Source organism: Bombus huntii, chromosome 1 (assembly GCF_024542735.1).
Source record: "Bombus huntii isolate Logan2020A chromosome 1, iyBomHunt1.1, whole genome shotgun sequence".
Classification (NCBI taxonomy): domain Eukaryota; kingdom Metazoa; phylum Arthropoda; class Insecta; order Hymenoptera; family Apidae; genus Bombus; species Bombus huntii.
Window position 1 is genome coordinate 17,598,198 of NC_066238.1, and position 144,179 is coordinate 17,742,376.

Here is a 144,179-nt window from a genome sequence, read left to right on the forward strand (position 1 = left end):
ACGTATTACGTTATATGGTATTACGTCATAACGTATTACGTTGTATGGTATTACGTTATAACGTATTACGTTATATGGTATAACGTAATATGGCATAACGTTATAACGTATTACGTTATATGGTACAACGCTATAACGTATTACGATATATGGTATAACGTCATATGGTATAACGTTATAACGTATTACGTTATATGGTATTACGTTATAACGTATTATGTTATATGGTATAACGTTATAACGTATTACCTTATATGGTATAATGTCATATGGTATAAAGTTATAACGTATTACGTTATATGGTATTACGTCATAACGTAACACGTTATATGGTATAATGTTACAACGTATTACGTTATATGGTATAACGTTATAACGTATTACGATATATGGTATAACGTTATAACGTATTACGTTATATGGTATAACGTTATAACGTATTACGTTATATGGTATAACGTTATGTGGTATAACGTTATAACGTATTACGTTATATGGTATTACGTTATAACGTATTACGTTATATGGTATAACGTTATAACGTATTACGTTATATGGTATAACGTTATAACGTATTACGTTATATGGTATTACGTCATAACGTAACACGTTATATGGTATAACGTTATAACGTATTACGTTATATTGCATTACGTCATAACGTATTACGTTATATGGTATAACGTTATAACGTTTTACCTTATATGGTATAACGTTATAACGTATTACGTTATATGGTATAACGTTATAACGTATTATGTTATATGGTATTACATCAAAACGTATTACGTTATATGGTATAACGTTATAACGTATTACGATATATGGTATAACGTTATGTGGTATAACGTTATAACGTATTACCTTATATGGTATTACGTCATATGGTATAACGTTATAACGTATTACGTTATATGGTATCACGTTATAACGTATTACGTTATATGGTATTACGTCACAACGTATTACGTTATATGGAATAACGTTATAACGTATTACGTTATATGGTATAACGTTATAACGTATTACCTTATATGGTATAACGTCATATGGTATAACGTTATAACGTATTACGTTATAAGGTATTACGTTATAACGTATTACGTTATATGGTATAACGTTATAACGTATTACGTTATATGGTATTACGTTATAACGTATTACGATATATGGTATAACGTTATAACGTATTACGTTATATGGTATAACGTTATAACGTATTACGTTATATGGTATAACGTCATATAGTATAACGTTATAACGTATTACGTTATATGGTATAACGTTATAACGTATTATGTTATATGGTATTACATCAAAACGTATTACGTTATATGGTATAACGTTATAACGTATTACGTTATATGGTATAACGTTATAACGAATTAGGTTATATGGTATAACGTTATAACGTATTACCTTATATGGTATAACGTCATATGGTATAACGTTATAACGTATTACGTTATATGGTATTACGTTATAACGTATTACGTTATATGGTATAACGTTATAACGTATTACGTTATATGGTATTACGTCATAACGTATTACGTTATATGGTATAACGTTATAACGTTTTACCTTATATGGTATAACGTTATAACGTATTACGTTATATGGTATAACGTTATAACGTATTACGATATATGGTATAACGTTATAACGTATTACGTTATATGGTATAGCGTTATAACGTATTACGTTATATGGTATAACGTTATAACGTTTTACGTTATATGCTATAACGTCATATGGTATAACGTTATAACGTATTACGTTATATGGTATTACGTTATAACGTATTACGTTATATGGTATAACGTTATAACGTATTACCTTATATGGTATAACGTCATATAGTATAACGTTATAACGTATTACGTTATATGGTATAACGTTATAACGTATTATGTTATATGGTATTACATCAAAACGTATTACGTTATATGGTATAACGTTATAACGTATTACGTTATATGGTATAACGTTATGTGGTATAACGTTATAACGTATTACTTTATATGGTATTACGTCATATGGTATAACGTTATAACGTATTACGTTATATGGTATCACGTTATAACGTATTACGTTATATGGTATTACGTCACAACGTATTACGTTATATGGAATAACGTTATAACGTATTACGTTATATGGTATAACGTTATAACGTATTACCTTATATGGTATAACGTCATATGGTATAACGTTATAACATATTACGTTATATGGTATTACGTTATAACGTATTACGTTATATGGTATAACGTTATAACGTATTACGTTATATGGTATTACGTTATAACGTATTACGATATATGGTATAACGTTATAACGTATTACGTTATATGGTATAACGTTATAACGTATTACGTTATATGGTATAACGTCATATAGTATTACGTTATAACGTATTACGTTATATGGTATAACGTTATAACGTATTATGTTATATGGTATTACATCAAAACGTATTACGTTATATGGTATAACGTTATAACGCATTACGTTATATGGTATAACGTTATAACGTATTACGTTATATGGTATAACGTTATAACGTATTACGTTATATGGTATAACGTCATATAGTATAACGTTATAACGTATTACGTTATATGGTATAACGTTATAACGTATTATGTTATATGGTATTACATCAAAACGTATTACGTTATATGGTATTACGTTATAACGTATTACGTTATATGGTATAACGTTATAACGTATTACGTTATATGGTATTACGTCATAACGTAACACGATATGTGGTATAACGTTATAACGTATTACGTTATATTGTATAACGTCATATAGTATTACGTTATAACGTATTACGTTATATGGTATAACGTTATAACGTATTATGTTATATGGTATTACATCAAAACGTATTACGTTATATGGTATAACGTTATAACGTATTACGTTATATGGTATTACGTTATAACGTATTACGTTATATGGTATAACGTTATAACGTATTACCTTATATGGTATAACGTCATATAGTATAACGTTATAACGTATTACGTTATATGGTATAACGTTATAACGTATTATGTTATATGGTATTACATCAAAACGTATTACGTTATATGGTATAACGTTATAACGTATTACGTTATATGGTATAACGTTATGTGGTATAACGTTATAACGTATTACCTTATATGGTATTACGTCATATGGTATAACGTTGTAACGTATTACGTTATATGGTATCACGTTATAACGTATTACGTTATATGGTATTACGTCACAACGTATTACGTTATATGGAATAACGTTATAACGTATTACGTTATATGGTATAACGTTATAACGTATCACCTTATATGGTATAACGTCATATGGTATAACGTTATAACGTATTACGTTATATGGTATTACGTTATAACGTATTACGTTATATGGTATAACGTTATAACGTATTACGTTATATGGTATTACGTTATAACGTATTACGATATATGGTATAACGTTATAACGTATTACGTTATATGGTATAACGTTATAACGTATTACGTTATATGGTATAACGTTTTTAACGTATTACGTTATATGGTATTACGTCATATGGTATAACGTTATAACGTATTACGTTATATGGTATAACGTTTTTAACGTATTACGTTATATCGTATTACGTCATAACGTAATACGTTATATGGTATAACGTTATAACGTATTACGTTATATGCTATAACGTCATATGGTATAACGTTATAACGTATTACGTTATATGGTATAACGTTATAACGTTTTACCTTATATGGTATAACGTTATAACGTATTACGTTATATGGTATAACGTTATAACGTATTACGATATATGGTATAACGTTATAACGTATTACGTTATATGGTATAACGTTATAACGTATTACGTTATATGGTATAACGTTATAACGTATTACGTTATATGCTATAACGTCATATGGTATAATGTTATAACCTATTACGTTATATGGTATAACGTTATAACGTATTACGTTATATGGTATTACGTTATAACGTATTACGTTATATGGTATAACGTTATAACGTATTACGTTATATGGTATAACGTTATGTGGTATAACGTTATAACGTATTACCTTATATGGTATTACGTCATATGGTATAACGTTATAACGTATTACGTTATATGGTATCACGTTATAACGTATTACGTTATATGGTATTACGTCACAACGTATTTCGTTATATGGTATAACGTTATAACGTATTACGTTATATGGTATAACGTTATAACGTATTACGTTATATGGTATAACGTTATAACGTATTACCTTATATGGTATAACGTCATATGGTATAACGTTATAACGTATTACGTTATATGGTATTACGTTATAACGTATTACGTTATATGGTATAACGTTATAACGTATTACGTTATATGGTATAACGTTATGTGGTATAACGTTATAACGTATTACCTTATATGGTATTACGTCATATGGTATAACGTTATAACGTATTACGTTATATGGTATAACGTTATAACGTATTACGATATATGGTATAACGTTATAACGTATTACGTTATATGGTATAACGTTATAACGTAACACGTTATATGGTATAACGTTATAACGTATTACGTTATATGGTATAATGTTATAACCTATTACGTTATATGGTATAACGTTATAACGTATTACGTTATATGATATGACGTTATAACGTATTACGTTATATGGTATAACGTTTTTAACGTATTACGTTATATGGTATTACGTCATATGGTATAACGTTATAACGTATTACGTTATATGGTATAACGTTTTTAACGTATTACGTTATATCGTATTACGTCATAACGTAATACGTTATATGGTATAACGTTATAACGTATTACGTTATATGCTATAACGTCATATGGTATAACGTTATAACGTATTACGTTATATGGTATAACGTTATAACGTTTTACCTTATATGGTATAACGTTATAACGTATTACGTTATATGGTATAACGTTATAACGTATTACGATATATGGTATAACGTTATAACGTATTACGTTATATGGTATAACGTTATAACGTATTACGTTATATGGTATAACGTTATAACGTATTATGTTATATGGTATTACATCAAAACGTATTACGTTATATGGTATAACGTTATAACGTATTACGTTATATGGTATAACGTTATGTGGTATAACGTTATAACGTATTACCTTATATGGTATTACGTCATATGGTATAACGTTGTAACGTATTACGTTATATGGTATCACGTTATAACGTATTACGTTATATGGTATTACGTCACAACGTATTACGTTATATGGAATAACGTTATAACGTATTACGTTATATGGTATAACGTTATAACGTATCACCTTATATGGTATAACGTCATATGGTATAACGTTATAACGTATTACGTTATATGGTATTACGTTATAACGTATTACGTTATATGGTATAACGTTATAACGTATTACGTTATATGGTATAACGTTATGTGGTATAACGTTATAACGTATTACCTTATATGGTATTACGTCATATGGTATAACGTTATAACGTATTACGTTATATGGTATCACGTTATAACGTATTACGTTATATGGTATTACGTCACAACGTATTTCGTTATATGGTATAACGTTATAACGTATTACGCTATATGGTATAACGTTATAACGTATTACCTTATATGGTATAACGTTATAACGTATTACCTTATATGGTATAACGTCATATGGTATAACGTTATAACGTATTACGTTATATGGTATTACGTTATAACGTATTACGTTATATGGTATAACGTTATAACGTATTACGTTATATGGTATAACGTTATGTGGTATAACGTTATAACGTATTACCTTATATGGTATTACGTCATATGGTATAACGTTATAACGTATTACGTTATATGGTATAACGTTATAACGTATTACGATATATGGTATAACGTTATAACGTATTACGTTATATGGTATAACGTTATAACGTATCACGTTATATGGTATAACTTTATGTGGTATAACGTTATAACGTATTACGTTATATGGTATTACGTTATAACGTATTACATTATATGGTATAACGTTATAACGTATTACGTTATATGGTATTACGTTATAACGTATTACGTTATATGGTATAACGTTATAACGTATTACGTTATATGGTATTACGTCAAAACGTATTACGTTATATGGTATAACGTTTTTAACGTATTACGTTATATGGTATTACGTTATAACGTATTACGTTATATGGTATAACGTTATAACGTATTACGTTATATGGTATAACATTATAACGTATTACGTTATATGCTATAACGTCATATGGTATAACGTTATAACGTATTACGTTATATGGTATTACGTTATAACGTATTACGTTATATGGTATAACGTTATAACGTATTACCTTATATGGTATAACGTCATATAGTATAACGTTATAACGTATTACGTTATATGGTATAACGTTATAACGTATTATGTTATATGGTATTACATCAAAACGTATTACGTTATATGGTATAACGTTATAACGTATTACGTTATATGGTATAACGTTATGTGGTATAACGTTATAACGTATTACCATATATGGTATTACGTTATAACGTATTACGTTATATGGTATCACGTTATAACGTATTACGTTATATGGTATTACGTCACAACGTATTACGTTATATGGAATAACGTTATAACGTATTACGTTATATGGTATAACGTTATAACGTATTACCTTATATGGTATAACGTCATATGGTATAACGTTATAACGTATTACGTTATATGGTATTACGTTATAACGTATCACGTTATATGGTATAACGTTATAACGTATTACGTTATATGGTATTACGTTATAACGTATTACGATATATGGTATAACGTTATAACGTATTACGTTATATGGTATAACGTCATATAGTATAACGTTATAACATATTACGTTATATGGTATAACGTTATAACGTATTACGTTATATGGTATTACGTTATAACGTATTACGATATATGGTATAACGTTATAACGTATTACGTTATATGGTATAACGTTATAACGTATTACGTTATATGGTATAACGTCATATAGTATAACGTTATAACGTATTACGTTATATGGTATAACGTTATAACGTATTATGTTATATGGTATTACATCAAAACGTATTACGTTATATGGTATAACGTTATAACGTATTACGTTATATGGTATAACGTTATAACGTATTACGTTATATGGTAAAACGTTATAACGTATTACCTTATATGGTATAACGTCATATGGTATAACGTTATAACGTATTACGTTATATGGTATTACGTTATAACGTATTACGTTATATGGTATAACGTTATAACGTATTACGTTATATGGTATTACGTCATAACGTATTACGTTATATGGTATAACGTTGTAACGTTTTACCTTATATGGTATAACGTTATAACGTATTACGTTATATGGTATAACGTTATAACGTATTACGATATATGGTATAACGTTATAACGTATTATGTTATATGGTATAGCGTTATAACGTATTACGTTATATGGTATAACGTTATAACGTATTACGTTATATGCTATAACGTCATATGGTATAACGTTATAACGTATTACGTTATATGGTATTACGTTATAACGTATTACGTTATATGGTATAACGTTATAACGTATTACCTTATATGGTATAACGTCATATAGTATAACGTTATAACGTATTACGTTATATGGTATAACGTTATAACGTATTATGTTATATGGTATTACATCAAAACGTATTACGTTATATGGTATAACGTTATAACGTATTACGTTATATGGTATAACGTTATGTGGTATAACGTTATAACGTATTACCTTATATGGTATTACGTCATATGGTACAACGTTATAACGTATTACGTTATATGGTATCACGTTATAACGTATTACGTTATATGGTATTACGTCACAACGTATTACGTTATATGGAATAACGTTATAACATATTACGTTATATGGTATAACGTTATAACGTATTACCTTATATGGTATAACGTCATATGGTATAACGTTATAACATATTACGTTATATGGTATTACGTTATAACGTATTACGTTATATGGTATAACGTTATAACGTATTACGTTATATGGTATTACGTTATAACGTATTACGTTATATGGTATAACGTTATAACGTATTACCTTATATGGTATAACGTCATATGGTATAACGTTATAACATATTACGTTATATGGTATTACGTTATAACGTATTACGTTATATGGTATAACGTTATAACGTATTACGTTATATGGTATTACGTCATAACGTATTACGTTATATGGTATAACGTTGTAACGTTTTACCTTATATGGTATAACGTTATAACGTATTATGTTATATGGTATTACATCAAAACGTATTACGTTATATGGTATTACGTTATAACGTATTACGATATATGGTATAACGTTATTACGTATTACGTTATATGGTATAACGTTATAACGTATTACGTTATATGGTATAACGTCATATGGTATAACGTTGTAACGTATTACGTTATATGGTATCACGTTATAACGTATTACGTTATATGGTATTACGTCACAACGTATTACGTTATATGGAATAACGTTATAACGTATTACGTTATATGGTATAACGTTATAACGTATTACGTTATATGGTATAACGTTTTTAACGTATTACGTTATATGGTATTACGTCATATGGTATAACGTTATAACGTATTATGTTATATGGTATTACATCAAAACGTATTACGTTATATGGTATAACGTTATAACGTATTACGTTATATGGTATAACGTTATAACGTATTACGTTATATGGTATAACGTTTTTAACGTATTACGTTATATGGTATTACGTCATATGGTATAACGTTATAACGTATTACGTTATATGGTATAACGTTTTTAACGTATTACGTTATATGGTATTACGTCATAACGTAATACGTTATATGGTATAACGTTATAACGTATTACGTTATATGCTATAACGTCATATGGTATAACGTTATAACGTATTACGTTATATGGTATTACGTTATAACGTATTACGTTATATGGTATAACGTTATAACGTATTACCTTATATGGTATAACGTCATATAGTATAACGTTATAACGTATTACGTTATATGGTATAACGTTATAACGTATTATGTTATATGGTATTACATCAAAACGTATTACGTTATATGGTATAACGTTATAACGTATTACGTTATATGGTATTACATCAAAACGTATTACGTTATATGGTATATACGTCATAACGTAATACGGTATATGGTATAACGTTATAACGTATTACGTTATATGCTATAACGTCATATGGTATAACGTTATAACGTATTACGTTATATGGTATTACGTCATAACGTATTACGTTATATGGTATAACGTTATAACGTTTTACCTTATATGGTATAACGTTATAACGTATTACGTTATATGGTATAACGTTATAACGTATTACGATATATGGTATAACGTTATAACGTATTACGTTATATGGTATAGCGTTATAACGTATTACGTATTATGGTATAACGTTATAACGTATTACGTTATATGCTATAACGTCATATGGTATAACGTTATAACGTATTACGTTATATGGTATTACGTTATAACGTATTACGTTATATGGTATAACGTTATAACGTATTACCTTATATGGTATAACGTTATATGGCATAACGTTATAACGTATTACGTTATATGGTACAACGCTATAACGTATTATGTTATATGGTATAACGTTATAACGTATTACCTTATATGCTATAATGTCATATGGTATAAAGTTATAACGTATTACGTTATATGGTATTACGTCATAACGTAACACGTTATATGGTATAACGTTATAACGTATTACGTTATATGGTATAATGTTATAACCTATTACGTTATATGGTATAACGTTATAACGTATTACGTTATATGGTATTACGTTATAACGTATTACGTTATATGGTATAACGTTATAACGTATTACGTTATATGGTATAACGTTATGTGGTATAAAGTTATAACGTATTACCTTATATGGTATTACGTCATATGGTATAACGTTATAACGTATTACGTTATATGGTATCACGTTATAACGTATTACGTTATATGGTATTACGTCACAACGTATTACGTTATATGGAATAACGTTATAACGTATTACGTTATATGGTATAACGTTATAACGTATTACCTTATATGGTATAACGTCATATGGTATAACGTTATAACGTATTACGTTATATGGTATTACGTTATAACGTATTACGTTATATGGTATAACGTTATAACGTATTACGTTATATGGTATAACGTCATATAGTATAACGTTATAACGTATTACGTTATATGGTATAACGTTATAACGTATTATGTTATATGGTATTACATCAAAACGTATTACGTTATATGGTATAACGTTATAACGTATTACGTTATATGGTATAACGTTATAACGTATTACGTTATATGGTAAAACGTTATAACGTATTACCTTATATGGTATAACGTCATATGGTATAACGTTATAACGTATTACGTTATATGGTATTACGTTATAACGTATTACGTTATATGGTATAACGTTATAACGTATTACGTTATATGGTATTACGTCATAACGTATTACGTTATATGGTATAACGTTATAACGTTTTACCTTATATGGTATAACGTTATAACGTATTACGTTATATGGTATAACGTTATAACGTATTACGATATATGGTATAACGTTATAACGTATTACGTTATATGGTATAGCGTTATAACGTATTACGTTATATGGTATAACGTTATAACGTATTACGTTATATGCTATAACGTCATATGGTATAACGTTATAACGTATTACGTTATATGGTATAACGTTATAACGTATTACGTTATATGGTATTACATCAAAACGTATTACGTTATATGGTACAACGTTAGAACGTATTACCTTATATGGTATAACGTCATATGGTATAACGTTATAACGTATTACGTTATATGGTATGACGTTATAACGTATTGCGTTATATGGTATAACGTTATAACGTATTACGTTATATGGAATTACGTTATAACGTATTACGTTATATGGTATAACGTTATAACGTATTACGTTATATGCTATAACGTCATATGGTATAACGTTATAATGTATTACGTCATATTGTATAACGTTATAACGTAATACGTTATATGGTATAACGTCATATGGTATAACGTTATAACGTATTACGTTATATGGTATTACGTTATAACGTATTACGTTATATGGTATAACGTTATAACGTATTACGTTATATGGTATTACGTTATAACGTATTACGTTATATGGTATAACGTTATAACGTATTACCTTATATGGTATAACGTCATATGGTATAACGTTATAACGTATTACGTTATATGGTATAACGTTATAACGTATTACGTTATATGGTATAACGTTATAACGTATTACGTTATATGGTATTACATCAAAACGTATTACGTTATATGGTACAACGTTAGAACGTATTACGTTATATGTTATAACGTCAAATGGTATAACGTTATAACGTATTACGTTATATGGTATTACGTCATAACGTATTACGTTGTATGGTATTACGTTATAACGTATTACGTTATATGGTATTACGTTATAACGTATTACGTTATATGGTATTACGTCAAAACGTACTACGTTATATGGTATAACGCTATAACGTATTACGTTATATGGTATAACGTTATAACGTATTAGGTTATATGGTATAACGTTATAACGTATTACGTTATATGGTATAACGTTATAACGTATTACGATATATGGTATAACGTTATAACGTATTACGTTATATGGTATAGCGTTATAACGTATTACGTATTATGGTATAACGTTATAACGTATTACGTTATATGCTATAACGTCATATGGTATAACGTTATAACGTATTACGTTATATGGTATTACGTTATAACGTATTACGTTATATGGTATAACGTTATAACGTATTACCTTATATGGTATAACGTTATATGGCATAACGTTATAACGTATTACGTTATATGGTACAACGCTATAACGTATTATGTTATATGGTATAACGTTATAACGTATTACCTTATATGGTATAATGTCATATGGTATAAAGTTATAACGTATTACGTTATATGGTATTACGTCATAACGTAACACGTTATATGGTATAACGTTATAACGTATTACGTTATATGGTATAATGTTATAACCTATTACGTTATATGGTATAACGTTATAACGTATTACGTTATATGGTATTACGTTATAACGTATTACGTTATATGGTATAACGTTATAACGTATTACGTTATATGGTATAACGTTATGTGGTATAAAGTTATAACGTATTACCTTATATGGTATTACGTCATATGGTATAACGTTATAACGTATTACGTTATATGGTATCACGTTATAACGTATTACGTTATATGGTATTACGTCACAACGTATTACGTTATATGGAATAACGTTATAACGTATTACGTTATATGGTATAACGTTATAACGTATTACCTTATATGGTATAACGTCATATGGTATAACGTTATAACGTATTACGTTATATGGTATTACGTTATAACGTATTACGTTATATGGTATAACGTTATAACGTATTACGTTATATGGTATAACGTCATATAGTATAACGTTATAACGTATTACGTTATATGGTATAACGTTATAACGTATTATGTTATATGGTATTACATCAAAACGTATTACGTTATATGGTATAACGTTATAACGTATTACGTTATATGGTATAACGTTATAACGTATTACGTTATATGGTAAAACGTTATAACGTATTACCTTATATGGTATAACGTCATATGGTATAACGTTATAACGTATTACGTTATATGGTATTACGTTATAACGTATTACGTTATATGGTATAACGTTATAACGTATTACGTTATATGGTATTACGTCATAACGTATTACGTTATATGGTATAACGTTATAACGTTTTACCTTATATGGTATAACGTTATAACGTATTACGTTATATGGTATAACGTTATAACGTATTACGATATATGGTATAACGTTATAACGTATTACGTTATATGGTATAGCGTTATAACGTATTACGTTATATGGTATAACGTTATAACGTATTACGTTATATGCTATAACGTCATATGGTATAACGTTATAACGTATTACGTTATATGGTATAACGTTATAACGTATTACGTTATATGGTATTACATCAAAACGTATTACGTTATATGGTACAACGTTAGAACGTATTACCTTATATGGTATAACGTCATATGGTATAACGTTATAACGTATTACGTTATATGGTATGACGTTATAACGTATTGCGTTATATGGTATAACGTTATAACGTATTACGTTATATGGAATTACGTTATAACGTATTACGTTATATGGTATAACGTTATAACGTATTACGTTATATGCTATAACGTCATATGGTATAACGTTATAATGTATTACGTCATATTGTATAACGTTATAACGTAATACGTTATATGGTATAACGTCATATGGTATAACGTTATAACGTATTACGTTATATGGTATTACGTTATAACGTATTACGTTATATGGTATAACGTTATAACGTATTACGTTATATGGTATTACGTTATAACGTATTACGTTATATGGTATAACGTTATAACGTATTACCTTATATGGTATAACGTCATATGGTATAACGTTATAACGTATTACGTTATATGGTATAACGTTATAACGTATTACGTTATATGGTATAACGTTATAACGTATTACGTTATATGGTATTACATCAAAACGTATTACGTTATATGGTACAACGTTAGAACGTATTACGTTATATGTTATAACGTCAAATGGTATAACGTTATAACGTATTACGTTATATGGTATTACGTCATAACGTATTACGTTGTATGGTATTACGTTATAACGTATTACGTTATATGGTATTACGTTATAACGTATTACGTTATATGGTATAACGTTATAACGTATTACGTTATATGGTATTACGTCATAACGTAACACGTTATATGGTATAACGTTATAACGTTTTACCTTATATGGTATAACGTTATAACGTATTACGTTATATGGTATAACGTTATAACGTATTACGATATATGGTATAACGTCATAACGTATTACGTTATATGGTATAACGTTATAACGTATTACGTTATATGGTATTACGTTATAACGTATTACGTTATATGGTATAACGTTATAACGTATTACCTTATATGGTATAACGTCATATGGTATAACGTTATAACGTATTACGTTATATGGTATAACGTTATAACGTATTACGTTATATGCTATAACGACATATGGTATAACGTTATAACGTATTACGTTATATGGTATAACGTTATAACGTATTACCTTATGTGGTATAACGTCATATGGTATAACGTTATAACGTATTACGTTATATGGTATTACGTTATAACGTATTACGTTATATGGTATAACGTTATAACGTATTACGTTATATGGTATTACGTTATAACGTATTACGTTATATGGTATAACGTTATAACGTATTACGTTATATGGTATTACGTTATAACGTATTACGTTATATGGTATAACGATATAACGTATTACGTTATCTGGTATTACGTCATAACGTATTACGTTATATGGTATAACGTCATATGGTATAACGTTATGACGTATTACGTTATATGGCATAACGTTATAACGTATTACGTTATATGCTATAGCGTCATATGGTATAACGCTATAACGTATTACGTTATATGGTATTACGTCATAACGTATTACGTTATATGTTATATCGTTATAACGTATTGCGTTGTATGCAATAACGTCATATAGTATAACGTTATAACGTATTACGTTATATGGTATTACGTTATAACGTATTACGTTATATGGTATAACGTTATAACGTATTGCGTTATATGATATAACGTTATATGGTATAACGTTATAACGTATTACCTTATATGGTATAACGTCATATGGTATAACGATATAACGTATTACGTTATATGGTATCACGTTATAACGTATTACGTTATATGGTATCACGTTATAACGTATTACGTTATATGGTATTACGTCACAACGTATTACGTTATATGGAATAACGTTATAACGTATTACGTTATATGGTATAACGTTATAACGTATTACCTTATATGGTATAACGTCATATGGTATAACGTTATAACGTATTACGTTATATGGTATTACGTTATAACGTATTACGTTATATGGTATAACGTTATAACGTATTACGTTATATGGTATTACGTTATAACGTATTACGATATATGGTATAACGTTATAACGTATTACGTTATATGGTATAACGTTATAACGTATTACGTTATATGGTATAACGTCATATAGTATAACGTTATAACGTATTACGTTATATGGTATAACGTTATAACGTATTATGTTATATGGTATTACATCAAAACGTATTACGTTATATGGTATAACGTTATAACGTATTACGTTATATGGTATATCGTTATAACGTATTACGTTATATGGTAAAACGTTATAACGTATTACCTTATATGGTATAACGTCATATGGTATAACGTTATAACGTATTACGTTATATGGTATTACGTTATAACGTATTACGTTATATGGTATAACGTTATAACGTATTACGTTATATGGTATTACGTCATAACGTATTACGTTATATGGTATAACGTTATAACGTTTTACCTTATATGGTATAACGTTATAACGTATTACGTTATATGGTATAACGTTATAACGTATTACGTTATATGGTATTACATCAAAACGTATTACGTTATATGGTACAACGTTAGAACGTATTACCTTATATGGTATAACGTCATATGGTATAACGTTATAACGTATTACGTTATATGGTATGACGTTATAACGTATTGCGTTATATGGTATAACGTTATAACGTATTACGTTATATGGAATTACGTTATAACGTATTACGTTATATGGTATAACGTTATAACGTATTACGTTATATGCTATAACGTCATATGGTATAACGTTATAATGTATTACGTCATATTGTATAACGTTATAACGTAATACGTTATATGGTATAACGTCATATGGTATAACGTTATAACGTATTACGTTATATGGTATTACGTTATAACGTATTACGTTATATGGTATAACGTTATAACGTATTACGTTATATGGTATTACGTTATAACGTATTACGTTATATGGTATAACGTTATAACGTATTACGTTATATGGTATTACATCAAAACGTATTACGTTATATGGTACAACGTTAGAACGTATTACGTTATATGTTATAACGTCAAATGGTATAACGTTATAACGTATTACGTTATATGGTATTACGTCATAACGTATTACGTTGTATAGTATTACGTTATAACGTATTACGTTATATGGTATTACGTTATAACGTATTACGTTATATGGTATAACGTTATAACGTATTACGTTATATGGTATTACGTCATAACGTAACACGTTATATGGTATAACGTTATAACGTTTTACCTTATATGGTATAACGTTATAACGTATTACGTTATATGGTATAACGTTATAACGTATTACGATATATGGTATAACGTCATAACGTATTACGTTATATGGTATAACGTTATAACGTATTACGTTATATGGTATTACGTTATAACGTATTACGTTATATGGTATAACGTTATAACGTATTACCTTATATGGTATAACGTCATATGGTATAACGTTATAACGTATTACGTTATATGGTATAACGTTATAACGTATTACGTTATATGCTATAACGACATATGGTATAACGTTATAACGTATTACGTTATATGGTATAACGTTATAACGTATTACCTTATATGGTATAACGTCATATGGTATAACGTTATAACGTATTACGTTATATGGTATTACGTTATAACGTATTACGTTATATGGTATAACGTTATAACGTATTACGTTATATGGTATTACGTTATAACGTATTACGTTATATGGTATAACGTTATAACGTATTACGTTATATGGTATTACGTTATAACGTATTACGTTATATGGTATAACGATATTTCGTATTACGTTATCTGGTATTACGTCATAACGTATTACGTTATATGGTATAACGTCATATGGTATAACGTTATGACGTATTACGTTATATGGCATAACGTTATAACGTATTACGTTATATGCTATAGCGTCATATGGTATAACGTTATAACGTATTACGTTATATGGTATTACGTCATAACGTATTACGTTATATGTTATATCGTTATAACGTATTACGTTGTATGCAATAACGTCATATAGTATAACGTTATAACGTATTACGTTATATGGTATTACGTTATAACGTATTACGTTATATGGTATAACGTTATAACGTATTGCGTTATATGATATAACGTTATATGGTATAACGTTATAACGTATTACCTTATATGGTATAACGTCATATGGTATAACGATATAACGTATTACGTTATATGGTATCACGTTATAACGTATTACGTTATATGGTATAACGTTATAACGTATTACGTTATATGGTATTACATCAAAACGTATTACGTTATATGGTACAACGTTAGAACGTATTACGTTATATGTTATAACGTCAAATGGTATAACGTTATAACGTATTACGTTATATGGTATTACGTCATAACGTATTACGTTGTATGGTATTACGTTATAACGTATTACGTTATATGGTATTACGTTATAACGTATTACGTTATATTGTATTACGTCATAACGTATTACGTTATATGGTATAACGTTATAACGTTTTACCTTATATGGTATAACGTTATAATGTATTACGTTATATGGTATAACGTTATAACGTATTACGATATATGGTATAACGTTATAACGTATTACGTTATATGGTACAACGTTAGAACGTATTACGTTATATGTTATAACGTCAAATGTTATATCGTTATAACGTATTACGTTATATGGTATTACGTCATAACGTATTACGTTGTATGGTATTACGTTATAACGTATTACGTTATATGGTATTACGTTATAACGTATTACGTTATATGGTATTACGTTATAACGTATTACGTTATATGGTATAACGTTATAACGTATTACGTTATATGGTATTACGTTATAACGTATTACGTTATATGGTATAACGTTATAACGTATTACGTTATATGATATTACGTTATAACGTATTACGTTATATGGTATAACGTTATAACGTATTACGTTATATGGTATTACGTCATAACGTAACACGTTATATGGTATAACGTTATAACGTATTACGTTATATGGTATTACGTCATAACGTAACACGTTATATGGTATAACGTTATAACGTATTACGTTATATTGTATTACGTCATAACGTATTACGTTATATGGTATAACGTTATTAACGTATTACGTTATATGGTATTACGTTATAACGTATTACGTTATATGGTATAACGTTATAACGTATTACGTTATATGGTATAACGTTATAACGTATTACCTTATATGGTATAACGTCATATGGTATAACGTTATAACGTATTACGTTATATGGTATTACGTTATAACGTATTACGTTATATGGTATTACGTCATAACGTAACACGTTATATGGTATAACGTTATAACGTATTACGTTATATTGTATTACGTCATAACGTACTACGTTATATGGTATTACGTTATAATGTATTACGTTATATGGTATAACGTTATAACGTATTACGTTATATGGTATTACGTCATAACGTAACACGTTATATGGTATAACGTTATAACGTATTACGTTATATGGTATAACGTTATAACGTATTACGTTATATGGTATTACGTTATAACGTATTACGTTATATGGTATAACGATATAACGTATTACGTTATCTGGTATTACGTCATAACGTATTACGTTATATGGTATAACGTCATATGGTATAACGTTATTACGTATTACGTTATATTGTATTACGTCATAACGTATTACGTTATATGGTATAACGTTATAACGTATTACGTTATATGCTATAACGTCATATGGTATAACGTTATGATGTATTACATTATATGGTATAACGTTATAACGTATTACGTTATATGGTATAACGTTATAACGTATTACGTTATATGGTATTACGTCAAAACGTATTACGTTATGTGGTATAACGTCAAAAAGTATTACGTTATATGGTTTAACGTTTTTAACGTATTACGTTATATGGTATTACGTCATAACGTAATACGTTATATGTTATAACGTTATAACGTATTACGTTATATGCTATAACGTCATATGGTGTCACGTTATAACGTATTACGTTGTATGGTATTACGTTATAACGTATTACGTTATATGGTATAACGTTATAACGTAATACGTTATATGGTATTACGTTATAACGTATTACGTTATATGGTATAACGTTATAACGTATTAGGTTATATGGTATTACGTTATAACGTATTACGTTATATGGTATAACGTTATAACGTATTACCATATATGGTATAACGTCATATGGTATAACGTTATAACGTATTACGTTATATGGTATAACGTTATAACGTATTACGTTATATGGTATTACGTCAAAACGTACTACGTTATATGGTATAACGCTATAACGTATTACGTTATATGGTATAACGTTATAACGTATTACGTTATATGGTATAACGTCATATGGTATAACGTTATAATGTATTACGTTACATGGTATTACGTTATAACGTATTACGTTATATGGTATAAAGTTATAACGTATTACCTTATATGGTTTAACGTCATATGGTACAACGTTATAACGTAATACGTTATATGGTATTACGTTATAACGTATTACGTTATATGGTATAACGTTATAACGTATTACGTTATATGGTATTACGTTATAACGTATTACGTTATATGGTATAACGTTATAACTTATTAGGTTATATGGTATTACGTTATAACGTATTACGTTATATGGTATAACGTTATAACGTATTACCTTATATGGTATAACGTCATATGGTATAACGTTATAACGTATTACGTTATATGGTATAACGTTATAACGTATTACGTTATATGGTATTACGTCAAAACGTATTACGTTATGTGGTATAACGTCAAAAAGTATTACGTTATATGGTTTAACGTTTTTAACGTATTACGTTATATGGTATTACGTCATAACGTAATACGTTATATGTTATAACGTTATAACGTATTACGTTATATGCTATAACGTCATATGGTGTCACGTTATAACGTATTACGTTATATGGTATTACGTCATAACGTAATATGTTATATGGTATAACGTTATAACGTATTACGTTATATGCTATAACGTCATATGGTATAACGTTATAACGTATTACGTCATATTGTATAACGTTATAACGTATTACCTTATATGGTATAACGTCATATGGTATAACGTTATAACGTATTACGTTATATGATATAACGTTATAACGTATTACGTTATATGCTATAACGTCATATGGAATAACGTTATAACGTATTACGTTATATGGTATAACGTTATAACGTATTACGTTAGATGGTCTGACATTATAACGTATTACGTTATATGGTATTACGTCAAAACGTATTACGTTATATGGTATAAAGTTATAACGTATTACCTGATATGGTTTAACGTCATATGGTACAACGTTATAACGTATTACGTTATATGGTATTACGTTATAACGTTATAACGTATTACGTTATATGGTATTACGTTATAACGTATTACGTTATATGGTATAACGTTATAACGTATTACGTTATATGGTATCACGTTATAACGTATTACGTTATATGGTATTACGTCACAACGTATTACGTTATATGGTATAACGTTATAACGTATTACGTTATATGGTATAACGTTATAACGTATTACGTTATCTGGTATTACGTCATAACGTATTACGTTATATGGTATTACGTTATAACGTATTACGTTATATGGTATAACGTTATAACGTATTACGTTATATGGTATCACGTTATAACGTATTACGTTATATGGTATTACGTCACAACGTATTACGTTATATGGTATAACGTTATAACGTATTACGTTATATGGTATAACGTTATAACGTATTACGTTATCTGGTATTACGTCATAACGTATTACCTTATATGGTATAACGTCATATGGTATAACGTTATAACGTATTACGTTATATGGTATTACGTTATAACGTATTACGTTATATGGTATAACGTTATAACGTATTACGTTATATGGTATTACGTTATAACGTATTACGTTATATGGTATTACGTTATAACGTATTACGTTATATGGTATAACGTTATAACGTATTACGTTATATGGTATTACGTTATAACGTATTACGTTATATGGTATAACGATATAACGTATTACGTTATCTGGTATTACGTCATAACGTATTACGTTATATGGTATAACGTCATATGGTATAACGTTATAACGTATTACGTTATATGCTATAACGTCATATGGTATAACGTTATGATGTATTACATTATATGGTATAACGTTATAACGTATTACGTTATATGGTATAACGTTATAACGTATTACCTTATATGGTATAACGTCATATGGTATAACGTTATAACGTATTACGTTATATGGTATAACGTTATAACGTATTACGTTATATGGTATTACGTCAAAACGTATTACGTTATGTGGTATAACGTCAAAAAGTATTACGTTATATGGTTTAACGTTTTTAACGTATTACGTTATATGGTATTACGTCATAACGTAATACGTTATATGTTATAACGTTATAACGTATTACGTTATATGCTATAACGTCATATGGTGTCACGTTATAACGTATTACGTTATATGGTATTACGTCATAACGTAATATGTTATATGGTATAACGTTATAACGTATTACGTTATATGCTATAACGTCATATGGTATAACGTTATAACGTATTACGTCATATTGTATAACGTTATAACGTATTACCTTATATGGTATAACGTCATATGGTATAACGTTATAACGTATTACGTTATATGATATAACGTTATAACGTATTACGTTATATGCTATAACGTCATATGGAATAACGTTATAACGTATTACGTTATATGGTATAACGTTATAACGTATTACGTTAGATGGTCTGACATTATAACGTATTACGTTATATGGTATTACGTCAAAACGTATTACGTTATATGGTATAAAGTTATAACGTATTACCTGATATGGTTTAACGTCATATGGTACAACGTTATAACGTATTACGTTATATGGTATTACGTTATAACGTTATAACGTATTACGTTATATGGTATTACGTTATAACGTATTACGTTATATGGTATAACGTTATAACGTATTACGTTATATGGTATCACGTTATAACGTATTACGTTATATGGTATTACGTCACAACGTATTACGTTATATGGTATAACGTTATAACGTATTACGTTATATGGTATAACGTTATAACGTATTACGTTATCTGGTATTACGTCATAACGTATTACGTTATATGGTATTACGTTATAACGTATTACGTTATATGGTATAACGTTATAACGTATTACGTTATATGGTATAACGTTATAAAGTATTACGTTATCTGGTATTACGTCATAACGTATTACCTTATATGGTATAACGTCATATGGTATAACGTTATAACGTATTACGTTATATGGTATTACGTTATAACGTATTACGTTATATGGTATAACGTTATAACGTATTACGTTATATGGTATTACGTTATAACGTATTACGTTATATGGTATTACGTTATAACGTATTACGTTATATGGTATAACGTTATAACGTATTACGTTATATGGTATTACGTTATAACGTATTACGTTATATGGTATAACGTTATAACGTATTACGTTATATGCTATAACGTCATATGGTATAACGTTATGATGTATTACAATATATGGTATAACGTTATAACGTATTACGTTATATGGTATAACGTTATAACGTATTACGTTATATGGTATTACGTCAAAACGTACTACGTTATATGGTATAACGCTATAACGTATTACGTTATATGGTATAACGTTATAACGTATTAGGTTATATGGTATTACGTTATAACGTATTACGTTATATGGTATAACGTTATAACGTATTACCTTATATGGTATAACGTCATATGGTATAACGTTATAACGTATTACGTTATATGGTATAACGATATAACGTATTACGTTATCTGGTATTACGTCATAACGTATTACGTTATATGGTATAACGTCATATGGTATAACGTTATTACGTATTACGTTATATTGTATTACGTCATAACGTATTACGTTATATGGTATAACGTTATAACGTATTACGTTATATGCTATAACGTCATATGGTATAACGTTATGATGTATTACAATATATGGTATAACGTTATAACGTATTACGTTATATGGTATAACGTTATAACGTATTACGTTATATGGTATTACGTCAAAACGTACTACGTTATATGGTATTACGTCACAACGTATTACGTTATATGGTATAACGTTATAACGTATTACGTTATATGGTATAACGTTATAAAGTATTACGTTATCTGGTATTACGTCATAACGTATTACCTTATATGGTATAACGTCATATGGTATAACGTTATAACGTATTACGTTATATGGTATTACGTTATAACGTATTACGTTATATGGTATAACGTTATAACGTATTACGTTATATGGTATTACGTTATAACGTATTACGTTATATGGTATTACGTTATAACGTATTACGTTATATGGTATAACGTTATAACGTATTACGTTATATGGTATTACGTTATAACGTATTACGTTATATGGTATAACGATATAACGTATTACGTTATCTGGTATTACGTCATAACGTATTACGTTATATGGTATAACGTCATATGGTATAACGTTATTACGTATTACGTTATATTGTATTACGTCATAACGTATTACGTTATATGGTATAACGTTATAACGTATTACGTTATATGCTATAACGTCATATGGTATAACGTTATGATGTATTACAATATATGGTATAACGTTATAACGTATTACGTTATATGGTATAACGTTATAACGTATTACGTTATATGGTATTACGTCAAAACGTACTACGTTATATGGTATAACGCTATAACGTATTACGTTATATGGTATAACGTTATAACGTATTAGGTTATATGGTATTACGTTATAACGTATTACGTTATATGGTATAACGTTATAACGTATTACCTTATATGGTATAACGTCATATGGTATAACGTTATAACGTATTACGTTATATGGTATAACGTTATAGCGTATTACGTTATATGGTATTACGTCAAAACGTATTACGTTATGTGGTATAACGTCAAAAAGTATTACGTTATATGGTTTAACGTTTTTAACGTATTACGTTATATGATATTACGTCATAACGTAATACGTTATATGTTATAACGTTATAACGTATTACGTTATATGCTATAACGTCATATGGTGTCACGTTATAACGTATTACGTTATATGGTATTACGTCATAACGTAATATGTTATATGGTATAACGTTATAACGTATTACGTTATATGCTATAACGTCATATGGTATAACGTTATAACGTATTACGTCATATTGTATAACGTTATAACGTATTACCTTATATGGTATAACGTCATATGGTATAACGTTATAACGTATTACGTTATATGATATAACGTTATAACGTATTACGTTATATGGTATAACGTTATAACGTATTACGTTATATGGTATCACGTTATAACGTATTACGTTATATGGTATTACGTTATAACGTATTACGTTATATGGTATAACGTTATAACGTATTACGTTATATGGTATCACGTTATAACGTATTACGTTATATGGTATTACGTCACAACGTATTACGTTATATGGTATAACGTTATAACGTATTACGTTATATGGTATAACGTTATAACGTATTACGTTATCTGGTATTACGTCATAACGTATTACCTTATATGGTATAACGTCATATGGTATAATGTTATAAAGTATTACGTTATATGGTATTACGTTATAACGTATTACGTTATATGGTATAACGTTATAACGTATTACGTTATATGGTATTACGTTATAACGTATTACGTTATATGGTATTACGTTATAACGTATTACGTTATATGGTATAACGTTATAACGTATTACGTTATATGGTATTACGTTATAACGTATTACGTTATATGGTATAACGATATAACGTATTACGTTATCTGGTATTACGTCATAACGTATTACGTTATATGGTATAACGTCATAGGGTATAACGTTATGACGTATTACGTTATATTGTATTACGTCATAACGTATTACGTTATATGGTATAACGTTATAACGTATTACGTTATATGGTATAACGTTATAGCGTATTACGTTATATGGTATTACGTCAAAAAGTATTACGTTATATGGTTTAACGTTTTTAACGTATTACGTTATATGGTATTACGTCATAACGTAATACGTTATATGGTATAACGTTATAACGGATTACGTTATATGCTATAACGTCATATGGTGTAACGTTATAACGTATTACGTTGTATGGTATTACGTTATAACGTATTACGTTATATGGTATAACGTTATAACGTAATACGATATATGGTATAACATTATAACGTATTACGTTATATGCTATAACGTCATATGGTATAACGTTATAACGTATTACGTTATATGGTATTACGTCAACACGTATTACGTTATATGGTATAACGTTATAACGTATTACGTTATATGGTATTACGTCAAAACGTACTACGTTATATGGTATAACGCTATAACGTATTACGTTATATGGTATAACGTTATAACGTATTAGGTTATATGGTATTACGTTATAACGTATTACGTTATATGGTATAACGTTATAACGTATTAGGTTATATGGTATTACGTTATAATGTATTACGTTATATGGTATAACGTTATAACGTATTACCTTATATGGTATAACGTCATATGGTATAAAGTTATAACGTATTACGTTATATGGTATAACGTTATAACGTATTACGTTATATGGTATTACGTCAAAAAGTATTACGTTATATGGTTTAACGTTTTTAACGTATTACGTTATATGGTATTACGTCATAACGTAATACGTTATATGGTATAACGTCATATGGTATAACGTTATAACGTATTACGTTATATGGTATTACGTCAAAACGTACTACGTTATATGGTATAACGCTATAACGTATTACGTTATATGGTATAACGTTATAACGTATTAGGTTATATGGTTTTACGTTATAACGTATTACGTTATATGGTATAACGTCATATGGTATAACGTTATAACGTATTACGTTACATGGTATTACGTTATAACGTATTACGTTATATGGTATAAAGTTATAACGTATTACCTTATATGGTTTAACGTCATATGGTATAACGTTATAACGTATTAGGTTATATGGTATTACGTTATAACGTATTACGTTATATGGTATAACGTTATAACGTATTACCTTATATGGTATAACGTCATATGGTATAACGTTATAACGTATTACGTTATATGGTATAACGTTATAACGTATTACGTTATATGGTATTACGTTATAACGTATTACGTTATATGGTATAACGTTATAACTTATTAGGTTATATGGTATTACGTTATAACGTATTACGTTATATGGTATAACGTTATAACGTATTACCTTATATGGTATAACGTCATATGGTATAACGTTATAACGTATTACGTTATATGGTATAACGTTATAACGTATTACGTTATATGGTATTACGTCAAAACGTATTACGTTATGTGGTATAACGTCAAAAAGTATTACGTTATATGGTTTAACGTTTTTAACGTATTACGTTATATGGTATTACGTCATAACGTAATACGTTATATGTTATAACGTTATAACGTAATACGTTATATGTTATAACGTTATAACGTATTACGTTATATGCTATAACGTCATATGGTGTCACGTTATAACGTATTACGTTATATGGTATTACGTCATAACGTAATATGTTATATGGTATAACGTTATAACGTATTACGTTATATGCTATAACGTCATATGGTATAACGTTATAACGTATTACGTTATATGGTATTACGTTATAACGTATTACGTTATATGGTATAACGTTATAACGTATTACGTTATATGGTATCACGTTATAACGTATTACGTTATATGGTATAACGTTATAACGTATTACGTTATCTGGTATTACGTCATAACGTATTACGTTATATGGTATTACGTTATAACGTATTACGTTATATGGTATAACGTTATAACGTATTACGTTATATGGTATCACGTTATAACGTATTACGTTATATGGTATTACGTCACAACGTATTACGTTATATGGTATAACGTTATAACGTATTACGTTATATGGTATAACGTTATAACGTATTACGTTATCTGGTATTACGTCATAACGTATTACCTTATATGGTATAACGTCATATGGTATAACGTTATAACGTATTACGTTATATGGTATTACGTTATAACGTATTACGTTATATGGTATAACGTTATAACGTATTACGTTATATGGTATTACGTTATAACGTATTACGTTATATGGTATTACGTTATAACGTATTACGTTATATGGTATAACGTTATAACGTATTACGTTATATGGTATTACGTTATAACGTATTACGTTATATGGTATAACGATATAACGTATTACGTTATCTGGTATTACGTTATAACGTATTACGTTATATGGTATAACGATATAACGTATTACGTTATCTGGTATTACGTCATAGCGTATTACGTTATATGGTATAACGTCATATGGTATAACGTTATTACGTATTACGTTATATTGTATTACGTCATAACGTATTACGTTATATGGTATAACGTTATAACGTATTACGTTATATGGTATTACGTCATAACGTATTACGTTATATGATATAACGTTATAACGTATTACGTTATATGCTATAACGTCATATGGAATAACGTTATAACGTATTACGTTATATGGTATAACGTTATAACGTATTACGTTAGATGGTCTGACATTATAACGTATTACGTTATATGGTATTACGTCAAAACGTATTACGTTATATGGTATAAAGTTATAACGTATTACCTGATATGGTTTAACGTCATATGGTACAAGGTTATAACGTATTACGTTATATGGCATTACGTTATAACGTTATAACGTATTACGTTATATGGTATTACGCTATAACGTATTACGTTATATGGTATAACGTTATAACGTATTACGTTATATGGTATCACGTTATAACGTATTACGTTATATGGTATAACGTCACAACGTATTACGTTATATGGTATAACGTTATAACGTATTACGTTATATGGTATAACGTTATAACGTACTACGTTATCTGGTATTACGTCATAACGTATTACGTTATATGGTATTACGTTATAACGTATTACGTTATATGGTATAACGTTCTAACGTATTACGTTATATGGTATCACGTTATAACGTATTACGTTATATGGTATTACGTCACAACGTATTACGTTATATGGTATAACGTTATAACGTATTACGTTATATGTTATAACGTTATAACGTATTACGTTATATGCTATAACGTCATATGGTGTCACGTTATAACGTATTACGTTATATGGTATTACGTCATAACGTAATATGTTATATGGTATAACGTTATAACGTATTACGTTATATGCTATAACGTCATATGGTATAACGTTATAACGTATTACGTTATATGGTATTACGTTATAACGTATTACGTTATATGGTATAACGTTATAACGTATTACGTTATATGGTATCACGTTATAAAGTATTACGTTATATGGTATTACGTCACAACGTATTACGTTATATGGTATAACGTTATAACGTATTACGTTATCTGGTATTACGTCATAACGTATTACGTTATATGGTATTACGTTATAACGTATTACGTTATATGGTATAACGTTATAACGTATTACCTTATATGGTATAACGTCATATGGTATAACGTTATAACGTATTACGTTATATGGTATCACGTTATAACTTATTACGTTATATGGTATAACGTTATAACGTATTAGGTTATATGGTATTACGTTATAACGTATTACGTTATATGGTATAACGTTATAACGTATTAGGTTATATGGTATTACGTTATAACGTATTACGTTATATGGTATAACGTTATAACGTATTACCTTATATGGTATAACGTCATATGGTATAAAGTTATAACGTATTACGTTATATGGTATAACGTTATAACGTATTACGTTATATGGTATTACGTCAAAAAGTATTACGTTATATGGTTTAACGTTTTTAACGTATTACGTTATATGGTATTACGTCATAACGTAATACGTTATATGGTATAACGTTATAACGTATTACGTTATATGCTATAGCGTCATATGGTGTAACGTTATAACGTATTACGTTGTATGGTATTACGTTATAACGTATTACGTTATATGGTATAACGTTATAACGTAATACGATATATGGTGTAACATTATAACGTATTACGTTATATGCTATAACGTCATATGGTATAACGTTATAACGTATTACGTTATATGGTATTACGTCAAAACGTACTACGTTATATGGTATAACGCTATAACGTATTACGTTATATGGTATAACGTTATAACGTATTAGGTTATATGGTATTACGTTATAACGTATTACGTTATATGGTATAACGTCATATGGTATAACGTTATAACGTAATACGTTACATGGTATTACGTTATAATGTATTACGTTATAACGTATTACGTTATATGGCATAACGTTTAAACGTATTACGTTATATGCTATAACGTCATATGGTATAACGTTATAACGTATTACGTTATATGCTATAACGTCATATGGTATAACGTTATGACGTATTACATTATATGGTATAACGTTATAACGTTATAACGTATTACGTTATATGGTATAACGTTATAACGTATTACGTTATATGGTATAACGTCATATGGTATAACGTTATAACGTATTACGTTACATGGTATTACGTTATAACGTATTACGTTATATGGTATAAAGTTATAACGTATTACCTTATATGGTTTAACGTCATATGGTATAACGTTATAACGTATTAGGTTATATGGTATTACGTTATAACGTATTACGTTATATGGTATAACGTTATAACGTATTACCTTATATGGTATAACGCCATATGGTATAACGTTATAACGTATTACGTTATATGGTATAACGTTATAACGTATTACGTTATATGGTATTACGTCATAACGTATTACGTTATATGGAATATCGGTATAACGTATTACGTTGTATGCTATAACGTCATATAGTATAACGTTATAACGTATTACGTTATATGGTATTACGTTATAACGTATTACGTTATATGGTATAACGTTATAACGTATTACGTTATATGATATAACGTTATATGGTATAACGCTATAACTTATTACCTTATATGGTATAACGTCATATGGTATAACGTTATAACGTATTACGTTATATGGTATCACGTTATAACGTATTACGTTATATGGCATAACGTTATAACGTATTATGTTATATGGTATTACGTTATAACGTATTACGTTATATGGTATAACGTTATAACGTATTACCTTATATGGTATAACGTCATATGGTATAACGTTATAACGTATTACGTTATATGGTATAACGTTATAGCGTATTACGTTATATGGTATTATGTCAAAAAGTATTACGTTATATGGTTTAACGTTTTTAACGTATTACGTTATATGGTATTACGTCATAACGTAATACGTTATATGGTATAACGTTATAACGGATTACGTTATATGCTATAACGTCATATGGTATAACGTTATAACGTATTACCTTATATGGTATAACGTCATATGGTATAACGTTATAACGTATTACGTTATATGGTATAACGTTATAGCGTATTACGTTATATGGTATTACGTCAAAAAGTATTACGTTATATGGTTTAACGTTTTTAACGTATTACGTTATATGGTATTACGTCATAACGTAATACGTTATATGGTATAACGTTATAACGTATTACGTTATATGGTATTACGTTATAACGTTATAACGTATTACGTTATATGGTATTACGTTATAACGTATTACGTTATATGGTATAACGTTATAACGTATTACCTTATATGGTATAACGTCATGTGGTATAACGTTATAACGTATTACGTTATATGGTATCACGTTATAACTTATTACGTTATATGGTATAACGTTATAACGTATTAGGTTATATGGTATTACGTTATAACGTATTACGTTATATGGTATAACGTTATAACGTATTAGGTTATATGGTATTACGTTATAACGTATTACGTTATATGGTATAACGTTATAACGTATTACCTTATATGGTATAACGTCATATGGTATAAAGTTATAACGTATTACGTTATATGGTATAACGTTATAACGTATTACGTTATATGGTATTACGTCAAAAAGTATTACGTTATATGGTTTAACGTTTTTAACGTATTACGTTATATGGTATTACGTCATAACGTAATACGTTATATGGTATAACGTTATAACGTATTACGTTATATGCTATAGCGTCATATGGTGTAACGTTATAACGTATTACGTTGTATGGTATTACGTTATAACGTATTACGTTATATGGTATAACGTTATAACGTAATACGATATATGGTGTAACATTATAACGTATTACGTTATATGCTATAACGTCATATGGTATAACGTTATAACGTATTACGTTATATGGTATTACGTCAAAACGTACTACGTTATATTGTATAACGCTATAACGTATTACGTTATATGGTATAACGTTATAACGTATTAGGTTATATGGTATTACGTTATAACGTATTACGTTATATGGTATAACGTCATATGGTATAACGTTATAACGTAATACGTTACATGGTATTACGTTATAACGTTATAACGTATTACGTTATATGGTATAACGTTATAACGTATTACGTTATATGGTATAACGTCATATGGTATAACGTTATAACGTATTACGTTACATGGTATTACGTTATAACGTATTACGTTATATGGTATAAAGTTATAACGTATTACCTTATATGGTTTAACGTCATATGGTATAACGTTATAACGTATTAGGTTATATGGTATTACGTTATAACGTATTACGTTATATGGTATAACGTTATAACGTATTACCTTATATGGTATAACGTTATAACGTATTACGTTATATGGTATTACGTCATAACGTATTACGTTATATGGAATATCGGTATAACGTATTACGTTGTATGCTATAACGTCATATAGTATAACGTTATAACGTATTACGTTATATGGTATTACGTTATAACGTATTACGTTATATGGTATAACGTTATAACGTATTACGTTATATGATATAACGTTATATGGTATAACGCTATAACTTATTACCTTATATGGTATAACGTCATATGGTATAACGTTATAACGTATTACGTTATATGGTATCACGTTATAACGTATTACGTTATATGGCATAACGTTATAACGTATTATGTTATATGGTATTACGTTATAACGTATTACGTTATATGGTATAACGTTATAACGTATTACCTTATATGGTATAACGTCATATGGTATAACGTTATAACGTATTACGTTATATGGTATAACGTTATAGCGTATTACGTTATATGGTATTATGTCAAAAAGTATTACGTTATATGGTTTAACGTTTTTAACGTATTACGTTATATGGTATTACGTCATAACGTAATACGTTATATGTTATAACGTTATAACGTAATACGTTATATGTTATAACGTTATAACGTATTACGTTATATGCTATAACGTCATATGGTGTCACGTTATAACGTATTACGTTATATGGTATTACGTTATAACGTATTACGTTATATGGCATAACGTTATAACGTATTATGTTATATGGTATTACGTTATAACGTATTACGTTATATGGTATAACGTTATAACGTATTACGTTATATGCTATAACGTCATATGGTATAACGTTATAACGTATTACGTCATATTGTATAACGTTATAACGTATTACCTTATATGGTATAACGTCATATGGTATAACGTTATAACGTATTACGTTATATGATATAACGTTATAACGTATTACGTTATATGCTATAACGTCATATGGAATAACGTTATAACGTATTACGTTATATGGTATAACGTTATAACGTATTACGTTAGATGGACTGACATTATAACGTATTACGTTATATGGTATTACGTCAAAACGTATTACGTTATATGGTATAAAGTTATAACGTATTACCTGATATGGTTTAACGTCATATGGTACAACGTTATAACGTAATACGTTATATGGTATTACGTTATAACGTTATAACGTATTACGTTATATGGTATTACGTTATAACGTATTACGTTATATGGTATAACGTTATAACGTATTACGTTATATGGTATCACGTTATAAAGTATTACGTTATATGGTATTACGTCACAACGTATTACGTTATATGGTATAACGTTATAACGTATTACGTTATCTGGTATTACGTCATAACGTATTACGTTATATGGTATTACGTTATAACGTATTACGTTATATGGTATAACGTTATAACGTATTACGTTATATGGTATCACGTTATAACGTATTACGTTATATGGTATTACGTCACAACGTATTACGTTATCTGGTATTACGTCATAACGTATTACCTTATATGGTATAACGTCATATGGTATAACGTTATAACGTATTACGTTATATGGTATTACGTTATAACGTATTACGTTATATGGTATAACGTTATAACGTATTACGTTATATGGTATTACGTTATAACGTATTACGTTATATGGTATTACGTTATAACGTATTACGTTATAACGTATTACGTTATATGGTATAACGTTATAACGTATTACGTTATATGGTATTACGTTATAACGTATTACGTTATATGGTATAACGATATAACGTATTACGTTATCTGGTATTACGTCATAACGTATTACGTTATATGGTATAACGTCATAGGGTATAACGTTATGACGTATTACGTTATATTGTATTACGTCATAACGTATTACGTTATATGGTATAACGTTATAACGTATTACGATATATGCTATAACGTCATATGGTATAACGTTATGACGTATTACATTATATGCTATAACGTTATAACGTATTACGTTAGATGGTATAACATTATAACGTATTACGTTATATGGTATTACGTCAAAACGTATTACGTTATATGGTATAAAGTTATAACGTATTACCTTACATGGTTTAACGTCATATGGTACAACGTTATAACGTATTACGTTATATGGTATTACGTTATAACGTTATAACGTATTACGTTATATGGTATTACGTTATAACGTATTACGTTATATGGTATAACGTTATAACGTATTAGGTTATGTGGTATTACGTTATAACGTTATAACGTAATACGTTATATGGTATAACGTCATATGGTATAACGTTATAACGTATTACGTTATATGGTATTACGTCATAACGTAATACGTTAGATGGTATAACGTTATAACGTATTACCTTATATGGTATAACGTCATGTGGTATAACGTTATAACGTATTACGTTATATGGTATAACGTTATAACGTATTACGTTATATGGTATTACGTTATAACGTTATAACGTATTACGTTATATGGTATTACGTTATAACGTATTACGTTATATGGTATAACGTTATAACGTATTACCTTATATGGTATAACGTCATGTGGTATAACGTTATAACGTATTACGTTATATGGTATAACGTTATAACGTATTACGTTATATGGTATTACGTTATAACGTATTACGTTATATGGTATAACGTTATAACGTATTACGTTATATGATATAACGTTATATGGTATAACGCTATAACTTATTACCTTATATGGTATAACGTCATATGGTATAACGTTATAACGTATTACGTTATATGGTATAACGTTATAGCGTATTACGTTATATGGTATTACGTCAAAAAGTATTACGTTATATGGTTTAACGTTTTTAACGTATTACGTTATATGGTATTACGTCATAACGTAGTACGTTATATGGTATAACGTTATAACGGATTACGTTATATGCTATAACGTCATATGGTATAACGTTATAACGTATTACCTTATATGGTATAACGTCATATGGTATAACGTGATAACGTATTACGTTATATGGTATAACGTTATAGCGTATTACGTTATATGGTATTGCGTCAAAAAGTATTACGTTATATGGTTTAACGTTTTTAACGTATTACGTTATATGGTATTACGTCATAACGTAATACGTTATATGGTATAACGTTATAACGGATTACGTTATATGCTATAACGTCATATGGTGTAACGTTATAACGTATTACGTTGTATGGTATTACGTTATAACGTATTACGTTATATGGTATAACGTTATAACGTAATACGATATATGGTATAACATTATAACGTATTACGTTATATGCTATAACGTCATATGGTATAACGTTATAACGTATTACGTTATATGGTATTACGTCAACACGTATTACGTTATATGGTATAACGTTATAACGTATTACGTTATATGGTATCACGTTATAACTTATTACGTTATATGGTATAACGTTATAACGTATTAGGTTATATGGTATTACGTTATAACGTATTACGTTATATGGTATAACGTTATAACGTATTAGGTTATATGGTATTACGTTATAACGTATTACGTTATATGGTATAACGTTATAACGTATTACCTTATATGGTATAACGTCATATGGTATAAAGTTATAACGTATTACGTTATATGGTATAACGTTATAACGTATTACGTTATATGGTATTACGTCAAAAAGTATTACGTTATATGGTTTAACGTTTTTAACGTATTACGTTATATGGTATTACGTCATAACGTAATACGTTATATGGTATAACGTTATAACGTATTACGTTATATGCTATAGCGTCATATGGTGTAACGTTATAACGTATTACGTTGTATGGTATTACGTTATAACGTATTACGTTATATGGTATAACGTTATAACGTAATACGATATATGGTGTAACATTATAACGTATTACGTTATATGCTATAACGTCATATGGTATAACGTTATAACGTATTACGTTATATGGTATTACGTCAAAACGTACTACGTTATATGGTATAACGCTATAACGTATTACGTTATATGGTATAACGTTATAACGTATTAGGTTATATGGTATTACGTTATAACGTACTACGTTATATGGTATAACGTCATATGGTATAACGTTATAACGTAATACGTTAGATGGTATTACGTTATAATGTATTACGTTATAACGTATTACGTTATATGGCATAACGTTTAAACGTATTACGTTATATGCTATAACGTCATATGGTATAACGTTATAACGTATTACGTTATATGCTATAACGTCATATGGTATAACGTTATGACGTATTACATTATATGGTATAACGTTATAACGTTATAACGTATTACGTTATATGGTATAACGATATAACGTATTACGTTATATGGTATAACGTCATATGGTATAACGTTATAACGTATTACGTTACATGGTATTACGTTATAACGTATTACGTTATATGGTATAAAGTTATAACGTATTACCTTATATGGTTTAACGTCATATGGTATAACGTTATAACGTATTAGGTTATATGGTATTACGTTATAACGTATTACGTTATATGGTATAACGTTATAACGTATTACCTTATATGGTATAACGCCATATGGTATAACGTTATAACGTATTACGTTATATGGTATAACGTTATAACGTATTACGTTATATGGTATTACGTCATAACGTATTACGTTATATGGAATATCGGTATAACGTATTACGTTGTATGCTATAACGTCATATAGTATAACGTTATAACGTATTACGTTATATGGTATTACGTTATAACGTATTACGTTATATGGTATAACGTTATAACGTATTACGTTATATGATATAACGTTATATGGTATAACGCTATAACTTATTACCTTATATGGTATAACGTCATATGGTATAACGTTATAACGTATTACGTTATATGGTATCACGTTATAACGTATTACGTTATATGGCATAACGTTATAACGTATTATGTTATATGGTATTACGTTATAACGTATTACGTTATATGGTATAACGTTATAACGTATTACCTTATATGGTATAACGTCATATGGTATAACGTTATAACGTATTACGTTATATGGTATAACGTTATAGCGTATTACGTTATATGGTATTATGTCAAAAAGTATTACGTTATATGGTTTAACGTTTTTAACGTATTACGTTATATGGTATTACGTCATAACGTAATACGTTATATGGTATAACGTTATAACGGATTACGTTATATGCTATAACGTCATATGGTATAACGTTATAACGTATTACCTTATATGGTATAACGTCATATGGTATAACGTTATAACGTATTACGTTATATGGTATAACGTTATAGCGTATTACGTTATATGGTATTACGTCAAAAAGTATTACGTTATATGGTTTAACGTTTTTAACGTATTACGTTATATGGTATTACGTCATAACGTAATACGTTATATGGTATAACGTTATAACGGATTACGTTATATGCTATAACGTCATATGGTGTAACGTTATAACGTATTACGTTGTATGGTATTACGTTATAACGTAGTACGTTATATGGTATAACGTTATAACGTAATACGATATATGGTATAACATTATAACGTATTACGTTATATGCTATAACGTCATATGGTATAACGTTATATCGTATTACGTTATATGGTATTACGTCAACACGTATTACGTTATATGGTATAACGTTATAACGTATTACGTTATATGGTATTACGTCAAAACGTACTACGTTATATGGTATAACGCTATAACGTATTACGTTATATGGTATAACGTTATAACGTATTAGGTTATATGGTATTACGTTATAACGTATTACGTTATATGGTGTAACGTTATAACGTATTACGTTGTATGGTATTACGTTATAACGTATTACGTTATATGGTATAACGTTATAACGTAATACGATATATGGTGTAACATTATAACGTATTACGTTATATGCTATAACGTCATATGGTATAACGTTATAACGTATTACGTTATATGGTATTACGTCAAAACGTACTACGTTATATGGTATAACGCTATAACGTATTACGTTATATGGTATAACGTTATAACGTATTAGGTTATATGGTATTACGTTATAACGTATTACGTTATATGGTATAACGTTATAACGTATTACGTTATATGGTATAACGTCATATGGTATAACGTTATAACGTATTACGTTACATGGTATTACGTTATAACGTATTACGTTATATGGTATAAAGTTATAACGTATTACCTTATATGGTTTAACGTCATATGGTATAACGTTATAACGTATTAGGTTATATGGTATTACGTCAAAACGCACTACGTTATATGGTATAACGCTATAACGTATTACGTTATATGGTATAACGTTATAACGTATTAGGTTATATGGTATTACGTCAAAACGTACTACGTTATATGGTATAACGCTATAACGTATTACGTTATATGGTATTACGTCAAAACGTACTACGTTATATGGTATAACGCTATAACGTATTACGTTATATGGTATAACGTTATAACGTATTAGGTTATATGGTATTACGTTATAACGTATTACGTTATATGGTATAACGCTATAACGTATTACGTTATATGGTATAACGTTATAACGTATTAGGTTATATGGTATTACGTTATAACGTATTACGTTATATGGTATAACGTTATAACGTATTACCTTATATGGTATAACGCCATATGGTATAACGTTATAACGTATTACGTTATATGGTATAACGTTATAACGTATTACGTTATATGGTATTACGTCAAAACGTACTACGTTATATGGTATTACGTCATAACGTAACACGTTATATGGTATAACGTTATAACGTATTACGTTATATTGTATTACGTTATAACGTATTACGTTATTTGGCATAACGTTTTAACGTATTACGTTATATGCTATAACGTCATATGGTATAACGTTATAACGTATTACGTTATATGGTATTCGGTCAACACGTATTACGTTATATGGTATAACGTTATAACGTATTACGTTATATGGTATTACGTCAAAACGTACTACGTTATATGGTATAACGCTATAACGTATTACGTTATATGGTATAACGTTATAACGTATTAGGTTATATGGTATTACGTTATAACGTATTACGTTATATGGTATAACGTTATAACGTATTAGGTTATATGGTATTACGTTATAACGTATTACGTTATATGGTATAACGTTATAACGTATTACGTTATATGGTATTACGTCAAAAAGTATTACGTTATATGGTTTAACGTTTTTAACGTATTACGTTATATGGTATTACGTCATAACGTAATACGTTATATGGTATAACGTTATAACGTATTACGTTATATGCTATAGCGTCATATGGTGTAACATTATAACGTATTACGTTGTATGGTATTACGTTATAACGTATTACGTTATATGGTATAACGTTATAACGTAATACGATATATGGTGTAACATTATAACGTATTACGTTATATGCTATAACGTCATATGGTATAACGTTATAACGTATTACGATATATGGTATTACGTCAAAACGTACTACGTTATATGGTATAACGCTATAGCGTATTACGTTATATGGTATAACGTTATAACGTATTAGGTTATATGGTATTACGTTATAACGTATTACGTTATATGGTATAACGTTATAACGTATTACGTTATATGGTATAACGTCATATGGTATAACGTTATAACGTATTACGTTACATGGTATTACGTTATAACGTATTACGTTATATGGTATAAAGTTATAACGTATTACCTTATATGGTTTAACGTCATATGGTATAACGTTATAACGTATTAGGTTATATGGTATTACGTTATAACGTATTACGTTATATGATATAACGTCATATAGTATAACGTTATAACGTATTACGTTATATGGTATTACGTTATAACGTATTACGTTATATGGTATAACGTTATAACGTATTACGTTATATGATATAACGTTATATGGTATAACGCTATAACGTATCACGTTGTATGGTATTACGTTATAACGTATTACGTTATATGGTATAACGTTATAACGTAATACGATATATGGTATAACATTATAACGTATTACGTTATATGCTATAACGTCATATGGTATAACGTTATAACGTATTACGTTATATGGTATTACGACAACACGTATTACGTTATATGGTATAACGTTATAACGTATTACGTTATATGGTATTACGTCAAAACGTACTACGTTATATGGTATAACGCTATAACGTATTACGTTATATGGTATAACGTTATAACGTATTAGGTTATATGGTATTACGTTATAACGTATTACGTTATATGGTACAACGTTATAACGTATTAGGTTATATGGTATTACGTTATAACGTATTACGTTATATGGTATAACGTTATAACGTATTACCTTATATGGTATAACGTCATATGGTATAAAGTTATAACGTATTACGTTATATGGTATAACATTATAACGTATTACGTTATATGGTTTTACGTCATAACGTAATACGTTATATGGTATAACGTTATAACGTATTACGTTATATGCTATAGCGTCATATGGTGTAACGTTATAACGTATTACGTTGTATGGTATTACGTTATAACGTATTACGTTATATGGTATAACGTTATAACGTAATACGATATACGGTGTAACATTATAACGTATTACGTTGTATGCTATAAGGTCATATGGTATAACGTTATAACGTATTACGTTATATGGTATTACGTCAAAACGTACTACGTTATATGGTATAACGCTATAACGTATTACGTTATATGGTATAACGTTATAACGTATTAGGTTATATGGTATTACGTTATAACGTATTACGTTATATGGTATAACGTTATAACGTATTACGTTATATGGTATAACGTCATATGGTATAACGTTATAACGTATTACGTTACATGGTATTACGTTATAACGTATTACGTTATATGGTATAAAGTTATAACGTATTACCTTATATGGTTTAACGTCATATGGTATAACGTTATAACGTATTAGGTTATATGGTATTACGTTATAACGTATTACGTTATATGGTATAACGTTATAACGTATTACCTTATATGGTATAACGCCATATGGTATGACGTTATAACTTATTACGTTATATGGTATAACGTTATAACGTATTACGTTATATGGTATTACGTCAAGACGTATTACGTTATGTGGTATAACGTCAGAAAGTATTACGTTATATGGTTTAATGTTTTTAACGTATTACGTTATATGGTATTACGTCATAACGTAATACGTTATATGTTATAACGTTATAACGCATTACGTTATATGCTATAACGTCATATGGTGTCACGTTATAACGTATTACGTTATATGGTATTACGTCATAACGTAATATGTTATATGGTATAACGTTATAACGTATTACGTTATGTGCTATAACGTCATATAGCATAACGTTATAACGTATTACGTTATATGATATTACGTTATAACGTATTACGTCATATGGTATAACGTTATAACTTATTACCTTATATGGTATAACGACATATGGTATAACGTTATAACGTATTACGTTATATGGTATTACGTCATAACGTATTACCATATAATACGTACTACGTTATATGGTATTACGTCATAACGTAACACGTTATATGGTATAACGTTATAACGTATTACGTTATATTGTATTACGTCATAACGTATTATGTTATATGGTATAACGTTATAACGTTTTATCTTATATGGTATAACGTCATATGGTATAACGTTATAACGTATTACGTTATATGGTATCACGTTATAACGTATTACGTTATATGGTATTACGTCACAACGTATTACGTTATATGGTATAACGTTATAACGTATTACGTTATATGGCATAACGTTATAAGGTATTACCTTATATGGTATAACGTCATATGGTATAACGTTATAACGTATTACGTTATATGGTATAACGTTATAACGTATTACGTTATATGGTATTACGTCATAACGTATTACCGTATAATACGTACTACGTTATATGGTATAACGCTATAACGTATTACGTTATATGGTATTACGTCACAACGTATTACGTTATATGGAATAACGTTATAACGTATTACGTTATATGGTATAACGTTATAACGTATTACCTTATATGGTATAACGTCATATGGTATAACGTTGTAACGTATTACGTTATATGGTATAACGTTATAACGTATTACCTTATATGGTATAACGTCATATGGTATAACGTTATAACGTATTACGTTATATGGTATTACGTTATAACGTATTACGTTATATGGTATAACGTTATAACGTATTACGTTATATGGTATTACGTTATAACGTATTACGTTATATGGTATAACGTTATAACGTATTACGTTATATGGTATTACGTCAAAACGTATTACGTTATATGGTATAACGTTTTTAACGTATTACGTTATATGGTATTACGTCAAAACGTATTACGTTATATGGTATTACGTCAAAACGTATTACGTTATATGGTATTACGTCATAACGTAACACGTTATATGGTATAACGTTATAACGTATTACGTTATATTGTATTACGTCATAACGTATTACGTTATATGGTATAACGTTATAACGTTTTACCTTATATGGTATAACGTTATAACGTATTACGTTATATGGTATAACGTTATAACGTATTACGATATATGGTATAACGTTATAACGTATTACGTTATATGGTATAACGTTATAACGTATTACGTTATATGGTATAACGTTATGTGGTATAACGTTATAACGTATTACCTTATATGGTATTACGTCATATGGTATAACGTTATAACGTATTACGTTATATGGTATTACGTTATAACGTATTACGTTATATGGTATAACGTTATAACGTATTACGTTATATGGTATAACGTTAGAACGTATTACGTTATATGGTATTACGTTATAACGTATTACGTTATATGGTATAACGTTATAACGTATTACGTTATATGGTATTACGTTATAACGTATTACGTTATATGGTATAACGTTATAACGTATTACGATATATGGTATAACGTTATAACGTATTACGTTATATGTTATAACGTTATAACGTATTACGTTATATGGTATAACGTTATGTGGTATAACGTTATAACGTATTACCTTATATGGTATTACGTCATATGGTATAACGTTATAACGTATTACGTTATATGGTATTACGTTATAACGTATTACGTTATATGGTATAACGTTATAACGTATTACGTTATATGGTATAACGTTATAACGTATTACGTTATATGGTATAACGTTATAACGTATTACGTTATATGGTATTACGTTATAACGTATTACGTTATATGGTATAACGTTATAACGTATTACGTTATATGGTATAACGTTATGTGGTATAACGTTATAACGTATTACCTTATATGGTATTGCGTCATATGGTATAACGTTATAACGTATTACGTTATATGGTATCACGTTATAGCGTATTACGTTATATGGTATTACGTCACAACGTATTACGTTATATGGTATAACGTTATAACGTATTACGTTATATGGTATAACGTTATAACGTATCACCTTATATGTTATAACGTCATATGGTATAACGTTATAACGTATTACGTTATATGGTATTACGTCAAAACGTATTACGTTATATGGTATAACGTTTTTAACGTATTGCGTTATATGGTATTACGTTATAACGTATTACGTTATATGGTATAACGTTATAACGTATTACGTTATATGGTATTACGTCATAATGTAACACGTTATATGGTATAACGTTATAAGGTATTACGTTATATTGTATTACGTCATAACGTATTACGTTATATGGTATAACGTTATAACGTTTTACCTTATATGGTATAACGTTATAACGTATTACGTTATATGGTATAACGTTATAACGTATTACGATATATGGTATAACGTTATAACGTATTACGTTATATGGTATAACGTTATAACGTATTACGTTATATGGTATAACGTTATGTGGTATAACGTTATAACGTATTACCTTATATGGTATTACGTCATATGGTATAACGTTATAACGTATTACGTTATATGGTATCACGTTATAACGTATTACGTTATATGGTATAACGTTATAACGTATTACCTTATATGGTATAACGTCATATGGTATAACGTTGTAACGTATTACGTTATATGGTATTACGTTATAACGTATTACGTTATATGGTATAACGTTGTAACGTATTACGTTATATGGTATTACGTTATAACGTATTACGTTATATGGTATAACGTTATAACGTATTACGTTACATGGTATTACGTCAAAACGTATTACGTTATATGGTATAACGTTTTTAACGTATTACGTTATATGGTATTACGTTATAACGTATTACGTTATATGGTATAACGTTATAATGTATTACGTTATATTGTATTACGTCATAACGTATTACGTTATATGGTATAACGTTATAACGTATTACGTTATATGGTATAACGTTATGTGGTATAACGTTATAACGTATTACCTTATATGGTATTACGTCATATGGTATAACGTTATAACGTATTACGTTATATGGTATTACGTTATAACGTATTACGTTATATGGTATAACGTTATAACGTATTACGTTATATGGTATAACGTTATAACGTATTACGTTATATGGTATAACGTTATAACGTATTACGTTATATTGTATTACGTTATAACGTATTACGTTATATGGTATAACGTTATAACGTATTACGTTATATGGTATAACGTTATGTGGTATAACGTTATAACGTATTACCTTATATGGTATTACGTCATATGGTATAACGTTATAACGTATTACGTTATATGGTATCACGTTATAACGTATTACGTTATATGGTATTACGTCACAACGTATTACGTTATATGGTATAACGTTATAACGTATTACGTTATATGGTAAAACGTTATAACGTATCACCTTATATGTTATAACGTCATATGGTATAACGTTATAACGTATTACGTTATATGGTATTACGTCAAAACGTTTTACGTTATATGGTATAACGTTTTTAACGTATTGCGTTATATGGTATTACGTTATAACGTATTACGTTATATGGTATAACGTTATAACGTATTACGTTATATGGTATTACGTCATAATGTAACACGTTATATGGTATAACGTTATAAGGTATTACGTTATATTGTATTACGTCATAACGTATTACGTTATATGGTATAACGTTATAACGTTTTACCTTATATGGTATAACGTTATAACGTATTACGTTATATGGTATAACGTTATAACGTATTACGATATATGGTATAACGTTATAACGTATTACGTTATATGGTATAACGTTATAACGTATTACGTTATATGGTATAACGTTATAACGTATTACGTTATATTGTATTACGTCATAACGTATTAAGTTATATGGTATAACGTTATAACGTTTTACCTTATATGGTATAACGTTATAACGTATTGCGTTATATGGTATAACGTTATAACGTATTACGATATATGGTATAACGTTATAACGTATTACGTTATATGCTATAACGTCATATGGTATAACGTTATATGGTATTACCTTATAAGGTATAACGTCATATGGTATAACGTTATAACGTATTACGTTATATGGTATTACGTTATAACATATTACGTTATATGGTATAACGTTATAACGTATTACGTTATATGGTATTACGTTATAACGTATTGCGTTATATGGTATAACGTTATAACGTATTACGTTATATGGTATTACGTCAAAACGTATTACGTTATATGGTATAACGTTATAACGTATTACGATATATGGTATAACGTTATAACGTATTACGTTATATGGTATAACGTTATAACGTATTACGTTATATGGTATAACGTTATAACGTATTACGTTATATGCTATAACGTCATATGGTATAACGTTATAACGTATTACGTTATATGGTATCACGTTATAACGTATTACGTTATATGGTATTACGTCACAACGTATTACGTTATATGGAATAACGTTATAACGTATTACGTTATATGGTATAACGTTATAACGTATTACCTTATATGGTATAACGTCATATGGTATAACGTTGTAACGTATTACGTTATATGGTATTACGTTATAACGTATTACGTTATATGGTATAACGTTATAACGTATTACGTTATATGGTATTACGTTATAACGTATTACGTTATATGGTATAACGTTATAACGTATTACGTTATATGGTATTACGTTATAACGTATTACGTTATATGGTATAACGTTATAACGTATTACGTTATATGGTATAACGTTAGAACGTATTACGTTATATGGTATTACGTTATAACGTATTACGTTATATGGTATAACGTTATAACGTATTACGTTATATGGTATTACGTTATAACGTATTACGTTATATGGTATAACGTTATAACGTATTACGATATATGGTATAACGTTATAACGTATTACGTTATATGGTATAACGTTATAACGTATTACGTTATATGGTATAACGTTATGTGGTATAACGTTATAACGTATTACCTTATATGGTATTACGTCATATGGTATAACGCTATAACGTATTACGTTATATGGTATTACGTTATAACGTATTACGTTATATGGTATAACGTTATAACGTATTACGTTATATGGTATAACGTTATAACGTATTACGTTATATGGTATAACGTTATAACGTATTACGTTATATGGTATTACGTTATAACGTATTACGTTATATGGTATAACGTTATAACGTATTACGTTATATGGTATAACGTTATGTGGTATAACGTTATAACGTATTACCTTATATGGTATTACGTCATATGGTATAACGTTATAACGTATTACGTTATATGGTATCACGTTATAGCGTATTACGTTATATGGTATTACGTCACAACGTATTACGTTATATGGTATAACGTTATAACGTATTACGTTATATGGTATAACGTTATAACGTATCACCTTATATGTTATAACGTCATATGGTATAACGTTATAACGTATTACGTTATATGGTATTACGTCAAAACGTATTACGTTATATGGTATAACGTTTTTAACGTATTGCGTTATATGGTATTACGTTATAACGTATTACGTTATATGGTATAACGTTATAACGTATTACGTTATATGGTATTACGTCATAATGTAACACGTTATATGGTATAACGTTATAAGGTATTACGTTATATTGTATTACGTCATAACGTATTACGTTATATGGTATAACGTTATAACGTTTTACCTTATATGGTATAACGTTATAACGTATTACGTTATATGGTATAACGTTATAACGTATTACGATATATGGTATAACGTTATAACGTATTACGTTATATGGTATAACGTTATAACGTATTACGTTATATGGTATAACGTTATGTGGTATAACGTTATAACGTATTACCTTATATGGTATTACGTCATATGGTATAACGTTATAACGTATTACGTTATATGGTATCACGTTATAACGTATTACGTTATATGGTATAACGTTATAACGTATTACCTTATATGGTATAACGTCATATGGTATAACGTTGTAACGTATTACGTTATATGGTATTACGTTATAACGTATTACGTTATATGGTATAACGTTGTAACGTATTACGTTATATGGTATTACGTTATAACGTATTACGTTATATGGTATAACGTTATAACGTATTACGTTACATGGTATTACGTCAAAACGTATTACGTTATATGGTATAACGTTTTTAACGTATTACGTTATATGGTATTACGTTATAACGTATTACGTTATATGGTATAACGTTATAATGTATTACGTTATATTGTATTACGTCATAACGTATTACGTTATATGGTATAACGTTATAACGTATTACGTTATATGGTATAACGTTATGTGGTATAACGTTATAACGTATTACCTTATATGGTATTACGTCATATGGTATAACGTTATAACGTATTACGTTATATGGTATTACGTTATAACGTATTACGTTATATGGTATAACGTTATAACGTATTACGTTATATGGTATAACGTTATAACGTATTACGTTATATGGTATAACGTTATAACGTATTACGTTATATTGTATTACGTTATAACGTATTACGTTATATGGTATAACGTTATAACGTATTACGTTATATGGTATAACGTTATGTGGTATAACGTTATAACGTATTACCTTATATGGTATTACGTCATATGGTATAACGTTATAACGTATTACGTTATATGGTATCACGTTATAACGTATTACGTTATATGGTATTACGTCACAACGTATTACGTTATATGGTATAACGTTATAACGTATTACGTTATATGGTAAAACGTTATAACGTATCACCTTATATGTTATAACGTCATATGGTATAACGTTATAACGTATTACGTTATATGGTATTACGTCAAAACGTTTTACGTTATATGGTATAACGTTTTTAACGTATTGCGTTATATGGTATTACGTTATAACGTATTACGTTATATGGTATAACGTTATAACGTATTACGTTATATGGTATTACGTCATAATGTAACACGTTATATGGTATAACGTTATAAGGTATTACGTTATATTGTATTACGTCATAACGTATTACGTTATATGGTATAACGTTATAACGTTTTACCTTATATGGTATAACGTTATAACGTATTACGTTATATGGTATAACGTTATAACGTATTACGATATATGGTATAACGTTATAACGTATTACGTTATATGGTATAACGTTATAACGTATTACGTTATATGGTATAACGTTATGTGGTATAACGTTATAACGTATTACCTTATATGGTATTACGTTATATGGTATAACGTTATAACGTATTACGTTATATGGTATAACGTTATAACGTATTACGTTATATGGTATAACGTTATAACGTATTACGTTATATGGTATAACGTTATAACGTATTACGTTATATTGTATTACGTCATAACGTATTAAGTTATATGGTATAACGTTATAACGTTTTACCTTATATGGTATAACGTTATAACGTATTGCGTTATATGGTATAACGTTATAACGTATTACGATATATGGTATAGCGTTATAACGTATTACGTTATATGCTATAACGTCATATGGTATAACGTTATATGGTATTACCTTATAAGGTATAACGTCATATGGTATAACGTTATAACGTATTACGTTATATGGTATTACGTTATAACATATTACGTTATATGGTATAACGTTATAACGTATTACGTTATATGGTATTACGTTATAACGTATTGCGTTATATGGTATAACGTTATAACGTATTACGTTATATGGTATTACGTCAAAACGTATTACGTTATATGGTATAACGTTATAACGTATTACGATATATGGTATAACGTTATAACGTATTACGTTATATGGTATAACGTTATAACGTATTACGTTATATGGTATAACGTTATAACGTATTACGTTATATGCTATAACGTCATATGGTATAACGTTATAACGTATTACGTTATATGGTATCACGTTATAACGTATTACGTTATATGGTATTACGTCACAACGTATTACGTTATATGGAATAACGTTATAACGTATTACGTTATATGGTATAACGTTATAACGTATTACCTTATATGGTATAACGTCATATGGTATAACGTTGTAACGTATTACGTTATATGGTATTACGTTATAACGTATTACGTTATATGGTATAACGTTATAACGTATTACGTTATATGGTATTACGTTATAACGTATTACGTTATATGGTATAACGTTATAACGTATTACGTTATATTGTATTACGTCATAACGTATTACGTTATATGGTATAACGTTATAACGTTTTACCTTATATGGTATAACGTTATAACGTATTGCGTTATATGGTATAACGCTATAACGTATTACGATATATGGTATAACGTTATAACGTATTACGTTATATGGTATCACGTTATAACGTATTACGTTATATGGTATTACCTCACAACGTATTACGTTATATGGAATAACGTTATAACGTATTACGATATATGGTATAACGTTATAACGTATTACGTTATATGGTATAACGTTATAACGTATTACGTTATATGGTATAACGTTATAACGTATTACGTTATATGCTATAACGTCATATGGTATAACGTTATAACGTATTACGTTATATGGTATTACGTTATAACGTATTACGTTATATGGTATTACGTTATAACGTATTACGTTATATGGTATAACGTTATAACGTATTACCTTATATGGTATAACGTCATATAGTATAACGTTATAACGTATTCCGTTATATGGTATAACGTTATAACGTATTATGTTATATGGTATTACATCAAAACGTATTACGTTATATGGTATAACGTTATAACGTATTACGTTATATGGTATAACGTTATAACGTATTACGTTATATGGTATAACGTTATGTGGTATAACGTTATAACGTATTACCTTATATGGTATTACGTCATATGGTATAACGTTATAACGTATTACGTTATATGGTATCACGTTATAACGTATTACGTTATATGGTATTACGTCACAACGTATTACGTTATATGGAATAACGTTATAACGTATTACGTTATATGGTATAACGTTATAACGTATTACCTTACATGGTATTACGTCATATGGTATAACGTTATAACGTATTACGTTATATGGTATAACGTTTTTAACGTATTACGTTATATGGTATTACGTCATAACGTAATACGTTATATGGTATAACGTTATAACGTATTACGTTATATGGTATTACGTCACAACGTATTACGTTATATGGAATAACGTTATAACGTATTACGTTATATGGTATAACGTTATAACGTATTACCTTACATGGTATAACGTCATATGGTATAACGTTATAACGTATTACGTTATATGGTATTACGTCACAACGTATTACGTTATATGGAATAACGTTATAACGTATTACGTTATATGGTATAACGTTATAACGTATTACCTTACATGATATAACGTCAAATGGTATAACGTTATAACGTATTACGTCATATGGTATAACGTTATAACGTATTACGTTATATGGTATAACGTTATAACGTATTACGTTATATGCTATAACGTCATATGGTATAACGTTATAACGTATTACGTTATATGGTATCACGTTATAACGTATTACGTTATATGGTATTACGTCACAACGTATTACGTTATATGGAATAACGTTATAACGTATTACGTTATATGGTATTACGTTATAACGTATTACGTTATATGGTATAACGTTATAACGTATTACCTTATATGGTATAACGTCATATAGTATAACGTTATAACGTATTACGTTATATGGTATAACGTTATAACGTATTATGTTATATGGTATTACATCAAAACGTATTACGTTATATGGTATAACGTTATAACGTATTACGTTATATGGTATAACGTTATAACGTATTACGTTATATGGTATAACGTTTTTAACGTATTACGTTATATGGTATTACGTCATAACGTAATACGTTATATGGTATAACGTTATAACGTATTACGTTATATGGTATAATGCTATAACCTATTACGTTATATGGTATAACGTTATAACGTATTACGTTATATGGTATTACGTTATAACGTATTACGTTATATGGTATAACGTTATAACGTATTACGTTGTATGGTATTACGTTATAACGTATTACGATATATGGTATAACGTTATAACGTATTACGTTATATGGTATAACGTTATAACGTATTACGTTATATGGTATAACGTTTTTAACGTATTAAGTTATATGGTATTACGTCATATGGTATAACGTTATAACGTATTACGTTATATGGTATAACGTTTTTAACGTATTACGTTATATGGTATTACGTCATAACGTAATACGTTATATGGTATAACGTTATAACGTATTACGTTATATGCTATAACGTCATATGGTATAACGTTATAACGTATTACGTTATATGGTATTACGTTATAGCGTATTACGTTATATGGTATAACGTTATAACGTATTACCTTATATGTTATAACGTCATATAGTATAACGTTATAACGTATTACGTTATATGGTATAACGTTATAACGTATTATGTTATATGGTATTACATCAAAACGTATTACGTTATATGGTATAACGTTATAACGTATTACGTTATATGGTATTACATCAAAACGTATTACGTTATATGGTATTACGTCATAACGTAATACGTTATATGGTATAACGTTATAACGTATTACGTTATATGGTATAACGTAATATGGCATGACGTTATAACGTATTACGTTATATGGTACAACGCTATAACGTATTACGATATATGGTATAACGTCATATGGTATAACGTTATAACGTATTACGTTATATGGTATTACGTTATAACGTATTATGTTATATGGTATAACGTTATAACGTATAACCTTATATGGTATAATGTCATATGGTATAAAGTTATAACGTATTACGTTATATAGTATTACGTCATAACGTAACACGTTATATGGTATAACGTTATAACGTATTACTTTATATGGTATAATGTTATAACCTATTACGTTATATGGTATAACGTTATAACGTATTACGTTATATGGTATTACGTTATAACGTATTACGTTATATGGTTTAACGTTATAACGTATTACGTTATATGGTATAACGTTATAACGTATTACGTTATGTGGTATTACGTTATAACGTATTACGTTATATGGTATAACGTTATAACGTATTACTTTATATGGTGTAATGTTATAACCTATTACGTTATATGGTATAACGTTATAACGTATTACGTTATATGGTATTACGTTATAACGTATTACGTTATATGGTTTAACGTTATAACGTATTACGTTATATGGTATAACGTTATAACGTATTACGTTATGTGGTATTACGTTATAACGTATTACGTTATATGGTATAACGTTATAACATATTACGTTATATGGTATTACGTCATAACGTAACACGTTATATGGTATAACGTTATAACGTATTACGTTATATTGTATTACATCATAACGTATTACGTTATATGGTATAACGTTTTTAACGTATTACGTTATATGGTATTACGTTATAACGTATTACGTTATATGGAATAATGTTATAACGTATTACGTTATATGGTACAACGTTAGAACGTATTACGTTATATGTTATAACGTCAAATGGTATAACGTCATAACGTATTACGTTATATGGTATTACGACATAACGTATTACGTTGTATGGTATTACGTTATAACGTATTACGTTATATGGTATAACGTAATATGGCATAACGTTATAACGTATTACGTTATATGGTACAACGCTATAACGTATTACGATATATGGTATAACGTCATATGGTATAACGTTATAACGTATTACGTTATATGGTATTACGTTATAACGTATTATGTTATATGGTATAACGTTATAACGTATTACCTTATATGGTATAATGTCATATGGTATAAAGTTATAACGTATTACGTTATATGGTATTACGTCATAACGTAACACGTTATATGGTATAACGTTATAACGTATTACTTTATATGGTATAATGTTATAACCTATTACGTTATATGGTATAACGTTATAACGTATTACGTTATATGGTATTACGTTATAACGTATTACGTTATATGGTTTAACGTTATAACGTATTACGTTATATGGTATAACGTTATAACGTATTACGTTATGTGGTATTACGTTATAACGTATTACGTTATATGGTATAACGTTATAACGTATTACTTTATATGGTATAATGTTATAACCTATTACGTTATATGGTATTACGTTATAACGTATTACGTTATATGGTATAACGTTATAACGTATTACGTTATATGGTATTACGTCATAACGTAACACGTTATATGGTATAATGTTATAACGTATTACGTTATATTGTATTACGTCATAACGTATTACGTTATATGGTATAACGTTATAACGTTTTACCTTATATGGTATAACGTTATAACGTATTACGTTATATGGTATAACGTTATAACGTATTACGATATATGGTATAACGTTATAACGTATTACGTTATATGGTATAACGTTATAACGTATTACGTTATATGGTATAACATTATAACGTATTACGTTATATGCTATAACGTCATATGGTATAACGTTATAACGTATTACGTTATATGGTATTACGTTATAACGTATTACGTTATATGGTATAACGTTATAACGTATTACCTTATATGGTATAACGTCATATAGTATAACGTTATAACGTATTACGTTATATGGTATAACGTTATAACGTATTATGTTATATGGTATTACATCAAAACGTATTACGTTATATGGTATAACGTTATAACGTATTACGTTATATGGTATAACGTTATGTGGTATAACGTTATAACGTATTACCTTATATGGTATTACGTCATATGGTATAACGTTATAACGTATTACGTTATATGGTATCACGTTATAACGTATTACGTTATATGGTATTACGTCACAACGTATTACGTTATATGGAATAACGTTATAACGTATTACGTTATATGGTATAACGTTATAACGTATTACCTTATATGGTATAACGTCATATGGTATAACTTTATAACGTATTACGTTATATGGTATTACGTTATAACGTATTACGTTATATGGTATAACGTTATAACGTATTACGTTATATGGTATTACGTTATAACGTATTACGATATATGGTATAACGTTATAACGTATTACGTTATATAGTATAACGTTATAACGTATTACGTTATATGGTATAACGTCATATAGTATAACGTTATAACGTATTACGTTATATGGTATAACATTATAACGTATTACGTTATATGCTATAACGTCATATGGTATAACGTTATAACGTATTACGTTATATGGTATTACGTTATAACGTATTACGTTATATGGTATAACGTTATAACGTATTACCTTATATGGTATAACGTCATATAGTATAACGTTATAACGTATTACGTTATATGGTATAACGTTATAACGTATTATGTTATATGGTATTACATCAAAACGTATTACGTTATATGGTATAACGTTATAACGTATTACGTTATATAGTATAACGTTATGTGGTATAACGTTATAACGTATTACCTTATATGGTATTACGTCATATGGTATAACGTTATAACGTATTACGTTATATGGTATCACGTTATAACGTATTACGTTATATGGTATTACGTCACAACGTATTACGTTATATGGAATAACGTTATAACGTATTACGTTATATGGTATAACGTTATAACGTATTACCTTATATGGTATAACGTCATATGGTATAACGTTATAACGTATTACGTTATATGGTATTACGTTATAACGTATTACGTTATATGGTATAACGTTATAACGTATTACGTTATATGGTATTACGTTATAACGTATTACGATATATGGTATAACGTTATAACGTATTACGTTATATGGTATAACGTTATAACGTATTTCGTTATATGGTATAACGTCATATAGTATAACGTTATAACGTATTACGTTATATGGTATAACGTTATAACGTATTATGTTATATGGTATTACATCAAAACGTATTACGTTATATGGTATAACGTTATAACGTATTACGTTATATGGTATAACGTTATAACGTATTATGTTATATGGTATTACATCAAAACGTATTACGTTATATGGTATAACGTTATAACGTATTACGTTATATAGTATAACGTTATGTGGTATAACGTTATAACGTATTACCTTATATGGTATTACGTCATATGGTATAACGTTATAACGTATTACGTTATATGGTATCACGTTATAACGTATTACGTTATATGGTATTACGTCACAACGTATTACGTTATATGGAATAACGTTATAACGTATTACGTTATATGGTATAACGTTATAACGTATTACGTTATATGGTATTACGTTATAACGTATTACGATATATGGTATAACGTTATAACGTATTACGTTATATGGTATAACGTTATAACGTATTACGTTATATGGTATAACGTCATATAGTATAACGTTATAACGTATTACGTTATATGGTATAACATTATAACGTATTACGTTATATGCTATAACGTCATATGGTATAACGTTATAACGTATTACGTTATATGGTATTACGTTATAACGTATTACGTTATATGGTATAACGTTATAACGTATTACCTTATATGGTATAACGTCATATAGTATAACGTTATAACGTATTACGTTATATGGTATAACGTTATAACGTATTATGTTATATGGTATTACATCAAAACGTATTACGTTATATGGTATAACGTTATAACGTATTACGTTATATAGTATAACGTTATGTGGTATAACGTTATAACGTATTACCTTATATGGTATTACGTCATATGGTATAACGTTATAACGTATTACGTTATATGGTATCACGTTATAACGTATTACGTTATATGGTATTACGTCACAACGTATTACGTTATATGGAATAACGTTATAACGTATTACGTTATATGGTATTACGTCACAACGTATTACGTTATATGGAATAACGTTATAACGTATTACGTTATATGGTATAACGTTATAACGTATTACCTTATATGGTATAACGTCATATGGTATAACGTTATAACGTATTACGTTATATGGTATTACGTTATAACGTATTACGTTATATGGTATAACGTTATAACGTATTACGTTATATGGTATAACGTTATAACGTATTACGTTATATGGTATTACGTTATAACGTATTACGATATATGGTATAACGTTATAACGTATTACGTTATATGGTATAACGTTATAACGTATTACGTTATATGGTATAACGTCATATAGTATAACGTTATAACGTATTACGTTATATGGTATAACGTTATAACGTATTATGTTATATGGTATTACATCAAAACGTATTACGTTATATGGTATAACGTTATAACGTATTACGTTATATGGTATAACGTTATAACGTATTACGTTATATGGTATAACGTTATAACGTATTACCTTATATGGTATAACGTTATAACGTATTACGTTATATGGTATTACGTTATAACGTATTACGTTATATGGTATAACGTTATAACGTGTTATGTTATATGGTATTACGTCATAACGTATTACGTTATATGGTATAACGTTATAACGTTTTACCTTATATGGTATAACGTTATAACGTATTACGTTATATGGTATAACGTTATAACGTATTACGATATATGGTATAACGTTATAACGTATTACGTTATATGGTATAGCGTTATAACGTATTACGTTATATGGTATAACGTTATAACGTATTACGTTATATGCTATAACGTCATATGGTATAACGTTATAACGTATTACGTTATATGGTATTACGGTATAACGTATTACGTTATATGGTATAACGTTATAACGTATTACCTTATATGGTATAACGTCATATAGTATAACGTTATAACGTATTACGTTATATGATATAACGTTATAACGTATTATGTTATATGGTATTACATCAAAACGTATTACGTTATATGGTATAACGTTATAACGTATTACGTTATATGGTATAACGTTATGTGGTATAACGTTATAACGTATTACCTTATATGGTATTACGTCATATGGTAAAACGTTATAACGTATTACGTTATATGGTATCACGTTATAACGTATTACGTTATATGGTATTACGTTATATGGATTAACGTTATAACGTATTACGTTATATGCTATAACGTCATATGGTATAAAGTTATAACGTATTACGTTATATGGTATTACGTTATAACGTATTACGTTATATGGTATAACGTTATAACGTATTACCTTATATGGTATAACGTCATATAGTATAACGTTATAACGTATTACGTTATATGGTATAACGTTATAACGTATTACCTTATATGGTATTACGTCATATGGTATAACGTTATAACGTATTACGTTATATGGTATCACGTTATAACGTATTACGTTATATGGTATAACGTTATAACGTATTACCTTATATGGTATAACGTCATATAGTATAACGTTATAACGTATTACGTTATATGGTATTACGTTATAACGTATTACGATATATGGTATAACGTTATAACGTATTACGTTATATGGTATAACGTTATAACGTATTACGTTATATGGTATAACGTTATAACGTATTACGTTATATGGTATTACGTCATAACGTAACACGATATATGGTATAACGTTATAACGTATTACGTTATATGGTATTACGTCATAACGTAACACGATATATGGTATAACGTTATAACGTATTACGTTATATGGTATAACGTTATAACGTATTACGATATATGGTATAACGTTATAACGTATTACGTTATATGGTATAACGTTATAAAGTATTACGTTATATGGTATAACGTTATAACGTATTACGTTATATGCTATAACGTCATATGGTATAACGTTATAACGTATTACGTTATATGGTATTACGTTATAACGTATTACGTTATATGGTATAACGTTATAACGTATTACCTTATATGGTATAACGTCATATAGTATATCGTTATAACGTATTACGTTATATGGTATAACGTTATAACGTATTATGTTATATGGTATTACATCAAAACGTATTACGTTATATGGTATAACGTTATAACGTATTACGTTATATGGTATAACGTTATGTGGTATAACGTTATAACGTATTACCTTATATGGTATTACGTCATATGGTATAACGTTGTAACGTATTACGTTTTATGGTATCACGTTATAACGTATTACGTTATATGGTATTACGTCACAACGTATTTCGTTATATGGAATAACGTTATAACGTATTACGTTATATGGTGTAACGTTATAACGTATCACCTTATATGGTATAACGTCATATGGTATAACGTTATAACGTATTACGTTATATGGTATTACGTTATAACGTATTACGTTATATGGTATAACGTTATAACGTATTACGTTATATGGTATTACGTTATAACGTATTGCGATATATGGTACAACGTTATAACGTATTACGTTATATGGTATAACGTTATAACGTATTATGTTATATGGTATAACGTTTTTAACGTATTACGTTATGTGGTATTACGTCATATGGTATAACGTTATAACGTATTACGTTATATGGTATAACGTTTTTAACGTATTACGTTATATGGTATTACGTCATAACGTAATACGTTATATGGTATAACGTTATAACGTATTACGTTATATGCTATAACGTCATATGGTATAACGTTATAACGTATTACGTTATATGCTATAACGTCATATGGTATAACGTTATAACGTATTACGTTATATGGTATTACGTTATAACGCATTACGTTATATGGTATAACGTTATAACGTATTACCTTATGTGGTATAACGTCATATAGTATAACGTTATAACGTATTACGTTATATGGTATAACGTTATAACGTATTATGTTATATGGTATTACATCAAAACGTATTACGTTATATGGTATAACGTTATAACGTATTACGTTATATGGTATTACATCAAAACGTATTACGTTATATGGTATTACGTCATAACGTAATACGTTATATGGTATAACGTTATAACGTATTACGTTATATGCTATAACGTCATATGGTATAACGTTATAACGTATTACGTTATATGGTACAACGTTAGAACGTATTACGTTATATGTTATAACGTCAAATGGTATAACGTCATAACGTATTACGTTATATGGTATTACGTCATAACGTATTACGTTGTATGGTATTACGTTATAACGTATTACGTTATATGGTATAACGTAATATGGCATAACGTTATAACGTATTACGTTATATGGTACAACGCTATAACGTATTATGTTATATGGTATAACGTTATAACGTATTACCCTATATGGTATAATGTCATATGGTATAAAGTTATAACGTATTACGTTATATGGTATTACGTCATAACGTAACACGTTATATGGTATAACGTTATAACGTATTACATTATATGGTATAATGTTATAACCTATTACGTTATATGGTATAACGTTATAACGTTTTACGTTATATGGTATTACGTTATAACGTATTACGTTATATGGTATAACGTTATAACGTATTACGTTATATGGTATAACGTTATAACGTATTATGTTATATGGTATTACATCAAAACGTATTACGTTATATGGTATAACGTTATAACGTATTACGTTATATGGTATTACATCAAAACGTATTACGTTATATGGTATTACGTCATAACGTAATACGTTATATGGTATAACGTTATAACGTATTACGTTATATGCTATAACGTCATATGGTATAACGTTATAACGTATTACGTTATATGGTACAACGTTAGAACGTATTACGTTATATGTTATAACGTCAAATGGTATAACGTCATAACGTATTACGTTATATGGTATTACGTCATAACGTATTACGTTGAATGGTATTACGTTATAACGTATTACGTTATATGGTATAACGTAATATGGCATAACGTTATAACGTATTACGTTATATGGTACAACGCTATAACGTATTATGTTATATGGTATAACGTTATAACGTATTACCCTATATGGTATAATGTCATATGGTATAAAGTTATAACGTATTACGTTATATGGTATTACGTCATAACGTAACACGTTATATGGTATAACGTTATAACGTATTACGTTATATGGTATAATGTTATAACCTATTACGTTATATGGTATAACGTTATAACGTTTTACGTTATATGGTATTACGTTATAACGTATTACGTTATATGGTATAACGTTATAACGTATTACGGTATATGGTATTACATCAAAACGTATTACGTTATATGGTATTACGTCATAACGTAATACGTTATATGGTATAACGTTATAACGTATTACGTTATATGCTATAACGTCATATGGTATAACGTTATAACGTATTACGTTATATGGTACAACGTTAGAACGTATTACGTTATATGTTATAACGTCAAATGGTATAACGTCATAACGTATTACGTTATATGGTATTACGTCATAACGTATTACGTTGTATGGTATTACGTTATAACGTATTACGTTATATGGTATAACGTAATATGGCATAACGTTATAACGTATTACGTTATATGGTATTACGTTATAACGTATTACGTTATATGGTATAACGTTATAACGTGTTATGTTATATGGTATTACGTCATAACGTATTACGTTATATGGTATAACGTTATAACGTTTTACCTTATATGGTATAACGTTATAACGTATTACGTTATATGGTATAACGTTATAACGTATTACGATATATGGTATAACGTTATAACGTATTACGTTATATGGTATAGCGTTATAACGTATTACGTTATATGGTATAACGTTATAACGTATTACGTTATATGCTATAACGTCATATGGTATAACGTTATAACGTATTACGTTATATGGTATTACGGTATAACGTATTACGTTATATGATATAACGTTATAACGTATTATGTTATATGGTATTACATCAAAACGTATTACGTTATATGGTATAACGTTATAACGTATTACGTTATATGGTATAACGTTATGTGGTATAACGTTATAACGTATTACCTTATATGGTATTACGTCATATGGTAAAACGTTATAACGTATTACGTTATATGGTATCACGTTATAACGTATTACGTTATATGGTATTACGTCACAACGTATTACGTTATATGGATTAACGTTATAACGTATTACGTTATATGCTATAACGTCATATGGTATAAAGTTATAACGTATTACGTTATATGGTATTACGTTATAACGTATTACGTTATATGGTATAACGTTATAACGTATTACCTTATATGGTATAACGTCATATAGTATAACGTTATAACGTATTACGTTATATGGTATAACGTTATAACGTATTACCTTATATGGTATTACGTCATATGGTATAACGTTATAACGTATTACGTTATATGGTATCACGTTATAACGTATTACGTTATATGGTATAACGTTATAACGTATTACGTTATATGGTATTACGTTATAACGTATTACGATATATGGTATAACGTTATAACGTATTACGTTATATGGTATAACGTTATAACGTATTACGTTATATGGTATAACGTTATAACGTATTACGTTATATGGTATTACGTCATAACGTAACACGATATATGGTATAACGTTATAACGTATTACGTTATATGGTATTACGTCATAACGTAACACGATATATGGTATAACGTTATAACGTATTACGTTATATGGTATAACGTTATAACGTATTACGATATATGGTATAACGTTATAACGTATTACGTTATATGGTATAACGTTATAAAGTATTACGTTATATGGTATAACGTTATAACGTATTACGTTATATGCTATAACGTCATATGGTATAACGTTATAACGTATTACGTTATATGGTATTACGTTATAACGTATTACGTTATATGGTATAACGTTATAACGTATTACCTTATATGGTATAACGTCATATAGTATAACGTTATAACGTATTACGTTATATGGTATAACGTTATAACGTATTATGTTATATGGTATTACATCAAAACGTATTACGTTATATGGTATAACGTTATAACGTATTACGTTATATGGTATAACGTTATGTGGTATAACGTTATAACGTATTACCTTATATGGTATTACGTCATATGGTATAACGTTGTAACGTATTACGTTTTATGGTATCACGTTATAACGTATTACGTTATATGGTATTACGTCACAACGTATTTCGTTATATGGAATAACGTTATAACGTATTACGTTATATGGTATAACGTTATAACGTATCACCTTATATGGTATAACGTCATATGGTATAACGTTATAACGTATTACGTTATATGGTATTACGTTATAACGTATTACGTTATATGGTATAACGTTATAACGTATTACGTTATATGGTATTACGTTATAACGTATTACGATATATGGTATAACGTTATAACGTATTACGTTATATGGTATAACGTTATAACGTATTATGTTATATGGTATAACGTTTTTAACGTATTACGTTATATGGTATTACGTCATATGGTATAACGTTATAACGTATTACGTTATATGGTATAACGTTTTTAACGTATTACGTTATATGGTATTACGTCATAACGTAATACGTTATATGGTATAACGTTATAACGTATTACGTTATATGCTATAACGTCATATGGTATAACGTTATAACGTATTACGTTATATGCTATAACGTCATATGGTATAACGTTATAACGTATTACGTTATATGGTATTACGTTATAACGCATTACGTTATATGGTATAACGTTATAACGTATTACCTTATGTGGTATAACGTCATATAGTATAACGTTATAACGTATTACGTTATATGGTATAACGTTATAACGTATTATGTTATATGGTATTACATCAAAACGTATTACGTTATATGGTATAACGTTATAACGTATTACGTTATATGGTATTACATCAAAACGTATTACGTTATATGGTATTACGTCATAACGTAATACGTTATATGGTATAACGTTATAACGTATTACGTTATATGCTATAACGTCATATGGTATAACGTTATAACGTATTACGTTATATGGTACAACGTTAGAACGTATTACGTTATATGTTATAACGTCAAATGGTATAACGTCATAACGTATTACGTTATATGGTATTACGTCATAACGTATTACGTTGTATGGTATTACGTTATAACGTATTACGTTATATGGTATAACGTAATATGGCATAACGTTATAACGTATTACGTTATATGGTACAACGCTATAACGTATTATGTTATATGGTATAACGTTATAACGTATTACCCTATATGGTATAATGTCATATGGTATAAAGTTATAACGTATTACGTTATATGGTATTACGTCATAACGTAACACGTTATATGGTATAATGTTATAACGTATTACGTTATATTGTATTACGTCATAACGTATTACGTTATATGGTATAACGTTATAACGTTTTACCTTATATGGTATAACGTTATAACGTATTACGTTATATGGTATAACGTTATAACGTATTACGATATATGGTATAACGTTATAACGTATTACGTTATATGGTATAACGTTATAACGTATTACGTTATATGGTATAACATTATAACGTATTACGTTATATGCTATAACGTCATATGGTATAACGTTATAACGTATTACGTTATATGGTATTACGTTATAACGTATTACGTTATATGGTATAACGTTATAACGTATTACCTTATATGGTATAACGTCATATAGTATAACGTTATAACGTATTACGTTATATGGTATAACGTTATAACGTATTATGTTATATGATATTACATCAAAACGTATTACTTTATATGGTATAACGTTATAACGTATTACGTTATATGGTATAACGTTATGTGGTATAACGTTATAACGTATTACCTTATATGGTATTACGTCATATGGTATAACGTTATAACGTATTACGTTATATGGTATCACGTTATAACGTATTACGTTATATGGTATTACGTCACAACGTATTACGTTATATGGAATAACGTTATAACGTATTACGTTATATGGAATAACGTTATAACGTATTACCTTATATGGTATAACGTCATATGGTATAACGTTATAACGTATTACGTTGTATGGTATAACGTTATAACGTATTACGTTATATGGTATAACGTCATATAGTATAACGTTATAACGTATTACGTTATATGGTATAACATTATAACGTATTACGTTATATGCTATAACGTCATATGGTATAACGTTATAACGTATTACGTTATATGGTATTACGTTATAACGTATTACGTTATATGGTATAACGTTATAACGTATTACCTTATATGGTATAACGTCATATAGTATAACGTTATAACGTATTACGTTATATGGTATAACGTTATAACGTATTATGTTATATGGTATTACGTCACAACGTATTACGTTATATGGAATAACGTTATAACGTATTACGTTATATGGTATAACGTTATAACGTATTACCTTATATGGTATAACGTCATATGGTATAACGTTATAACGTATTACGTTATAACGTATTACCTTATATGGTATTACGTCATATGGTATAACGTTATAACGTATTACGTTATATGGTATCACGTTATAACGTATTACGTTATATGGTATTACGTCACAACGTATTACGTTATATGGAATAACGTTATAACGTATTACGTTATATGGTATAACGTTATAACGTATTACCTTATATGGTATAACGTCATATGGTATAACGTTATAACGTATTACGTTATATGGTATTACGTTATAACGTATTACGTTATATGGTATAACGTTATAACGTATTACGTTATATGGTATTACGTTATAACGTATTACGATATATGGTATAACGTTATAACGTATTACGTTATATGGTATAACGTTATAACGTATTACGTTATATGGTATAACGTCATATAGTATAACGTTATAACGTATTACGTTATATGGTATAACGTTATAACGTATTATGTTATATGGTATTACATCAAAACGTATTACGTTATATGGTATAACGTTATAACGTATTACGTTATATGGTATAACGATATAACGTATTACGTTATATGGTATAACGTTATGTGGTATAACGTTATAACGTATTACCTTATATGGTATTACGTCATATGGTATAACGTTATAACGTATTACGTTATATGGTATCACGTTATAACGTATTACGTTATATGGTATAACGTTATAACGTATTACGTTATATGCTATAACGTCATATGGTATAACGTTATAACGTATTACGTTATATGGTATTACGTTATAACGTATTACGTTATACGGTATAACGTTATAACGTATTACCTTATATGGTATAACGTCATATAGTATAACGTTATAACGTATTACGTTATATGGTATAACGTTATAACGTATTATGTTATATGATATTACATCAAAACGTATTACTTTATATGGTATAACGTTATAACGTATTACGTTATATGGTATAACGTTATGTGGTATAACGTTATAACGTATTACCTTATATGGTATTACGTCATATGGTATAACGTTATAACGTATTACGTTATATGGTATCACGTTATAACGTATTACGTTATATGGTATTACGTCACAACGTATTACGTTATATGGAATAACGTTATAACGTATTACGTTATATGGAATAACGTTATAACGTATTACGTTATATGGTATCACGTTATAACGTATTACGTTATATGGTATTACGTCACAACGTATTACGTTATATGGAATAACGTTATAACGTATTACGTTATATGGAATAACGTTATAACGTATTACCTTATATGGTATAACGTCATATGGTATAACGTTATAACGTATTACGTTGTATGGTATAACGTTATAACGTATTACGTTATATGGTATAACGTCATATAGTATAACGTTATAACGTATTACGTTATATGGTATAACATTATAACGTATTACGTTATATGGTATAACGTTATAACGTATTACGATATATGGTATAACGTTATAACGTATTACGTTATATGGTATAACGTTATAACGTATTACGTTATATGGTATAACATTATAACGTATTACGTTATATGCTATAACGTCATATGGTATAACGTTATAACGTATTACGTTATATGGTATTACGTTATAACGTATTACGTTATATGGTATAACGTTATAACGTATTACCTTATATGGTATAACGTCATATAGTATAACGTTATAACGTATTACGTTATATGGTATAACGTTATAACGTATTATGTTATATGATATTACATCAAAACGTATTACTTTATATGGTATAACGTTATAACGTATTACGTTATATGGTATAACGTTATGTGGTATAACGTTATAACGTATTACCTTATATGGTATTACGTCATATGGTATAACGTTATAACGTATTACGTTATATGGTATCACGTTATAACGTATTACGTTATATGGTATTACGTCACAACGTATTACGTTATATGGAATAACGTTATAACGTATTACGTTATATGGAATAACGTTATAACGTATTACCTTATATGGTATAACGTCATATGGTATAACGTTATAACGTATTACGTTGTATGGTATAACGTTATAACGTATTACGTTATATGGTATAACGTCATATAGTATAACGTTATAACGTATTACGTTATATGGTATAACATTATAACGTATTACGTTATATGCTATAACGTCATATGGTATAACGTTATAACGTATTACGTTATATGGTATTACGTTATAACGTATTACGTTATATGGTATAACGTTATAACGTATTACCTTATATGGTATAACGTCATATAGTATAACGTTATAACGTATTACGTTATATGGTATAACGTTATAACGTATTATGTTATATGGTATTACGTCACAACGTATTACGTTATATGGAATAACGTTATAACGTATTACGTTATATGGTATAACGTTATAACGTATTACCTTATATGGTATAACGTCATATGGTATAACGTTATAACGTATTACGTTATATGGTATTACGTTATAACGTATTACGTTATATGGTATAACGTTATAACGTATTACGTTATATGGTATTACGTTATAACGTATTACGATATATGGTATAACGTTATAACGTATTACGTTATATGGTATAACGTTATAACGTATTACGTTATATGGTATAACGTCATATAGTATAACGTTATAACGTATTACGTTATATGGTATAACGTTATAACGTATTATGTTATATGGTATTACATCAAAACGTATTACGTTATATGGTATAACGTTATAACGTATTACGTTATATAGTATAACGTTATGTGGTATAACGTTATAACGTATTACCTTATATGGTATTACGTCATATGGTATAACGTTATAACGTATTACGTTATATGGTATCACGTTATAACGTATTACGTTATATGGTATTACGTCACAACGTATTACGTTATATGGAATAACGTTATAACGTATTACGTTATATGGTATAACGTTATAACGTATTACCTTATATGGTATAACGTCATATGGTATAACGTTATAACGTATTACGTTATATGGTATTACGTTATAACGTATTACGTTATATGGTATAACGTTATAACGTATTACGTTATATGGTATTACGTTATAACGTATTACGATATATGGTATAACGTTATAACGTATTACGTTATATGGTATAACGTTATAACGTATTACGTTATATGGTATAACGTCATATAGTATAACGTTATAACGTATTACGTTATATGGTATAACGTTATAACGTATTATGTTATATGGTATTACATCAAAACGTATTACGTTATATGGTATAACGTTATAACGTATTACGTTATATGGTATAACGATATAACGTATTACGTTATATGGTATAACGTTATGTGGTATAACGTTATAACGTATTACCTTATATGGTATTACGTCATATGGTATAACGTTATAACGTATTACGTTATATGGTATCACGTTATAACGTATTACGTTATATGGTATAACGTTATAACGTATTACGTTATATGCTATAACGTCATATGGTATAACGTTATAACGTATTACGTTATATGGTATTACGTTATAACGTATTACGTTATATGGTATAACGTTATAACGTATTACCTTATATGGTATAACGTCATATAGTATAACGTTATAACGTATTACGTTATATGGTATAACGTTATAACGTATTATGTTATATGATATTACATCAAAACGTATTACTTTATATGGTATAACGTTATAACGTATTACGTTATATGGTATAACGTTATGTGGTATAACGTTATAACGTATTACCTTATATGGTATTACGTCATATGGTATAACGTTATAACGTATTACGTTATATGGTATCACGTTATAACGTATTACGTTATATGGTATTACGTCACAACGTATTACGTTATATGGAATAACGTTATAACGTATTACGTTATATGGAATAACGTTATAACGTATTACCTTATATGGTATAACGTCATATGGTATAACGTTATAACGTATTACGTTGTATGGTATAACGTTATAACGTATTACGTTATATGGTATAACGTCATATAGTATAACGTTATAACGTATTACGTTATATGGTATAACATTATAACGTATTACGTTATATGCTATAACGTCATATGGTATAACGTTATAACGTATTACGTTATATGGTATTACGTTATAACGTATTACGTTATATGGTATAACGTTAAAACGTATTACCTTATATGGTATAACGTCATATAGTATAACGTTATAACGTATTACGTTATATGGTATAACGTTATAACGTATTATGTTATATGGTATTACGTCACAACGTATTACGTTATATGGAATAACGTTATAACGTATTACGTTATATGGTATAACGTTATAACGTATTACCTTATATGGTATAACGTCATATGGTATAACGTTATAACGTATTACGTTATATGGTATTACGTTATAACGTATTACGTTATATGGTATAACGTTATAACGTATTACGTTATATGGTATTACGTTATAACGTATTACGATATATGGTATAACGTTATAACGTATTACGTTATATGGTATAACGTTATAACGTATTACGTTATATGGTATAACGTCATATAGTATAACGTTATAACGTATTACGTTATATGGTATAACGTTATAACGTATTATGTTATATGGTATTACATCAAAACGTATTACGTTATATGGTATAACGTTATAACGTATTACGTTATATGGTATAACGATATAACGTATTACGTTATATGGTATAACGTTATGTGGTATAACGTTATAACGTATTACCTTATATGGTATTACGTCATATGGTATAACGTTATAACGTATTACGTTATATGGTATCACGTTATAACGTATTACGTTATATGGTATTACGTCACAACGTATTACGTTATATGGAATAACGTTATAACGTATTACGTTATATGGTATAACGTTATAACGTATTACCTTATATGGTATAACGTCATATGGTATAACGTTATAACGTATTACGTTATATGGTATTACGTTATAACGTATTACGTTATATGGTATAACGTTATAACGTATTACGTTATATGGTATTACGTTATAACGTATTACGTTATATGGTATAACGTTATAACGTATTACCTTATATGGTATAACGTCATATAGTATAACGTTATAACGTATTACGTTATATGGTATAACGTTATAACGTATTATGTTATATGGTATTACATCAAAACGTATTACGTTATATGGTATAACGTTATAACGTATTACGTTATATAGTATAACGTTATGTGGTATAACGTTATAACGTATTACCTTATATGGTATTACGTCATATGGTATAACGTTATAACGTATTACGTTATATGGTATCACGTTATAACGTATTACGTTATATGGTATTACGTCACAACGTATTACGTTATATGGAATAACGTTATAACGTATTACGTTATATGGTATAACGTTATAACGTATTACGTTATATGGTATTACGTTATAACGTATTACGATATATGGTATAACGTTATAACGTATTACGTTATATGGTATAACGTTATAACGTATTACGTTATATGGTATAACGTCATATAGTATAACGTTATAACGTATTACGTTATATGGTATAACATTATAACGTATTACGTTATATGCTATAACGTCATATGGTATAACGTTATAACGTATTACGTTATATGGTATAACGTTATAACGTATTATGTTATATGGTATTACATCAAAACGTATTACGTTATATGGTATAACGTTATAACGTATTACGTTATATAGTATAACGTTATGTGGTATAACGTTATAACGTATTACCTTATATGGTATTACGTCATATGGTATAACGTTATAACGTATTACGTTATATGGTATCACGTTATAACGTATTACGTTATATGGTATAACGTTATAACGTATTACCTTATATGGTATAACGTCATATGGTATAACGTTATAACGTATTACGTTATATGGTATTACGTTATAACGTATTACGATATATGGTATAACGTTATAACGTATTACGTTATATGGTATAACGTTATAACGTATTACGTTATATGGTATAACGTCATATAGTATAACGTTATAACGTATTACGTTATATGGTATAACGTTATAACGTATTATGTTATATGGTATTACATCAAAACGTATTACGTTATATGGTATAACGTTATAACGTATTACGTTATATGGTATAACGATATAACGTATTACGTTATATGGTATAACGTTATGTGGTATAACGTTATAACGTATTACCTTATATGGTATTACGTCATATGGTATAACGTTATAACGTATTACGTTATATGGTATCACGTTATAACGTATTACGTTATATGGTATAACGTTATAACGTATTACGTTATATGCTATAACGTCATATGGTATAACGTTATAACGTATTACGTTATATGGTATTACGTTATAACGTATTACGTTATATGGTATAACGTTATAACGTATTACCTTATATGGTATAACGTCATATAGTATAACGTTATAACGTATTACGTTATATGGTATAACGTTATAACGTATTATGTTATATGATATTACATCAAAACGTATTACTTTATATGGTATAACGTTATAACGTATTACGTTATATGGTATAACGTTATGTGGTATAACGTTATAACGTATTACCTTATATGGTATTACGTCATATGGTATAACGTTATAACGTATTACGTTATATGGTATCACGTTATAACGTATTACGTTATATGGTATTACGTCACAACGTATTACGTTATATGGAATAACGTTATAACGTATTACGTTATATGGAATAACGTTATAACGTATTACCTTATATGGTATAACGTCATATGGTATAACGTTATAACGTATTACGTTGTATGGTATAACGTTATAACGTATTACGTTATATGGTATAACGTCATATAGTATAACGTTATAACGTATTACGTTATATGGTATAACATTATAACGTATTACGTTATATGCTATAACGTCATATGGTATAACGTTATAACGTATTACGTTATATGGTATTACGTTATAACGTATTACGTTATATGGTATAACGTTATAACGTATTACCTTATATGGTATAACGTCATATAGTATAACGTTATAACGTATTACGTTATATGGTATAACGTTATAACGTATTATGTTATATGGTATTACGTCACAACGTATTACGTTATATGGAATAACGTTATAACGTATTACGTTATATGGTATAACGTTATAACGTATTACCTTATATGGTATAACGTCATATGGTATAACGTTATAACGTATTACGTTATATGGTATTACGTTATAACGTATTACGTTATATGGTATAACGTTATAACGTATTACGTTATATGGTATTACGTTATAACGTATTACGATATATGGTATAACGTTATAACGTATTACGTTATATGGTATAACGTTATAACGTATTACGTTATATGGTATAACGTCATATAGTATAACGTTATAACGTATTACGTTATATGGTATAACGTTATAACGTATTATGTTATATGGTATTACATCAAAACGTATTACGTTATATGGTATAACGTTATAACGTATTACGTTATATGGTATAACGATATAACGTATTACGTTATATGGTATAACGTTATGTGTTATAACGTTATAACGTATTACCTTATATGGTATTACGTCATATGGTATAACGTTATAACGTATTACGTTATATGGTATCACGTTATAACGTATTACGTTATATGGTATAACGTTATAACGTATTACGTTATATAGTATAACGTTATGTGGTATAACGTTATAACGTATTACCTTATATGGTATTACGTCATATGGTATAACGTTATAACGTATTACGTTATATGGTATCACGTTATAACGTATTACGTTATATGGTATTACGTCACAACGTATTACGTTATATGGAATAACGTTATAACGTATTACGTTATATGGTATAACGTTATAACGTATTACCTTATATGGTATAACGTCATATGGTATAACGTTATAACGTATTACGTTATATGGTATTACGTTATAACGTATTACGTTATATGGTATAACGTTATAACGTATTACGTTATATGGTATTACGTTATAACGTATTACGTTATATGGTATAACGTTATAACGTATTACCTTATATGGTATAACGTCATATAGTATAACGTTATAACGTATTACGTTATATGGTATAACGTTATAACGTATTATGTTATATGGTATTACATCAAAACGTATTACGTTATATGGTATAACGTTATAACGTATTACGTTATATAGTATAACGTTATGTGGTATAACGTTATAACGTATTACCTTATATGGTATTACGTCATATGGTATAACGTTATAACGTATTACGTTATATGGTATCACGTTATAACGTATTACGTTATATGGTATTACGTCACAACGTATTACGTTATATGGAATAACGTTATAACGTATTACGTTATATGGTATAACGTTATAACGTATTACGTTATATGGTATTACGTTATAACGTATTACGATATATGGTATAACGTTATAACGTATTACGTTATATGGTATAACGTTATAACGTATTACGTTATATGGTATAACGTCATATAGTATAACGTTATAACGTATTACGTTATATGGTATAACATTATAACGTATTACGTTATATGCTATAACGTCATATGGTATAACGTTATAACGTATTACGTTATATGGTATAACGTTATAACGTATTATGTTATATGGTATTACATCAAAACGTATTACGTTATATGGTATAACGTTATAACGTATTACGTTATATAGTATAACGTTATGTGGTATAACGTTATAACGTATTACCTTATATGGTATTACGTCATATGGTATAACGTTATAACGTATTACGTTATATGGTATCACGTTATAACGTATTACGTTATATGGTATAACGTTATAACGTATTACCTTATATCGTATAACGTCATATAGTATAACGTTATAACGTATTACGTTATATGGTATAACGTTATAACGTATTACCTTATATGGTATAACGTCATATAGTATAACGTTATAACGTATTACGTTATATGGTATAACGTTAGAACGTATTACCTTATATGGTATTACGTCATATGGTATAACGTTATAACGTATTACGTTATATGGTATAACGTTAGAACGTATTACCTTATATGGTATTACGTCATATGGTATAACGTTATAACGTATTACGTTATATGGTATCACGTTATAACGTATTACGTTATATGGTATAACGTTATAACGTGTTACGTTATATGGTATTACGTTATAACGTATTACGATATATGGTATAACGTTATAACGTATTACGTTATATGGTATCACGTTATAACGTATTACGTTATATGGTATTACGTCACAACGTATTACGTTATATGGAATAACGTTATAACGTATTACGTTATATGCTATAACGTCATATGGTATAAAGTTATAACGTATTACGTTATATGGTATTACGTTATAACGTATTACGTTATATGGTATAACGTTATAACGTATTACCTTATATGGTATAACGTCATATAGTATAACGTTATAACGTATTACGTTATATGGTATAACGTTAGAACGTATTACCTTATATGGTATTACGTCATATGGTATAACGTTATAACGTATTACGTTATATGGTATCACGTTATAACGTATTACGTTATATGGTATAACGTTATAACGTGTTACGTTATATGGTATTACGTTATAACGTATTACGATATATGGTATAACGTTATAACGTATTACGTTATATGGTATAACGTTATAACGTATTACGTTATATGGTATAACGTTATAACGTATTACGTTATATGGTATTACGTCATAACGTAACACGATATATGGTATAACGTTATAACGTATTACGTTATATGGTATTACGTCATAACGTAACACGATATATGGTATAACGTTATAACGTATTACGTTATATGGTAAAACGTTATAACGTATTACGATATATGGTATAACGTTATAACGTATTACGTTATATGGTATAACGTTATAACGTATTACGTTATATGGTATAACGTTATAACGTATTACGTTATATGCTATAACGCCATATGGTATAACGTTATAACGTATTACGTTATATGGTATTACGTTATAACGTATTACGTTATATGGTATAACGTTATAACGTATTACCTTATATGGTATAACGTCATATAGTATAACGTTATAACGTATTACGTTATATGGTATAACGTTATAACGTATTATGTTATATGGTATTACATCAAAACGTATTACGTTATATGGTATAACGTTATAACGTATTACGTTATATGGTATAACGTTATGTGGTATAACGTTATAACGTATTACGTTATATGGTATAACGTCATATGGTATAACGTTATAACGTATTACGTTATATGGTATTACGTTATAACGTATTACGTTATATGGTATAACGTTATAACGTATTTCGTTATATGGTATTACGTTATAACGTATTACGATATATGGTATAACGTTATAACGTATTACGTTATATGGTATAACGTTATAACGTATTACGTTATATGGTATAACGTTTTTAACGTATTACGTTATATGGTATTACGTCATATGGTATAACGTTATAACGTATTACGTTATATGGTATAACGTTTTTAACGTATTACGTTATATGGTATTACGTCATAACGTAATACGTTATATGGTATAACATTATAACGTATTACGTTATATGCTATAACGTCATATGGTATAACGTTATAACGTATTACGTTATATGGTATTACGTTATAACGCATTACGTTATATGGTATAACGTTATAACGTAACACGATATATGGTATAACGTTATAACGTATTACGTTATATGGAATAACGTTATAACGTATTACGTTATATGGTATAACGTTATAACGTATCACCTTATATGGTATAACGTCATATGGTATAACGTTATAACGTATTACGTTATATGGTATTACGTTATAACGTATTACGTTATATGGTATAACGTTATAACGTATTACGTTATATGGTATTACGTTATAACGTATTACGATATATGGTATAACGTTATAACGTATTACGTTATATGGTATAACGTTATAACGTATTACGTTATATGGTATAACGTTTTTAACGTATTACGTTATATGGTATTACGTCATATGGTATAACGTTATAACGTATTACGTTATATGGTATAACGTTTTTAACGTATTACGTTATATGGTATTACGTCATAACGTAATACGTTATATGGTATAACGTTATAACGTATTACGTTATATGCTATAACGTCATATAGTATAACGTTATAACGTATTACGTTATATGGTATTACGTTATAACGCATTACGTTATATGGTATAACGTTATAACGTATTACCTTATATGGTATAACGTCATATAGTATAACGTTATAACGTATTACGTTATATGGTATAACGTTATAACGTATTATGTTATATGGTATTACATCAAAACGTATTACGTTATATGGTATAACGTTATAACGTATTACGTTATATGGTATTACATCAAAACGTATTACGTTATATGGTATTACGTCATAACGTAATACGTTATATGGTATAACGTTATAACGTATTACGTTATATGCTATAACGTCATATGGTATAACGTTATAACGTATTACGTTATATGGTACAACGTTAGAACGTATTACGTTATATGTTATAACATCAAATGGTATAACGTCATAACGTATTACGTTATATGGTATTACGTCATAACGTATTACGTTGTATGGTATTACGTTATAACGTATTACGTTATATGGTATAACGTAATATGGCATAACGTTATAACGTATTACGTTATATGGTATTACGTCATAACGTAACACGTTATATGGTATAACGTTATAACGTATTACGTTATATGGTATAATGTTATAACCTATTACGTTATATGGTATAACGTTATAACGTATTACGATATATGGTATAACGTTATAACGTATTACGTTATATGGTATAACGTTATAACGTATTACGTTATATGGTATAACATTATAACGTATTACGTTATATGCTATAACGTCATATGGTATAACGTTATAACGTATTACGTTATATGGTATTACGTTATAACGTATTACGTTATATGGTATAACGTTATAACGTATTACCTTATATGGTATAACGTCATATAGTATAACGTTATAACGTATTATGTTATATGGTATAACGTTATAACGTATTATGTTATATGGTATTACATCAAAACGTATTACTTTATATGGTATAACGTTATAACGTATTACGTTATATGGTATAACGTTATGTGGTATAACGTTATAACGTATTACCTTATATGGTATTACGTCATATGGTATAACGTTATAACGTATTACGTTATATGGTATCACGTTATAACGTATTACGTTATATGGTATTACGTCACAACGTATTACGTTATATGGAATAACGTTATAACGTATTACGTTATATGGAATAACGTTATAACGTATTACCTTATATGGTATAACGTCATATGGTATAACGTTATAACGTATTACGTTATATGGTATAACGTTATAACGTATTACGTTATATGGTATAACGTCATATAGTATAACGTTATAACGTATTACGTTATATGGTATAACATTATAACGTATTACGTTATATGCTATAACGTCATATGGTATAACGTTATAACGTATTACGTTATATGGTATTACGTTATAACGTATTACGTTATATGGTATAACGTTATAACGTATTACCTTATATGGTATAACGTCATATAGTATAACGTTATAACGTATTACGTTATATGGTATAACGTTATAACGTATTATGTTATATGGTATTACGTCACAACGTATTACGTTATATGGAATAACGTTATAACGTATTACGTTATATGGTATAACGATATAACGTATTACCTTATATGGTATAACGTCATATGGTATAACGTTATAACGTATTACGTTATATGGTATTACGTTATAACGTATTACGTTATATGGTATAACGTTATAACGTATTACGTTATATGGTATTACGTTATAACGTATTACGATATATGGTATAACGTTATAACGTATTACGTTATATGGTATAACGTTATAACGTATTACGTTATATGGTATAACGTCATATAGTATAACGTTATAACGTATTACGTTATATGGTATAACGTTATAACGTATTATGTTATATGGTATTACATCAAAACGTATTACGTTATATGGTATAACGTTATAACGTATTACGTTATATGGTATAACGTTATAACGTATTACGTTATATGGTATAACGTTATAACGTATTACCTTATATGGTATAACGTCATATGGTATAACGTTATATCGTATTACGTTATATGGTATTACGTTATAACGTATTACGTTATATGGTATAACGATATAACGTGTTATGTTATATGGTATTACGTCATATCGTATTACGTTATATGGTATAACGTTATAACGTTTTACCTTATATGGTATAACGTTATAACGTATTACGTTATATGGTATAACGTTATAACGTATTACGATATATGGTATAACGTCATAACGTATTACGTTATATGGTATAGCGATATAACGTATTACGTTATATGGTATAACGTTATAACGTATTACGTTATATGCTATAACGTCATATGGTATAACGTTATAACGTATTACGTTATATGGTATTACGTTATAACGTATTACGTTATATGGTATAACGTTATAACGTATTACCTTATATGGTATAACGTCATATAGTATAACGTTATAACGTATTACGTTATATGGTATAACGTTATAACGTATTATGTTATATGGTATTACATCAAAACGTATTACGTTATATGGTATAACGTTATAACGTATTACGTTATATGGTATAACGTTATGTGGTATATCGTTATAACGTATTACGTTATATTGTATTACGTCATAACGTATTACGTTATATGGTATAACGTTATAACGTTTTACCTTATATGGTATAACGTTATAACGTATTACGTTATATGGTATAACGTTATAACGTATTACGATATATGGTATAACGTTTAATATATGGTATTACGTTATATGGTATAACGTTATAACGTATTACGTTATATGCTATAACGTCATATGGTATAACGTTATAACGTATTACGTTATATGGTATTACGTTATAACGTATTACGTTATATGGTATAACGTTATAACGTATTACCTTATATGGTATAACGTCATATAGTATAACGTTATAACGTATTACGTTATATGGTATAACGTTATAACGTATTATGTTATATGGTATTACATCAAAACGTATTACGTTATATGGTATAACGTTATAACGTATTACGTTATATGGTATAACGTTATGTGGTATAACGTTATAACGTATTACGTTATATGGTATAACGTTTTTAACGTATTACGTTATATGGTATTACGTCATAACGTAATACGTTATATGGTATAACGTTATAACGTATTACGTTATATGGTATAATGTTATAACCTATTACGTTATATGGTATAACGTTATAACGTATTACGTTATATGGTATTACGTTATAACGTATTACGTTATATGGTATAACGTTATAACGTATTACGTTATATGGTATAACGTTTTTAACGTATTACGTTATATGGTATTACGTCATATGGTGTAACGTTATAACGTATTACGTTATATGGTATAACGTTTTTAACGTATTACGTTATATGGTATTACGTCATAACGTAATACGTTATATGGTATAACGTTATAACGTATTACGTTATATGCTATAACGTCATATGGTATAACGTTATAACGTATTACGTTATATGGTATTACGTTATAACGTATTACGTTATATGGTATAACGTTATAACGTATTACCTTATATGGTATAACCTCATATAGTATAACGTTATAACGTATTACGTTATATGGTATAACGTTATAACGTATTATGTTATATGGTATTACATCAAAACGTATTACGTTATATGGTATAACGTTATAACGTATTACGTTATATGGTATTACATCAAAACGTATTACGTTATATGGTATAACGTTATAACGTATTACGTTATATGCTATAACGTCATATGGTATAACGTTATAACGTATTACGTTATATGGTACAACGTTAGAACGTATTACGTTATATGTTATAACGTCAAATGGTATAACGTCATAACGTATTACGTTATATGGTATTACGACATAACGTATTACGTTGTATGGTATTACGTTATAACGTATTACGTTATATGGTATAACGTTATAACGTATTACGTTATATGGTATAACGTTATAACGTGTTACCTTATATGGTATAACGTCATATGGTATAACGTTATAACGTATTACGTTATATGGTATTACGTTATAACGTATTACGTTATATGGTATAACGTTATAACGTATTACGTTATATGGTATTACGTCATAACGTAACACGTTATATGGTATAACGTTATAACGTATTACGTTATATTGTATTACGTCATAACGTATTACGTTATATGGTATAACGTTATAACGTTTTACCTTATATGGTATAACGTTATAACGTATTACGTTATATGGTATAACGTTATAACGTATTACGATATATGGTATAACGTTATAACGTATTACGTTATATGGTATAACGTTATAACGTATTACGTTATATGCTATAACGTCATATGGTATAACGTTATAACGTATTACGTTATATGGTATTACGTTATAACGTATTACGTTATATGGTATAACGTTATAACGTATTACCTTATATGGTATAACGTCATATAGTATAACGTTATAACGTATTACGTTATATGGTATAACGTTATAACGTATTATGTTATATGGTATTACATCAAAACGTATTACGTTATATGGTATAACGTTTTTAACGTATTACGTTATATGGTATTACGTCATAACGTAATACGTTATATGGTATAACGTTATAACGTATTACGTTATATGGTATAATGTTATAACCTATTACGTTATATGGCATAACGTTATAACGTATAACGTTATATGGTATTACGTTATAACGTATTACGTTATATGGTATAACGTTATAACGTATTACGTTATATGGTATTACGTTATAACGTATTACGATATATGGTATAACGTTATAACGTATTACGTTATATGGTATAACGTTATAACGTATTACGTTATATGGTATAACGTTTTTAACGTATTACGTTATATGGTATTACGTCATATGGTATAACGTTATAACGTATTACGTTATATGGTATAACGTTTTTAACGTATTACGTTATATGGTATTACGTCATAACGTAATACGTTATACGGTATAACGTTATAACGTATTACGTTATATGTTATAACGTCAAATGGTATAACGTCATAACGTATTACGTTATATGGTATTACGACATAACGTATTACGTTGTATGGTATTACGTTATAACGTATTACGTTATATGGTATAACGTAATATGGCATAACGTTATAACGTATTACGTTATATGGTATTAAGTTATAACGTATTACGTTATATGGTATAACGTTATAACGTATTACATTATATGGTATAACGTCATATGGTATAACGTTATAACGTATTACGTTATATGGAATTACGTTATAACGTATTACGTTATATGGTATAACGTTATAACGTATTACGTTATATGGTATTACGTTATAACGTATTACGATATATGGTATAAAGTTATAACGTATTACGTTATATGGTATAACGTTATAACGTATTACGTTATATGGTATAACGTCATATAGTATAACGTTATAACGTATTACGTTATATGGTATAACGTTATAACGTATTATGTTATATGGTATTACATCAAAACGTATTACGTTATATGGTATAACGTTATAACGTATTACGTTATATGGTATAACGTTATAACGTATTACGTTATATGGTATAACGTTATAACGTGTTACCTTATATGGTATAACGTTATAACGTATTACGTTATATGGTATAACGTTTTTAACGTATTACGTTATATGGTATTACGTCATATGGTATAACGTTATAACGTATTACGTTATATGGTATAACGTTTTTAACGTATTACGTTATATGGTATTACGTCATAACGTAATACGTTATATGGTATAACGTTATAACGTATTACGTTATATGTTATAACGTCAAATGGTATAACGTCATAACGTATTACGTTATATGGTATTACGACATAACGTATTACGTTGTATGGTATTACGTTATAACGTATTACGTTATATGGTATAACGTAATATGGCATAACATTATAACGTATTACGTTATATGGTATTAAGTTATAACGTATTACGTTATATGGTATAACGTTATAACGTATTACATTATATGGTATAACGTCATATGGTATAACGTTATAACGTATAACGTTATATGGTATTACGTTATAACGTATTACGTTATATGGTATAACGTTATAACGTATTACGTTATATGGTATTACGTTATAACGTATTACGATATATGGTATAACGTTATAACGTATTACGTTATATGGTATAACGTTATAACGTATTACGTTATATGGTATAACGTTTTTAACGTATTACGTTATATGGTATTACGTCATATGGTATAACGTTATAACGTATTACGTTATATGGTATAACGTTTTTAACGTATTACGTTATATGGTATTACGTCATAACGTAATACGTTATATGGTATAACGTTATAACGTATTACGTTATATGGTATTACATCAAAACGTATTACGTTATATGGTATAACGTTATAACGTATTACGTTATATGGTATAACGTTATAACGTATTACGTTATATGGTATAACGTTATAACGTGTTACCTTATATGGTATAACGTTATAACGTATTACGTTATATGGTATAACGTTTTTAACGTATTACGTTATATGGTATTACGTCATATGGTATAACGTTATAACGTATTACGTTATATGGTATAACGTTTTTAACGTATTACGTTATATGGTATTACGTCATAACGTAATACGTTATATGGTATAACGTTATAACGTATTACGTTATATGTTATAACGTCAAATGGTATAACGTCATAACGTATTACGTTATATGGTATTACGACATAACGTATTACGTTGTATGGTATTACGTTATAACGTATTACGTTATATGGTATAACGTAATATGGCATAACGTTATAACGTATTACGTTATATGGTATTAAGTTATAACGTATTACGTTATATGGTATAACGTTATAACGTATTACATTATATGGTATAACGTCATATGGTATAACGTTATAACGTATAACGTTATATGGTATTACGTTATAACGTATTACGTTATATGGTATAACGTTATAACGTATTACGTTATATGGTATTACGTTATAACGTATTACGATATATGGTATAACGTTATAACGTATTACGTTATATGGTATAACGTTATAACGTATTACGTTATATGGTATAACGTTTTTAACGTATTACGTTATATGGTATTACGTCATATGGTATAACGTTATAACGTATTACGTTATATGGTATAACGTTTTTAACGTATTACGTTATATGGTATTACGTCATAACGTAATACGTTATATGGTATAACGTTATAACGTATTACGTTATATGTTATAACGTCAAATGGTATAACGTCATAACGTATTACGTTATATGGTATTACGACATAACGTATTACGTTGTATGGTATTACGTTATAACGTATTACGTTATATGGTATAACGTAATATGGCATAACGTTATAACGTATTACGTTATATGGTATTAAGTTATAACGTATTACGTTATATGGTATAACGTTATAACGTATTACATTATATGGTATAACGTCATATGGTATAACGTTATAACGTATTACGTTATATGGTATTACGTTATAACGTATTACGTTATATGGTATAACGTTATAACGTATTACGTTATATGGTATTACGTTATAACGTATTACGATATATGGTATAAAGTTATAACGTATTACGTTATATGGTATAACGTTATAACGTATTACGTTATATGGTATAACGTCATATAGTATAACGTTATAACGTATTACGTTATATGGTATAACGTTATAACGTATTATGTTATATGGTATTACATCAAAACGTATTACGTTATATGGTATAACGTTATAACGTATTACGTTATATGGTATAACGTTATAACGTATTACGTAATATGGTATAACGTTATAACGTGTTACCTTATATGGTATAACGTCATATGGTATAACCTTATAACGTATTACGTTATATGGTATTACGTTATAACGTATTACGTTATATGGTATAACGTTATAACGTATTACGTTATATGATATTACGTCATAACGTAACACGTTATATGGTATAACGTTATAACGTATTACGTTATATTGTATTACGTCATAACGTATTACGTTATATGGTATAACGTTATAACGTTTTACCTTATATGGTATAACGTTATAACTTATTACGTTATATGGTATAACGTTATAACGTATTACGATATATGGTATAACGTTATAACGTATTACGTTATATGGTATAACGTTATAACGTATTACGTTATATGCTATAACGTCATATGGTATAACGTTATAACGTATTACGTTATATGGTATTACGTTATAACGTATTACGTTATATGGTATAACGTTATAACGTATTACCTTATATGGTATAACGTCATATAGTATAACGTTATAACGTATTACGTTATATGGTATAACGTTATAACGTATTATGTTATATGGTATTACATCAAAACGTATTACGTTATATGGTATAACGTTTTTAACGTATTACGTTATATGGTATTACGTCATAACGTAATACGTTATATGGTATAACGTTATAACGTATTACGTTATATGGTATAATGTTATAACCTATTACGTTATATGGTATAACGTTATAACGTATTACGTTATATGGTATTACGTTATAACGTATTACGTTATATGGTATAACGTTATAACGTATTACGTTATATGGTATAACGTTATAACGTATTACGTTATATGGTATAACGTTTTTAACGTATTACGTTATATGGTATTACGTCATATGGTATAACGTTATAACGTATTACGTTATATGGTATAACGTTTTTAACGTATTACGTTATATGGTATTACGTCATAACGTAATACGTTATATGGTATAACGTTATAACGTATTACGTTATATGTTATAACGTCAAATGGTATAACGTCATAACGTATTACGTTATATGGTATTACATCAAAACGTATTACGTTATATGGTATAACGTTTTTAACGTATTACGTTATATGGTATTACGTCATAACGTAATACGTTATATGGTATAACGTTATAACGTATTACGTTATATGGTATAATGTTATAACCTATTACGTTATATGGTATAACGTTATAACGTATTACGTTATATGGTATTACGTTATAACGTATTACGTTATATGGTATAACGTTATAACGTATTACGTTATATGGTATTACGTTATAACGTATTACGATATATGGTATAACGTTATAACGTATTACGTTATATGGTATAACGTTATAACGTATTACGTTATATGGTATAACGTTTTTAACGTATTACGTTATATGGTATTACGTCATAACGTAATACGTTATATGGTATAACGTTATAACGTATTACGTTGTATGGTATAATGTTATAACCTATTACGTTATATGGTATTACGTCATAACGTAATACGTTATATGGTATAACGTTATAACGTATTACGTTATATGTTATAACGTCAAATGGTATAACGTCATAACGTATTACGTTATATGGTATTACGACATAACGTATTACGTTGTATGGTATTACGTTATAACGTATTACGTTATATGGTATAACGTAATATGGCATAACGTTATAACGTATTACGTTATATGGTATTAAGTTATAACGTATTACGTTATATGGTATAACGTTATAACGTATTACCTTATATGGTATAACGTCATATGGTATAACGTTATAACGTATTACGTTATATGGTATTACGTTATAACGTATTACGTTATATGGTATAACGTTATAACGTATTACGTTATATGCTATAACGTCATATGGTATAACGTTATAACGTATTATGTTATATGGTATTACGTCATATGGTATAACGTTATAACGTATTACGTTATATGGTATAACGTTTTTAACGTATTACGTTATATGGTATTACGACATAACGTATTACGTTGTATGGTATTACGTTTTTAACGTATTACGTTATATGGTATTACGACATAACGTATTACGTTGTATGGTATTACGTTATAACGTATTACGTTATATGGTATAACGTAATATGGCATAACGTTATAACGTATTACGTTATATGGTATTAAGTTATAACGTATTACGTTATATGGTATAACGTTATAACGTATTACCTTATATGGTATAACGTCATATGGTATAACGTTATAACGTATTACGTTATATGGTATTACGTTATAACGTATTACGTTATATGGTATAACGTTATAACGTTTTACCTTATATGGTATAACGTTATAACGTATTACGTTATATGGTATAACGTTTTTAACGTATTACGTTATATGGTATTACGTCATATGGTATAACGTTATAACGTATTATGTTATATGGTATTACATCAAAACGTATTACGTTATATGGTATAACGTTCTTAACGTATTACATTCTATGGTATTACGTCATAACATAATACGTTATATGGTATAACGTTATAACGTATTACGTTATATGGTACAATGTTATAACCTATTACGTTATGTGGTATAACGTTATAACGTATTACGTTATATGGTATTACGTTATAACGTATTACGTTATATGGTATAACGTTATAACGTATTACGTTATATGGTATTACGTTATAACGTATTACGATATATGGTATAACGTTATAACGTATTACGTTATATGGTATAACGTTTTTAACGTATTACGTTATATGGTATTACGTCATATGGTATAACGTTATAACGTATTACGTTATATGGTATAACGTTTTTAACGTATTACGTTATATGGTATTACGTCATAACGTAATACGTTATATGGTATAACGTTATAACGTATTACGTTATATGCTATAACGTCATATGGTATAACGTTATAACGTATTACGTTATATGGTATTACGTTATAACGTATTACGTTATATGGTATAACGTTATAACGTATTACCTTATATGGTATAACGTCATATAGTATAACGTTATAACGTATTACGTTATATGGTATAACGTTATAACGTATTATGTTATATGGTATTACATCAAAACGTATTACGTTATATGGTATAACGTTATAACGTATTACGTTATATGGTATTACATCAAAACGTATTACGTTATATGGTATTACGTCATAACGTAATACGTTATATGGTATAACGTTATAACGTATTACGTTATATGCTATAACGTCATATGGTATAACGTTATAACGTATTACGTTATATGGTATTACATCAAAACGTATTACGTTATATGGTATAACGTTATAACGTATTACGTTATATGGTATAACGTTATAACGTATTACGTTATATGGTATAACGTTATAACGTGTTACCTTATATGGTATAACGTCATATGGTATAACGTTATAACGAATTACGTTATATGGTATTACGTTATAACGTATTACGTTATATGGTATAACGTTATAACGTATTACGTTATATGGTATAACGTTATAACGTATTACGTTATATGGTATAACGTCATATAGTATAACGTTATAACGTATTACGTTATATGGTATAACGTTATAACGTATTATGTTATATGGTATTACATCAAAACGTATTACGTTATATGGTATAACGTTATAACGTATTACGTTATATGGTATAACGTTATAACGTATTACGTTATATGGTATAACGTTATAACGTGTTACCTTATATGGTATAACGTCATATGGTATAACGTTATAACGTATTACGTTATATGGTATTACGTTATAACGTATTACGTTATATGGTATAACGTTATAACGTATTACGTTATATGGTATTACGTCATAACGTAACACGTTATATGGTATAACGTTATAACGTATTACGTTATATTGTATTACGTCATAACGTATTACGTTATATGGTATAACGTTATAACGTTTTACCTTATATGGTATAACGTTATAACGTATTACGTTATATGGTATAACGTTATAACGTATTACGATATATGGTATAACGTTATAACGTATTACGTTATATGGTATAACGTTATAACGTATTACGTTATATGCTATAACGTCATATGGTATAACGTTATAACGTATTACGTTATATGGTATTACGTTATAACGTATTACGTTATATGGTATAACGTTATAACGTATTACCTTATATGGTATAACGTCATATAGTATAACGTTATAACGTATTACGTTATATGGTATAACGTTATAACGTATTATGTTATATGGTATTACATCAAAACGTATTACGTTATATGGTATAACGTTTTTAACGTATTACATTATATGGTATTACGTCATAACGTAATACGTTATATGGTATAACGTTATAACGTATTACGTTATATGGTACAATGTTATAACCTATTACGTTATATGGTATAACGTTATAACGTATTACGTTATATGGTATTACGTTATAACGTATTACGTTATATGGTATAACGTTATAACGTATTACGTTATATGGTATTACGTTATAACGTATTACGATATATGGTATAACGTTATAACGTATTACGTTATATGGTATAACGTTATAACGTATTACGTTATATGGTATAACGTTTTTAACGTATTACGTTATATGGTATTACGTCATATGGTATAACGTTATAACGTATTACGTTATATGGTATAACGTTTTTAACGTATTACGTTATATGGTATTACGTCATAACGTAATACGTTATATGGTATAACGTTATAACGTATTACGTTATATGGTATAACGTTATAACGTATTACGTTATATGGTATAACGTTTTTAACGTATTACGTTATATGGTATTACGTCATATGGTATAACGTTATAACGTATTACGTTATATGGTATAACGTTATAACGTATTACGTTATATGGTATAACGTTATAACGTATTATGTTATATGGTATTACATCAAAACGTATTACGTTATATGGTTTAACGTTATAACGTATTACGTTATATGGTATTACATCAAAACGTATTACGTTATATGGTATTACGTCATAACGTAATACGTTATATGGTATAACGTTATAACGTATTACGTTATATGCTATAACGTCATATGGTATAACGTTATAACGTATTACGTTATATGGTACAACGTTAGAACGTATTACGTTATATGTTATAACGTCAAATGGTATAACGTCATAACGTATTACGTTATATGGTATTACGACATAACGTATTACGTTATATGGTATAACGTTATAACGTATTACGTTATATGGTATAACGTTATAACGTATTACGTTATATGGTATAACGTTATAACGTGTTACCTTATATGGTATAACGTCATATGGTATAACGTTATAACGAATTACGTTATATGGTATTACGTTATAACGTATTACGTTATATGGTATAACGTTATAACGTATTACGTTATATGGTATAACGTTATAACGTATTACGTTATATGGTATAACGTCATATAGTATAACGTTATAACGTATTACGTTATATGGTATAACGTTATAACGTATTATGTTATATGGTATTACATCAAAACGTATTACGTTATATGGTATAACGTTATAACGTATTACGTTATATGGTATTACATCAAAACGTATTACGTTATATGGTATTACGTCATAACGTAATACGTTATATGGTATAACGTTATAACGTATTACGTTATATGCTATAACGTCATATGGTATAACGTTATAACGTATTACGTTATATGGTATTACATCAAAACGTATTACGTTATATGGTATAACGTTATAACGTATTACGTTATATGGTATAACGTTATAACGTATTACGTTATATGGTATAACGTTATAACGTGTTACCTTATATGGTATAACGTCATATGGTATAACGTTATAACGAATTACGTTATATGGTATTACGTTATAACGTATTACGTTATATGGTATAACGTTATAACGTATTACGTTATATGGTATAACGTTATAACGTATTACGTTATATGGTATAACGTCATATAGTATAACGTTATAACGTATTACGTTATATGGTATAACGTTATAACGTATTATGTTATATGGTATTACATCAAAACGTATTACGTTATATGGTATAACGTTATAACGTATTACGTTATATGGTATAACGTTATAACGTATTACGTTATATGGTATAACGTTATAACGTGTTACCTTATATGGTATAACGTCATATGGTATAACGTTATAACGTATTACGTTATATGGTATTACGTTATAACGTATTACGTTATATGGTATAACGTTATAACGTATTACGTTATATGGTATTACGTCATAACGTAACACGTTATATGGTATAACGTTATAACGTATTACGTTATATTGTATTACGTCATAACGTATTACGTTATATGGTATAACGTTATAACGTTTTACCTTATATGGTATAACGTTATAACGTATTACGTTATATGGTATAACGTTATAACGTATTACGATATATGGTATAACGTTATAACGTATTACGTTATATGGTATAACGTTATAACGTATTACGTTATATGCTATAACGTCATATGGTATAACGTTATAACGTATTACGTTATATGGTATTACGTTATAACGTATTACGTTATATGGTATAACGTTATAACGTATTACCTTATATGGTATAACGTCATATAGTATAACGTTATAACGTATTACGTTATATGGTATAACGTTATAACGTATTATGTTATATGGTATTACATCAAAACGTATTACGTTATATGGTATAACGTTTTTAACGTATTACATTATATGGTATTACGTCATAACGTAATACGTTATATGGTATAACGTTATAACGTATTACGTTATATGGTACAATGTTATAACCTATTACGTTATATGGTATAACGTTATAACGTATTACGTTATATGGTATTACGTTATAACGTATTACGTGATATGGTATAACGTTATAACGTATTACGTTATATGGTATTACGTTATAACGTATTACGATATATGGTATAACGTTATAACGTATTACGTTATATGGTATAACGTTATAACGTATTACGTTATATGGTATAACGTTTTTAACGTATTACGTTATATGGTATTACGTCATATGGTATAACGTTATAACGTATTACGTTATATGGTATAATGTTATAACCTATTACGTTATATGGTATAACGTTATAACGTATTACGTTATATGGTATTACGTTATAACGTATTACGTTATATGGTATAACGTTATAACGTATTACGTTATATGGTATAACGTTATAACGTATTACGTTATATGGTATAACGTTTTTAACGTATTACGTTATATGGTATTACGTCATATGGTATAACGTTATAACGTATTACGTTATATGGTATAACGTTTTTAACGTATTACGTTATATGGTATTACGTCATAACGTAATACGTTATATGGTATAACGTTATAACGTATTACGTTATATGTTATAACGTCAAATGGTATAACGTCATAACGTATTACGTTATATGGTATTACATCAAAACGTATTACGTTATATGGTATAACGTTTTTAACGTATTACGTTATATGGTATTACGTCATAACGTAATACGTTATATGGTATAACGTTATAACGTATTACGTTATATGGTATAATGTTATAACCTATTACGTTATATGGTATAACGTTATAACGTATTACGTTATATGGTATTACGTTATAACGTATTACGTTATATGGTATAACGTTATAACGTATTACGTTATATGGTATTACGTTATAACGTATTACGATATATGGTATAACGTTATAACGTATTACGTTATATGGTATAACGTTATAACGTATTACGTTATATGGTATAACGTTTTTAACGTATTACGTTATATGGTATTACGTCATATGGTATAACGTTATAACGTATTACGTTATATGGTATAACGTTTTTAACGTATTACGTTATATGGTATTACGTCATAACGTAATACGTTATATGGTATAACGTTATAACGTATTACGTTATATGTTATAACGTCAAATGGTATAACGTCATAACGTATTACGTTATATGGTATTACGACATAACGTATTACGTTGTATGGTATTACGTTATAACGTATTACGTTATATGGTATAACGTAATATGGCATAACGTTATAACGTATTACGTTATATGGTATTAAGTTATAACGTATTACGTTATATGGTATAACGTTATAACGTATTACCTTATATGGTATAACGTCATATGGTATAACGTTATAACGTATTACGTTATATGGTATTACGTTATAACGTATTACGTTATATGGTATAACGTTATAACGTATTACGTTATATGCTATAACGTCATATGGTATAACGTTATAACGTATTATGTTATATGGTATTACGTCATATGGTATAACGTTATAACGTATTACGTTATATGGTATAACGTTTTTAACGTATTACGTTATATGGTATTACGACATAACGTATTACGTTGTATGGTATTACGTTTTTAACGTATTACGTTATATGGTATTACGACATAACGTATTACGTTGTATGGTATTACGTTATAACGTATTACGTTATATGGTATAACGTAATATGGCATAACGTTATAACGTATTACGTTATATGGTATTAAGTTATAACGTATTACGTTATATGGTATAACGTTATAACGTATTACCTTATATGGTATAACGTCATATGGTATAACGTTATAACGTATTACGTTATATGGTATTACGTTATAACGTATTACGTTATATGGTATAACGTTATAACGTTTTACCTTATATGGTATAACGTTATAACGTATTACGTTATATGGTATAACGTTTTTAACGTATTACGTTATATGGTATTACGTCATATGGTATAACGTTATAACGTATTATGTTATATGGTATTACATCAAAACGTATTACGTTATATGGTATAACGTTTTTAACGTATTACATTCTATGGTATTACGTCATAACATAATACGTTATATGGTATAACGTTATAACGTATTACGTTATATGGTACAATGTTATAACCTATTACGTTATGTGGTATAACGTTATAACGTATTACGTTATATGGTATTACGTTATAACGTATTACGTTATATGGTATAACGTTATAACGTATTACGTTATATGGTATTACGTTATAACGTATTACGATATATGGTATAACGTTATAACGTATTACGTTATATGGTATAACGTTTTTAACGTATTACGTTATATGGTATTACGTCATATGGTATAACGTTATAACGTATTACGTTATATGGTATAACGTTTTTAACGTATTACGTTATATGGTATTACGTCATAACGTAATACGTTATATGGTATAACGTTATAACGTATTACGTTATATGCTATAACGTCATATGGTATAACGTTATAACGTATTACGTTATATGGTATTACGTTATAACGTATTACGTTATATGGTATAACGTTATAACGTATTACCTTATATGGTATAACGTCATATAGTATAACGTTATAACGTATTACGTTATATGGTATAACGTTATAACGTATTATGTTATATGGTATTACATCAAAACGTATTACGTTATATGGTATAACGTTATAACGTATTACGTTATATGGTATTACATCAAAACGTATTACGTTATATGGTATTACGTCATAACGTAATACGTTATATGGTATAACGTTATAACGTATTACGTTATATGCTATAACGTCATATGGTATAACGTTATAACGTATTACGTTATATGGTATTACATCAAAACGTATTACGTTATATGGTATAACGTTATAACGTATTACGTTATATGGTATAACGTTATAACGTATTACGTTATATGGTATAACGTTATAACGTGTTACCTTATATGGTATAACGTCATATGGTATAACGTTATAACGAATTACGTTATATGGTATTACGTTATAACGTATTACGTTATATGGTATAACGTTATAACGTATTACGTTATATGGTATAACGTTATAACGTATTACGTTATATGGTATAACGTCATATAGTATAAGGTTATAACGTATTACGTTATATGGTATAACGTTATAACGTATTATGTTATATGGTATTACATCAAAACGTATTACGTTATATGGTATAACGTTATAACGTATTACGTTATATGGTATAACGTTATAACGTATTACGTTATATGGTATAACGTTATAACGTGTTACCTTATATGGTATAACGTCATATGGTATAACGTTATAACGTATTACGTTATATGGTATTACGTTATAACGTATTACGTTATATGGTATAACGTTATAACGTATTACGTTATATGGTATTACGTCATAACGTAACACGTTATATGGTATAACGTTATAACGTATTACGTTATATTGTATTACGTCATAACGTATTACGTTATATGGTATAACGTTATAACGTTTTACCTTATATGGTATAACGTTATAACGTATTACGTTATATGGTATAACGTTATAACGTATTACGATATATGGTATAACGTTATAACGTATTACGTTATATGGTATAACGTTATAACGTATTACGTTATATGCTATAACGTCATATGGTATAACGTTATAACGTATTACGTTATATGGTATTACGTTATAACGTATTACGTTATATGGTATAACGTTATAACGTATTACCTTATATGGTATAACGTCATATAGTATAACGTTATAACGTATTACGTTATATGGTATAACGTTATAACGTATTATGTTATATGGTATTACATCAAAACGTATTACGTTATATGGTATAACGTTTTTAACGTATTACATTATATGGTATTACGTCATAACGTAATACGTTATATGGTATAACGTTATAACGTATTACGTTATATGGTACAATGTTATAACCTATTACGTTATATGGTATAACGTTATAACGTATTACGTTATATGGTATTACGTTATAACGTATTACGTTATATGGTATAACGTTATAACGTATTACGTTATATGGTATTACGTTATAACGTATTACGATATATGGTATAACGTTATAACGTATTACGTTATATGGTATAACGTTATAACGTATTACGTTATATGGTATAACGTTTTTAACGTATTACGTTATATGGTATTACGTCATATGGTATAACGTTATAACGTATTACGTTATATGGTATAACGTTTTTAACGTATTACGTTATATGGTATTACGTCATAACGTAATACGTTATATGGTATAACGTTATAACGTATTACGTTATATGGTATAACGTTATAACGTATTACGTTATATGGTATAACGTTTTTAACGTATTACGTTATATGGTATTACGTCATATGGTATAACGTTATAACGTATTACGTTATATGGTATAACGTTATAACGTATTACGTTATATGGTATAACGTTATAACGTATTATGTTATATGGTATTACATCAAAACGTATTACGTTATATGGTTTAACGTTATAACGTATTACGTTATATGGTATTACATCAAAACGTATTACGTTATATGGTATTACGTCATAACGTAATACGTTATATGGTATAACGTTATAACGTATTACGTTATATGCTATAACGTCATATGGTATAACGTTATAACGTATTACGTTATATGGTACAACGTTAGAACGTATTACGTTATATGTTATAACGTCAAATGGTATAACGTCATAACGTATTACGTTATATGGTATTACGACATAACGTATTACGTTATATGGTATAACGTTATAACGTATTACGTTATATGGTATAACGTTATAACGTATTACGTTATATGGTATAACGTTATAACGTGTTACCTTATATGGTATAACGTCATATGGTATAACGTTATAACGAATTACGTTATATGGTATTACGTTATAACGTATTACGTTATATGGTATAACGTTATAACGTATTACGTTATATGGTATAACGTTATAACGTATTACGTTATATGGTATAACGTCATATAGTATAACGTTATAACGTATTACGTTATATGGTATAACGTTATAACGTATTATGTTATATGGTATTACATCAAAACGTATTACGTTATATGGTATAACGTTATAACGTATTACGTTATATGGTATTACATCAAAACGTATTACGTTATATGGTATTACGTCATAACGTAATACGTTATATGGTATAACGTTATAACGTATTACGTTATATGCTATAACGTCATATGGTATAACGTTATAACGTATTACGTTATATGGTATTACATCAAAACGTATTACGTTATATGGTATAACGTTATAACGTATTACGTTATATGGTATAACGTTATAACGTATTACGTTATATGGTATAACGTTATAACGTGTTACCTTATATGGTATAACGTCATATGGTATAACGTTATAACGAATTACGTTATATGGTATTACGTTATAACGTATTACGTTATATGGTATAACGTTATAACGTATTACGTTATATGGTATAACGTTATAACGTATTACGTTATATGGTATAACGTCATATAGTATAACGTTATAACGTATTACGTTATATGGTATAACGTTATAACGTATTATGTTATATGGTATTACATCAAAACGTATTACGTTATATGGTATAACGTTATAACGTATTACGTTATATGGTATAACGTTATAACGTATTACGTTATATGGTATAACGTTATAACGTGTTACCTTATATGGTATAACGTCATATGGTATAACGTTATAACGTATTACGTTATATGGTATTACGTTATAACGTATTACGTTATATGGTATAACGTTATAACGTATTACGTTATATGGTATTACGTCATAACGTAACACGTTATATGGTATAACGTTATAACGTATTACGTTATATTGTATTACGTCATAACGTATTACGTTATATGGTATAACGTTATAACGTTTTACCTTATATGGTATAACGTTATAACGTATTACGTTATATGGTATAACGTTATAACGTATTACGATATATGGTATAACGTTATAACGTATTACGTTATATGGTATAACGTTATAACGTATTACGTTATATGCTATAACGTCATATGGTATAACGTTATAACGTATTACGTTATATGGTATTACGTTATAACGTATTACGTTATATGGTATAACGTTATAACGTATTACCTTATATGGTATAACGTCATATAGTATAACGTTATAACGTATTACGTTATATGGTATAACGTTATAACGTATTATGTTATATGGTATTACATCAAAACGTATTACGTTATATGGTATAACGTTTTTAACGTATTACATTATATGGTATTACGTCATAACGTAATACGTTATATGGTATAACGTTATAACGTATTACGTTATATGGTACAATGTTATAACCTATTACGTTATATGGTATAACGTTATAACGTATTACGTTATATGGTATTACGTTATAACGTATTACGTGATATGGTATAACGTTATAACGTATTACGTTATATGGTATTACGTTATAACGTATTACGATATATGGTATAACGTTATAACGTATTACGTTATATGGTATAACGTTATAACGTATTACGTTATATGGTATAACGTTTTTAACGTATTACGTTATATGGTATTACGTCATATGGTATAACGTTATAACGTATTACGTTATATGGTATAACGTTTTTAACGTATTACGTTATATGGTATTACGTCATAACGTAATACGTTATATGGTATAACGTTATAACGTATTACGTTATATGGTATAACGTTATAACGTATTACGTTATATGGTATAACGTTTTTAACGTATTACGTTATATGGTATTACGTCATATGGTATAACGTTATAACGTATTACGTTATATGGTATAACGTTATAACGTATTACGTTATATGGTATAACGTTATAACGTATTATGTTATATGGTATTACATCAAAACGTATTACGTTATATGGTTTAACGTTATAACGTATTACGTTATATGGTATTACGTCATATGGTATAACGTTATAACGTATTACGTTATATGGTATAACGTTTTTAACGTATTACGTTATATGGTATTACGTCATAACGTAATACGTTATATGGTATAACGTTATAACGTATTACGTTATACGGTATAACGTTATAACGTATTACGTTATATGGTATAACGTTTTTAACGTATTACGTTATATGCTATAACGTCATATGGTATAACGTTATAACGTATTACGTTATATGGTATTACGTTATAACGTATTACGTTATATGGTATAACGTTATAACGTATTACCTTATATGGTATAACGTCATATAGTATAACGTTATAACGTATTACGTTATATGGTATAACGTTATAACGTATTATGTTATATGGTATTACATCAAAACGTATTACGTTATATGGTATAACGTTATAACGTATTACGTTATATGGTATTACATCAAAACGTATTACGTTATATGGTATTACGTCATAACGTAATACGTTATATGGTATAACGTTATAACGTATTACGTTATATGCTATAACGTCATATGGTATAACGTTATAACGTATTACGTTATATGGTATTACATCAAAACGTATTACGTTATATGGTATAACGTTATAACGTATTACGTTATATGGTATAACGTTATAACGTATTACGTTATATGGTATAACGTTATAACGTGTTACCTTATATGGTATAACGTCATATGGTATAACGTTATAACGAATTACGTTATATGGTATTACGTTATAACGTATTACGTTATATGGTATAACGTTATAACGTATTACGTTATATGGTATAACGTTATAACGTATTACGTTATATGGTATAACGTCATATAGTATAACGTTATAACGTATTACGTTATATGGTATAACGTTATAACGTATTATGTTATATGGTATTACATCAAAACGTATTACGTTATATGGTATAACGTTATAACGTATTACGTTATATGGTATAACGTTATAACGTATTACGTTATATGGTATAACGTTATAACGTGTTACCTTATATGGTATAACGTCATATGGTATAACGTTATAACGTATTACGTTATATGGTATTACGTTATAACGTATTACGTTATATGGTATAACGTTATAACGTATTACGTTATATGGTATTACGTCATAACGTAACACGTTATATGGTATAACGTTATAACGTATTACGTTATATTGTATTACGTCATAACGTATTACGTTATATGGTATAACGTTATAACGTTTTACCTTATATGGTATAACGTTATAACGTATTATGTTATATGGTATAACGTTATAACGTATTACGATATATGGTATAACGTTATAACGTATTACGTTATATGGTATAACGTTATAACGTATTACGTTATATGCTATAACGTCATATGGTATAACGTTATAACGTATTACGTTATATGGTATTACGTTATAACGTATTACGTTATATGGTATAACGTTATAACGTATTACCTTATATGGTATAACGTCATATAGTATAACGTTATAACGTATTACGTTATATGGTATAACGTTATAACGTATTATGTTATATGGTATTACATCAAAACGTATTACGTTATATGGTATAACGTTTTTAACGTATTACATTATATGGTATTACGTCATAACGTAATACGTTATATGGTATAACGTTATAACGTATTACGTTATATGGTACAATGTTATAACCTATTACGTTATATGGTATAACGTTATAACGTATTACGTTATATGGTATTACGTTATAACGTATTACGTTATATGGTATAACGTTATAACGTATTACGTTATATGGTATTACGTTATAACGTATTACGATATATGGTATAACGTTATAACGTATTACGTTATATGGTATAACGTTATAACGTATTACGTTATATGGTATAACGTTTTTAACGTATTACGTTATATGGTATTACGTCATATGGTATAACGTTATAACGTATTACGTTATATGGTATAACGTTTTTAACGTATTACGTTATATGGTATTACGTCATAACGTAATACGTTATATGGTATAACGTTATAACGTATTACGTTATATGGTATAACGTTATAACGTATTACGTTATATGGTATAACGTTTTTAACGTATTACGTTATATGGTATTACGTCATATGGTATAACGTTATAACGTATTACGTTATATGGTATAACGTTATAACGTATTACGTTATATGGTATAACGTTATAACGTATTATGTTATATGGTATTACATCAAAACGTATTACGTTATATGGTTTAACGTTATAACGTATTACGTTATATGGTATTACATCAAAACGTATTACGTTATATGGTATTACGTCATAACGTAATACGTTATATGGTATAACGTTATAACGTATTACGTTATATGCTATAACGTCATATGGTATAACGTTATAACGTATTACGTTATATGGTACAACGTTAGAACGTATTACGTTATATGTTATAACGTCAAATGGTATAACGTCACAACGTATTACGTTATATGGTATTACGACATAACGTATTACGTTGTATGGTATAACGTAATATGGCATAACGTTATAACGTATTACGTTATATGGTACAACGCTATAACGTATTACGATATATGGTATAACGTCATATGGTATAACGTTATAACGTATTACGTTATATGGTATTACGTTATAACGTATTATGTTATATGGTATAACGTTATAACGTATTACCTTATATGGTATAATGTCATATGGTATAAAGTTATAACGTATTACGTTACATGGTATTACGTTATAACGTATTACGTTATATGGTTTAACGTTATAACGTATTACGTTATATGGTATAATGTTATAACCTATTACGTTATATGGTATAACGTTATAACGTATTACGTTATATGGTATTACGTTATAACGTATTACGTTATATGGTTTAACGTTATAACGTATTACGTTATATGGTATAACGTTATAACGTATTACGTTATGTGGTATTACGTTATAACGTATTACGTTATATGGTGTAACGTTATAACTTATTACGTTATATGGTATTACGTCATAACGAAACACGTTATATGGTATAACGTTATAACGTATTACGTTATATTGTATTACATCATAACGTATTACGTTATATGGTATAACGTTTTTAACGTATTACGTTATATGGTATTACGTTATAACGTATTACGTTATATGGAATAATGTTATAACGTATTACGTTATATGGTATTTCGTTATAACGTATTACGTTATATGGTATAACGTTATAACGTATTACGTTATATGGTATTACGTCATAACGTAACACGTTATATGGTATAATGCTATAACGTATTACGTTATATTGTATTACGTAATAACGTATTACGTTATATGGTATAACGTTATAACGTTTTACCTTATATGGTATAACGTTATAACGTATTACGTTATATGGTATTACGTCACAACGTATTACGTTATATGGAATAACGTTATAACGTATTACGTTATATGGTATAACGTTATAACGTATTACCTTATATGGTATAACGTCATATGGTATAACGTTATAACGTATTACGTCATATGGTATAACGTTATAACGTATTACGTTATATGGTATTACGTTATAACGTATTACGTTATATGGTATAACGTTATAACGTATTACCTTATATGGTATAACGTCATATAGTATAACGTTATAACGTATTACGTTATATGGTATAACGTTATAACGTATTATGTTATATGGTATTACATCAAAACGTATTACGTTATATGGTATAACGTTATAACGTATTACGTTATATAGTATAACGTTATGTGGTATAACGTTATAACGTATTACCGTATATGGTATTACGTCATATGGTATAACGTTATAACGTATTACGTTATATGGTATCACGTTATAACGTATTACGTTATATGGTATTACGTCACAACGTATTACGTTATATGGAATAACGTTATAACGTATTACGTTATATGGTATAACGTTATAACGTATTACCTTATATGGTATAACGTCATATGGTATAACGTTATAACGTATTACGTTATATGGTATTACGTTATAACGTATTACGTTATATGGTATAACGTTATAACGTATTACGTTATATGGTATTACGTTATAACGTATTACGATATATGGTATAACGTTATAACGTATTACATTCTATGGTATTACGTCATAACATAATACGTTATATGGTATAACGTTATAACGTATTACGTTATATGGTACAATGTTATAACCTATTACGTTATATGGTATAACGTTATAACGTATTACGTTATATGGTATTACGTTATAACGTATTACGTTATATGGTATAACGTTATAACGTATTACGTTATATGGTATTACGTTATAACGTATTACGATATATGGTATAACGTTATAACGTATTACGTTATATGGTATAACGTTTTTAACGTATTACGTTATATGGTATTACGTCATATGGTATAACGTTATAACGTATTACGTTATATGGTATAACGTTTTTAACGTATTACGTTATATGGTATTACGTCATAACGTAATACGTTATATGGTATAACGTTATAACGTATTACGTTATATGCTATAACGTCATATGGTATAACGTTATAACGTATTACGTTATATGGTATTACGTTATAACGTATTACGTTATATGGTATAACGTTATAACGTATTACCTTATATGGTATAACGTCATATAGTATAACGTTATAACGTATTACGTTATATGGTATAACGTTATAACGTATTATGTTATATGGTATTACATCAAAACGTATTACGTTATATGGTATAACGTTATAACGTATTACGTTATATAGTATAACGTTATGTGGTATAACGTTATAACGTATTACCTTATATGGTATTACGTCATATGGTATAACGTTATAACGTATTACGTTATATGGTATCACGTTATAACGTATTACGTTATATGGTATTACGTCACAACGTATTACGTTATATGGAATAACGTTATAACGTATTACGTTATATGGTATAACGTTATAACGTATTACCTTATATGGTATAACGTCATATGGTATAACGTTATAACGTATTACGTTATATGGTATTACGTTATAACGTATTACGTTATATGGTATAACGTTATAACGTATTACGTTATATGGTATTACGTTATAACGTATTACGATATATGGTATAACGTTATAACGTATTACATTCTATGGTATTACGTCATAACATAATACGTTATATGGTATAACGTTATAACGTATTACGTTATATGGTACAATGTTATAACCTATTACGTTATATGGTATAACGTTATAACGTATTACGTTATATGGTATAACGTTATAACGTATTACGTTATATGGTATTACGTCATAACGTAACACGTTATATGGTATAATGCTATAACGTATTACGTTATATTGTATTACGTAATAACGCATTACGTTATATGGTATAACGTTATAACGTTTTACCTTATATGGTATAACGTTATAACGTATTACGTCATATGGTATAACGTTATAACGTATTACGTTATATGGTATCACGTTATAACGTATTACGTTATATGGTATTACGTCACAACGTATTACGTTATATGGAATAACGTTATAACGTATTACGTTATATGGTATAACGTTATAACGTATTACCTTATATGGTATAACGTCATATGGTATAACGTTATAACGTATTACGTTATATGGTATTACGTTATAACGTATTACGTTATATGGTATAACGTTATAACGTATTACGTTATATGGTATTACGTTATAACGTATTACGATATATGGTATAACGTTATAACGTATTACATTCTATGGTATTACGTCATAACATAATACGTTATATGGTATAACGTTATAACGTATTACGTTATATGGTACAATGTTATAACCTATTACGTTATATGGTATAACGTTATAACGTATTACGTTATATGGTATTACGTTATAACGTATTACGTTATATGGTATAACGTTATAACGTATTACGTTATATGGTATTACGTTATAACGTATTACGATATATGGTATAACGTTATAACGTATTACGTTATATGGTATAACGTTTTTAACGTATTACGTTATATGGTATTACGTCATATGGTATAACGTTATAACGTATTACGTTATATGGTATAACGTTTTTAACGTATTACGTTATATGGTATAACGTCATAACGTAATACGTTATATGGTATAACGTTATAACGTATTACGTTATATGCTATAACGTCATATGGTATAACGTTATAACGTATTACGTTATATGGTATTACGTTATAACGTATTACGTTATATGGTATAACGTTATAACGTATTACCTTATATGGTATAACGTCATATAGTATAACGTTATAACGTATTACGTTATATGGTATAACGTTATAACGTATTATGTTATATGGTATTACATCAAAACGTATTACGTTATATGGTATAACGTTATAACGTATTACGTTATATAGTATAACGTTATGTGGTATAACGTTATAACGTATTACCTTATATGGTATTACGTCATATGGTATAACGTTATAACGTATTACGTTATATGGTATCACGTTATAACGTATTACGTTATATGGTATTACGTCACAACGTATTACGTTATATGGAATAACGTTATAACGTATTACGTTATATGGTATAACGTTATAACGTATTACCTTATATGGTATAACGTCATATGGTATAACGTTATAACGTATTACGTTATATGGTATTACGTTATAACGTATTACGTTATATGGTATAACGTTATAACGTATTACGTTATATGGTATTACGTTATAACGTATTACGATATATGGTATAACGTTATAACGTATTACATTCTATGGTATTACGTCATAACATAATACGTTATATGGTATAACGTTATAACGTATTACGTTATATGGTACAATGTTATAACCTATTACGTTATATGGTATAACGTTATAACGTATTACGTTATATGGTATTACGTTATAACGTATTACGTTATATGGTATAACGTTATAACGTATTACGTTATATGGTATTACGTTATAACGTATTACGATATATGGTATAACGTTATAACGTATTACGTTATATGGTATAACGTTTTTAACGTATTACGTTATATGGTATTACGTCATATGGTATAACGTTATAACGTATTACGTTATATGGTATAACGTTTTTAACGTATTACGTTATATGGTATTACGTCATAACGTAATACGTTATATGGTATAACGTTATAACGTATTACGTTATATGCTATAACGTCATATGGTATAACGTTATAACGTATTACGTTATATGGTATTACGTTATAACGTATTACGTTATATGGTATAACGTTATAACGTATTACCTTATATGGTATAACGTCATATAGTATAACGTTATAACGTATTACGTTATATGGTATAACGTTATAACGTATTATGTTATATGGTATTACATCAAAACGTATTACGTTATATGGTATAACGTTATAACGTATTACGTTATATGGTATTACATCAAAACGTAACACGTTATATGGTATAATGCTATAACGTATTACGTTATATTGTATTACGTAATAACGTATTACGTTATATGGTATAACGTTATAACGTTTTACCTTATATGGTATAACGTTATAACGTATTACGTTATATGGTATTACGTCACAACGTATTACGTTATATGGTATAACGTTATAACGTATTACGTTATATGGTATTACGTTATAACGTATTACGATATATGGTATTTCGTTATAACGTATTACGATATATGGTATAACGTTATAACGTATTACATTCTATGGTATTACGTCATAACATAATACGTTATATGGTATAACGTTATAACGTATTACGTCATATGGTATAACGTTATAACGTATTACGTTATATGGTATCACGTTATAACGTATTACGTTATATGGTATTACGTCACAACGTATTACGTTATATGGAATAACGTTATAACGTATTACGTTATATGGTATAACGTTATAACGTATTACCTTATATGGTATAACGTCATATGGTATAACGTTATAACGTATTACGTTATATGGTATTACGTTATAACGTATTACGTTATATGGTATAACGTTATAACGTATTACGTTATATGGTATTACGTTATAACGTATTACGATATATGGTATAACGTTACAACGTATTACATTCTATGGTATTACGTCATAACATAATACGTTATATGGTATAACGTTATAACGTATTACGTTATATGGTACAATGTTATAACCTATTACGTTATATGGTATAACGTTATAACGTATTACGTTATATGGTATTACGTTATAACGTATTACGTTATATGGTATAACGTTATAACGTATTACGTTATATGGTATTACGTTATAACGTATTACGATATATGGTATAACGTTATAACGTATTACGTTATATGGTATAACGTTTTTAACGTATTACGTTATATGGTATTACGTCATATGGTATAACGTTATAACGTATTACGTTATATGGTATAACGTTTTTAACGTATTACGTTATATGGTATTACGTCATAACGTAATACGTTATATGGTATAACGTTATAACGTATTACGTTATATGCTATAACGTCATATGGTATAACGTTATAACGTATTACGTTATATGGTATTACGTTATAACGTATTACGTTATATGGTATAACGTTATAACGTATTACCTTATATGGTATAACGTCATATAGTATAACGTTATAACGTATTACGTTATATGGTATAACGTTATAACGTATTATGTTATATGGTATTACATCAAAACGTATTACGTTATATGGTATAACGTTATAACGTATTACGTTATATAGTATAACGTTATGTGGTATAACGTTATAACGTATTACCTTATATGGTATTACGTCATATGGTATAACGTTATAACGTATTACGTTATATGGTATCACGTTATAACGTATTACGTTATATGGTATTACGTCACAACGTATTACGTTATATGGAATAACGTTATAACGTATTACGTTATATGGTATAACGTTATAACGTATTACCTTATATGGTATAACGTCATATGGTATAACGTTATAACGTATTACGTTATATGGTATTACGTTATAACGTATTACGTTATATGGTATAACGTTATAACGTATTACGTTATATGGTATTACGTTATAACGTATTACGATATATGGTATAACGTTATAACGTATTACATTCTATGGTATTACGTCATAACATAATACGTTATATGGTATAACGTTATAACGTATTACGTTATATGGTACAATGTTATAACCTATTACGTTATATGGTATAACGTTATAACGTATTACGTTATATGGTATTACGTTATAACGTATTACGTTATATGGTATAACGTTATAACGTATTACGTTATATGGTATTACGTTATAACGTATTACGATATATGGTATAACGTTATAACGTATTACGTTATATGGTATAACGTTTTTAACGTATTACGTTATATGGTATTACGTCATATGGTATAACGTTATAACGTATTACGTTATATGGTATAACGTTTTTAACGTATTACGTTATATGGTATTACGTCATAACGTAATACGTTATATGGTATAACGTTATAACGTATTACGTTATATGCTATAACGTCATATGGTATAACGTTATAACGTATTACGTTATATGGTATTACGTTATAACGTATTACGTTATATGGTATAACGTTATAACGTATTACCTTATATGGTATAACGTCATATAGTATAACGTTATAACGTATTACGTTATATGGTATAACGTTATAACGTATTATGTTATATGGTATTACATCAAAACGTATTACGTTATATGGTATAACGTTATAACGTATTACGTTATATGGTATTACATCAAAACGTAACACGTTATATGGTATAATGCTATAACGTATTACGTTATATTGTATTACGTAATAACGTATTACGTTATATGGTATAACGTTATAACGTTTTACCTTATATGGTATAACGTTATAACGTATTACGTTATATGGTATTACGTCACAACGTATTACGTTATATGGTATAACGTTATAACGTATTACGTTATATGGTATTACGTTATAACGTATTACGATATATGGTATTTCGTTATAACGTATTACGATATATGGTATAACGTTATAACGTATTACATTCTATGGTATTACGTCATAACATAATACGTTATATGGTATAACGTTATAACGTATTACGTTATATGGTACAATGTTATAACCTATTACGTTATATGGTATAACGTTATAACGTATTACGTTATATGGTATTACGTTATAACGTATTACGTTATATGGTATAACGTTATAACGTATTACGTTATATGGTATTACGTTATAACGTATTACGATATATGGTATTTCGTTATAACGTATTACGTTATATGGTATAACGTTATAACGTATTACGTTATATGGTATTACGTCATAACGTAACACGTTATATGGTATAATGCTATAACGTATTACGTTATATTGTATTACGTAATAACGCATTACGTTATATGGTATAACGTTATAACGTTTTACCTTATATGGTATAACGTTATAACGTATTACGTTATATGGTATTACGTCACAACGTATTACGTTATATGGAATAACGTTATAACGTATTACGTTATATGGTATAACGTTATAACGTATTACCTTATATGGTATAGCGTCATATGGTATAACGTTATAACGTATTACGTCATATGGTATAACGTTATAACGTATTACGTTATATGGTATTACGTTATAACGTATTACGTTATATGGTATAACGTTATAACGTATTACCTTATATGGTATAACGTCATATAGTATAACGTTATAACGTATTACGTTATATGGTATAACGTTATAACGTATTATGTTATATGGTATTACATCAAAACGTATTACGTTATATGGTATAACGTTATAACGTATTACGTTATATAGTATAACGTTATGTGGTATAACGTTATAACGTATTACCTTATATGGTATTACGTCATATGGTATAACGTTATAACGTATTACGTTATATGGTATCACGTTATAACGTATTACGTTATATGGTATTACGTCACAACGTATTACGTTATATGGAATAACGTTATAACGTATTACGTTATATGGTATAACGTTATAACGTATTACCTTATATGGTATAACGTCATATGGTATAACGTTATAACGTATTACGTTATATGGTATTACGTTATAACGTATTACGTTATATGGTATAACGTTATAACGTATTACGTTATATGGTATTACGTTATAACGTATTACGATATATGGTATAACGTTATAACGTATTACATTCTATGGTATTACGTCATAACATAATACGTTATATGGTATAACGTTATAACGTATTACGTTATATGGTACAATGTTATAACCTATTACGTTATATGGTATAACGTTATAACGTATTACGTTATATGGTATTACGTTATAACGTATTACGTTATATGGTATAACGTTATAACGTATTACGTTATATGGTATTACGTTATAACGTATTACGATATATGGTATAACGTTATAACGTATTACGTTATATGGTATAACGTTTTTAACGTATTACGTTATATGGTATTACGTCATATGGTATAACGTTATAACGTATTACGTTATATGGTATAACGTTTTTAACGTATTACGTTATATGGTATTACGTCATAACGTAATACGTTATATGGTATAACGTTATAACGTATTACGTTATATGCTATAACGTCATATGGTATAACGTTATAACGTATTACGTTATATGGTATTACGTTATAACGTATTACGTTATATGGTATAACGTTATAACGTATTACCTTATATGGTATAACGTCATATAGTATAACGTTATAACGTATTACGTTATATGGTATAACGTTATAACGTATTATGTTATATGGTATTACATCAAAACGTATTACGTTATATGGTATAACGTTATAACGTATTACGTTATATGGTATTACATCAAAACGTATTACGTTATATGGTATTACGTCATAACGTAATACGTTATATGGTATAACGTTATAACGTATTACGTTATATGCTATAACGTCATATGGTATAACGTTATAACGTATTACGTTATATGGTATTACATCAAAACGTATTACGTTATATGGTATAACGTTATAACGTATTACGTTATATGGTATAACGTTATAACGTATTACGTTATATGGTATAACGTTATAACGTGTTACCTTATATGGTATAACGTCATATGGTATAACGTTATAACGTATTACGTTATATGGTATTACGTTATAACGTATTACGTTATATGGTATAACGTTATAACGTATTACGTTATATGGTATAACGTTATAACGTATTACGTTATATGGTATAACGTCATATAGTATAACGTTATAACGTATTACGTTATATGGTATAACGTTATAACGTATTATGTTATATGGTATTACATCAAAACGTATTACGTTATATGGTATAACGTTATAACGTATTACGTTATATGGTATAACGTTATAACGTATTACGTTATATGGTATAACGTTATAACGTGTTACCTTATATGGTATAACGTCATATGGTATAACGTTATAACGTATTACGTTATATGGTATTACGTTATAACGTATTACGTTATATGGTATAACGTTATAACGTATTACGTTATATGGTATTACGTCATAACGTAACACGTTATATGGTATAACGTTATAACGTATTACGTTATATTGTATTACGTCATAACGTATTACGTTATATGGTATAACGTTATAACGTTTTACCTTATATGGTATAACGTTATAACGTATTACGTTATATGGTATAACGTTATAACGTATTACGATATATGGTACAACGTTATAACGTATTACGTTATATGGTATAACGTTATAACGTATTACGTTATATGCTATAACGTCATATGGTATAACGTTATAACGTATTACGTTATATGGTATTACGTTATAACGTATTACGTTATATGGTATAACGTTATAACGTATTACCTTATATGGTATAACGTCATATAGTATAACGTTATAACGTATTACGTTATATGGTATAACGTTATAACGTATTATGTTATATGGTATTACATCAAAACGTATTACGTTATATGGTATAACGTTTTTAACGTATTACATTATATGGTATTACGTCATAACGTAATACGTTATATGGTATAACGTTATAACGTATTACGTTATATGGTACAATGTTATAACCTATTACGTTATATGGTATAACGTTATAACGTATTACGTTATATGGTATTACGTTATAACGTATTACGTTATATGGTATAACGTTATAACGTATTACGTTATATGGTATTACGTTATAACGTATTACGATATATGGTATAACGTTATAACGTATTACGTTATATGGTATAACGTTATAACGTATTACGTTATATGGTATAACGTTTTTAACGTATTACGTTATATGGTATTACGTCATATGGTATAACGTTGTAACGTATTACGTTATATGGTATAACGTTTTTAACGTATTACGTTATATGGTATTACGTCATAACGTAATACGTTATATGGTATAACGTTATAACGTATTACGTTATATGCTATAACGTCATATGGTATAACGTTATAACGTATTACGTTATATGGTATTACGTTATAACGTATTACGTTATATGGTATAACGTTATAACGTATTACCTTATATGGTATAACGTCATATAGTATAACGTTATAACGTATTACGTTATATGGTATAACGTTATAACGTATTATGTTATATGGTATTACATCAAAACGTATTACGTTATATGGTTTAACGTTATAACGTATTACGTTATATGGTATTACATCAAAACGTATTACGTTATATGGTATTACGTCATAACGTAATACGTTATATGGTATAAAGTTATAACGTATTACGTTATATGGTATTACGTTATAACGTATTACGTTATATGGTTTAACGTTATAACGTATTACGTTATATGGTATAATGTTATAACCTATTACGTTATATGGTATAACGTTATAACGTATTACGTTATATGGTATTACGTTATAACGTATTACGTTATATGGTTTAACGTTATAACGTATTACGTTATATGGTATAACGTTATAACGTATTACGTTATGTGGTATTACGTTATAACGTATTACGTTATATGGTATAACGTTATAACTTATTACGTTATATGGTATTACGTCATAACGAAACACGTTATATGGTATAACGTTATAACGTATTACGTTATATTGTATTACATCATAACGTATTACGTTATATGGTATAACGTTTTTAACGTATTACGTTATATGGTATTACGTTATAACGTATTACGTTATATGGAATAATGTTATAACGTATTACGTTATATGGTATTTCGTTATAACGTATTACGTTATATGGTATAACGTTATAACGTATTACGTTATATGGTATTACGTCATAACGTAACACGTTATATGGTATAATGCTATAACGTATTACGTTATATTGTATTACGTAATAACGTATTACGTTATATGGTATAACGTTATAACGTTTTACCTTATATGGTATAACGTTATAACGTATTACGTTATATGGTATTACGTCACAACGTATTACGTTATATGGAATAACGTTATAACGTATTACGTTATATGGTATAACGTTATAACGTATTACCTTATATGGTATAACGTCATATGGTATAACGTTATAACGTATTACGTCATATGGTATAACGTTATAACGTACTACGTTATATGGTATTACGTTATAACGTATAACGTTATATGGTATAACGTTATAACGTATTACCTTATATGGTATAACGTCATATAGTATAACGTTATAACGTATTACGTTATATGGTATAACGTTATAACGTATTATGTTATATGGTATTACATCAAAACGTATTACGTTATATGGTATAACGTTATAACGTATTACGTTATATAGTATAACGTTATGTGGTATAACGTTATAACGTATTACCTTATATGGTATTACGTCATATGGTATAACGTTATAACGTATTACGTTATATGGTATCACGTTATAACGTATTACGTTATATGGTATTACGTCACAACGTATTACGTTATATGGAATAACGTTATAACGTATTACGTTATATGGTATTACGTCACAACGTATTACGTTATATGGAATAACGTTATAACGTATTACGTTATATGGTATAACGTTATAACGTATTACCTTATATGGTATAACGTCATATGGTATAACGTTATAACGTATTACGTTATATGGTATTACGTTATAACGTATTACGTTATATGGTATAACGTTATAACGTATTACGTTATATGGTATTACGTTATAACGTATTACGATATATGGTATAACGTTATAACGTATTACGTTATATGGTATAACGTTATAAGGTATTACGTTATATGGTATAACGTCATATAGTATAACGTTATAACGTATTACGTTATATGGTATTACGTTATAACGTATTACGTTATATGGTTTAACGTTATAACGTATTACGTTATATGGTATAACGTTATAACGTATTACGTTATGTGGTATTACGTTATAACGTATTACGTTATATGGTATAACGTTATAACGTATTACGTTATATGGTATTACGTCATAACGTAACACGTTATATGGTATAACGTTATAACGTATTACGTTATATTGTATTACATCATAACGTATTACGTTATATGGTATAACGTTTTTAACGTATTACGTTATATGGTATTACGTTATAACGTATTACGTTATATGGAATAATGTTATAACGTATTACGTTATATGGTATTTCGTTATAACGTATTACGTTATATGGTATAACGTTATAACGTATTACGTTATATGGTATTACGTCATAACGTAACACGTTATATGGTATAATGCTATAACGTATTACGTCATATTGTATTACGTCATAACGTATTACGTTATATGGTATAACGTTATAACGTTTTACCTTATATGGTATAACGTTATAACGTATTACGTTATATGGTATTACGTCACAACTTATTACGTTATATGGTATTACGTTATAACGTATTACGTTATATGGTATAACGTTATAACGTATTACCTTATATGGTATAACGTCATATAGTATAACGTTATAACGTATTACGTTATATGGTATAACGTTATAACGTATTATGTTATATGGTATTACATCAAAACGTATTACGTTATATGGTATAACGTTATAACGTATTACGTTATATAGTATAACGTTATGTGGTATAACGTTATAACGTATTACCTTATATGGTATTACGTCATATGGTATAACGTTATAACGTATTACGTTATATGGTATCACGTTATAACGTATTACGTTATATGGTATTACGTCACAACGTATTACGTTATATGGAATAACGTTATAACGTATTACGTTATATGGTATTACGTCACAACGTATTACGTTATATGGAATAACGTTATAACGTATTACGTTATATGGTATAACATTATAACGTATTACGTTATATGGTATTACGTTATAACGTATTACGTTATATGGTATAACGTTATAACGTATTACGTTATATGGTATTACGTTATAACGTATTACGATATATGGTATAACGTTATAACGTATTACGTTATATGGTATAACGTTATAACGTGTTATGTTATATGGTATTACGTCATAACGTATTACGTTATATGGTATAACGTTATAACGTTTTACCTTATATGGTATAACGTTATAACGTATTACGTTATATGGTATAACGTTATAACGTATTACGATATATGGTATAACGTTATAACGTATTACGTTATATGGTATAACGTTATAACGTATTACGTTATATGGTATAACGTCATATAGTATAACGTTATAACGTGTTATGTTATATGGTATTACGTCATAACGTATTACGTTATATGGTATAACGTTATAACGTTTTACCTTATATGGTATAGCGTCATAACGAAACACGTTATATGGTATAACGTTATAACGTATTACGTTATATTGTATTACATCATAACGTATTACGTTATATGGTATAACGTTTTTAACGTATTACGTTATATGGTATTACGTTATAACGTATTACGTTATATGGAATAATGTTATAACGTATTACGTTATATGGTATTTCGTTATAACGTATTACGTTATATGGTATAACGTTATAACGTATTACGTTATATGGTATTACGTCATAACGTAACACGTTATATGGTATAATGCTATAACGTATTACGTTATATTGTATTACGTAATAACGTATTACGTTATATGGTATAACGTTATAACGTTTTACCTTATATGGTATAACGTTATAACGTATTACGTTATATGGTATTACGTCACAACGTATTACGTTATATGGAATAACGTTATAACGTATTACGTTATATGGTATAACGTTATAACGTATTACCTTATATGGTATAACGTCATATGGTATAACGTTATAACGTATTACGTCATATGGTATAACGTTATAACGTACTACGTTATATGGTATTACGTTATAACGTATAACGTTATATGGTATAACGTTATAACGTATTACCTTATATGGTATAACGTCATATAGTATAACGTTATAACGTATTACGTTATATGGTATAACGTTATAACGTATTATGTTATATGGTATTACATCAAAACGTATTACGTTATATGGTATAACGTTATAACGTATTACGTTATATAGTATAACGTTATGTGGTATAACGTTATAACGTATTACCTTATATGGTATTACGTCATATGGTATAACGTTATAACGTATTACGTTATATGGTATCACGTTATAACGTATTACGTTATATGGTATTACGTCACAACGTATTACGTTATATGGAATAACGTTATAACGTATTACGTTATATGGTATTACGTCACAACGTATTACGTTATATGGAATAACGTTATAACGTATTACGTTATATGGTATAACGTTATAACGTATTACCTTATATGGTATAACGTCATATGGTATAACGTTATAACGTATTACGTTATATGGTATTACGTTATAACGTATTACGTTATATGGTATAACGTTATAACGTATTACGTTATATGGTATTACGTTATAACGTATTACGATATATGGTATAACGTTATAACGTATTACGTTATATGGTATAACGTTATAAGGTATTACGTTATATGGTATAACGTCATATAGTATAACGTTATAACGTATTACGTTATATGGTATTACGTTATAACGTATTACGTTATATGGTTTAACGTTATAACGTATTACGTTATATGGTATAACGTTATAACGTATTACGTTATGTGGTATTACGTTATAACGTATTACGTTATATGGTATAACGTTATAACGTATTACGTTATATGGTATTACGTCATAACGTAACACGTTATATGGTATAACGTTATAACGTATTACGTTATATTGTATTACATCATAACGTATTACGTTATATGGTATAACGTTTTTAACGTATTACGTTATATGGTATTACGTTATAACGTATTACGTTATATGGAATAATGTTATAACGTATTACGTTATATGGTATTTCGTTATAACGTATTACGTTATATGGTATAACGTTATAACGTATTACGTTATATGGTATTACGTCATAACGTAACACGTTATATGGTATAATGCTATAACGTATTACGTCATATTGTATTACGTCATAACGTATTACGTTATATGGTATAACGTTATAACGTTTTACCTTATATGGTATAACGTTATAACGTATTACGTTATATGGTATTACGTCACAACTTATTACGTTATATGGTATTACGTTATAACGTATTACGTTATATGGTATAACGTTATAACGTATTACCTTATATGGTATAACGTCATATAGTATAACGTTATAACGTATTACGTTATATGGTATAACGTTATAACGTATTATGTTATATGGTATTACATCAAAACGTATTACGTTATATGGTATAACGTTATAACGTATTACGTTATATAGTATAACGTTATGTGGTATAACGTTATAACGTATTACCTTATATGGTATTACGTCATATGGTATAACGTTATAACGTATTACGTTATATGGTATCACGTTATAACGTATTACGTTATATGGTATTACGTCACAACGTATTACGTTATATGGAATAACGTTATAACGTATTACGTTATATGGTATTACGTCACAACGTATTACGTTATATGGAATAACGTTATAACGTATTACGTTATATGGTATAACATTATAACGTATTACGTTATATGGTATTACGTTATAACGTATTACGTTATATGGTATAACGTTATAACGTATTACGTTATATGGTGTTACGTTATAACGTATTACGATATATGGTATAACGTTATAACGTATTACGTTATATGGTATAACGTTATAACGTGTTATGTTATATGGTATTACGTCATAACGTATTACGTTATATGGTATAACGTTATAACGTTTTACCTTATATGGTATAACGTTATAACGTATTACGTTATATGGTATAACGTTATAACGTATTACGATATATGGTATAACGTTATAACGTATTACGTTATATGGTATAACGTTATAACGTATTACGTTATATGGTATAACGTCATATAGTATAACGTTATAACGTGTTATGTTATATGGTATTACGTCATAACGTATTACGTTATATGGTATAACGTTATAACGTTTTACCTTATATGGTATAGCGTTATAACGTATTACGTTATATGGTATAACGTTATAACGTATTACGTTATATGCTATAACGTCATATGGTATAACGTTATAACGTATTACGTTATATGGTATTACGTTATAACGTATTACGTTATATGGTATAACGTTATAACGTATTACCTTATATGGTATAACGTCATATAGTATAACGTTATAACATATTACGTTATATGGTATAACGTTATAACGTATTATGTTATATGGTATAACGTTATAACGTATTACGTTATATGGTATTACGTTATAACGTATTACGATATATGGTATAACGTTATAACGTATTACGTTATATGGTATAACGTTATAACGTATTACGTTATATGGTATAACGTCATATAGTATAACGTTATAACGTATTACGTTATATGGTATAACGTTATAACGTATTATGTTATATGGTATTACATTCAAAACGTATTACGTTATATGGTATAACGTTATAACGTATTACCTTATATGGTATAACGTCATATAGTATAACGTTATAACGTATTACGTTATATGGTATAACGTTATAACGTATTATGTTATATGGTATTACATCAAAACGTATTACGTTATATGGTATAACGTTATAACGTATTACGTTATATGGTATAACGTTATGTGGTATAACGTTATAACGTATTACGTTATATGGTATAACGTTTTTAACGTATTACGTTATATGGTATTACGTCATAACGTAATACGTTATATGGTATAACGTTATAACGTATTACGTTATATGGTATAATGTTATAACCTATTACGTTATATGGTATAACGTTATTACGTATTACGTTATATGGTATTACGTTATAACGTATTACGTTATATGGTATAACGTTATAACGTATTACGTTATATGGTATTACGTTATAACGTATTACGATATATGGTATAACGTTATAACGTATTACGTTATATGGTATAACGTTATAACGTATTACGTTATATGGTATAACGTTTTTAACGTATTACGTTATATGGTATTACGTCATATGGTATAACGTTATAACGTATTACGTTATATGGTATAACGTTTTTAACGTATTACGTTATATGGTATTACGTCATAACGTAATACGTTATATGGTATAACGTTATAACGTATTACGTTATATGCTATAACGTCATATGGTATAACGTTATAACGTATTACGATATATGGTATAACGTTATAACGTATTTCGTTATATGGTATAACGTTATAACGTATTACGTTATATGGTATAACGTCATATAGTATAACGTTATAACGTATTACGTTATATGGTATAACGTCATATAGTATAACGTTATAACGTGTTATGTTATATGGTATTACGTCATAACGTATTACGTTATATGGTATAACGTTATAACGTTTTACCTTATATGGTATAGCGTTATAACGTATTACGTTATATGGTATAACGTTATAACGTATTACGTTATATGGTATAACGTAATATGGCATAACGTTATAACGTATTACGTTATATGGTACAACGCTATAACGTATTACGATATATGGTATAACGTCATATGGTATAACGTTATAACGTATTACGTTATATGGTATTACGTTATAACGTATTATGTTATATGGTATAACGTTATAACGTATTACCTTATATGGTATAATGTCATATGGTATAAAGTTATAACGTATTACGTTATATGGTATTACGTCATAACGTAACACGTTATATGGTATAACGTTATAACGTATTACTTTATATGGTATAATGTTATAACCTATTACGTTATATGGTATAACGTTATAACGTATTACGTTATATGGTATTACGTTATAACGTATTACGTTATATGGTTTAACGTTATAACGTATTACGTTATATGGTATAACGTTATAACGTATTACGTTATGTGGTATTACGTTATAACGTATTACGTTATATGGTATAACGTTATAACGTATTACGTTATATGGTATTACGTCATAACGTAACACGTTATATGGTATAACGTTATAACGTATTACGTTATATTGTATTACATCATAACGTATTACGTTATATGGTATAACGTTTTTAACGTATTACGTTATATGGTATTACGTTATAACGTATTACGTTATATGGAATAATGTTATAACGTATTACGTTATATGGTATTGCGTTATAACGTATTACGTTATATGGTATAACGTTATAACGTATTACGTTATATGGTATTACGTCATAACGTAACACGTTATATGGTATAATGTTATAACGTATTACGTTATATGCTATAACGTCATATGGTATAACGTTATAACGTATTACGATATATGGTATAACGTTATAACGTATTTCGTTATATGGTATAACGTTATAACGTATTACGTTATATGGTATAACGTCATATAGTATAACGTTATAACGTATTACGTTATATGGTATAACGTCATATAGTATAACGTTATAACGTGTTATGTTATATGGTATTACGTCATAACGTATTACGTTATATGGTATAACGTTATAACGTTTTACCTTATATGGTATAGCGTTATAACGTATTACGTTATATGGTATAACGTTATAACGTATTACGTTATATGGTATAACGTAATATGGCATAACGTTATAACGTATTACGTTATATGGTACAACGCTATAACGTATTACGATATATGGTATAACGTCATATGGTATAACGTTATAACGTATTACGTTATATGGTATTACGTTATAACGTATTATGTTATATGGTATAACGTTATAACGTATTACCTTATATGGTATAATGTCATATGGTATAAAGTTATAACGTATTACGTTATATGGTATTACGTCATAACGTAACACGTTATATGGTATAACGTTATAACGTATTACTTTATATGGTATAATGTTATAACCTATTACGTTATATGGTATAACGTTATAACGTATTACGTTATATGGTATTACGTTATAACGTATTACGTTATATGGTTTAACGTTATAACGTATTACGTTATATGGTATAACGTTATAACGTATTACGTTATGTGGTATTACGTTATAACGTATTACGTTATATGGTATAACGTTATAACGTATTACGTTATATGGTATTACGTCATAACGTAACACGTTATATGGTATAACGTTATAACGTATTACGTTATATTGTATTACATCATAACGTATTACGTTATATGGTATAACGTTTTTAACGTATTACGTTATATGGTATTACGTTATAACGTATTACGTTATATGGAATAATGTTATAACGTATTACGTTATATGGTATTGCGTTATAACGTATTACGTTATATGGTATAACGTTATAACGTATTACGTTATATGGTATTACGTCATAACGTAACACGTTATATGGTATAATGTTATAACGTATTACGTTATATTGTATTACGTCATAACTTATTACGTTATATGGTATAACGTTATAACGTTTTACCTTATATGGTATAACGTTATAACGTATTACTTTATATGGTATAACGTTATAACGTATTACGTTATATGGTATAACGTTATAACGTATTACGTTATATGGTATAACATTATAACGTATTACGTTATATGCTATAACGTCATATGGTATAACGTTATAACGTATTACGTTATATGGCATTACGTTATAACGTATTACGTTATATGGTATAACGTTATAACGTATTACCTTATATGGTATAACGTCATATAGTATAACGTTATAACGTATTACGTTATATGGTATAACGTTATAACGTATTACGTTATATGGTATAACATTATAACGTATTACGTTATATGCTATAACGTCATATGGTATAACGTTATAACGTATTACGTTATATGGCATTACGTTATAACGTATTACGTTATATGGTATAACGTTATAACGTTTTACCTTATATGGTATAACGTTATAACGTATTACTTTATATGGTATAACGTTATAACGTATTACGTTATATGGTATTACGTCATAACGTAACACGTTATATGGTATAACGTTATAACGTATTACGTTATATGGTATTACGTCACAACGTATTACGTTATATGGAATAACGTTATAACGTATTACGTTATATGGTATAACGTTATAACGTATTACCTTATATGGTATAACGTCATATGGTATAACGTTATAACGTACTACGTTATATGGTATTACGTTATAACGTATTACGTTATATGGTATAACGTTATAACGTATTACGTTATATGGTATTACGTTATAACGTATTACGATATATGGTATAACGTTATAACGTATTACGTTATATGGTATAACGTTATAACGTATTACGTTATATGTTATAACGTCATATAGTATAACGTTATAACGTATTACGTTATATGGTATAACATTATAACGTATTACGCTATATGCTATAACGTTATAACGTATTACGTTATATGGTATAACGTTATAACGTATTACGTTATATGGTATAACGTCATATAGTATAACGTTATAACGTATTACGTTATATGGTATAACGTTATAACGTATTATGTTATATGGTATTACATCAAAACGTATTACGTTATATGGTATAACGTTATAACGTATTACGTTATATGGTATAACGTTATAACGTATTACGTTATATGGTATAACGTTATAACGTATTACCTTATATGGTATAACGTCATATGGTATAACGTTATAACGTATTACGTTATATGGCATTACGTTATAACGTATTACGTTATATGGTATAACGTTATAACGTATTACCTTATATGGTATAACGTCATATAGTATAACGTTATAGCATATTACGTTATATGGTATAACGTTATAACGTATTATGTTATATGGTATAACGTTATAACGTATTACGTTATATGGTATTACGTTATAACGTATTACGATATATGGTATAACGTTATAACGTATTACGTTATATGGTATAACGTTATAACGTATTACGTTATATGGTATAACGTCATATAGTATAACGTTATAACGTATTACGTTATATGGTATAACGTTATAACGTATTATGTTATATGGTATTACATTCAAAACGTATTACGTTATATGGTATAACGTTATAACGTATTACCTTATATGGTATAACGTCATATAGTATAACGTTATAACGTATTACGTTATATGGTATAACGTTATAACGTATTATGTTATATGGTATTACATCAAAACGTATTACGTTATATGGTATAACGTTATAACGTATTACGTTATATGGTATAACGTTATGTGGTATAACGTTATAACGTATTACGTTATATGGTATAACGTTTTTAACGTATTACGTTATATGGTATTACGTCATAACGTAATACGTTATATGGTATAACGTTATAACGTATTACGTTATATGGTATAATGTTATAACCTATTACGATATATGGTATAACGTTATAACGTATTACGTTATATGGTATTACGTTATAACGTATTACGTTATATGGTATAACGTTTTTAACGTATTACGTTATATGGTATTACGTCATATGGTATAACGTTATAACGTATTACGTTATATGGTATAACGTTTTTAACGTATTACGTTATATGGTATTACGTCATAACGTAATACGTTATATGGTATAACGTTATAACGTATTACGTTATATGCTATAACGTCATATGGTATAACGTTACAACGTATTACGTTATATGCTATAACGTCATATGGTATAACGTCATAACGTATTACGTTATATGGTATTACGTCATAACGTATTACGTTGTATGGTATTACGTTATAACGTATTACGTTATATGGTATAACGTAATATGGCATAACGTTATAACGTATTACGTTATATGGTACAACGCTATAACGTATTACGATATATGGTATAACGTCATATGGTATAACGTTATAACGTATTACGTTATATGGTATTACGTTATAACGTATTATGTTATATGGTATAACGTTATAACGTATTACCTTATATGGTATAATGTCATATGGTATAAAGTTATAACGTATTACGTTATATGGTATTACGTCATAACGTAACACGTTATATGGTATAACGTTATAACGTATTACTTTATATGGTATAATGTTATAACCTATTACGTTATATGGTATAACGTTATAACGTATTACGTTATATGGTATTACGTTATAACGTATTACGTTATATGGTTTAACGTTATAACGTATTACGTTATATGGTATAACGTTATAACGTATTACGTTATGTGGTATTACGTTATAACGTATTACGTTATATGGTATAACGTTATAACGTATTACGTTATATGGTATTACGTCATAACGTAACACGTTATATGGTATAACGTTATAACGTATTACGTTATATTGTATTACATCATAACGTATTACGTTATATGGTATAACGTTTTTAACGTATTACGTTATATGGTATTACGTTATAACGTATTACGTTATATGGAATAATGTTATAACGTATTACGTTATATGGTATTACGTTATAACGTATTACGTTATATGGTATAACGTTATAACGTATTACGTTATATGGTATTACGTCATAACGTAACACGTTATATGGTATAATGTTATAACGTATTACGTTATATTGTATTACGTCATAACTTATTACGTTATATGGTATAACGTTATAACGTTTTACCTTATATGGTATAACGTTATAACGTATTACGTTATATGGTATAACGTTATAACGTATTACGTTATATGGTATAACGTTATAACGTATTACGTTATATGGTATAACATTATAACGTATTACGTTATATGCTATAACGTCATATGGTATAACGTTATAACGTATTACGTTATATGGCATTACGTTATAACGTATTACGTTATATGGTATAACGTTATAACGTATTACCTTATATGGTATAACGTCATATAGTATAACGTTATAACGTATTACGTTATATGGTATAACGTTATAACGTATTATGTTATATGGTATTACATCAAAACGTATTACGTTATATGGTATAACGTTATAACGTATTACGTTATATGGTATAACGTTATGTGGTATAACGTTATAACGTATTACCTTATATGGTATTACGTCATATGGTATAACGTTATAACGTATTACGTTATATGGTATCACGTTATAACGTATTACGTTATATGGTATTACGTTACAACGTATTACGTTATATGGAATAACGTTATAACGTATTACGTTATATGGTATAACGTTATAACGTATTACCTTATATGGTATAACGTCATATGGTATAACGTTATAACGTACTACGTTATATGGTATTACGTTATAACGTATTACGTTATATGGTATAACGTTATAACGTATTACGTTATATGGTATTACGTTATAACGTATTACGATATATGGTATAACGTTATAACGTATTACGTTATATGGTATAACGTTATAACGTATTACGTTATATGGTATAACGTCATATAGTATAACGTTATAACGTATTACGTTATATGGTATAACATTATAACGTATTACGCTATATGTATTACGTCATATGGTATAACGTTATAACGTATTACGTTATATGGTATTACGTTATAACGTATTACGTTATATGGTATAACGTTATAACGTATTACCTTATATGGTATAACGTCATATGGTATAACGTTATAACGTATTACGTTATATGGTATTACGTTATAACGTATTACGTTATATGGTATAACGTTATAACGTATTACGTTATATGGTATTACGTTATAACGTATTACGATATATGGTATAACGTTATAACGTATTATGTTATATGGTATTACATCAAAACGTATTACGTTATATGGTATAACGTTATAACGTATTACGTTATATGGTATAACGTTATAACGTATTACGTTATATGGTATAACGTTATAACGTATTACCTTATATGGTATAACGTCATATGGTATAACGTTATAACGTATTACGTTATATGGTATTACGTTATAACGTATTACGTTATATGGTATAACGTTATAACGTGTTATGTTATATGGTATTACGTCATAACGTATTACGTTATATGGTATAACGTTATAACGTTTTACCTTATATGGTATAACGTTATAACGTATTACGTTATATGGTATAACGTTATAACGTATTACCTTATATGGTATAATGTCATATGGTATAAAGTTATAACGTATTACGTTATATGGTATTACGTCATAACGTAACACGTTATATGGTATAACGTTATAACGTATTACTTTATATGGTATAATGTTATAACCTATTACGTTATATGGTATAACGTTATAACGTATTACGTTATATGGTATTACGTTATAACGTATTACGTTATATGGTTTAACGTTATAACGTATTACGTTATATGGTATAACGTTATAACGTATTACGTTATGTGGTATTACGTTATAACGTATTACGTTATATGGTATAACGTTATAACGTATTACGTTATATGGTATTACGTCATAACGTAACACGTTATATGGTATAACGTTATAACGTATTACGTTATATTGTATTACATCATAACGTATTACGTTATATGGTATAACGTTTTTAACGTATTACGTTATATGGTATTACGTTATAACGTATTACGTTATATGGAATAATGTTATAACGTATTACGTTATATGGTATTACGTTATAACGTATTACGTTATATGGTATAACGTTATAACGTATTACGTTATATGGTATTACGTCATAACGTAACACGTTATATGGTATAATGTTATAACGTATTACGTTATATTGTATTACGTCATAACTTATTACGTTATATGGTATAACGTTATAACGTTTTACCTTATATGGTATAACGTTATAACGTATTACGTTATATGGTATAACGTTATAACGTATTACGTTATATGGTATAACGTTATAACGTATTACGTTATATGGTATAACATTATAACGTATTACGTTATATGCTATAACGTCATATGGTATAACGTTATAACGTATTACGTTATATGGCATTACGTTATAACGTATTACGTTATATGGTATAACGTTATAACGTATTACCTTATATGGTATAACGTCATATAGTATAACGTTATAACGTATTACGTTATATGGTATAACGTTATAACGTATTATGTTATATGGTATTACATCAAAACGTATTACGTTATATGGTATAACGTTATAACGTATTACGTTATATGGTATAACGTTATGTGGTATAACGTTATAACGTATTACCTTATATGGTATTACGTCATATGGTATAACGTTATAACGTATTACGTTATATGGTATCACGTTATAACGTATTACGTTATATGGTATTACGTTACAACGTATTACGTTATATGGAATAACGTTATAACGTATTACGTTATATGGTATAACGTTATAACGTATTACCTTATATGGTATAACGTCATATGGTATAACGTTATAACGTACTACGTTATATGGTATTACGTTATAACGTATTACGTTATATGGTATAACGTTATAACGTATTACGTTATATGGTATTACGTTATAACGTATTACGATATATGGTATAACGTTATAACGTATTACGTTATATGGTATAACGTTATAACGTATTACGTTATATGGTATAACGTCATATAGTATAACGTTATAACGTATTACGTTATATGGTATAACATTATAACGTATTACGCTATATGTATTACGTCATATGGTATAACGTTATAACGTATTACGTTATATGGTATTACGTTATAACGTATTACGTTATATGGTATAACGTTATAACGTATTACCTTATATGGTATAACGTCATATGGTATAACGTTATAACGTATTACGTTATATGGTATTACGTTATAACGTATTACGTTATATGGTATAACGTTATAACGTATTACGTTATATGGTATTACGTTATAACGTATTACGATATATGGTATAACGTTATAACGTATTGTGTTATATGGTATTACATCAAAACGTATTACGTTATATGGTATAACGTTATAACGTATTACGTTATATGGTATAACGTTATAACGTATTACGTTATATGGTATAACGTTATAACGTATTACCTTATATGGTATAACGTCATATGGTATAACGTTATAACGTATTACGTTATATGGTATTACGTTATAACGTATTACGTTATATGGTATAACGTTATAACGTGTTATGTTATATGGTATTACGTCATAACGTATTACGTTATATGGTATAACGTTATAACGTTTTACCTTATATGGTATAACGTTATAACGTATTACGTTATATGGTATAACGTTATAACGTATTACGATATATGGTATAACGTTATAACGTATTACGTTATATGGTATAGCGTTATAACGTATTACGTTATATGGTATAACGTTATAACGTATTACGTTATATGGTATTACGTTATAACGTATTACGTTATATGGTATAACGTTATAACGTATTACGTTATATGGTATAACGTTATAACGTATTACGTTATATGGTATAACGTCATATAGTATAACGTTATAACGTATTACGTTATATGGTATTACGTTATAACGTATTACGTTATATGGTATTACGTTATAACGTATTACGTTATATGGTATAACGTTATAACGTATTACGTTATATGGTATAACGTCATATGGTATAACGTTATAACGTATTACGTTATATGGTATTACGTTATAACGTATTACGTTATATGGTATAACGTCATATAGTATAACGTTATAACGTATTACGTTATATGGTATAACGTTATAACGTATTACGTTATATGGTATAACGTTATAACGTATTATGTTATATGGTATTACATCAAAACGTATTACGTTATATGGTATAACGTTATAACGTATTACGTTATATGGTATAACGTTATAACGTAATACGTTATATGGTATAACGTTATAACGTATTACCTTATATGGTATAACGTCATATGGTATAACGTTATAACGTATTACGTTATATGGTATTACGTTATAACGTATTACGTTATATGGTATAACGTTATAACGTGTTATGTTATATGGTATTACGTCATAACGTATTACGTTATATGGTATAACGTTATAACGTTTTACCTTATATGGTATAACGTTATAACGTATTACGTTATATGGTATAACGTTATAACGTATTATGTTATATGGTATTACATCAAAACGTATTACGTTATATGGTATAACGTTATAACGTATTACGTTATATGGTATAACGTTATAACGTATTACCTTATATGGTATAACGTCATATGGTATAACGTTATAACGTATTATGTTATATGGTATTACATCAAAACGTATTACGTTATATGGTATAACGTTATAACGTATTACGTTATATGGTATAACGTTATGTGGTATAACGTTATAACGTATTACCTTATATGGTATTACGTCATATGGTATAACGTTATAACGTATTACGTAATATGGTATCACGTTATAACGTATTACGTTATATGGTATTACGTTACAACGTATTACGTTATATGGAATAACGTTATAACGTATTACGTTATATGGTATAACGTTATAACGTATTACCTTATATGGTATAACGTCATATGGTATAACGTTATAACGTACTACGTTATATGGTATTACGTTATAACGTATTACGTTATATGGTATAACGTTATAACGTATTACGTTATATGGTATAACGTTATAACGTATTACCTTATATGGTATAACGTCATATGGTATAACGTTATAACGTATTACGTTATATGGTATTACGTTATAACGTATTACGTTATATGGTATAACGTTATAACGTGTTATGTTATATGGTATTACGTCATAACGTATTACGTTATATGGTATAACGTTATAACGTTTTACCTTATATGGTATAACGTTATAACGTATTACGTTATATGGTATAACGTTATAACGTATTATGTTATATGGTATTACATCAAAACGTATTACGTTATATGGTATAACGTTATAACGTATTACGTTATATGGTATAACGTTATAATGTATTACCTTATATGGTATAACGTCATATGGTATAACGTTATAACGTATTATGTTATATGGTATTACATCAAAACGTATTACGTTATATGGTATAACGTTATAACGTATTACGTTATATGGTATAACGTTATGTGGTATAACGTTATAACGTACTACGTTATATGGTATTACGTTATAACGTATTACGTTATATGGTATAACGTTATAACGTATTACGTTATATGGTATTACGTTATAACGTATTACGATATATGGTATAACGTTATAACGTATTACGTTATATGGTATAACGTTATAACGTATTACGTTATATGGTATAACGTCATATAGTATAACGTTATAACGTATTACGTTATATGGTATAACATTATAACGTATTACGCTATATGTATTACGTCATATGGTATAACGTTATAACGTATTACGTTATATGGTATTACGTTATAACGTATTACGATATATGGTATAACGTTATAACGTATTACGTTATATGGTATAACGTTATAACGTATTACGTTATATGGTATAACGTCATATAGTATAACGTTATAACGTATTACGTTATATGGTATAACATTATAACGTATTACGCTATATGTATTACGTCATATGGTATTACGTTATAACGTATTACGTTATATGGTATAACGTTATAACGTATTACGTTATATGGTATAACGTTATAACGTATTACGTTATATGGTATAACGTCATATAGTATAACGTTATAACGTATTACGTTATATGGTATTACGTTATAACGTATTACGTTATATGGTATAACGTTATAACGTATTACGTTATATGGTATAACGTCATATGGTATAACGTTATAACGTATTACGTTATATGGTATTACGTTATAACGTATTACGTTATATGGTATAACGTTATAACGTATTACGTTATATGGTATAACGTCATATAGTATAACGTTATAACGTATTACGTTATATGGTATAACGTTATAACGTATTATGTTATATGGTATTACATCAAAACGTATTACGTTATATGGTATAACGTTATAACGTATTACGTTATATGGTATAACGTTATAACGTAATACGTTATATGGTATAACGTTATAACGTATTACCTTATATGGTATAACGTCATATGGTATAACGTTATAACGTATTACGTTATATGGTATTACGTTATAACGTATTACGTTATATGGTATAACGTTATAACGTGTTATGTTATATGGTATTACGTCATAACGTATTACGTTATATGGTATAACGTTATAACGTTTTACCTTATATGGTATAACGTTATAACGTATTACGTTATATGGTATAACGTTATAACGTATTATGTTATATGGTATTACATCAAAACGTATTACGTTATATGGTATAACGTTATAACGTATTACGTTATATGGTATAACGTTATAACGTATTACCTTATATGGTATAACGTCATATGGTATAACGTTATAACGTATTATGTTATATGGTATTACATCAAAACGTATTACGTTATATGGTATAACGTTATAACGTATTACGTTATATGGTATAACGTTATGTGGTATAACGTTATAACGTATTACCTTATATGGTATTACGTCATATGGTATAACGTTATAACGTATTACGTAATATGGTATCACGTTATAACGTATTACGTTATATGGTATTACGTTACAACGTATTACGTTATATGGAATAACGTTATAACGTATTACGTTATATGGTATAACGTTATAACGTATTACCTTATATGGTATAACGTCATATGGTATAACGTTATAACGTACTACGTTATATGGTATTACGTTATAACGTATTACGTTATATGGTATAACGTTATAACGTATTACGTTATATGGTATAACGTTATAACGTATTACCTTATATGGTATAACGTCATATGGTATAACGTTATAACGTATTACGTTATATGGTATTACGTTATAACGTATTACGTTATATGGTATAACGTTATAACGTGTTATGTTATATGGTATTACGTCATAACGTATCACGTTATATGGTATAACGTTATAACGTTTTACCTTATATGGTATAACGTTATAACGTATTACGTTATATGGTATAACGTTATAACGTATTATGTTATATGGTATTACATCAAAACGTATTACGTTATATGGTATAACGTTATAACGTATTACGTTATATGGTATAACGTTATAACGTATTACCTTATATGGTATAACGTCATATGGTATAACGTTATAACGTATTATGTTATATGGTATTACATCAAAACGTATTACGTTATATGGTATAACGTTATAACGTATTACGTTATATGGTATAACGTCATATGGTATAACGTTATAACGTATTACGTTATATGGTATTACGTTATAACGTATTACGTTATATGGTATAACGTTATAACGTATTACGTTATATGGTATTACGTTATAACGTATTACGATATATGGTATAACGTTATAACGTATTATGTTATATGGTATTACATCAAAACGTATTACGTTATATGGTATAACGTTATAACGTATTACGTTATATGGTATAACGTTATAACGTATTACGTTATATGGTATAACGTTATAACGTATTACCTTATATGGTATAACGTCATATGGTATAACGTTATAACGTATTACGCTATATGGTATTACGTTATAACGTATTACGTTATATGGTATAACGTTATAACGTGTTATGTTATATGGTATTACGTCATAACGTATTACGTTATATGGTATAACGTTATAACGTTTTACCTTATATGGTATAACGTTATAACGTATTACGTTATATGGTATAACGTTATAACGTATTACGATATATGGTATAACGTTATAACGTATTACGTTATATGGTATAGCGTTATAACGTATTACGTTATATGGTATAACGTTATAACGTATTACGTTATATGGTATTACGTTATAACGTATTACGTTATATGGTATAACGTTATAACGTATTACGTTATATGGTATAACGTTATAACGTATTACGTTATATGGTATAACGTCATATAGTATAACGTTATAACGTATTACGTTATATGGTATTACGTTATAACGTATTACGTTATATGGTATAACGTTATAACGTATTACGTTATATGGTATAACGTCATATGGTATAACGTTATAACGTATTACGTTATATGGTATTACGTTATAACGTATTACGTTATATGGTATAACGTTATAACGTATTACGTTATATGGTGTAACGTCATATAGTATAACGTTATAACGTATTACGTTATATGGTATAACGTTATAACGTATTATGTTATATGGTATTACATCAAAACGTATTACGTTATATGGTATAACGTTATAACGTATTACGTTATATGGTATAACGTTATAACGTATTACGTTATATGGTATAACGTTATAACGTATTACCTTATATGGTATAACGTCATATGGTATAACGTTATAACGTATTACGTTATATGGTATTACGTTATAACGTATTACGTTATATGGTATAACGTTATAACGTGTTATGTTATATGGTATTACGTCATAACGTATTACGTTATATGGTATAACGTTATAACGTTTTACCTTATATGGTATAACGTTATAACGTATTACGTTATATGGTATAACGTTATAACGTATTATGTTATATGGTATTACATCAAAACGTATTACGTTATATGGTATAACGTTATAACGTATTACGTTATATGGTATAACGTTATAACGTATTACCTTATATGGTATAACGTCATATGGTATAACGTTATAACGTATTATGTTATATGGTATTACATCAAAACGTATTACGTTATATGGTATAACGTTATAACGTATTACGTTATATGGTATAACGTTATAACGTATTATGTTATATGGTATTACATCAAAACGTATTACGTTATATGGTATAACGTTATAACGTATTACGTTATATGGTATAACGTTATAACGTTTTACCTTATATGGTATAACGTTATAACGTATTACGTTATATGATATAACGTTATAACGTATTACGATATATGGTATAACGTTATAACGTATTACGTTATATGGTATTACGTTATAACGTATTACGTTATATGGTATAACGTTATAACGTATTACGTTATATGGTATAACGTTATAACGTATTACGTTATATGGTATAACGTCATATAGTATAACGTTATAACGTATTACGTTATATGGTATTACGTTATAACGTATTACGTTATATGGTATAACGTTATAACGTATTACGTTATATGGTATAACGTCATATGGTATAACGTTATAACGTATTACGTTATATGGTATTACGTTATAACGTATTACGTTATATGGTATAACGTTATAACGTATTACGTTATATGGTATAACGTCATATAGTATAACGTTATAACGTATTACGTTATATGGTATAACGTTATAACGTATTATGTTATATGGTATTACATCAAAACGTATTACGTTATATGGTATAACGTTATAACGTATTACGTTATATGGTATAACGTTATAACGTATTACGTTATATGGTATAACGTTATAACGTATTACCTTATATGGTATAACGTCATATGGTATAACGTTATAACGTATTACGTTATATGGTATTACGTTATAACGTATTACGTTATATGGTATAACGTTATAACGTATTACCTTATATGGTATAACGTCATATGGTATAACGTTATAACGTATTACGTTATATGGTATTACGTTATAACGTATTACGTTATATGGTATAACGTTATAACGTATTACGTTATATGGTATTGCGTTATAACGTATTACGATATATGGTATAACGTTATAACGTATTATGTTATATGGTATTACATCAAAACGTATTACGTTATATGGTATAACGTCATATGGTATAACGTTATAACGTATTACGTTATATGGTATTACGTTATAACGTATTACGTTATATGGTATAACGTTATAACGTATTACGTTATATGGTATAACGTCATATAGTATAACGTTATAACGTATTACGTTATATGGTATAACGTTATAACGTATTATGTTATATGGTATTACATCAAAACGTATTACGTTATATGGTATAACGTTATAACGTATTACGTTATATGGTATAACGTTATAACGTATTACGTTATATGGTATAACGTTATAACGTATTACGTTATATGGTATAACGTCATATAGTATAACGTTATAACGTATTACGTTATATGGTATTACGTTATAACGTATTATGTTATATGGTATTACATCAAAACGTATTACGTTATATGGTATAACGTCATATGGTATAACGTTATAACGTATTACGTTATATGGTATTACGTTATAACGTATTACGTTATATGGTATAACGTTATAACGTATTACGTTATATGGTATTACGTTATAACGTATTATGTTATATGGTATTACATCAAAACGTATTACGTTATATGGTATAACGTTATAACGTATTACGTTATATGGTATAACGTTATAACGTATTACGTTATATGGTATAACGTTATAACGTATTACCTTATATGGTATAACGTCATATGGTATAACGTTATAACGTATTACGTTATATGGTATTACGTTATAACGTATTACGTTATATGGTATAACGTTATAACGTATTACCTTATATGGTATAACGTCATATGGTATAACGTTATAACGTATTACGTTATATGGTATTACGTTATAACGTATTACGTTATATGGTATAACGTTATAACGTATTACGTTATATGGTATTACGTTATAACGTATTACGATATATGGTATAACGTTATAACGTATTATGTTATATGGTATTACATCAAAACGTATTACGTTATATGGTATAACGTTATAACGTATTACGTTATATGGTATAACGTTATAACGTATTACGTTATATGGTATAACGTTATAACGTATTACCTTATATGGTATAACGTCATATGGTATAACGTTATAACGTATTACGTTATATGGTATTACGTTATAACGTATTACGTTATATGGTATAACGTTATAACGTGTTATGTTATATGGTATTACGTCATAACGTATTACGTTATATGGTATAACGTTATAACGTTTTACCTTATATGGTATAACGTTATAACGTATTACGTTATATGGTATAACGTTATAACGTATTACGATATATGGTATAACGTTATAACGTATTACGTTATATGGTATAGCGTTATAACGTATTACGTTATATGGTATAACGTTATAACGTATTACGTTATATGGTATTACGTTATAACGTATTACGTTATATGGTATAACGTTATAACGTATTACGTTATATGGTATAACGTTATAACGTATTACGTTATATGGTATAACGTCATATAGTATAACGTTATAACGTATTACGTTATATGGTATTACGTTATAACGTATTACGTTATATGGTATAACGTTATAACGTATTACGTTATATGGTATAACGTCATATGGTATAACGTTATAACGTATTACGTTATATGGTATTACGTTATAACGTATTACGTTATATGGTATAACGTTATAACGTATTACGTTATATGGTATAACGTCATATAGTATAACGTTATAACGTATTACGTTATATGGTATAACGTTATAACGTATTATGTTATATGGTATTACATCAAAACGTATTACGTTATATGGTATAACGTTATAACGTATTACGTTATATGGTATAACGTTATAACGTATTACGTTATATGGTATAACGTTATAACGTATTACCTTATATGGTATAACGTCATATGGTATAACGTTATAACGTATTACGTTATATGGTATTACGTTATAACGTATTACGTTATATGGTATAACGTTATAACGTGTTATGTTATATGGTATTACGTCATAACGTATTACGTTATATGGTATAACGTTATAACGTTTTACCTTATATGGTATAACGTTATAACGTATTACGTTATATGGTATAACGTTATAACGTATTATGTTATATGGTATTACATCAAAACGTATTACGTTATATGGTATAACGTTATAACGTATTACGTTATATGGTATAACGTTATAACGTATTACCTTATATGGTATAACGTCATATGGTATAACGTTATAACGTATTATGTTATATGGTATTACATCAAAACGTATTACGTTATATGGTATAACGTTATAACGTATTACGTTATATGGTATAACGTTATGTGGTATAACGTTATAACGTATTACCTTATATGGTATTACGTCATATGGTATAACGTTATAACGTATTACGTTATATGGTATCACGTTATAACGTATTACGTTATATGGTATTACGTTACAACGTATTACGTTATATGGAATAACGTTATAACGTATTACGTTATATGGTATAACGTTATAACGTATTACCTTATATGGTATAACGTCATATGGTATAACGTTATAACGTACTACGTTATATGGTATTACGTTATAACGTATTACGTTATATGGTATAACGTTATAACGTATTACGTTATATGGTATTACGTTATAACGTATTACGATATATGGTATAACGTTATAACGTATTACGTTATATGGTATAACGTTATAACGTATTACGTTATATGGTATAACGTCATATAGTATAACGTTATAACGTATTACGTTATATGGTATAACATTATAACGTATTACGCTATATGTATTACGTCATATGGTATAACGTTATAACGTATTACGTTATATGGTATTACGTTATAACGTATTACGTTATATGGTATAACGTTATAACGTATTACCTTATATGGTATAACGTCATATGGTATAACGTTATAACGTATTACGTTATATGGTATTACGTTATAACGTATTACGTTATATGGTATAACGTTATAACGTATTACGTTATATGGTATTACGTTATAACGTATTACGATATATGGTATAACGTTATAACGTATTATGTTATATGGTATTACATCAAAACGTATTACGTTATATGGTATAACGTTATAACGTATTACGTTATATGGTATAACGTTATAACGTATTACGTTATATGGTATAACGTTATAACGTATTACCTTATATGGTATAACGTCATATGGTATAACGTTATAACGTATTACGTTATATGGTATTACGTTATAACGTATTACGTTATATGGTATAACGTTATAACGTGTTATGTTATATGGTATTACGTCATAACGTATTACGTTATATGGTATAACGTTATAACGTTTTACCTTATATGGTATAACGTTATAACGTATTACGTTATATGGTATAACGTTATAACGTATTACGATATATGGTATAACGTTATAACGTATTACGTTATATGGTATAGCGTTATAACGTATTACGTTATATGGTATAACGTTATAACGTATTACGTTATATGGTATTACGTTATAACGTATTACGTTATATGGTATAACGTTATAACGTATTACGTTATATGGTATAACGTTATAACGTATTACGTTATATGGTATAACGTCATATAGTATAACGTTATAACGTATTACGTTATATGGTATTACGTTATAACGTATTACGTTATATGGTATAACGTTATAACGTATTACGTTATATGGTATAACGTCATATGGTATAACGTTATAACGTATTACGTTATATGGTATTACGTTATAACGTATTACGTTATATGGTATAACGTTATAACGTATTACGTTATATGGTATAACGTCATATAGTATAACGTTATAACGTATTACGTTATATGGTATAACGTTATAACGTATTATGTTATATGGTATTACATCAAAACGTATTACGTTATATGGTATAACGTTATAACGTATTACGTTATATGGTATAACGTTATAACGTATTACGTTATATGGTATAACGTTATAACGTATTACCTTATATGGTATAACGTCATATGGTATAACGTTATAACGTATTACGTTATATGGTATTACGTTATAACGTATTACGTTATATGGTATAACGTTATAACGTGTTATGTTATATGGTATTACGTCATAACGTATTACGTTATATGGTATAACGTTATAACGTTTTACCTTATATGGTATAACGTTATAACGTATTACGTTATATGGTATAACGTTATAACGTATTACGATATATGGTATAACGTTATAACGTATTACGTTATATGGTATAGCGTTATAACGTATTACGTTATATGGTATAACGTTATAACGTATTACGTTATATGCTATAACGTCATATGGTATAACGTTATAACGTATTACGTTATATGGTATTACGTTATAACGTATTACGTTATATGGTATAACGTTATAACGTATTACCTTATATGGTATAACGTCATATAGTATAACGTTATAACGTATTACGTTATATGGTATAACGTTATAACGTATTATGTTATATGGTATTACATCAAAACGTATTACGTTATATGGTATAACGTTATAACGTATTACGTTATATGCTATAACGTCATATGGTATAACGTTATAACGTATTACGTTATATGGTATTACGTTATAACGTATTACGTTATATGGTATAACGTTATAACGTATTACCTTATATGGTATAACGTCATATAGTATAACGTTATAACGTATTACGTTATATGGTATAACGTTATAACGTATTACCTTATATGGTATTACGTCATATGGTATAACGTTATAACGTATTACGTTATATGGTATCACGTTATAACGTATTACGTTATATGGTATAACGTTATAACGTATTACGTTATATGGTATTACGTTATAACGTATTACGATATATGGTATAACGTTATAACGTATTACGTTATATGGTATAACGTTATAACGTATTACGTTATATGGTATAACGTCATATAGTATAACGTTATAACGTATTACGTTATATGGTATAACGTTATAACGTATTATGTTATATGGTACTACATCATAACGTATTACGTTATATGGTATAACGTTATAACGTATTACGTTATATGGTATAACGTTATAACGTATTACGTTATATGGTATAACGTTATAACGTATTACCTTATATGGTATAACGTCATATGGTATAACGTTATAACGTATTACGTTATATGGTATTACGTTATAACGTATTACGTTATATGGTATAACGTCATAACGTATTACGTTATATGGTATAACGTTATGTGGTATAACGTTATAACGTATTACCTTATATGGTATTACGTTATATGGTATAACGTTATAACGTATTACGATATATGGTATAACGTTATAACGTATTACGTTATATGGTATAACGTTATAACGTATTACGTTATATGGTATAACGTTATAACGTATTACGTTATATGCTATAACGTCATATGGTATAACGTTATAACGTATTACGTTATATGGAATAACGTTATAACGTATTACGTTATATGGTATAACGTTATAACGTATCACCTTATATGGTATAACGTCATATGGTATAACGTTATAACGTATTACGTTATATGGTATTACGTTATAACGTATTACGTTATATGGTATAACGTTATAACGTATTACGTTATATGGTATTACGTTATAACGTATTACGATATATGGTATAACGTTATAACGTATTACGTTATATGGTATAACGTTATAACGTATTACGTTATATGGTATAACGTTTTTAACGTATTACGTTATATGGTATAACGTTATGTGGTATAACGTTATAACGTATTACCTTATATGGTATTACGTCATATGGTATAACGTTATAACGTATTACGTTATATGGTATCACGTTATAACGTATTACGTTATATGGTATTACGTCACAACGTATTTCGTTGTATGGTATAACGTTATAACGTATTACGTTATATGGTATTACATCAAAACGTATTACGTTATATGGTATTACGTCATAACGTAATACGTTATATGGTATAACGTTATAACGTATTACGTTATATGCTATAACGTCATATGGTATAACGTTATAACGTATTACGTTATATGGTACAACGTTAGAACGTATTACGTTATATGTTATAACGTCAAATGGTATAACGTCATAACGTATTACGTTATATGGTATTACGACATAACGTATTACGTTGTATGGTATTACGTTATAACGTATTACGTTATATGGTATAACGTAATATGGCATAACGTTATAACGTATTACGTTATATGGTACAACGCTATAACGTATTACGATATATGGTATAACGTCATATGGTATAACGTTATAACGTATTACGTTATATGGTATTACGTTATAACGTATTATGTTATATGGTATAACGTTATAACGTATTACCTTATATGGTATAATGTCATATGGTATAAAGTTATAACGTATTACGTTATATGGTATTACGTCATAACGTAACACGTTATATGGTATAACGTTATAACGTATTACTTTATATGGTATAATGTTATAACCTATTACGTTTTATGGTATAACGTTATAACGTATTACGTTATATGGTATTACGTTATAACGTATTACGTTATATAGTTTAACGTTATAACGTATTACGTTATATGGTATAACGTTATAACGTATTACGTTATGTGGTATTACGTTATAACGTATTACGTTATATGGTATAACGTTATAACGTATTACGTTATATGGTATTACGTCATAACGTAACACGTTATATGGTATAACGTTATAACGTATTACGTTATATTGTATTACATCATAACGTATTACGTTATATGGTATAACGTTTTTAACGTATTACGTTATATGGTATCACGTTATAACGTATTACGTTATATGGAATAATGTTATAACGTATTACGTTATATGGTATTACGTTATAACGTTATAACGTATTACGTTATATGGTATTACGTCATAACGTAACACGTTATATGGTATAATGTTATAACGTATTACGTTATATTGTATTACGTCATAACGTATTACGTTATATGGTATAACGTTATAACGTTTTACCTTATATGGTATAACGTTATAACGTATTACGTTATATGGTATAACGTTATAACGTATTACGATATATGGTATAACGTTATAACGTATTACGTTATATGGTATAACGTTATAACGTATTACGTTATATGGTATAACATTATAACGTATTACGTAATATGCTATAACGTCATATGGTATAACGTTATAACGTATTACGTTATATGGTATTACGTTATAACGTATTACATTATATGGTATAACGTTATAACGTATTACCTTATATGGTATAACGTCATATAGTATAACGTTATAACGTATTACGTTATATGGTATAACGTTATAACGTATTATGTTATATGGTATTACATCAAAACGTATTACGTTCTATGGTATAACGTTATAACGTATTACGTTATATGGTATAACGTTATGTGGTATAACGTTATAACGTATTACCTTATATGGTATTACATCATATGGTATAACGTTATAACGTATTACGTTATATGGTATCACGTTATAACGTATTACGTTATATGGTATTACGTCACAACGTATTACGTTATATGGAATAACGTTATAACGTATTACGTTATATGGTATAACGTTATAACGTATTACCTTATATGGTATAACGTCATATGGTATAACGTTATAACGTATTACGTTATATGGTATTACGTTATAACGTATTACGTTATATGCGTATAACGTTATAACGTATTACGTTATATGGTATTACGTTATAACGTATTACGATATATGGTATAACGTTATAACGTATTACGTTATATGGTATAACGTTATAACGTATTACGTTATATGGTATAACGTCATATAGTATAACGTTATAACGTATTACGTTATATGGTATAACATTATAACGTATTACGTTATATGCTATAACGTCATATGGTATAACGTTATAACGTATTACGTTATATGGTATTACGTTATAACGTATTACGTTATATGGTATAACGTTATAACGTATTACCTTATATGGTATAACGTCATATAGTATAACGTTATAACGTATTACGTTATATGGTATAACGTTATAACGTATTATGTTATATGGTATTACATCAAAACGTATTACGTTATATGGTATAACGTTATAACGTATTACGTTATATAGTATAACGTTATGTGGTATAACGTTATAACGTATTACCTTATATGGTATTACGTCATAAGGTATAACGTTATAACGTATTACGTTATATGGTATCACGTTATAACGTATTACGTTATATGGTATTACGTCACAACGTATTACGTTATATGGAATAACGTTATAACGTAACACGATATATGGTATAACGTTATAACGTATTACGTTATATTGTATTACGTCATAACGTATTACGTTATATGGTATAACGTTATAACGTATTACGTTATATGGTATAACGTTATAACGTATTACGTTATATGGTATAACGTTATAACGTATTACCTTATATGGTATAACGTCATATGGTATAACGTTATAACGTATTACGTTATATGGTATTACGTTATAACGTATTACGTTATATGGTATAACGTTATAACGTATTACCTTATATGGTATAACGTCATATGGTATAACGTTATAACGTATTACGTTATATGGTATTACGTTATAACGTATTACGTTATATGGTATAACGTTATAACGTATTACGTTATATGGTATAACGTTATAACGTATTACGTTATATGGTATTACGTCATAACGTATTACGTTATATGGTATTACGTCATAACCTAATACGTTATATGGTATAACGTTATGTGGTATAACGTTATAACGTATTACCTTATATGGTATTACGTCATATGGTATAACGTTATAACGTATTACGTTATATGGTATCACGTTATAACGTATTACGTTATATGGTATTACGTCACAACGTATTTCGTTGTATGGTATAACGTTATAACGTATTACGTTATATGGTATTACATCAAAACGTATTACGTTATATGGTATTACGTCATAACGTAATACGTTATATGGTATAACGTTATAACGTATTACGTTATATGCTATAACGTCATATGGTATAACGTTATAACGTATTACGTTATATGGTACAACGTTAGAACGTATTACGTTATATGTTATAACGTCAAATGGTATAACGTCATAACGTATTACGTTATATGGTATTACGACATAACGTATTACGTTGTATGGTATTACGTTATAACGTATTACGTTATATGGTATAACGTAATATGGCATAACGTTATAACGTATTACGTTATATGGTACAACGCTATAACGTATTACGATATATGGTATAATGTCATATGGTATAAAGTTATAACGTATTACGTTATATGGTATTACGTCATAACGTAACACGTTATATGGTATAACGTTATAACGTATTACTTTATATGGTATAATGTTATAACCTATTACGTTATATGGTATAACGTTATAACGTATTACGTTATATGGTATTACGTTATAACGTATTACGTTATATAGTTTAACGTTATAACGTATTACGTTATATGGTATAACGTTATAACGTATTACGTTATGTGGTATTACGTTATAACGTATTACGTTATATGGTATAACGTTATAACGTATTACGTTATATGGTATTACGTCATAACGTAACACGTTATATGGTATAACGTTATAACGTATTACGTTATATTGTATTACATCATAACGTATTACGTTATATGGTATAACGTTTTTAACGTATTACGTTATATGGTATCACGTTAT